We start from the raw sequence: 130,387 nt of genomic DNA, 5'->3' as shown, positions 1-130,387 counted from the left end.
GCCGCGGCGGTGAGAGCGCCGAATCCTAACCACTAGACCACCAGGGAAGGCTGCGAGGAGACAGTTGTCATAATTTTTCAAGCTGGGGAAGGTAACTCTTGACAGAGCTATGACTTAAAGTTAAGACCTCCCTTCGCTAAAACAGGTGGCTAATTCACGGATTGACTTCCAAGTTAGCTCACGTCACCTGACGTCACCGTGGCTGGCGTCTGAAGAAAAACAACGAGATAACGTTCACAGAAGTAAAACAGCTGCTATCTACTGTTATCTGTCTGTCTGGAGGTGAGGTGTGTGAGCTGTGTGAGGACTGTGAGGTGTGTGTCCCTCAGCGGGTTACCTAAAGCCTCCTCAAAGCCTCTCAGGTGTCACTGAGTTCCAGCAGCACGTTCCGTCCCCTCGAGCCACCGCAGGCCCCGCCCCGTGCAGCAGAAAGCACGCGCCGGGGCTAGACCCTATAAAAGGCGGTCGTCCTCCCTCAGTCGGCACAGTGACATCAGCAGCAGCAGCAACAGCGAGTTGACCGACTGGGTCAGAACAAACACTTCATCCACAAATGGGCCATTGTAACAACTAGGACCTCTTCTACTTCAAGCCATCCGAGCCTTACAACCGCATCCTGATCTCCAAGGTAGGTCGAAATAATTTAATTTTAACATTAAAAAGTTACATTTTGGGGAAAAGTTGGTCTCCTTCAACATTTATACAACAACAGTGGTGTTTTTCTCTTCAGTTTTCCCTCTTGGAGCAGATTCATCAACTCTAACTTTAAAAGTACCCGGCAATTATCTTGATAATTGATTTATCAGTTTACTCAGGATTTTAATATTTACAATATTAATGAGGTAATAATACAAACTCAGGCATTTTTTTTTTCATAACTGAATAAACAAGCTGTTCTCAGGGGAAAATAATAACCCTAACCCAGAACACTGTGTGAAGCTAGAAAGGTGGCAGGGTCCGCCACATATAAATTGAAATATCATGTAATTTTTTAAAATTCAGTTCGTTTGACACTGTTTTGTTTGAGAGTTTGTTTAAAGTGATGATTACCGTTTCTTTCTCAACATAGTGTTCCTTTAAAAGAAAAAAAAAAAAAAAAACTTGTTGAACTTGTTTGCACCACGTGCAGCTTGCTTCTGGGCATTGTACAAGTGCTGTTCTTACGCGTCAGCTGCCTTGTTTATCTAGACTGTAGCCTATTTGTCTGCTTCTTAAAATCCCCAAAGCCATCTGCTGCTCACCTGGAGCTAAGCTTTACAGCCTTCAGCTGGTTCCAAGGCTCCAGGCTGATAAACATCTTCTACTTTTAAGAGTCAAAAAAGACAAACAACATAATTGTCTTTGCATAATTTCCGATATTTAACACATTGCAAGCACATTCTTGTAAAAGGTTCAGTTTATTTTTACCAATGAGAAATTCGGGCACAGCCATCCCGTCTATAATTTCCTGGCTGGACAAAGTAGCACCTTGGATATGGACCAAACACTCGAATCGTGTTCTGCCAGGTCACTTCTCTGTTCATGCAGTCGGCTCGTGCACAAGCCGTCTGAGTTCAGCTGGACTCGTGGCCAGTATGCTCTCTCACACACTCTGGTTATGTGAGTTATGGGAAACCAGACTCTAGGAAGAAGCAGCTGCATATGCTTTTTCATCGCTCTCCTGTGAAGGCCTGTGGACAGGAATGTAGCATAGAGGGCACGAATGCATGCAGCAAAAGCTTCCCTGAAACTTGTCCTGAGTGACATGTTGTTATGCTGTCAATGCAGACGTGTCTTCTCGCTTCATGCCTCCACACGCCTCGGCAGAATCTGGGGCATTGTCAAGAGACAAGATACACAAAATGCAAGAGATAAAATAAGTTAAAATGGAAGGAAATAAAAAAAACAGGATCCATTCTGCCATATTATTACCAGGATAATAATACCTATTTTCCTTGTCTCTCCTCCAGATTACCATTTTCCATCTTTTGAGCGGTTTTCCACCTAAGGTCGGAGAAAATGGCAGCAATTCCATCAAGTGGCTCCCTCATCGCCACCCATGATTACTACAGAAGTGAGTCGGACGTGGCCTACGTGTATTTACATTGTAGTCATTTCAGTGAAAGGCAAAAAAAGAAGATGACTTCTCCCAGTGTTTTTCTCGTGTTATCACTAAAAGGAAATGTCTATTTCTTTATTCCAGGGCGTCTCGGGTCCGCCTCCAGCAACAGCTCCTGTGGCAGTGCAGAGTACGTAGGAGAGGTCATTCCACACCACCCAGGTATGAATAAGGTTTCATTTATTTTTTATATTTTTTCAACCTAAGAGAATGAAGTGTCCTTGCATCAAATCAAGTTTCTGTCTAACATCCATGTTGTTCTTCGCAGGACTTCCCAGGCAAGATTCTGGCCACTGGTGGACTTCATTTTTCTTTGCAAAACCGCTTCAGCCCGGCATGCAGAATGGATCCGAAAATCAAAAGTGAGCACATATAAAGATAATTACCTCGATGAAGTTAAACAGGTGCAGTCGCCCTTTAAAACTCATTTTCCTGTGTGTTGCAGAAACGGAACCTACACAGTGGCCAACGGTCAGGTGACCTGCATCGCCAGGGAGATGGTTTTGAAAAGACAAGTCAGTGAAAGCAGTGAAAGCGGGAAGTCTGAACCGTCACATCCTCCACCAACTCTCTCCTAGACTCCATTCCCTGCCAGCGCCTCACCTTCCTGCCCCTCGCACCTCCCTCACCCTCAGCTTGCCACCCGTCTCGTGCAGATGGAGTTGGAGATGATGGGGGTGAAGACGACGGTGTTTGTTAGCTTTAGAAGTTTAAGTTTGCTTTTCATATTTGCCCATGTATAGTATCTTTTTGTTATGACCAAAAGTTTAAAAAAAAACATGTAAAAAGTTTTTTCATTTTGTCACTTTACACTGTTAATAATAATAAATGATGATAATAATAAAAAGCTTGCATCAGCACCGTTATTGTGTTGTATTGATTGTACACAACTCAGGAGAGTAAACAGAACATAACATCATTATTTAGGAAAACAAACTGTGACTTTATCTGTTTGGTGTTTTTATAAACATCAAATCTTGAGGAGTGTTGTCTTCAGGTGAACCTTAAAGGGTAACTCCACCAATTTTACACCTTAAAGTGTGTGTTTACAGGTCTCGAGGAGTACAACTGAGCATGTGAAAAAAGTAGTATAAAGGAAGCTGCATGTAATCTGATAAATTGGCCAGTTGCATTGTGGGTAATATTGGCACCAGGTTTTGAAAAGCAGTCCACTGGTCTAGCATTGCACTCCTATTTAAAAGCCAATGATTAAAATCAATACCACAGAACCAGAGATATCTCCACATACTCAAAATACGGTGCCTACATTACCCACAATGCAATTTAGTTGTCTTTATAACTTTATATTACTTACTTACTGCAGTTGTACTCCTCAACACCTGTAAACACACTTTAATGTGTTCAACTGGTGGAGTTGAGAGACTGGTTTGCCAAAAGAAACAGACCCTTATTACCTCCAGCGAGGAAGTTGTGTTTTCACCCGAGTCTGTTTGTTGGTTTGTCAGCAGGATTACACAAAAACTGCTAAATGGATTTCCAGGAAACTTGGATGGAGGATGGGTCTCAGCCCAGAATAGACCCCAGTAACTTTGAGAGACAGATCCAGGAATGTTTTCTCATTTTCTTTGACATTGCCAGATAGAGCATTTTTATTTATTATTTATTCATTTCTCGAGGAATAATGAATGGATCTTGAGGGAAAGAATCAGGGTTTTTTAGGTGGTTGGTATCTATGAGTGAGTTTATGTGCCACTCTTGTTTGTTTTCTTGTTGGTTTGTCAGCAGGATTACACAAAAACTACTAAATGGATTTCCATGAAACTTGGATGGAGGATTGGTCTTGGCCCAGAATAGAACCCATTAACTTTGGCGGATCCGGTTAAAAGGGACTGGTCCAGGAATATTTTGTCACATTTTTCAACATTTTTGTTGATTTCCCGAGGAATAAGCCATGGATCTGAAAGAAATCTGGTGTATTTAGGTGTCTTAAGTGAGTGCAATTTAATGTAAATCTTTGATTTGATGAGCTTAAATGAAGTTTAGAGATAAAGTTAGGCAGTTCTGGGTGGTTTAAAGTCTAGAGAGACACAAGATTATAGAGTTATTGAATTAGGCTTGATTGAAATAAAGTGGACTGTTGGGTGTTGGCGGAGATATGTGCAATTTGTGACATTATCTAACCTCAAATCTCCAGCACTATTGTCTCTTTCCCAGGTGATTCACACGGCAGAGCAGCTGTCTTATAACCCTGCGAGGGAACACAAGCAGCCTACTTACCGAACCCACCTAATCTGTTTAGCTTTGATATGATTAGCCGCGATTAATTTAGTTGTTAATGCCGTTTACATAATGCCTCACCTGAGCTTCAATGTGGGCCAACAGCTTCTGGAAAAGTAAAGGTCAGGACAATTTAATATGATTTTTATAGAACAGTTACACTTAAACACGTATATGTTGTGTTTATATTTTTGTTTCTACGATTGAATAAATTATTCAGGAACCAGCAGACCATGTTAGCAGATCACGGGTCAGTTACCAGCTCTCTCTGCAGACTTCACCACACATCTTTCCATAATAACTGCATGGCATGAAAATAAAGCAGTCCACCTGCTGCTGTCAGATCTTATTATTACACTGGAGCTGTTTCTGCTCACAGCACATTGTTGTAAACGACTCAGTCTGTTCAAATGCTGCCAGGAGACAGCAATTAAAGGACTAGTTCATGCAAAAATGAAAAGTCACTCACTCGGCCCCATGCAGATTGAAAGCCAGGGTGAAGTTTTGTCGGGCCATGAAACATTTCTGGAGCTTCACAACAAAACAGTCTAGCAGCAAAACAGTGTTTTCAAAGTCCAACAAGTTTTTGCTGTGAAGCTCCAGATATGTTTTGTGGACCATGAAACGTCACGCGACCTTCCTGTGGTAAGGGGTAGGAGTAGATAACGACTGAATTTTCATTTTCAGGTTAACTTATCCTTTAAGTTTCAGCTCTTCCTCTAACTGATGTGTTGACCTACATACTGTACATTGTGTAGATCATTGATCGTTACCAGCTCCATCACACTGCAGTTCTCTGTTCAATTCATTGTCTACATACTCCATTTTAAAGACACTCTGTTTCCTATCGGTCAAATAAAGGTCAATGTAAAGAGCATTAGTCCTCTGAAACTGTTAGCTGCACTAAAATCAGGTTGGGGAGGTCGAGTTTGAGCAATTACTGTTGAAAACCTGAATCTCTTTCTATTGTATTTCAGCCTCTGATGCCTGGTTCTCTCACTAAATACCCTATTTTTTATAATTTCCATTAAATCCAACAGATTCCTGAAGCAAATCCTCATGTCTGACATCACAAATAAAACTAACTTGTCAAGTTTTTGCACAACGTTGTAGTTCAGCTGTATAAATCCTGCAGCTTCACCATTAGACCTGGCTGCTCTAATGTCTTTGTTTGATTTTTTCTCTACATCTAGTGCTTTGTAGATCGCTGCAACTGTGTTGTTTTCATATTCATATTCGGGGGATTTGCCCTTCACCTCCACCTGCAAACTTTGCACAGACTAACCTGAACCGCCCTCTTGAATATATAAAAAAGACATGATGACGGTGCATGATGGGAGATTCCCACGTCGCCCCACTGGCACACGAGCGTTTGCACTTGGCCCGGATCACAGGACAATTTTAGACCCAAGTGCCTCTCTGATATGCTGCCAGGAATAGGACAGCTTTGTATGGTGGGTAGATTTTAAAGTGAGGCGCTGGACATGAATCATGTCTTTGGTCCTTAAATGTCAAAGTGTTTGTCCCAGTTTGTTGCCCCAAATGCTCCACATACAGCACCGGAGATGTTTGACTTCCCTGTTTGAACAGAACGATTATCTTGCAGCAGAAATGGACTGTAAGCGGACTTTGTTTGGTCTATTCTTAGTTGCCAGCGTGCACAGTGCATTTATTGATCTCTCTACCCTACCCTAACCCAAGCAGAACCCCATGGCATCAAATTAGAATATTTCAAAGGTCCAAAGTGAAAAGAAATGATGCTAAATTATATGAAAACTTTCATAATGGATGGATTTCACGAGGGATTTATGGCATGTTTTTGAAAACCTGGTGCATTTGAATAGAAACACACACACACAGGTGGCAGGAGGGCATTTAATGGTCTTTCCATTCCTGTCTGCAGGCCGTGAACTGCACAGCGAGAAAGACAGAGCAGCTGCTTCCTAGAATCTGGTTTCCGATGATTCAAATAACCGATGTGTGTGTGAGACTCTGTCCACATGTCCAGCTGATCCTGTGCACGAGTAAAAAGTGACCTGGTATAAAGATTATCACAGTGTTCGAGCCAAATAGGACATATTTGTATTTCTGGTAGACGTCCAGGCTACTACGGTGTTCAGCCGGAAGATTCTGGATTCTCCGTGAATGTTCTTAATGAAGGTTGTTGATGTGAAGCTGAAATGATTAGTTGGTTAAAACGACAGCAAATTAATTTTTAGCCACTAATTTGATAGTCGAATAATTGTTTTGGTAATTTTTCAATATTAAATGTGAAAGAACTCGCCATGATGAGGACTCTTTGTAGTATAAAAATGTAGGGGTATGCACTCATGAATAAAGGATTTGGACTTTCATTACAAGTAAACTGGACTGTTACTGTTTATTGCTGCTTTAATCTGTATTGAACCGTCTTCATCCTTGAAGAGCACCTGATTTTTTAACTTCTACGACACTTTTTCTTAGTGCTGCACTCACCTTAATAGTTTTTCTACGTAAATATCAAAGATTTTTTGGTTCTTGCTTCTGATTTGTGATGTTTTTATTCAGTTTTTTTGTCATATATGATTGTGAACTGAATATATTTGTGTGTTTACTATTGTTAAGACAAAACAAGATGTCTGAGGACACTAAGGAACGACGCAGTGGGTATCTCTGACGTTATATAGACCAATGACTCAGCTACCTGTGAGTAATCTTTAGTTGCAGCTTCAGCTAATTGTTTGCTCAACTGAGTAAGCTCCAGTTTGTTTGTTTGCTGTCCACCCTCAAAGAAAAATAAGTGTCGGATAAGAGTTTTATGGAGGATTTGCCTTCACAGTGTGATTTGAATATAAATCTACCTTGCCCCACATGTCTTTGTGATGCTCAACGAAACTCTCCTCTTGGGTCAGAGTCTTAATTTAAACCCTGATCTGCTGTCATCTGCTGCTCATATTCAGTGGAAAGTGTTGGCATGCTGTGACAGAGCGCTTCAGCGCGGTAAATAGGGAATCTGGGGCGAAGGTGTCTGGCCCACGACTCAGTGCTGTCAAAGAGTTCAACCCCCTGACTCCCAGAAAATGTCCAAACTGCACAGATAAGAGGAGAGAAATGGTACATCTAATTCTCAGTATTAGCAGAAGTTGTGGTATAATGTTATTTGTCTTTTGAGGTAGTAAGGGTGTTCGGACTGCAGGGGATCGGGTGACATCCAGTTTTAGATCTTTATTTGATCAGCAGCATGAGCGGAGAACGTGAACCACGGAGCTTGTGTGAGTGCACGTGTCACTGAGGGACGTTCAATGTCAACACAGTTGCACGCTGTCCCACCATGATTGGTTTCTAGCTACACAGGCCACAGTTATCTGTTTGGGTTTCCTGTGTGGAGCAAGTTTGGGACTTTTAGAAAAATAACAACAAACAAATCTGATTGCAAAATAGGCTTCAGACTTTCACCTTTCCAGGTGATGTTCTTGCAAATGTTGTGCTGCTGTGACTTCTGTTAGTGTTATCCCTCCTGATCTTTGAAAGTTGAAGCTTATTAAAGAGAAGTGTGATTTGACTTTTGATAATTTAAGTACATTTTGCAGGTATTACTTCTGTACTTCTACATGTAACATTTTGATTGCAGGACTTTTATTTGTAGTTGAGTATTTTTACATTGTGGTATTACTGCTTTACTCTAGTCAAGCATCTAAAAATGTCTCTCCATGCTTTTTATCATAATTTTATAAAAAAAGATCCACCATTACATCAAACAGTAGCACTATTATGCATTAACTGTAAGGCATCAGTAACAATAATCTAACAGTACATGAAGATAATTATCCATATTTTTGCTTAAGTAACATTTTCAGCGCAGGAATTTTACTATTTTTACAGTCGGTGATTAGAAATGACAATAATCTGCATTTTCATTGCGTTTCAAGCATCATTTTAACAATAACTTTTTTTTAAATGAGGTGACATTGTTGTTGTTGTATTTTAACTATTTGGAAAATATTGACCTTGCTCCAACAGAACACAGCGTCCACTTTCACACGAGGAGCCAGCTGTCAAAGTTCCCAGACCTACATCAGCACCACCAAAATACTTGACGTCATCACTGCTCCACTTCCAGTCTGAAATCGTGAGCCAATTCAATTTAGGCCACACTGCACGAGACAAGACGACTGGACTAAAAATATTAGGGGGGTGTCAGAAGCGCAGGTTCAATCTGAGTATCAGGGTTTGTGTTAACCTAATTAATGAAAATGTCTGTTTAAGGAAGCGAACAGCAGCCTGAAGCAATAAACACGGCACATATTTAAATAAGTAAAGACAAAAAGTAGGTCATTCTTCTCAGGAACCTTTGTTATCATCACAGGTGTGGGGTTGTTCGGTCGCTCAAGTCTGAAATAATTAGACTATAAACTGGATTTCAGTGAAATTTTAAACATTCAGCTTTCTGTGAATCCCTCTGACTTCAGTGATCACCACCATCATCATGACATTTATGGTTTTTGGGTGAAATGTCTCCACAACCACTGGCTGGATTGTAAAATGGGTTCAGACATTCAAGTCCTAAATTATGAAAGCCAAACTTCAGTGATCCTTATGTTCTCCTCTAGCCCCACCATGAGGTCAAAACGGTTTGGTTTATGACTAAAAGTCTGCAAAATTAATGAACCGTACTTCAGCCACAGCTGTTCTTTGTGTTAATTAACATGTAATTGCCTGTAAAACTAAGACGGTGATCACGGTATACATCATACCAGCACAAAGCAAAACAGTGCATGTACTGAATCAATTAACAAACAACCTTAAGTTCAGCTCTTTTGAATAATTTGTAATCACTATAACTGAATTTGTTGTATAATACTGTTTTCACAGTTTCACCAATGCCTCCAACAAATATCTCAAAAGCTTTGCTGTCTTCAGTCTATATCTACTTAAGTCTAATTAACAGTCTTTATTATTCAAAGACCGAGGAGAGTATTGTAGTGATTCTCAGTGTCTCTGATCTCTGTACCATATCTTTACCTTCAGTATTTCCAGGGTCACAGTTGGGGGTGCTGAGGGGGTCAGTCTATAAAATGACCCTGTAAATGGAGTTCATGTGTTTTGTATTGATTTGAACGGTCAGGATAACTTAAATCTAATAGTAATCACCAATAATTCACAACAATATGATGACATTTTGCACAGCAGACTATAGGTCAAAGCAGAAACAGCAATTACAGTCAACAACAGCGGAAATATTCCCCAGACTCCCTTATAAAATCACTCGATTTGATGAGTTGTCGAGTTAGGAGGACCTTTGTAAACTTTGTGAGACGCTGTCTTTGAGAAATTCTTCATTATTTGGACCTTCTTGTACATTCGGCTTATGTTAGACATCAAGGACTTTCTCCCTGTTAAAAATACAGTGTCCCTTTGTCCCAGCGATGTGTGTGTTCATATCAGGGATGGGATATAATATAATGGTGTTTTGTTTCAGGGTGTGCTGCAGCCTCCTCAGCACCACAAGTACATCACTGCTTTCTTTAACTCTGCTGCCCTCTTGTGGAAAAATAACTTCACTCTCTAAAACAATGCATGTTGAACCACCTGTGTGTGTGTGTGTGTGTGTGTGTGTGTGTTGTGTGTCTGATGTTTGCAGAAATGAAATAAAAAAAGAATAAAAGGAAACCACAAGGGAGGTCTGAGTTAGATAGCTCATCGCACTATTTTATTCAATTACTGACATCTCAGGAGAAGAGGAGAGCCTTGACACTCTGCTGTTGGTAAACCACTGGTGTTTTTTTTTTGTTTTGTTATTTTTTTTTTTCATAGCGTTGATGCAACACTGAAAAAGCGCTATTTCCAAACAAACACAGCTCCCTCATTAAGTGATATGTAAGAGGCAGAGAGAATCTCACCTGGACAGTTTTGCATGAAACATACAAATGAAACAGGTTCAACCTTTTCTTTTAGTCTTTTTGTAGTTTCACATATAATAATAAATATCCATACCTATAAACACTCCAAAAAAATCAAAATATTAAGTCACAGGTACTGGAAAAAGCTCCACTTTTAAATCACAATGATAAATGTACAAAACAATAGACATCTCATATAAATGTTAATGGTTTTCGTTAGAGAGTTAAATCTCATTTCAGAAGAAATCAGTGGATAAAAACTAAACTCGGAGATTCAGTATTTCCTGAGGTTTATGGGTTCCCCTTTAAAGGCCAGGAGAGGGGAATGGCTTTTATGTCACCGAGGAGATATTACAACAGGTCAAAGTGTACCTTTCAGGGTACCAGTCGGGTTAAGGACAAGGAGTTTTTCCCTGACGATAAAGCCGGGATGTTAAAAGATTCTGAGCACTTAATGTAGTATAATAAATGTACCTCCGCCCCACCAATCTCCATTTAGGCCACAATAGTATTCTAAAACAGCTGATTAAAGTCGTCTTGATCCTTAATAAATCTTCGCTGGTCCACTTTGAGCAGTTGTGAAGCTCCCTTTTTACTTAAGATTACCTTTTAAAAATGCTGGAAGCCACCACAACACCGAGCCGACCACAACCAGTTGTCACGGCACACTCTGACCATGTGACCGAGTAGTCAAAGAGGTCACATCTGCACTTGATGCAATGAAACGACGAAAAAAAAAAAAAAAAGAAAGGAAAATATCTGGGCAAAATGTACACAGATTCGGGGTTCGGGTGAGGAGAGAACGAAACATAGCCTGAATAAAACGCAAAAGTATTCTGAAAAACTGTACATGTAAACATCACACTTTCACTGAGTCCAAAAACCAGAGGGGAAAATACAAAGCTTCACACAGGTTTACAGTACAACCCCCTGCACAGAGCTACAGTCTCTTATCAGTGCAGGAGAGGCAACAATTGAAATAATATAAATAACAATAGAAGTAATACAGACCACCACCAAATGATAAGTTAAAACAGGCAAGGGCTAAAACCACTTTGATTTTTTTTTAACAGTGCTGTACCCACAGAAAAAAGAAAGGTTTAAAACATCTTTTATCACTCTTTGTACAGCTATACAGTACATTTATCTGACCACTTTAGCAATCCACAAGCTACCAGGGCATTTTAATCAACACCAATAGATTACATTGTCCAGTCAATACAAAGAGAAAAAATCCATTGGGCATTATTAGAAAAAACAAAAACAAAAACAACAACATGACAACACGTTGGTTGTCGTTGATCACAGTAACTCCAGCACACAGCTAAAATGTTGCTCAGCGTAGACTTAAGACAGTTCATCATCTGCAAGCTAAATGTTTTCGGTGGCGAGAGTGAGATCGATGTGACATCACTGAGTTAGACGTGAAGTGTCGAGGATCTGCTATGGCTACAGTAACACACGAGCAGTTTGGAGGAGACGAGGAAGACATGTGCGAGGACTCAGGTCCCGCGTACATCTACGATTACGTCTGTCTGAGCCCGCGGGAGCGTTTCGTGAAGCGAACCAGGCTTCTTTCAGTAAGTCAGGGACGTCTGTTTCATAAAGGAGGTTTTAATAAGGCTACCGATGAAAATTCATCCAGTGAGACTAACTTGGTTAGCTGGTCAGGTTAGTTGTTTTTTTAAGGTTTTAAAACAAGTTTCCTTCAGTTGTTTAGGAGAACGCTGCAACACCAACACCTCGTGTGTCATGTTTTGCTTTTCATTTCCTCCCTTTGTCTGTGTCTCCCGCCTTTGTGATTGTCAACTATCACCGATTTTGGTGAAACTGGATCATATTTTATGGAGAAAATGATTTCTGGTTTCTCCCTCTGCCTCGACTCTGTGATTTACGCAGTTTCCCGAAAGCAACATGTAACTGCCGCATACTGTAGCTACGAGTTAGCTCGGCTAGCAGACGCTGCTCGGAGCACGGCCGGGGACTGTTGGTGTTTACGTCGCTATCAGAGGAGCTTTAGACCACTGGGAGGACGAGGTGTTCAGGCACGCAACCGGGCTCAGCAGCCACAACCTCGCCTGAGGTGAAGAGACCGAACGAGTCGTTGAAGGAGGAAACTAAGAGGAGAAAACGGGACTGTGACCGAGCGAGAGATAAGGGTGTCGGACTGGCTAAATAAAAGGCGGGAGACAGACGCTGAGCTGGACGGAGCTGAATGTAAAGTGATTTTAGCTGCTTGTGTTGTTGCCAAATTGCAGGAATTGGGAATTACTACATAATGTTGCTTTAATTTCAGAGACTGAGCTCCGTCTGATCTGCAACATGCAGCAAACACCTCTTTTAATGTGGTCCAATGTTTTGCTGTAACATTTTAGCCTCCTTGTTGTATTGTTTGTGGCTGCGAACATGGCACTTCTGTCGCAACATATCAATTTCCATACTTGACGTCTCCGGGCACGAATTCGACCTCTCACGTTCGCTCCAAACCAGCTTTATGAAACAGATTTGTCCTGGTTCGTGTCACTTCACAGTTACGCCTCCTTTCTGAAACACTCCTGACACGGACCATTCAGACCGATGAGTTCAAACCGAGCTCCGATAAGCTTTTTCAAAAAGTAGCTGTCAGCTTTTTTTTCTTTATAGTCATCAATAAAGCAGATCGACAGCTGCTTTCTGCTTGAGTGGCGTCAGACTGTCCTTTGTTACGATCAGTTCTCGATGTGTTTGAACCGAAGCTGATATTCCAAATGAGGTAAAGACACACTCAGATCGCTGTGTTACGTTACCTTAATCCTGAGCTATAAAGTGCTTCCAAACTTGCAATAGATACATTTAAAATGTAAATGTAACGCAGCCCAATCATGACATGGTAATAAAATGTAAAAATGGTTCATTTAGTATGTGAATCCAACTCTAAACCGCCCTGTGGTGGTGATTTGTGATAAATAACTGATAGATTTGTGTTAAATACAGAAATATATCTCTCTAAACTTTGACAAATCAATAAGGTGCGAGCCGCTTTCGGCTGCTTGAAGAGTCATTGTCCTTGTTTGGAATGTTTCAGCCGACTGAATTAAATCTTCACAGATTGATGCTGTACAAACTGGGTCACTCCACTTATACACAAACAGAAAATCAACAATACAATAACACTTACGTCAACAAAATAAAAAAAATAAATAAAAAAGACACCACATACACACACTTACACCACTGTTTTTGTGCCGAGTGACTCACCATTAAAAGTGTCTGTTGTGAGACTGTGCTCTAGATCTGCTTTGAGTACTCTGGTGTGCCCTCAGAACCACACACACACACCCACGCACACACACATGCACACCGTACACACACACACACACCATAGCAGAAAGCTGGGAGAGTAAACTGTGATGTGATTACATCTTTTTCAAAGATTGTCTCTTGCTTCTTTTCAAACAGTGTGTTTTCAGACGATGAGTGGAGATGAGGGAGAGAGGAGTTTCGACGCCGCTGAGGTCAGAGGGGACGATACGGACGGACGGACGGACTGACGGACTGACGGGGTTTGTTTTGTCTGAGCAACCCGCACACGCTCACGCTGCATCCGGTAAAGCCTAACAGGTGCGTGTGAGCTAGTTGTGCCCTTTTCAACTCAAAAAATACTCACAGAACAATTCCTTCACAAAATCACCTTAAAGGAAAAAAAAAAAAAAAAAAAAGACGTGCAACATTAAGTCTCGTTTTTCTGCCAGGTCCCATTTCCTTTTCTCACGATGGATGACTGATCCCAATACATGAAAGTGCCTCAGTTATGAGGTGAGCGATAACGATCAGTATTCACGACAAACAACAACATTGAAATCGGCTACAATGCTGCATGGGATATCATTTCTTTTTTTCTTTTTTTTTTACAGTTACAGCAGGAGATTGTGGTAAAGTACTCCCCTCTTTTATGCCTTAAAACGCTTCTGACAGATTCATCTCAGTAAACTCACCATTACTGATTATCTTCGATATTGCACCTTTTTCCACTCTTCCAGGTTATAAAACCAAGAGTCTAAACAATATATTAATCTCCTTATTTCCCTGACAGGTGTCTGTGACCTCAATTTGCATACCCATGCTTCTTTAAAAGCCTCCTTCCTGTTTAATGACAAATCGCCCGTGATAGAAATATTCTTGATAAAATAACTGAAAATGAAGTCACGTTGGGTAATGAGTCTTTGTCTCTTGAATCTGGAAACAACTCCAACAGAGCAGGATCGAGGTATATTTTTTTTTTTATAACAGATCTGTTGGTCAAAATTTACAAGTGAAAACTGTCAAACACTGTCCTGTTTTTATTTTTCTTTCTCTACGTTTATTTTTTTCCCTTTTTTCGCGAGTCACCACGTCCTTCGGTAGCTGTTGAGGTTAACAGGTCAGTGGATTTAGCAGCGATTCATCTATGGACGCTCAGAAAGCAACGCAGAAGAGAATTTAGGGAGACGACCCGATCAAATCATGCCACTGTACAGCATATTTTACATCTGTGTTAAGATAGAAAAAAAAGTTACTGACACTAAATCACTGCTAGTTACCCACTAATTTGTCCAAACATCTGCACAAATGAGCCAATGTGGCGTTATAGACACAGCTAACACTTTAGGTACTCCCCTGTGTACCAGTGCAGATCATTTTTTCACATAGATCATCGCTTCCTGAGACGGATGGAGGTTGAAGTGGTAAAATGAGCTGAATGGGATGAATGGCTACAGATAACAGGGCACTAAGGTCAAAGTGAACCAAATGCATAAATAAACATTTTTCAGCCTGTGATATGTTCTGGCCTGTCCGAATACAGAAACATGTGGGAATAAGCAAAGGTACCATACCTACAGGACCCACTGTGCACTGCAGTATCACTCGTGTACGTTTGTGTCTTTGAATGCAAGTCTGCCCGGGTGCGTGAGACCGACAGAGAGCGACAGGACGGGTCTCAGTTCTGCTGCAGGATCAGGTTTTCCAGCTCGTCTGCTGAGCGGAGCAGGAAGGCGGCGGACTCCCGGTATCCCGCGATGAGCTGCCTCACCGCCGTGACCTCCGGAGGGCTGAGCTGAGCCGAAGCTCCACCGCCGCCGCCGCCCTGACCGTGACTGTTGGAGCTGGAGGTGGAGTTTGGGCCGACTGACTTCATACTCAGATCTGTGGGACCTGCAGAAAGAATGGTAACGATGAAATGAGGTAGAACAAGAGTGAGCGGACAGGCATTCACTCGATGGAGAGCACCGGCGAAGCCTGTTCCCATGTTGATGTGTGTTTCCTCTGACCACCAGGATTTGAGATGGTTCAAGACCAACTTTCTTCCTACTAGATTAGTAAGTACCAAAACCGTTTTTCTCTTTGGACTGCAGGTTGACCGTTAGCTGTTGCTAACACTGTCTTTACGACAACAACAGTAACACCACAGGGAGAGACTGGGAGGAGGTAAATTGAAAAGGCATCTGTTACTACTTTAAGAAAAGGGTACAATACAGGAGAAGCATCAGAGAAACATCCTAACCCCGAGAAGTCCTTTTATGTCTAGATGTCAACTATGTAATTATGACTAAAGGTATTCTGACTACATACCCCGGCCCCAGCAGGAAGAAAAATGCCTGTGCCCATCTAGTATTTCAGAGATGCATCAAAGAGGAGCTCCTGAAGAAAAGGAGATTCCTGCACACTGATTTTAAAGAATGTCTTGAAAGCTCAAAAATAATCCTCAAAACATATTTTCTTTTATGCTCACCACGTCCACCCATGTGCCTATGAACTGTGCTGCAGAGATATTTACTGAAGTTAGCATGCTTTCCAGCTAGCCCTGGCCCGTTCTGTCTTGTTTTACCACTCCCAGCTCCCACTCCCTACCGCTAGCTGCATGGCTAACTGAGCTAACTAGCTAATGACAGCAACAAGAAGCAGCAGTTAGCGGTCACTGTGGGGATATTATACCCCCTGGTTTTTTGGAGTGACCTTCGACAGGTGGCTAGTTTTTACAAACTGCACATTTAAATGATGAAATATGTACGTTGTGTTTCGTGAGCAGTGTTTTCAGTATCCATTTCTTCTCACTACACAGCATTTTAAAGCCACATTGTTGGGTTGAACCGCACTGACAGAAGCTCCTCACCGTTGGTTTGTGCAGCTGCAGAGTTCTGCTGGTTGCTGCCGACCGTCCCGTACCCTCGCAGGCTGTAGTTGAGGCCTCCGTTGGTGTAGAGCTGGTCTTGGGCAAATGCTGCGGTGGAGATGGCGAAAGCCGACGGGGCCACAGAGGTCGGATCCCTCGAGTTGGGCTTGTCAACAGAGGCGGGTTCATCCTGTGAGAGATTTTCAGTGCGTCAGAGTGTTGTAGTTTTATGTTGTGCAGTTGGGCATTAATGATGCGTATCCATCCTAGCACATCCCTGCTGGGCAAATTCACAAACACAAACTGCCAAGACTGTTACCGTCGCTGGGTACACGTCGAGCCGCATCCTCTTGGCAGCATTTCGGGTTTCATTGTCACAGGCAGCAGCGAGGATGTTCTCAGCCATGGCAGAGGTGAGGTGAGGAGGTGTTGGTCGGATCTGGGAAGATGGTTCGACGAATTTATTGCCAATTATGAATGTGAAACACTGCATTTAATGACTGCATGTTGGATTTACACAGACATCACTTCAACTGGGGGCACTCTGTACCTCGAAACCGCCTTTTTTCATGCGGCGACAGGATTTGAGGTAGGTGCGGATGCGCTTGCGTGAGCGCTCCTGGAACTCTGGGAACTGGCGGCTACAGGACTCGATGATGGCCTGGATCTTTTCCTTGGGCTGTTTGGAGATGGGCACCATGCGGTCCAGATTCTCATCCACGAACAGACGCACAAACATCTGACAGGGAGAGGGGGAGGGGAGAGAGGGGATGTAGAGCAGAAAAATGGGAGTGGGGGTGGAGGGTGGAGGGTGGAGGGAGAGGGGTGTGAGAGAGTCGAAAACAAAAGAGAGGAAAAGGGAAGGCAGGGGATGGGGGAGCGTTAGAGGAAGAGGAGAGGATAACGAGGGAGGGGGAGGTAATGAAAACAGGAGCGATGGAAATTGAATCATTTCTCATATTCAGGACAATATTTCAAGTGTCGGCTTATTCACTCATGTTTGCATTTTTACAACTCTGCAACTCTCCTCGTTTCTATTAGATCCAGAAATGCACATAAAGTGGTTTTCACAGAACAAATACTGAATATAGGGAACTATACAATATTGGATCTGGGACTTCTCTGCTCTCCTCTTTAATAGAATATCTACATATTCATAACCATACTAATAATTTTACAGAGCCGGCTGGTATCCATCAGCGCTGGAGAGCCACAGATGAGAGCAGCACTGTATCTATCACAGTATTGTAACCTAACTATATGAATGTAATTATTTTAATTCATTAATCTGCAACAGTTCGACAGTTAGACTTACATTGAAGGCTTTGAGTCTTTCAGGGTCCATACCCTCGGCGTCATTGATCTTGTCACTGTCATCGTGGTCGTCATGATCGTCGTCGTCGTCGTCAATTATCTGTGCCCGACCAGAGGTCAAGTCCTCTGCGCTCATGCTCAGTTCAGTTTTCACAGAGTCATAGCTTCCTGAGCTGTAAGGAGGGGACTACAAACACACAAAAATACAATTTTTATACAGTAAACAGACAAAAGAGCTGTTTCTGTTTCTTGGTCAAAGAGTCTTACCTTGTTGGAGTACTCTGTTTTGACTGGGTACTTCCTGTTCGGGTCTGCAGGGTAAGAGTTTGGAGTCGTGTTCCCCGCCGGCAGCAGTCTGTCACTCAGATTGACCGGCTGCTGATCCTCTGAGGAGGACGAGGGCGAGGTGGTGCTGAAGTCCAGGGGAGCGCTCAACCCATTCTCTGTCACCTCCCCGTAAGGGGCCCCACCATCTGGGGGGTTCCCACCCACAGCCAGCACCTCCGGGGAGGTCAGGGCCGGCAGCCCGTTGGCACTGCCGCTCTCTGAGGAGTCATCATCTGGCAGAGGGGATGAAGACGCAGATACAGAGATGAGCTGCGTGAATGTTTGTCATCATTTAATGTGAATGAATGTGGGTTTGTTTGCTACAGTAGGAACTATTTTTCTATCTTGGGTGTGTTACTACAGCGGGATCGGACTTCCTGCCTCAATGTTGTGCTTTCTGAAACTGTTAAGGAGGTGAGTATTGGGGTCAACTGTCAAGATAAATAAAAGTTACTGTACAGGGGGACTCACAGGAGTTGATTCAGCGAAGAGGGATGAGGGTGGGGGAAGGGAGCCTTCACTTCCTGGTCGGTGCACATTACAGACTTTCAACACACTTTATGGTTTCTACATGTGCACACCTACGTTCACTGGAACAGTAATTATTATTTCCACTGATTTTGCCCCATTTCCAGTATTTTCTATAATGGCTCCTAATCTGTGAAGGTTAATGTTGGCCTTTGTCCTACTTCTCTAAGCCCTGCACCCTGAGAGAGAGGGGTGCACAATGGATTGGGGCTGCGGTGGTGTCCCACCCCCTGTAAGAGTGGATTTATTTGGATTAGTCCACTAAGAACAAGGCAAGCTGTTTCCTGCATAACACCAATCTGTACACTTCCTATGCAATGAGTTTACCATCAAAATCCAGATGTAAACACAACTAAAAAAATGACCACAAACAAATGACGTCATACCATCCTCTTCTTTAACGTTGGCTGTCGAGTTGCTGACTCTGTCTCCGTTTGGTGGACTGGGCTCAGGCACTGGGGGCTGCTCGGTTGCGACCCATGTGGGTTCAGCACTGTTCATCTCCTCGCTGCTCACCGAACTGTCATCCTGAAGGGAGACAAGAGACTGTGAGACAGAGAACGAACTCTGAATGTGCAAAGGCCATGGACTGTAGGTGATGAGGAGAAAGATCCTCACACTTCTGACGAAACTCCCCCGAAAGTTCCCCTTTCGTCCCGTGATTATAAAGACCATGATCATGTCTTTTGGCATTTGAGGTTCACACTTTTTGAAGTCTATCCTAAAGCAACACTGGCATCCCTTTGTGTGCATCAAAAGCAGTATTGCTCGCCGTAATTGTTCCTGCTGTCCACACAGTCAACAAAGAAATCCCTTCTTAAAGCTGCATCAGTGTTTGTGATTGGAGACAAAACCCTGCAGTCTTTGTTTTGTGTAAAAATGCATTTTTAAAGTTGAATATGAGGCTTAAGCAGTTTAAGTTAGACACATCAAGTGGGAACCTTACAAAACTTCAGTGTTTTCAGCATGAAGTTCATCTTTTTCTTGCTTCTTTGAATCTCACTGAGGTCTGTAGGGCAGTTACATCAACCAATAACATTTTCAATGTACATTTATGTCTTGAAGAAAATGTGAACCTACCATTTATTATCATGATTAAGTCTTGGTAAAGGACGCTGACGTCTGGCAGCAGAATAAAGGGAAATACTGGAGCCTCCCTGTTAAATAATATGTTTCTTGGAGCGCTGCTATTTTTAACTCTGTTACGTAGAGAACCTAAAGATGCTTGTTGTAGCGTAACACGAGTGAGTAAACCACGGGGGTAAGGATTAGCGAAGGAGAGCTGAATAATCTCACAAACTAGTCAGACGCTGTGCTTCGAACTACAGAAATGACTGAACATCATCGACTGGAGAGCCGTCAGTGCTGAGCTTCACAATATTAACGGTGACTCCTCTCTGGCCTGCTCGAACGCCGTCATGCGTCAGCTGGCAAAAGGGGGCAACACCATAATGACTGTGTGACGGAAACAGAGCAGAAATACATCCCATCCTCTCATCATTCCCCCTGCACGAACACACGAACGGGCCTGGACTCCTGGGAATATGCAGCCATCCCTCTGTAAGAGGTCTTTTTAGGGAGACCGAAAATGCTCAGTGACGGCTCCATTAGGTACCTAGTGAGCATTAAACTGAGAGAAGACGCAGAAGGAGGAGGAGGAAGAGTCTCTAATTACATCTACATCACATTACTATTCTACGTAGTTGGAAATGTGGCATCATTAATGTTTTAAGGAAGTATATAATTGATAAAATGGGGGGATATACCTTTAAAACCGAGGCCATGAGAATTAACTCAGTGGCCTTGACTCAGATATTTATATTTATATTATAACTGAACAGTAGGGCTGCACAATGAATCCAAATAGATTCAAAATTGCTTTACTTTGCTTGTTTTGGTCGGCAAGTGATTATTTTGGTTCTAGTTTGTGTATTTACCACGTGCCTTTTGGATATCTTACTGTCTAATGTTAATACTGTCTGTTTATATTCAAATAAATAAACACTTTAATTCCAAAAAAAGACTAATAATAATTGAACAGAATAAACTTTATTGTCTCACCAATGGGGACAAACAAAACAACACACACTGTGCAGTATCTTAAGAAGTTGATGCAACTTGTAGTGTTAAAGCGTTACAATCTGTGCATGGAGATATTTTTTTCTCAGAGCTGCAACTATTCTGGATCAAGAACAAAAAGAAGTGACAATTTTGACAATCTATTAATCGTTTGGGTCATTTTTCAAGCAGTAAAGGTCAAACACTCAGCAGTTTGAGCTAGTAATAGTAGATTGCTAGCAGCTACTGATAGTAGACTGAATATCTTTGGGTTTTTACCTGTTGTACACTGAAAACAAGGACATCTGGACATTCCTCACTAATAACTGATAATTCAAGTAGAGCCTGACTGATACTGGATGATACGATACGATTACGATGCAATAAGATACAATACAACTTAACTGTCAGGTCACACACAGATTAGACACACAGTTACACATCGGGAACACACTCCTAAAAGCACATCGATAGTCATGACCATGAAACATATCACATAATATGCTCAGATCCAGATCTTACTTTGCTTTTTCTGCATTATGATCTAAAAGAAATGTTGTCATATCGGACACCATGTGCGGCAAGACTTTGAGGACCAACAACAACAAGTTGCAGCTCTATCTCAGTGATGTTTACATAACTGGACCTGTATGCACGCCTCTAAATGGGCGTAATGATGTGTACGACAGTGAGAGTGTTTGGTAAAAGGAGAGGAAAACAAATCTGCAGCATCGCTTCATCTCCCTCTTTTGAACAGACCGGACCAAAGTTCTGCAGAACCACGGTTAAGAAGTGACTGCTGCTACAGACTACACACACGTTCACACACTTTCCGCCTTCAGTAGAAATAACCTGCTGCTTTAAACTCTCCTCCAGCACAGCAGAGATATGGAACAAATTACTACAAGTCTCCAACAACAGTGCAGTAACCCTCTGTGATGGTTAATTATTAAATCATTGGCCTGCTCATTCTCAGTCTGCACGCAGATGCGGCCAACAGTCCTGAGCATTTGTTAATTTGTACTCACCCGCAAATCACAGTCTGGGTCATTGTTCCGGATAATCCTAATTATGCGAGAGTGAGGTCGACAGTATCATCATCAAGTAGCGCTCCCTGCACTTCAGTGACAGCGGTTTGTGAGTGTTTCTGTCACAGCCACGCATGGGAGGGGTCTCGCACGTGACGTCACTCTTGCACAGATTTACTAATCCTGCTTTCACACTGAGCTCCTCCTCCCAGCAGGAGCACTGCTCTGATTCTTTGAGTTAAAAGTTAAGAGGAGGGATTTTTCTTATTCTGTCTGCTCTGCACAAAGCGCTTCTCCCCGCAGCCTCGACGAGACTGAGGAGAAAACAATCAGGGGATTTGTGCAGTGAAGACAACTATAGTGAAAAGGAGATCTTAACAGTGGCTGACTGTCTAATTAATCCTTGTATCTATGCCCAGTCTTCACAGACGTTTACACCACTGGCAGAGAGAGGTACTTACCCTCTCTGGAGCCGTCATGCACTGCAGTTTCATCTGTTTCAGGTAGGTGGCAGTAAGAGGCATGTTGTAATCAATGAGGTCCGGGACCAGGGAGGTCGGTCTGTCATTTTCTGACAAAGAAAGAAAAAAAAAACACTCACAAAAAAGTCTCAAACACAAAGACTTAATATCTAATAAACACAGACATGCAGATAAATCAAGTGGGAACGAACCCTCAGTGGATCATGTGTATTTTATCGAAGTACATCTCAAGTACTGTGTTTAAGTCCAACTTTGAGATACTTTACTCAAGTATCAAAATGAGTATTTTCACTGCTGATACTTTAACAGTGATATAATGTAACCAAGTACATTTACTCAAACATGTACAGTATGTACTGTAAACTATGAGTCAACCAATTATTGACCTAATATTCAGATTTTTTCTGAATATCAGAATCACCAATAAAATGTATTCATTTTAAAATAAAGCAGACTACTCTGGTTCTAACGTAGCAAGTAATCTGCAAAGTAACTAGCAACTTAAGTTATCAAATACATGTAGTAGAATAAAAAGCATAAGATTTACCTCTTAAATGTAGTTGAGTGGAAGTATAAAGTAGCAGGAAATGGAAATACTAGAGTACCTCAAAACTGTACTCAAGTACAGTACTTCAGTAAATGTACTACATTCCATCACAGCTAATTACTACATTACATTACTTGTATTTGTACTCTTTATACTTAAGTGTATTTATTGTCAGAAAATTACTTTTTGATACTTAAATACATTTAAAATCAGATACTCTAAGACTTTTATCCAAGTACTATTCATATGGGGGACTTTCACTTGTACCACAGTAATATTTTCACATGATATCTATATCAAGCATTACTTTTAGTTACTTTTTACAACACTGTACTTTAAATACATTGTGTTGCTTATACGTCTTTACTACCAACACAATGAGTATGTTAAAGTGTAGTATTGCTCCTTTTACTTAAGTAAATGATGTGAATACTTCTTCCACAGCTGCACACTAATTTTCATTTGTAGAACAATAAATGAAATACAACCCACTGCAAAATATTATATATTGATAGTAATTAGATATATCATAAAGTATGTTATACTACACAGGGTTGGATCAGATTCTACAGTGACTTTACAACTTTAAATCTGAAGTTGTGAGGTGGAAAAAAACAAGATATCAAAAGAGAAGGACATCTAAAGTTAGTTAACAATGGGAAATTTTAAAACGTGATGATTTTCAGGCAAGTTCTGGATTAATAAGGGGCGCCTTTTTTATATGAGTTGTAAGTGGATTAGTTGAAGTTTATTCATGAAGGACATCAGATAAAATATCATGACGAGAAAGTGTAAGCGTTACACTGAATCAAACGATATGTGTATCGTGTCTGCGTGTTGAGATTTGACTGTGTGATGACTGAAAAAAGACATCAGTGACGGCCAAACTGTAAGAGCCAACAGTCTGATAACCTCTGCTCTAAAATAACGGTAGGTAGAAATGTAAAAGATTCAAACTGGACGGCAAAAGAATGAATACAACAGCGGCAAAATTCATTTCAGTGGCTGCACGGTCTATAAGCTAATTACAGACAGATTTCTTTGACTGAGGCAGAATTGCTGCAATATCCTGTCGAAAGCTGAAATCCAGGCAGCGTCCTCGACTGTATGTAACACCTGAAATCAAACAATGTGGCTGACAGGCGCCTGCAGCCTCCACACCGGCCACTAGAGGGATTCAGTGATCATTTTAGTGGGTCTGTACAATCCCAGAGATGTGGTCCTCTTGAGTCTTTGTTACATCATGTCCGTGATGGATACACACAATATGTTTAATTAATGAGGTTTGATTCAAAAACTCTTCAAAATACAAACAGCAGTGATCATATCAGCTCATGTTTACAGTGTGACGGGACAAAGGAGGAGTCACCGCGTCTGTCATTCAGAGGAAAAACTGAGCATCATGTCATAAACCAAATAAACATTTCTATTAGTCTGAAGGTAAAAATTATTCTTCATCTGTCCGGCTGTTCTTGCAGAAGATTGATTGCTTCATACTCGCGTGCATTTCTACATAGTAATTAACCATTTTCCATGTGTCAAAGGATCTGAGAATTATCCACTCTCAAAGGTTAATCTCAAAAATAGCGTATTAGTTAATGATGTCTCCAGACTGAGCAGGTCGGGTGTGTGTCGTTACCTTTGAACTCTGCGGTGCTGGGGTTGATGTGCATCCTCTTCTGACACTCTCCACAGCTCATTAGGAACCGAGTCACCGCCTCTCTGGGCAGGAAGGCGTAGGTCTCTGCTATCTGTGCCGGGGGAGCAAGCAGAGGAGACTGGGTTACGGCTCAGGCTGTGGCTGAGCACAAAATGTGTGCAGGTGTTGTTTTTTTTTTTGTGCCGTGCATGTGTGAAAGTTTGGGGTCAGTGATTATGTGTTATCTCGATGTGGCATGAGGAGGAATCCTCCCTCTAGGCGCTCCCTCATGCCTTCGGATGGCCTAATTCCAGCTGCAGCCTTGTACATATTTCTGCTTTGATAACCAAAGTGGTGTTTGTCATCCTTTTTCCTCCCTGTTCCTGCTCTCTCAGGTGCAGTCAACTCATCTCTGCACCTCTCTCTCTCTCTCATGCCCAGCCTCCCCTCCTCTGTTGTCTCCGCTGCTGTGCCACCCTCCCCTCGTCGCCCCCTCTGGCGTTTCCCTGTAAAATGCGACCTTCACGTGACCATGGAGAGGCAGCAGGGGTGCCCACCCCCACCGGCCCATCACCATCACCAATGCCACAGCTCCCCATCCCCTTTGCCCCCACCCCTCCTGGCCCCTCGAGGCAGCTGAGAGGGAAAGGCCACCCAGAGGAGCGTTCACCTCCCAGAAGGCCACAGTGACAGTTCCATATTATGCCCTGCCCCAGTGATGCTGCCTCCTCAAAAGGGTACACTCTATGAGACGTGACAGGACCTCTCTACAGGGCAGGAGGAATTGGCTCCATGGTATTTTTTTTTTTTTTACTCCAGGGGAGCAGAGAGGAGGGGTACCAAAGTCCCGCTAAACCCCCCTGACACTGCACTGCATACAAAGACCCTTGTTCTGTCAGGACACCACACCCGACCTGAGACCACACCTCAGGAAGCAACGTTAACTCATGTGCTGCCTTTGTTCCAGAGACGAGCACTTGTTTCCTGGATAGGTGGTTGGTGGTTCCCTTGGTAACCCTCCTGATGCTAAAAAATATATGTTGCCAGAGTGAAGAAGAAGTACAGGCTGTTGTCTTTCACAGAAGAAAAAAACATGTCCTGGTGGTCTCTGCATGCCTTCAGTCAGGGGACGTCTTAGTCACCCGAGAAGACTGCCGACATCGTTTTTTTTTTTTTCAATAGAAACAAATTCTAGTGTGATTTTTCACACAAAGGAAAAAGAGAGTCTGTTGTCTGCATGCTGCAATTTTCACGCTTCAAAAAAATGTTATTGTTGATTCAAGGTGTTTGTCCGGCAAACATCCATGTAAGAGCCCAGACACACTAAACCAACATCAATGAACGATGAAGGCTGACTGTTACATCGCCTGTGTGTCAGGAGAAAAAGCTGCATTTGAACACACCACAAAGATTCTGTGCAACTGCTTGAGAGGAAAATACCGCTCCATGCCACCAGGTAGCTGTCGCCTGTATTCATCATTCAAAAAGAGAAACTGGAAGACTCGGGACCACAGAAATACAGACCATTGTTATAATAAAGCAGCTTTTTTTTTGTCACCGCTGAGGTTAATGTAGCCACTTAAAGTCAAAAGTATGTCTGATAAAAAGTTGCAGATGGCGGAAGTGGCGGATATTACAGCGACAGGCTCAAGGGGGCTTTCCCTTTCTTTTTCAACAGCCAATCAGAGGGATTTCGCTCACTGATTGGCTGTTCAAGTGTTAACCCACCGCCAATTCTACACGATCAACAAAGGCCCACTAGTGCCACTGGTTTGGGACACACAGATGCTCACTGATGGCTCCTGACACTGGCGGATAGACGACTTTTGGCCTGGTGAAAAAAAAACAGACTTGACTATATGAAAGTTTCTGGAAATTTTAAGGTTCGACCAGCTGGAGGAAAAGTCTGGGAATCAACAAAGTTACTAGGATTTATCCTCTAGGGACCTTGAATATTGTTGTTGTTGGATTTGGAGCTGTTGAGATATTTCAGTCTGGACCAAAGTGGTACCAACATTGGCTATAAATGTGCTCACGTATGTCATGTATGGGCTTTTTTTATGACACTGTTTTTTAATGTGCAAAGACAAAAACAAATCACTTGGGTACAATGAGTGTTCTAGATGAAGCTTTCATTTTTAGCCACTGCTAGCAGCTAGGATGACCGAAATCTGTCTGACACCTTCATGGTCCCCTCAGAAATTATTGTAAAACCTCAGTTCTTGTTTTGTAGTCACATCAGTTTAAAGTTTGACATGTCCAATATTTCACAGCAGTTTTCCCGTAGCTTCAGCTGTACTTTGTTTGTACCATGCTAACATGCTAAACAAGGACGTTACATTAAATCTGGACACCTGGCTATAAAGTTACCTGGTTCTTCTGCGTTGTGGGGCTCACAGAGCGTGCGCACTAGAGACTTCCGCCAACCAAGCTCGCTAACTTCCGGTTTAGCGCCCGGCTAACTTGAATGGGAATAAAACAATTAAAATGGTACTATTCTTTTGTTGGCGCTATCTTTGGCTGTAGCAACGAGCTGCTGTTAGCAAGCAGCTAAGTTAGCCGTGGAGCTAAGGAGACCTATTAGCTGACAGTAATTGAGAAACAAAGGTATTTAAGACAGGACGGCTTGGGGCTAGCTGGTTAGCATGCTAACTTTTGTAGACGCCTTTGACATAAGCTAACGTCAACACTGTTCGTGACACATTTTTAATGTTTAAAACTAAAATTCCTGCCGGGGCTATGTTTACAAATTTAAAAATACTCATCAACAAGTATAAGGACAGCGAGAGGAGTGCTAGCAAGGCTAGCTGCGACCTGTCGGCACCTAGCTGGATGTACCCACCGCTTTGTAGGTCTTCTTCTGGCCTGCATGTTTGGGTGCTCTGCCGGGGTCGGCTCCCATCTCCACATGCATGGCATAGATGATGTCAAAGAAGTCTTCAACCACAGCTACACGCTTCAGGGAGGAGTTGTCCTGGGCCGAGTTCCCATCTGAACACTGAAACACAAAGAGGTAAAAAACTGCTGTTTAGAGATGACGTGTGTGTCATCTACAGTTGAGGAATCTTTGTTTTTACAGATACAAATGGAGACATTCCTCCATCTGTGTGACGTGAGGAGGCACATGAGTCATACGGGTCATGTGGTTACAGACAGTCACGCACAAGGTGTCTTCACCAGCACTCAGAATAAAACTTTCACTTTGTCCACCATCATCTTTCTGTCTTCACTTCCTCCTCCAGGTGGAGAAGTCTCGGCCCGACCATCACCTCATCTCTGCAATGTTTAAAAATAACCAACTCCACAGACTCTGCACCGGACCCTCCTACCACCACCTCTGGCGCTCGTGCTGCTGACCCTGTCGCCATAGAAACTGCGACTGATTTCTCCCGGGCAGGTGTGCTGGGCAAAGGGTCACGTGACACACCGTACACGAGTGGGATCACCAGGACAACGGCCTCCATCCGCAGCACCACATGGGGCTTTCCTCTCCTTCCTCCCTCCTGCTCCATCCTCACCACACAGTCAACACACCGAATTTAGATCTTATCTTCGGATTCCTGCACCTGCTGGTATTTTAAAGTGTCCCAGCAAGCATAAAAATGGAGGCGAAAAAAAAATGGATTTGGGCTTTTAATTAGTTTTTTGTCTTTCACGTTGATACGAGACAAGCTCTGACATTTTCTAGAGATTGGGTTCTAGGTGGGGAGTGATCTTTTTTTGTCTGAGTTCAGAAAGTTGTCCCTCTGGCACTGAGGAATCACACTTTTTTTATCCATCCCTCCTCTCCTTGACATTTCCGCACACTTCCTGGGATCTGACATTTGATATTCTCGTTTTTTTTTCCCCCCTCATCCTCTCCTGCGTCTTCATCCCTTACCTCCGTCCCGTCATTCTTCCTCCCTTTCTTTCTCTCTACCCCCTCCTCCCCTCCTCTCTCCTTGCTCCTGCTCTCCCAAGTGCGAGGTAATGATCGTTGCCATGGCAACTAAAACCAGCTCACAGAGCGGGTTTGTTTTAATCCGGCCCTCTCTCTCTCTCTCTCTCTCTCTCTGCCTCTCTCCCTCTGTCTCTCTCCCCTTCTCGCCACTCTCCCCTGTCAGCATGGGCTAAATGTAATGATAATAAATGAAATAATAGCAATCCTCCACCTCATCATCACAGCTGTAATCTATCGCACTTGAAGGTATCATCATCTTTTCCCCGGTGACATCACCAGCACCACCGCCACCACTGCTGCTGCTGCTGCTGCTGCTGCTTGGGACAATGGTGTCAGGTCCATTCACGCTGGATTTAGATAATCTCATACAACTGTGGGGTGTGCAGTGCACCCACACCGCGGCTGCATCCTCCGGTGAATTCTACCCCAACAAAATATCCGACATGCACACCAGATATTCTGCTGGGAGTGAACCCTCTGACCTGAAACCCAACCCACCAGTGATGGACCTGCAGAAGTCTCAATCTAAGACCAGAATCTGCATTAAGGATTCTTTGCTCGATTAATGTCAGAAAAATGTCCATCACAATTTCCTGAAGCCCAAGCTGAAGTCTAAAAGGTCCGACCAAACACAAAGATCATCGGTTTTAAGATATACACAACAAAGAAAAGCAGCAACGATAAAAGATTTTATTGCGGTTTGCGATAAAAAACCCAAGATAAGCTGATCGTGGTGAAATATTCAAGATTGGGATAATCGATAAAGCTGCTGTGAGCATTATTTTCTTATTAAAATGAGTGTTAAATAGCTTTGTATTTGGCGAGTAACCCATGTCTATCCTCCCTCGGCTCATGCGGTAAAAGAGAAGACAATCTTTCTGGTATCCCCGCCCACTTTATCCAATCAGGACAGAGAGCTCCATAAAGAGCAGGATCCTCCTGTTTGCCGGCAATGGTGGAACAGAGAAAGCGACCAACGCCAGCGCTCCCAGTGATGGCTTGTAGTAAGAAACAGGCCAAGTGATGGAGAAGCGCTTAAAGAAAAGACAGAGGCAAAGAGAGCTGCCTCGAAAAGAAAAAAAAAAAGACTCGAGCACGTGTCCGACAGGAAGTTAGCTAAAATGATGCTAACAGCAGCTTTAATTGAAATAAACGTGAACATCCTCACATGAAAGCCGTCTAGCTCTCTGACGTACGGTCATAGTGGTTTCCTGATTTATTTTGAGTTGCCTAAGCCTGTCACCATGGCTGAAGGCATGTCTTGCACATTGCTTCCCCCTATAAAATGTTTAATGTGTGTAAATACGTTGGATTGAGATCACCGCTTCTGTTGTTTTTAAACAACAAAGGATGTAATGCAATCAAAATATTTGTTTCCTAACAAAATGTGAAATTAACATGAGTCCAGTAATGCAAGTATGGTTTTTGTTTTAAAGTTTAAAGAACATTTTTGATGATTATCGCTATCATGCATCACAATTATGTTGGATATTAAATTTATTAATATCGTCCTGTGTCTTCTTCACATTCAAGAAGCTGAAACAAATTTTTTTTTTTGCATTTTTTGCTTAAAGGTCCAGCGCGTAGGATGTAGTAGCATCTAGAGGTGAGGTTGCAGATTGCAACCAACTGAACACCCCTCGTCTCACCCTCACCTCTCATGTCATTTTAGAGTATTGTTTATTGTTGAAATGTAAAACATCCTGCCTCTGTTACCGATCTTTGTCACAAGTGTTTGATAACGAAATTTGAGGGATAGTTCACGGGGGCAAAAATTGTACCAGACACACTAATCCGGCACACATACCGCATGTCATGATAACACTGGGGCAGTCCACTCCTGAGCCACAAGCAGGTCATACCATGGCCTCATGTCAGCCAAGAATAAACCGAATAAACCAGAACTGGCCCCACTCTGGGCCACAGACCGTCCACCAGAATAGAAATGAGCTGTGGCCCAGATCTAGGCTAGTTCCTGTTTATTTGGTTCACTTCTGGCAGACATGTGTTTATGGTATGGCCTGCTTGTGGCCATAAAGTGCCATCAGTCAGGCTGTGTGTCGGCTCGATGAACATGGTGTGGGCCAGGTCTGTCGCTTATATGTCGATATCTGAATTTTTTACTCCCTAATAACAGTATTGGCTGTGAGAATCAAGTATCGGTCGGGCTCTACTACAAACTTCACCTTTAAGGTGATTAATCAATTATAAAAATAGCAGCTGATTATTCTACTAATCCATTAATCTAGCTCTACTTTTGTGTACTGCTACTCCTCAAGCAAGGCAACACTGCATTTCTTTTCAAGGCCTTCTCGGGCTCCTCTGCACCGATAAGCTCTTTAGTTTCCAAACACGAGTCAACAGGGAGTTAAACATTCACCTCTGAACACAACATGCTTTGAGTGTGTGTACTTGTGCGTGCCATGTGTGTTTAAGTGCAGTGCATGTGTACCGGGCAGCGCTTGTAGCCGAAGCATCTCAGAGGAGAACAGCTGTTGAACAGCGCTGCTGTAGATATTTGGTCTCATCAGCAGCAGCATGCCATTTTAAAGAGCAAAGGAGACATGTCAGCATCCCTAATCGCCGACAACACCGCAAAACTCTCGCCCTCCTTCTCCTCCTCGCCTCCTTCTCTCCGTCTTTCTAATCCTGGAGGACTTTGCTCCCCCCCCAGCCACTGTACAACCAGCCCCCATCCCCTGCATGCGCTCCCTGTCCCGCACCAAACCGCTCTGTTGCTAGGAGACTGGAGGGGTTGAGTCGGCTGCCCCCACCCCCGCTGGCAGTCACACACACACACACACACACACACACACACACACACACACACTGGAGCAGAGAGGGGAGAGAGGAGCAGTCCTGCACACAGGCAGGTCAGGAGGAGGAGGAGGAGGAGGAGGAGGTGGTGAAGGGAAGAGGAGGAGGGGTTCACGGGAAGCAGCTGGGTCACAAAGACAGGCCGCCGAAGATGGAAGAAAAATTAGCTCCAACACTCGTGTCACATGCAAAAAAAAATAAATAAAAAAATCTCAATTTAGGTTTAAGTGGCAGCGCATGCTTGAAGGAGGTGTTTTATTTTGTAAGGAGGCTGCACAATAAGTAGCTTAAGTTGTGGCAGCGGCGGTGATGTGTGCTCAGGTAGGCTACTTTCAATGTGTGTGTGTGTGTGTGTGTGTGTGCTGCCAGCAAGCAGGGAGTAAAGATGGCTGTGTCAACAGTACTCATGACTCAGATTATCTCACTGCAGATGTGACAACAGGTCATCTTTTAAAGCCCCATCTCCCCTCTGTGAATCTATCAACCGGCTAATGGACACATAAATGGAACAATCTCAGTTTCTGCATGTGTGTGTGTGTGTGTGTGTGTGTGTGTGTGTGTGTGTGTGTGTGTGCGTGTGCTCCAAGGGGATGAGAGTACAAATTAAAGGCTCATGTGATAGAAAAACTGGGACTACTACCTCCACATTTTCCCTATAAATCAAGTCCCCTTCCATCTCTTCCTCCTCTCTGCCTCAATTACAAAGCCCTCGTCATTAAATCCACATTAGGTGAGCTCTGCCCCTCTGTCCGACGTCTGTGTGTGTGTGTGTGTGTGTGTGTGTGTGTGTGTGTGTGTGTGTGTGCGCGCGCGCTCCCATGATGAACATTATTTGATAGAGTGTGTGACATCCCCAATATCCCACAGAGCCGGAGACACAGACGGTCCCACGGGTCCGGCAGACCGGCCCTTCGCTGACTCAAATGGTATGTAAATGACTCGCGCAGATACATCATCGCATCCCAGAGTCCATTTCAACGTTTCCAGGCTATTATCACACTGTCCCAGTTTAATGTTGGCCTCGCAAAGGTATTAAAAATGACAGTAGCGGTGTGGTAGGAAGATTATTGCCGTCTTAAAGAGACTGTGTGTGTGTGTGTGTGAGTGAGCGAGTGTGTGGAGCAGAACTCAGACTATCTCCCACACAGGGGGGAGGCCCCCGGGCCAGTTAAAAATGGTGTTAATTTCTCCTCCTATGGGAAAGCAAAGAACGGTCTCTCCATGGCAACAGAGAGGGTGCTGAAGGGAGGAAACACAGAGCATGCGATCAGCGACCCCCTCTTTGTACGAGCACGCACACACACACACACACACACACACACACACACACACAACTACCACAGAGGGATGGATGGATTTCATCACCAGTAAGTCACAGTAACACGTCTGAGACGAACGCATATTGACATAAACTTCTTTATGAGCCTCGTTAGAGCCTCAAAACAGACACGTCTCCACCTTTAGCACTTGATGAACAAGTCAATCACGCGCAGGGTGAATCCGGCTCCAGTCCATCTGTGACTGAATCAAGACGGTTCTTGTTTTGGGGTGGCGAGCGTTTTTTTTTTTTCTTCTTCCTTTTGAAGCCCATGAGTGCGAGCCCATGTGTTGCCCCCTAATAAGCGCTGCCAGAGAGGGTTTAAATACAAAAAAACACACGTCGAACAAAAGCTCAGGAGATCCTCTGTGCAGAAATAGCATTAATGCAAATGCAGTAGAATAAGAGGGCCACTATTCTTTTGACTCTCTGGCCCGTCCACAAAAGAGGAGCTCTCGAGGGAGATGTGGACTAATTAATCAGATAATAATGATGATGTTCCTCTTCCCTGCTGACGGTGAGCTGCAAACATTTAGGGCCCGTTTTCCAAGACACAGATTATGAATAGTGGGTGTAGAGGACGTCCCGAGGCAAACCTTTATTTTGTAAATTGATTGTGTGATTGAATCTTTCTATCCCTGGTAGCCCAGTTTAATTTGAACCTTTCCTGTCACTTTGACAAAATTACTGACAATTTAAGCTCTGTTTTTTTGTTTGTATTTGTTTTATGGGCTCATATAACCTATTATAGCTTGAAGTTTTTATTAGGTGACATATGCAATCGGCTCTGGTTGTGCTGATTCTGCGGATGTGTAACACATGATGATACTGTAGAAAGAAATGTGGGCAGCAGGCGGTTAAGGCTGCAACTAACAGTTAGTTTCATCAGCCATTAAGCTGTTTTTTGTTGATAATTTACTGAAAATGAAAATTATAACATCAAAATTCTTACTGTATCTGATCGAAACCCAAAATAATTCAGTTTGCCGTCATGTGAGACAAAGAAAACAGCAAAACCTCACATTTGAGAAGCTGGAACTAGAAAATGTTTCTGTTTTTACCTGAAAAAACAGCTGAAATGATTAGCTGATTAATCAATTAGTTGATTTGTCTTCTTCTGGCTTTTTAAAATGTGATTATTTTCTGGTAGTCTTTGTCTTGACTGGTTACCATAAAAAACAAGACACTGAAACATCGCCTTGCGGTTGCTTATACGCCTGTAACGATTAGTCGATTAATCAAGTAGTTGATTTTTCTGGTTCCTGTTTCTTAAAAGGTGAATATTTTCTGGTATTCTTCTTTGACTGGTTTCCAGACAAGACATGTAAAACCTTGAGCTTTTTGAAACCATGGTAGACATTTTTATAGACCAAATGATTAATCAAGAAAATAATCAACAGGTTAATTAAAATTTTAAATAAATTACTAATTGCAGCTCTAGTTAGCAGTTAAGTTTCTGCTCATCAACTGTTGATCATTTCAGCTTTCGGATCATTTTTCCTGACGCTCTGTTTTAGCTCCTGTCTCTTTAAGGCCCCCCTCCCTCCTGAATACCCAGTCTGCTGTGATTGGTCGACTCACACACGCCTGAGCCAGCACCGCTCACCGTGTCACCGGTCGGCTCTGTCGTGTTTTTAGCTTCCAGTTAGCGTCACTTCTGCTGTGAATACAGGCATCAATTATGCAAATGTGTGACATGGTGACACAGTGTGACGTCACAAAGTTGCAGAATTGAAGACGGGACGACTGACGAAGCGTTTCAGGAAGCGGACTTTGACTTTTTTTTCCGCTGTCGAGATCTTTTACACGCACAATAAACTATATAAAACACTGAAGGAATGGGATAAAGAACAATAAAGAATAAAATGTGTCCTTTAAATGTTTGTTCTGGTATGTTGGACTAATCAAGTTTAAATATAAAGGTTTGCAGAAGCTGAGGTTGAATGTGAGAGCACGATTCAGCTTTCACTTTTAAACATAATGTCAAGTGTTTCTGAGCTGTTACATGTATATACATAGACCCTATGTGTGTGTGTGTGTGCGCGTGTGTGTGCGTGTGTGTGTCAGAGCATGTCCACCCAAACCTAGTTGTGCGAGATGAACAGAGATATTTACAGATTTCAGTTGGCATGGCAACAAAAAGCATCAGCTCGCAGTACTTCAAATTTTTCAGTACAATGCTCATGTCAGCTGAAAGGAAAAGCACAGGGCGTTTAAGTGTTGCTTTTGAAACGGGCTGCACTCTGACTCCCGTCGTCTCGGGGAAAGTCTTGTGCTCACGCCGTGTGCGATTCTGCGGCGCATCTCCTGTGTGTGTGTGTGTGTGTTCCCGGTCCTGCTCCCCTCCTCCTCTGTAGCGTCCTCTAATCAGGACATAATGAGAGCTAAACGAGGTTGCGTCTCCTCACCGAGGGGCCGCCGGATTCTCCGAGTTGAGTCGATGTGGACAGAAGAAGAAAATAATTCTGTGTTTCAGCATCTGTGCTACTGTGCCCGGCCATTTCTGTCCCGTCTCGCACTGAAGCCGCCTTGTGTGCTTCACTGATACGTAGAAGAGACCTTCTCTGTCTGCACATCAGCCTCCGTCCATCCCCACCCCCACCCAGCCTCCCGTCATTTAGCCCCATTCCTGCCCCCATACAGAAACTTGGCACACCCTGGGAGCAGCTGCAGCGGGGCTTCCAGTGCTCGAGCTCCAGAGACACGCCCCCGGCCCTGCAGCCATGAGGAGGCGCTGACCATTGTGTGTGTGCGTGTTTGTACGTCTGCTCGTGTGTGTGTCGCTTTTCCACTGGCCCAGGACGGCCTATTTATAAAGCCTGAATCAAAAAAAAATCATGCTTTCTAATAGTCACATGCATATAAATTGGTTGCTTTCTTGCTTCTGACTCATCATTAGAAGCAGCTTGTGTTGGATGATGTTTCGCTTGTTGTTTAAATTTCCCAAGTGGAGCTGAGTCAGGGGGAGTCTTCCCCTCCCGCCTTATGATATCAGCTACAAACTGTCTGCACTCGTCTCCAATAAACAGTCAGCTATACTCACTGTTGTGACTTCAGATTTCTTATTTTATCTGATCAAAACCCACATATATGCAGTTTTCTGTCATTTAAGACAAAGACAAGCAGCGAATCGTCACATTTGAGGAGCTGGAAGCAGAAAATGTTCGTGTTTTTGCTTGAAAAAATGGCTGAAATGATGATTTAACTATCAAGAAAGTTGATTGAGCTGCGATGATTAGTCGATTCATCGAGTAGGTGATTTTTCTGGATGCTGGTTCTTAAAATGTGGATATTTTCAGGTTTTCTTAGTCTCCTTTGACTGGTGACCGTACTGAACAAGATATTTGAACATCAACTTGATCTTTTCAAAATTAAAACCTCAGAATGTACAGAAAAGGGCCTGTTGGTGTCTTCAAATGTCTTATTCTATGTAATCAAAACTCAAAGATGTTCAATTTATTATCATTTAAGACAACGAAAAGCAGCGATTTCTCTCATTTAAGATGCTGTAACGAGAGAACATTTGTGTTTTTGCTCTAAAAAATGTAAAATATAATTATTGAACAAACATTTAGAGCCATTTTTCAATACAGATTATGAATAGTGGTTTCTTTCAGGAGGAGAGGACGTCCCAAGACAAACCTTTATTTTGTAAATTGATTGTAGGATTAAATCTTTCTGTCTGTGGCGGCCAAATTCAACTGGATCCTTTCTTGTCACTTTAAGGCTGAAACTATCCATTATTTTCATTGGCGGCATTTTATTTTTAATCAACCTGTTTACTGAAAAAGGCCTGTTTTCACTTCATTTCTTATTTTATCTGCTCAAAACCAAAGATGTTGACTTGATCTTTTTAAAATCTCAGAACATACAGAAAAGGGCCTGTTGGTGTCTTCACATTTCTTATTTTATGTAATCAAAACCCAAAGATATTCAGTTTACTATCATTTAAGGTCAAGAAAAGCAGCAAATCCTCACATTTGAGAAGCTGGAACCAGAAAATATTGGGTTTAACTGGTTTTTGACTAACAAAACAGCTGCTGGGAGCTGCACCGATTAGCCGATTCATCGAGTGGTTGATTTTTCTCGTCGCAGCTTCTTAAAATGTAAAATTTTCTGGTATTCTTTGTTGCAGCCCAAGCTGCCAGTTAATTTTTCTGCTGATCAACTGTTGATCATTTGAGCTTTGGGAAAGTTTATTTCACTCATGGTCTGACAGACTGCTCAGCTAATTATCTCAGCTCAGCCATTGTTAAATGAGCCTCGCAGAGACATCAGGCCGACCTGGACAACGCTTCACCGTCACATATGTTGGACAAGAAGACAGAAGAATGTATCTCAACCAGAATTGACAAGAGCCGCAGACAAAAGCTAATCAACAACACAATTCAGGCACCATCTGCACCTGCAGAGACAGATCACACCTGCCCTCCTGCCCAGAGGGGAACATAATGTTGAGAGCAGATCAGAGCAGTTTTGTAAAGGCAGTTGGCCTAAATCTAAAATGTGCATTCACACAGGTAAAACACCTGTGGAGGGATCAGTGCTTTTCAAACCGAATCAAAGGATTCTGGGTCTAATCGGTGCCAGTAACGTCTCCTGTTTATTAACAGAAATGTGTCTGCGCTCTGTGAGGTCCGGAGAGACTCTGTCCCAGCAGGGTGGGTGGGGGGAGATTATTCCCTGGAGGCGCTTATTTAAAATGGTGGTTGTCTCCTTGCTGGCACAGCAGGCCCAAACACCACGCAGAGACATCGATGCGCGCACACCAATAGAGCTGCTGGGGCACCGCTGACAGTTCACCATGTAACATGTTTATCTTGGTGAAAGAGGGATGTGCTGTTTAACCCCTCGCGCGCCGGCTGTGCGGCGGGACGTGCGCTGACCTGACTCCCATCATCACCACTAGAGACACGGAGAAGTGAAGTCTGAGCTCTGACTGTGGGCGTATGTCGCCATCAGTCCCGTGCAGCCCCTTTTGTTTCCGCCACAGCCTCTCACGTGGTCACCAATTACGCACAGCCGCCACCCTCCGTCAAATGTACAGACGCGTTTTTAAATGTTTCCCTCACACAGGCAGCTCTTAAACGGGGTTATGGAGCTTAATGTCGGAACACACACAATAAAAATGCGGCAGACCCACACACACACACACACACACACACACACACACACTATCCTGGACTACACAGGTGTTGCCAGAGCAACGAGTGCCTGCGAGCCGATCCGCATCCTGCCCAGGACAATGAAAAGTGGGGTGCAAACACTGAGACTCAGACTGGCAGCCACACAGTGATATGTTTGTGAAAAAAGAGACAGATATCTGATTGTTTCATGGATCGGGCTTTGCTCTCTCAAGAGAAGACGAATCATTCACACACAGTCCGGTTCAGACGGGACAGTGCGGCGCGTGTCTGTGATGAATCTCTGACAATCAAACCCGCTGAGCCTCGCAGCGGGGAGCTGAACCTCACATCTCCTGACTCGGCCTCGATACCCTCCAGTCCCTCCGAGCGCACACCGGAGCACCCTGACATACCCGACCCGTCAACATGCCGTTGCATGCGCACACGCGCGCGCGCACACAGCATCGCCACATCGGGCTCCACGAGACCTGAACAGCACGGTACAAACTAAATGTTGTCAATAGTCAATTATCTCGTGCTTCGCTGGCGGCAGAGCGCCGCGGACAGGACTTCAACCTCACTGGCGAGATGGCTATGCATGATAGCCACCTTTTACAATTGCGATTGCCAGGAGGCACCGGCGTTGCTATGGCAGCAAGGGATGAGAGTAGGGCTGCTCCGGTTGGGATGTGGACAAAGTGAAGCTTTATGAGGAAGGACGAGGGCGAGCCGGGACGCCGGAGCGTTATAAGTTGTCATTTTATTCATGAGGCGGATGCGTGAGAGCGGCCTGATATAATGACAACTTAGAGCCGAGGCGGCGACGGGACATCTCGTGCGCGTGCACACGCACGATCTCTCTGTGTCACACATGCACACACACATACACACACACACACACACACACACACACTTTACCGTTGACTTGACCGGGACATATAGGACGGGTTTCCCTGGAGCTCCTTTCTTGTTGTGCTCTCCCAGCACGTTGGTTCCGACCTGAAATCCTTTAGACTTCACCCAGAATTTGAATTTGGCGTTGATGTGGCTGTTGTCGATATAAACGCCGTCCGACTCGTCGTTCTGCAACAGTGTCTGCATGATTTTGTTATATTTTCTCCGGGTGACGGTCTTTGTCTTACCGGAGTCTCCATAAGTCCGGAGACACCAGTCCTGAAATTCACTGAACATCTCCGCCTCCAACACGACCGGACTCCGGCTCCTTTTGGGCGCATCCACGCACGCCTTTTTCGTTGCCATCGCTCCCTCTCTCCCTCTCTCTCTCTCTCTCCCTCTCTCTCTCTCTCTCTCCTCTCTGTCTGATCCCGTTCAAACAGCCCAGGCTAATAAAGAAAAAGACTTGAGCCGGCTGATTCTCCTCCTGTGGTCCCCGCTGTCCCGCGTCCAGGAGCGCTTGGTTCCGGTTTTGGGACGCTGCCTCACTGTGGTTCCCCCGGCACGAGTGACCCGGACAGTAGCACACCTGTTTGCAGCGGAGCAGTGCTGTCCCGAACCGCAGCGGTGAAAAATGTCACTTCCTCACATCATCCGCTGAGGAGCAGAGAGGAGAGGAGAGGGGGGCTGTCCTACAGTACGCTGAGCGGGTATCTCCCACCTGTGCGTAAAACGCTCCTCACTAAAGGGTAGGCTGGGGGAAAAAAACCCACAGTCCTCGCTAAACAACAAAGAACACAGACAAAAGCGCGGAAACAAACGTCGCTCTCAGTTCCTATCGACCTACTTTCTAACAGCCAACACTATTTTCGGATGCGGGTTGCTCAACCCTTAAAAAAAATAAATAAATAAATGAGCGCAAAGATGCTCACAATGCGCTCCTGCGTGGCCACATATCCGATCAGCATGCGCCACCTGGGATTGTCTCAGCTCCTCACACCTGTTTGAATGCGATTCTCGCTCGTAACGTCTCTCTTGCTCTCTCTTTCTATCCCGTCCAAAGACACTCTCTGCGTGTCTGCATTTCACCGGTTCAACTGGCTTCATATGCAGCAGGAAAAAAAAAAAAGCCTGCGGTTCACAAGTACAGCGCCGTGTTGCCCAGACGCAGAGAGAAAATGTCCGATTTGGAGACGTGGAAGGTGAGAGAGGGTGGGGGCAGAGTTTATTTGATACAGTCTGAGGAACATGCTGGAAAACACTCATAACACGACCTCCTGTCGAGTTGGAGACACTTTTTTTCATTGGCAGATTCAAGCGGCCAGTGATGTGGATATAAACATCTACCTATTTATAAGAAGGCAAACGTATTGTGATATGTCCAACTGTGATTTTTTTTTTTTGCGTTGCACCGTGTGACTGAATTAATTAACAGCTACTTTACATGTTTTTAGAAACCAGTGATGTGAGAAAGGAAGTTCCTCTTGAGAGTCCTGCTGAGTTTAATGCTCAACATCTGTCCCATAAAAGAGAAACGTGTCATTTTATTGTTTGTTTTTATTATTTCCACTCAACAAGAGACAGAAACTGCATATATTTAATATATTTATGATTTATATTTGTCTCCGATGTGTAGTTTTCTGCCTGTGTGGTGTCGTGCTCTCATTGTGTGTGTGTGTGTGTGTGTGTGTGTGTGTGTGTGTGTGACTCCTCCTGGCCTGCGCATTATAGGCCCATGCTGGCGGTGGTGACTGCTGCTGTTGCCATGACAGCAGCGCAGCAGTGTCTCCGGCCGTGCAGAGGGTGAGTGGGATGCCCCGTCCTCATCTCTCCATCCTGACTCAGACAAAACAGAACCGCCCCACCTCGACCGACGAGCAGCTCCGCACCGGTCAGATAGAGACGGACTGAACGCATGTGTGTGTGTGTGTGTGTGTGTGTGTGTGTGTGAGAGAATGTCCGAGACCTTTGCAAGACATTTCCTTTCATTTCATCATTTTGGTCTCCTGCAGTGTCCTCGCTCTCAGGACAGCTCCAGGGGCTCCCTGTCCACCCCTCAGGGGAGGAAACATCTCAGCACGACTCTTATTTTGAAAAGGTTTGGGTTTGGACATGAAGCTCCAGTTGGTTATCTATGCAAAAAAAACATGACCCAGGGTTCCTCCTCTCATCTCCTTCTACTAACAAAACAAGTAGTGGAAAGTAACTGAGTACATTTTAGGAGCGAACCGTACTTAAAGGATAAGTTCACCTCATCTACTCACACTCATGGTGATGGAGTCGGGGGGAAGTTTTGACGTCTAGGAAACATTTCTGGAGCGTTACAGCAAAGCAGTGTTGCAGCATTCTCCTAAACAACTGAAGTAGATGGGGACTTGTTTAAAAAAACAACCAAAAAATGAACATTAAAGGGCTCCTTAGAGCTCGCACAGTGTGATCCAAGTCTGTGGAAGCCACAAAGATCCAAAATTGATTTGAAAAGACATACAAAAGAAACGTCAGTACTCACCCCATCTGAAGCGGGTGCACGAGCGCAACAGCATGCAGCGTTCTCCTAAACGACTGAAGTAGATGGGGACTTGTTTTAAAATGTAAAAAATAAAAACTACTGAAAATAAATAAATAAATAAATGAAAAGGCTCCTCGCAGCTCAAACTGCCTAATCCAAGTCTCTGGAAGCACCGAGATGTATTTACTTATTTACACTGTCAACGTGCAGTCCTGAGGGCTTCCAGAGACTTGGATTACACTGGGCGAGCTCTCAGGAGCCATTTTATGTTTATTTATTGGTTGTTATTTAACGTTTTAAAACAAGTCCCCAACTACTTCAGTTGTTTAGGAGAGCACTGCAACACTGTTTTTTTGGTGTGAAGCTCCAGAAATGTTTTGTGGACTGTGAAACCTCACGTGACTTTCCACCAACATGAGGGTGAGCAGATAATGACTGAATTTTCATTTTTAGGTGAATTTATCCTTTAAGTACAGTTTCTAGGTAGTGCTTCTACTGAACATCAATATTACATAGTGGCTCTTTAAGATCAAGCTTACGTAGGTGTGTTGTGTGGGTCACACACCAACCATCACTGGGTCAAAACTAACCCACTTTGGGTCGAGCACCGAGGAAACACTGGGTTAACTTTACCCAGTACCAATGGGTAGAAAACCATAATACAGCTGGCTGTTCTGGCCCAGTGTTAGTGTTATTCTGTTTATAGTGCTGCTGGTTTATTTACCCAAATCTTTTCTATTGTAATTGTGCAGTCATTTCTCCCACAATGTACACCTCAGTCTCTTAGGCCGATTCATTTTCCGTGCAATTAACAGTAATGCCTTCAACATGTACTGTTCTCCATGGAGTACACCTGTTGGTATACATCCCAACATATAATACAGTAGATCCAAAAGGTAAGTCAGCATTTAAGATGAGTGATATCTCATTTTTAATATCTTCCCAAAATGTCTGCAGTTTTGGATAGTCCCAAAAAATATGGGTATGATCCCCAATGTTGAGGATTTTTAAAGGCCTCGAGAGGTAAAATCATTGAGTGTTTCATCTATTTTAATTATTTTTAGAAACTCAGGAAGTGTAATTCACAGCACACGTTAGAGAAAAGCAAGAGAAAAATATGTATATCTGTTTTTCTTTTAATTTAATCATCAGGGGAACCCTCAGGTTTCTCCTGGGACTCCTTGAGGGATCCTTGAAGGGGTCCCAACAACTAAGCTGCCACAATAAAGTGCTGCTTTCACATAAGTGCATCTTTAATAATAATGAAATAAAATTATGTCATCATACAACACTCACAGGAGATATTTTCAGCCTTCAGATGCTTTTAAGACGTTTAGCTGATGATACTTCAATGCACATTTGTGCTTTTAGATGAGTATTTTCATGTTGTACTATCAATACTTGACTCCAGTAAATCTAAATACTTTTCCCACCACTGGACAAACATGCACACATGTAACCGGATGATCCTCCTCCATCTCTGAGCAGAAATCATCTCTCGGCGCCACCATCCGTGCGGTTCAGCTGTCAGACCTGTAGGCAGGGTCACGCCTCCTCACTCCTAATGAGGCAAAACTGCTGTAATTACGCTCACCATCCCCCGCCGAGCACTTTCCTTTCACCATGAGGTGGACAACTCCTGTCCTGGAGGGCCACAGGGAGGCCTGTCTCACACTGAGATACCCCATGTTCAAAAATAAAAGCCCCTCACTTAAAGACTGTCGCTGATGACGGCAGCCGCTTTCACCCTGAACCTGCACCGCGCTCTGAGCAAACCGAGCAGTTCATCATCCTCCGCCCTGGTGACATGCAGCGCTGTGAACTTAGCCTGCTTGTGTGTGCATATTCAGATCCTCTACTACTACAAGTCATGATAGTACTACTTCTCAGAGTTGTATAACGTCTTCTGTGGCTCCAGAGACAACTTTCTAAAGCCTGAAAAAAACAAAAATTTGAATGTATGAGGAGCAATTTTGGGCACCCAGTGGTTCAAGAAGTAAAAGTCCCATTCATTTTCCCATAGACAAGGTTAATGAGACTGGAAATGGAGACTCACAGTTGGAGTATTTCTACAGCTTGCATCTCCTGACAAGGTAGGCAAGTAAGATACAAGCCTGCTGGGTACGTTCAAATTTCAGGGGAGATGATAACTCGGCCTCCCAAGGTGCATTTTGACAGACGGTGGACGGGAGCTGAAGTTAGTGAACTGATTTCACAATCTGGGTCAATGTTGGATGAATTCAGCATCTATGGCGTCCAGTTTTATTAACAATTGCAACAACAAAGCTTTTTGGCTTTTTCTTGATAGAAATAGCAGACGAGGCTCATGGGTATTGTAGTATTTAAACCTCTCCTTCCTGCCAAAAAAGACATGACTAAAGGGTCATTACATTATCCTTGAGTGTCTAATGAAAGATGCAATTGAGGTGCATATCTCGGCCTCTGCTGCTTTGTGTTTGACCAATCTGTGTTTTTACCACTGTTGTAAAAAAGTACCTAAAAGTCAGATTTGAGTAAAAGTAAAGTTGCTGTGAGCCATATGAATAGCACTTCAGTAAAAGCCTTTAAGTTTCTGGTAATAAATGACGGGTCGACCGATTATCGTATTCAATATTGAGCATTTTTCTACTTATCAAATGTAAAAATGTGCTACTGTGGCTCTGATGCAGCATGTAATCTATAAAGTAACTAGTAACTAAAGATATCAAATAAATGTAGTGGAGTGGAAGTATAAAGTAGCAGAAAACAGAAATATTCAAGAAAAACTAAAAGTACCTCGAGATTGTACACAAGTTCAGTATTTGAGTAAATGTGCTGGTTCTATTTAATGACTTTTTAATTTGTCTCTTGCCAGTGTCCGAACTTTATGGGGTGCAATATGAAATTGCTGAAGTGCTCCTTTAAAGGGGCATTATGTAGTTTTGGAGAAGACAATCAAACCCAGAATTTTAATATTTACAATATTAATGAGGTAATAATACAAACTCTCTTGTTTCCATCAGTGAATAAACAAGCTGTTCTCAGAGGAAAATAAGGTCCCCAGAACACTGTTTGAAGCTAGCAAGGTGGCAGGGTCCGCCACATATACACAAAGTAAACAGTATGAAACTGTATTGTCCTTTAAGGTCATTTTGTCTATTCAGTTTATTCAGTCATGAAAACAAAGAGAGTTTGTTTATTTAGGTTGTTTAGGTTTAAAAGACAAAATACTCATCGTGCAAAATGAGCTCTTCTGTTACGGGACTGTAATTGTTGTCACTGGCACCTTTTATACATATCTATATATTTTAAAGCAGGCGTTAAGAAATATTTTTACCAATGCCTCATTTGAAAAGATTTTACTGAAGTTTTTATATTAGTTTTTTGTGTAATTACACTACAATAGTATAACAGAATATGTATAAATTGTGTTATGTGGATCTATTAACACGGAGGCAGCTTTCTGATGTTGCAGCAGGTCATGTATAAACTCATTCTGGTAACACTTTATAACAAACATCATTAATAAATGGTAAATTTACAGTCAATTAAACTTTAGTTAATAGTTGTTTAACAATGAAATGCGTCATAAAGCATTTGTTAAGCAGTTGTAACGGTTTATAACCAGTTTCAACTTCATATTGGCCATCCAGAAAATGTTTACAGATGAGCTGCGCAGCATTAAATAAACATTTACAAAGTATTATAGGCATCAGGCACAACTTAATCTGCAAAGTAACTACAGCTGTCACATAAAAGCAGCAGAGTAAAATGTCAATGTTTGCCCCTAAATGTAGTGGATCAGAAGTATAAAGAAGTGCATCATACTTGAGTGAATGTACTTTAGGTTGATTTCCCTCCCTGACGGTGTCACTGAGTGCTCAACCAGCCACACTCAGAGTTTCCTCCCGGGGGGTGTTTACACTCGTATCAGAGTAGATGTCTGCAGATCTGGCTGTAAAGACACTTCTCCTGTACTTGTAGTGTAAACAAACAAAATCTGTCTTCCAGGATTGTTTAGCAACCTCAGCAGAGCTTAAGGGGAACATACAGAGTAAACAGAGCAACAGACAGTGACACAGAGCTGTGAGTGTTAGACTGAATATGAGAGGCAGACACACTGTGAGGAGGAGTGATGGTGAATCAGCCTCGGTTAGGCTGACAAGTTTACCCTGCTCAGCCCCCTGTTGATCTCACACACTGATAGAGTCTGAGAGACAATTTGCTAACTACTGCCTCCTGATGGTGGAGCTGAAAACTGCACCTCCTTTGTGTGTCCCTCCACCCCGAGGACCGGGCCTGTCCTACACAAGACCATGAAGCAGTCACACATGTTTCTGTTTCACTTAACTGTGTGTTTTGTTTGTCTGTGTTGTTATGTTTGCATTTTGGACTGAGTTGTTCTAACATACATGAGATTAAAGGGTTATTTCACCCAAATCACACAACCAACCAAGTATTTCCCCATGTGTTACTGGTGGTGTTGAGTCATAAAAATCACATTATTTCTTGAGATTTTGAAATATCAGCTGCAAAGATTCTTCCTGCCGACTAAATGCAATGAAAGTGAAATGAATTATTGTTATTTTATGTTTTTCCTATATTATTTTTTGTAATTTTGGCTGCTTAATTAGATTTCAAAGAATAATTTTCAGTGATGATTTTTTTAATTTAATAGCAAATTTACTGAAAACCGTCCACAACGAGGTCAATGGATCATCCTTCATTACAAGCACACGCGTAGTTTCTCTTTCCAAATTCAAACATTTTGAAATGTTTTCCACTGAAATCAATCAAGTCCAGTAATTGCTCACAAATAGTTCAATTCAATAAATCTTTACACATGACTGACATGCTGATAATAAGGCAGTACAAATGTAATCAGTAAAAACAAGTTGATACTAACGCACATGGGAAATACAAATACAAACAAATACAATAGATAAAAATAAAGAAATTCACATCCATTGTAGTGTGATGTAAGTGTCCCTCTGGCTCGATACCACAAGAACGTGAGAAACTCGCTCCTACCACTCATATAAAGCTGTGAAATCCATGCACACAACATAAACAGTACAGTAAAACAACAATACATTCATTCAATTGAGTCTGTAAATACCATTACCTCTGGCTTTTATCTCTATATTTGGATTTTTATGTTTTTTAAATTAGTTAATTTCATTTACATTCAGCAGACGCTTTTGTCCAAAGCGACTTACAGTGATTCCTACATAAATACACTGATGGCGGTGGCTGCCATGCAAGGTGCTGACCGGCACATCTGGAGCAGTTTGGGGTTCAGTATCTTGCCCAAGGACACTTTGACACGCAGACCAGGGGAATTGAACCAGCGACCTTCCGATAAAAAGACGCTGGCTCTACCCCTGAGCCAAAGCCGCCTAAATGCTGATTATGTGTGTTCAGTTTTATGTTATGACAATGCTGTGGTTATGGTCTGGCACCACTTGGTCGGGGTTAGGAGAAGATCACGTTTAGGCTTAAAACACCCGCTTTGGTCGCCACAAACATGGCTGGAAGTTTCCCCCGAGGTCTACCATCGCCTCCACCACCTGATATGAAAGTCATACACATGCAATATGAGCGTGATATAACACATATTGTAGAACAATTAATTAATGCTGCGCCATATTTTATTAAACAAAACCCTTGACGGTATGATGATGATGGTGACAGGTAGGAATATGTGTACAAGTTCAAATTGAATCCTTTACAGGTCAAATCAGACAAATGAGCTTTACAAGGATCCATCATAGCCGCTTCATATCTATGATTTATTATTTTTTAACAGAGGTGGTGGCCCAATGGAAGCAACCCCCACAAACTCACACCACCGTACATTTATATCTCCCAGAGGACATCGTTACTGGATTTTTTTAGCCATAACTGTGACATTTCTAATCCTACAATCCCATTTTATCTTCCTTCTATCCCAACATCAACTGTATTTAACTGTGTATTGAAGTAATACACCTTTAAAGTGTATGCAATCTTATTATGCTTCTCTCTCTACTACGCTCAGGTTTGTTTTTTTTAACCCTTATTTAGCGTTAACAGGCGTTTCCATTGTTGAACACACCTCATTGTATTTCCAAGCCTCCTACTTTAACAAAAGGGAAACAAACAGCAACAAACACACAAAAACAGCAGTAAAAAAAAACTGAAATGTAAATGAAAATTAATTAGGGGGTTAAAAGAAGGTGATTGCAAAGGAGTTAACCCTGCGAGTGTGGGAAATAAAAGCTGAACCCACGTAAACACGTTTCATCTGAGGAGATTTTACATTGAAGATCTGGGAACATGTACTGACATTTTTTCAGGGTAAAGACTAATGTGAAGCACCCTGATGTACATGCTTTTAACTTTTATCCCTTTATCATTTATTGAAAAAAGAAATACTGCTCGGTATTTCATTTAATCAACCAGGATGTGCCTTGTGTTTCTTTTCTCTGTGTGCATTGTGTACTTTATTTGTCCTGTGGTTGCAGTCACAACTCTTCACACCTGCATATTCCAACTATTCCTCCTATTTTAAAGGCTGCTCCATCCTGGCAGTGGTAAATAAAGGGCCCTGTTGAGTTCAATCCCTAGGATTGCCGTTCATTCCTTCTGAGCAAGGAGCAAACTTGTTATTTTTCATGTGATTGTTAATAAAATTGTGTCAGTCGTATCATGGTGTGCACTGGAATATTGATTTTTTTGGATCCACTGTGGTTTGCCCTGTGCCGGCTGCACCCAGAGGAGAAGAGCTGCTGTGCACGGGGCAGCTTCCATTTCTCTTTTTTAAGAAAATATCGGTGTTAATTTATATATAACTCTCTATAAGTCTCAATGCACTCTCTTTTTTCAAGCTTAAGAAAAGATTTTCCAGTCAGTTTTAAATGCCACAACACTTGGATTTAAAAACATTAACATTTGTAAATATAAAATACACTCATTATCAAAATGTTGTGCTACAGCGGGGCTATTTTAAGTGACAAGACCCGCATGACCCATTGAACATTGTGCAAAAATAGTTAGTTAACGTCAGAAAAAAAGACAAAGAACTTGCAGAAACCTCAGTGAGGTAAAGGATGAATGAATCAGGCAGACAGACCAACGTATTCATCTAGACATCCCCTCTGCCCCTGCACTCTCTCTGTCACTAAGGGTTGGAGAGGGGGGATGGCAGGTTAACAAGGGGGGTGGATTTAGTCCACTTTGCATTTTGAGATGGCATCCCCCCCCTCATGCCCTCCTCCATACGCCTGCTGGCCCTATTGGTTATTCTTATAAAGATGAAAGAAAGTCTTGAAACAATAGGAAAAAAAAAATCCAAACGAAATTATTTATAGGACTTTTAGAAAAGCCCAAAGGATTCTAGTGGAAAAGGTGAATATTTTCCCTTTTGAATATGTTGTTTTTTGTTGTTCTTTGTGCGATTTGGGTGAACTTTCCCTTTCAGAAAAATCAGACAGTGTTTTCTTCTCTTCATGCCGATGTTGTGTTTGATGCGTGATGAGATGTAGTTGTGTAAAGGCGACATGGAGCATGCTGACTGCATAGTTATTGTCTATTGCATTATCTCTCTCTCTCCCTCTTTGTCTGCTCCAGTCAGCCACAACGCCGACCGGCCAGAAGTTGAATTTTACCAGTCTGGCGGTGGTGAGGGGCTGCAGTGCGACGTGAACACACACTGACAGCCTTGTGGGACCATGAGGCAGGGAGGCAGGGAGCTGTGGGTCAGGGCCCGGGGTGGCTACAGGCCATCGGGACAGCGCAGCCAAGAGGCACAGTCGCCATGGAAACACAAGCGGCCCAGGCAAATCATGGCAACTGGTAACTAAGTAACAGGAAACGACGGACCATAGAGGGCGATGAGTCTGGTTAATCATGAGGAGAGAGACAGAGAGGAAGGGTGGGACAATGAGAGGGAGATAAGGGCCACAGTTCTGGCTCACCACAGAGCCCTCTCCTCCAAAGTGTGAGCGGCTCATTCCCTCCACACGTGCACTGCATTGACACCGGATTAGTGTCAGTGTGAGCCGGAGAGGCAGCCTCCACCCTTCTCCCACCATCATTTTCTTTGTAAATCCATGAGGGGGAGTAAATGAGCGCACACACTACAAGGACAGGAGAGACGAGCGAGGTGCAGACGCTTATCTGAGCTTTTGTGCGTGGAAGTGCTGATGTTTAAGTGGATTTGATCAATATTTCTGCAATAACAACATATTAAATGACAATGTGATAATGTGAGAGAGGTCACTCGTTGGAGATGACCCTACAGAGAATCATCACCTGAATCTGCAGCTACAATCTGCTTTGTTGGGCTGCATGATATAGTGAAGAAAAAACCATACCCTGATTATTTTGACAGATTTTTGCATTACAATTACTATTAAAGTCATAATCATGTCACACTTTTTGGGGTCTGTTCCCCAAAAAAAACATGGAGAACAAGGTTTGTAGGCCAAGGCCTCTCTGCAGCACTACAGAGCTTCATCATAATGCTGTTTTATCACTCATTTGCTTCTGTTGTTTAGGTATTGCTCTTGTCTATATTGCAATTTTGCTAATATTTCGATTAATTGTGTAATCGTCTTCTTTACAGAGCTCTACGGTGAGTTTCAGCTCGTTGTTAAGCTGTTGCACTCAGGGCCTGGGCCTTCTGGTAGCCAGAAACAAACATTTTTAGTGTGTGGCTGCAAAAAACTTCAAGCACAAACACCAAAACACACACCCCACTCATGACTGAATGAACACACTGGCTGGAAGACATTACATACTGTATTTAGGTACTGTTACGACCCCAGAGGGATCTTTCTTAATGTATGTGCTTTAACTCCCCCTGTGCTTTATTGCCCCTCTGTCTTACCTGACTGTTTGAGTGTGTGATTGGTTGCAGGTGTGTTTGGTTGAGTGAACGATGAGTGTAGGTTGTTCAGGGAGCTGATTTAAAAGTTAAAAGGCCGGCTCCTCCCAGTTCCTTTGAGCTCTGACTGCCAGCATTACTGTTTGTCTGTTCGATGTGTTTTAAAAATAAAACCTGTAAATCTTTTGTTGCTGGTCGTTCTTGGGAGCTGGTCAGAGGGGAGTCTCATTTTCATGTTGTGCCAGGGTTCCTCCCCCACTGCCAGATTCATCAAATCAGATAAAACTAACGATCAACATTTACTCTGCTGAAGAAACAGATATTTCCTCCAGGAGCCGTTAGAGACCAAAAACGGAGCTAAAAGAGAGAGAATACTTTACTTACAGTCATCAGGTGGCATGAAACACAACTGCAAACGAATGGCAATACTGGTCCATGACCATTAGATGATTAAATAGGCAACTGTTTGCTGCAAAGTTCACCATATCAACTTAAAAAGCAATGATATGTCGATGTTGTGTTCACAACATGTTTCTGCTGCCCCCAAGTGGCCAAAAGAAGTCAGTTGTTGCAGAATGAAAGGATCATAGCTGTGCAGGTTATAGACCAACTACTTATTCAGAGGGGGCATCTAAATGAGTTGAAATAAAAGCACTCCTTTATTTATGTAGTTTTATTCCCTCTGCTGAAACAGTTAAAAGAGTCAAATCTTTTCAGTAAGTATTTTTGGGCTTGGCAACAGACACGACTAATGAATGGGCAATTAGCCCAAAGGGCCACATTCTGCACACAGGCCACCAGCTGAGTAGTTATTTTATAGACCATTAAATCTATACTGGTTACTATATATATACCTCGCAGGCAGACTTTAGGTTTAGTTTCTGCCAGTATGCTTTGAAAATCAAACTGAAGACATAAAACTTGCTTGAGATAATTGCTTGTTCACAGCTATTGTGACAGAGTTTTTGGTGCATTCAAGCGCCGACTTCACAACATCTTCACGTTATTTTTTTTCCCTGTATCCATGTTGCTTAAAGGTGCAACATGTAGGGTTGGGTAAGAAATTATAATCACAGGAGAAAGATCTTCATTGACTGATTTTTTTTTATGCCTAAAGAAAAACTAAATAATCAAACTCTTTGTTTTCATGACTGAATAAACTGAATAAACAAACTGACCTTAAAGAACAACACACCTTTCTGACTTCAAACAGTGTTCTGGGGACCCTTTTTCCTCTGACAGAGGCTTGTTTATTCAGTTGTGGAAAAACTATAACACTTCTTTAATTATATTGTTTGTATTATCACCTCATTAGTATTGTAAATATTAAAATTCGGAGGTTAAAGTTCTTCTCCAAAGCTACAAAGAGCGCCTTTAATATTCCAAACACACAGCTTTAAAGCAGGAAACTCTTTACATGTCAGTTGACATATAGTTTGAATGTTTCCACAGGAAACAGTAACAGCTCTCGAAATTGTAGGTGACAAATAATAAAGGTGACTGAACGTTTGCTGTGACGGATTTCCTGTGATGTCTCTGCAAGTTTCGTACCGTACTGGCATTTACCATAACCACTGGATTCCTGTTGTAAAAGTAAAGTGACTGCCACTTGTAAAAACCTGCTCTGTGAGAACCACCTCCCCGTGATCTCTCTGTACAGTCATCTTCCCAGAGCTGAATTGGACACCTGAGGCAAGAGAAATTCATCTCTTGATAAGATGACAAAAAGCTAAATTGTCCTTTTACCATATGTTTGAGAGATTGACAGGCATAACAATTGAAAATGTGGGTTTGCAGAGCTTCAATTAGGGTTAATATGTCACAAAATGTGCTGCAACTCATCTGGAGATGAAACTAAATGTGGCTGAAGTAACAGTTAATGCACAGGATTCTCAGTTTTTTCCTACGTGACCATTTTAGAGAAGTTTCTTGTACGTGGGCTCGGGCCTCTGCGGTCTAAGAGGCTTCGAGGGGCCCAGAGGAAGCCTGTCACGTCTACACAAAGGCAGAAGTATGTGTGACCCCGGTGACCCAAACAGCTCTCATAACTAAAGCTTTATCTTTGACACAACATCTGTTTGATAAACCGGCGGGCATGGCTGAGTTAAGTGGCGTCATAAACAAGCATGCCAACTGCTGTCACCGGCAGACACGCCCATTACCTGATCTGATCTGAGTGTAGCTGCTCGATCAGCCACTCCCTGCAACATGGTCTGTCAGCGCCACCTGTGTTTGTGGCCTCGACCACGTCGATGCGACTCGTTCTCGACATAATATAATGGGCTCACCGAGGAGAGACACAAACACTCCCTGCTGTCCAAACACTCTGCAGCTCTCACTCTTCCCTCCTGATTGGCTCTGACATGCTTATACTGGCCCCCCACAGCTGCACTGACATCCACTTTACCACGGCTGTTTGACACATGTGATTGCACCTGTCAGGTCCTCTCCTCTAAGCCTTATCCTTCGAATGCTCTCGTGACCTTTGTCTCTGTCTCCTTCTGCTTTTCAGACTGTTATTCTCTGGTCTCTCTTTCTCTGACCACACCACGTGACACTTGGAAGTGGTTTAGTTAACACCGTTTTGGCCTCGGACCCTAAAAGACATCATAGCTCACGCTTTCTGTTATTGTTGCTATTTAATTCACAAATTCAGCAGGAGTTGCTTTCAGAAAACAGTGTTTTTTAAATACTTTTCTAACATTTAACAAATCCCATCAATGACCGAAACCAACCATTCAGTTCTGCTCTCAGTTCTCTCCCACTGTTGTTGTATTTACACAGGGAGCGGTCAGCTGTTTTCAAACAAAAAACTTCAGTTAAACCACAGAGACACAGATGTTTTGGCTACGTGGTGAACACAAAGGAGCATTCAGCAGCTAAAGAGCCAGTTAGTTCCCTCTGCAGTTTGTAGAAACCCAAACAAGAGCAACAAGAGTGTGGATATTGCTCTTACGTTAAGAGGGCACGATGTAGTTCTGGAGGATAAATCAGAATATTAATATTTACAGGAAATAATACAAATTCTTAAATATGTATCTTTTCCATTACTGAACAAACAAGCTGCTCTCAGAGGAAGATAAGGTCCCCAGAACACCTGTTGAAGCTAGAAAGGTGGCAGGGTCCGCCAGATATAAACAAAGTAAAACAGTATTAAAATTTCTTCCTTCCCCAAAACTACATATTGCAACTTTAATCAGGTGATTAGAAGCAAGACCCTAAATGAAGGATAATGTCACTCTGGATCAGCTGAATGTGTTAATAAATAAGTCTTTGCTAAATCAACAAGCGTTGTGTTTACAGCTTGTCTTTGCTGCCCCAAAGTGGTTAAAAAATTCAGTTACTGCAGGTTTTATTAGTTGCTACAAATATATATTTTCATTCTAAAAAAGGTTAAATAACTTTCTTAAACAGAGGGACATTGTATAGTCGAGGTGAAGTCTGAACATAGACGTTATTAACTGGTGAGGAGGTTATGTTTTCACCTGTGTCTGTTTGTTTGGTGGTTTGTCAGGAAGATAAAACAAAAACTACTGAAACAATTTCCACGAAATGTGGACGGAGGCCCAGAACAGACACCATTAACTCTGATTAAATCCAGGAATGTTTTCTCACTTTCTTCAACATAGCAAGATACGTCTTTCAACCTTTTTTTTTTTGATTTTCAAGGAAAAATTCACTGATCTTGATGAAAACAATCACATTTAGGTGGCTGGTATCTATGAGTAAGTATAAAAGGGGACTGAGCTATGCGCTCTACTGCCATTCTAGTTGTTGGTAGGATCACTACACACATTCATTTTGGTCCTTTCATTAGTTTTGTTGACAGATCAGAAAAATATTACAAGCGTTAACCTTTAAATGTGGCGAAATGGAGACAATCTCTATTGCATGTGGTCTGTCAAAAGGCACAAAAACACTTTCAAAGGCTTTAAACATCAGACACTGAGCTGTAGACGGTCTGGGTGGATGCCTTGGTGGTTAAATTGTTCAGAAAAAGCCACAGCTTCAGCGCCCCTAACAGCAAAATGATACTCATTCATAAAAGTGTCAGCCAAATAGCTTCTTCTCCTGAACGTTCCCAGGGACCTTTGTCTCTTGTTTTCTTCCCCTTTTCAGTGGTTCCTATTCTCAGAACTCATTTAGTTTTTTTTCCTTCTTTCCCACACGGCATGACAAAAAAATGGTTATGATTTTTCCTCGCACATCTTTATATCACATGATTGATGTAACTGTCCTGCTATTTCAGTTTTCCATTCAGATCCCATTGTGATGCAGGTGCAGCAGAAAACGTCTTGCACACCGAGGGGTTAGAGTAAATTAGCGAGGGAAGATCAAATGGCATATCAAATCAAAAGATGTTTTCAGTTTGAGGTTGTATGTTCTCCGACTTAATCATTAACAGAAATGGATGAACTAAATCTGTCTCGCTGAGTAATCTAATTGTCGAGCCACAAGAGCTCCCAATCCTAGACTAATGCCAGACTGTGTATTATCTAAGATAAGAGCTGCCATGATACGATTAATTAAGTATTTGCTCCAGAGGAAGATACATGTTGGGGCTAGTAAATGAATGACGCTCTTGCTTGGTTTTTTTTTTCCCACTTGAACAAGTGCTTTCTTGACACATAAGAATTTCTTAGACCAGTCATTCAAGCTTTTCACCAGAGGAATTTATGGTGGGCTTTTTCTCCTTTTGTACGCAGGGATTCAATTGAGACTCCTGAATTCCTTTGTCTGACCTCTTAAGCCAAAGCATGATAAAAAAAAAAAATGTAAAAAAACTCTAAATGATCAACTGGTTTTTAGATGTTTTGCCTTTTTAAAAGCATGCACACAGTATATTCAGTCACTCTCCACCTTTAAACCATCGCTGAGTTGCCCGTGAGAATAACAAGTGAGCATCCATTGCCTTCGCTTTCTCGCTCTTTCTCGTCTTTGATGACCCTGCCCTCTGGGAGGATGGGCTGGTGAGGAGGTGGTCAGACAAAACAAAGCCTACCCTGACCCCTGTGACCCTGCTGTAGGCTACCACTGGAGTGGATCTAAAACCCACCGCTGATGATGTCAAAAAGGCCCAGAGTTATCTTCATAATGACATCATAAAAAGACATCCAGGGACAATTTGTTGTTTTCGGTATTAAAGTAATAATTCACACTGTGAGAGCGTTTTCACATCAAGGGTTGTAAACCTCAGTAGCAGCCCATAAATACTGCGCCATGAGCATCACAGCAATCAGGGTTGAGTCTGTGTGGCCTCTAAGCATTCACTTACATTTGCTCAAAGAACATAAATTCAGACACACACATTAACCTCCGGACCTGCTCAGTGACTCCAAGCACCATCCTCGCTATAGCACATGGATCACAGAGCAATGCTGCAACTCATTCAGTCATGAAAACCAAGTTCCAAGTCACAAAATGTTACTAGGGCCCTTGATGCAACAACATTTTGCTTAATCTCTCTTATGACAATTTTGTCACTGAAGCAATGAAGATATTCTCATCAATTAAACTCCAATTAAATTAATTAATTTAATCTCCATCTTATTGTAAAGTGTGCTTGCATGTGTAATGCCTGATGTACAGATAGAAGCTGGAAAGGAGGAAGTTTTGTACATTTTATAGCTCAAAATCATTCTGTCCTCACAATGTGTGTAGTTTCAGTTTTCCAAAGAATACTTCTGATAAAGACTGAAGACAGAGGGTGGTTTATTTAAGATCTTTACTGGAAACAGCTGTGAAACTGTGAAAAAGGTGTGCAGCAAGTAATTTAATCCTGAAGGTTACACATCATAAATAATGTAATGCCATGATGAACATGAGTTTGATCCAAAATAAGATAAATAATTAGTAAATTAAGTGTGTTACTCATTAATATAAACTAGTGCTGTCATGATACTAGAACTTCGAATAAATATAACAAGTTATTACTTTTCTTTTCTTCGAGCTCTCAGAAAGACTGCATAAACATTAAATATCATAACTTTTCAATTAGTTTTTCTTTTTAGATTAGGCCTTAAAAAATAGTAGTTAGTCTATATTTGTTAACTGTATCAATACTGCAGAAAATTAATATTGAAACTGTTTAAAATATTCAGAATCTGATATATAGATATTTTTGACAACACTTATATAACTATTATTATTCAACCATCCCTTTGTAATAATTTTTCAATTCAATTCAATTTAAAAAACTTTATTGTCCCCGGGGGGCAATTAAAGGCTCCTGGAGTAGTTGTAGACAGACACAAACAAGTCAGAAAGGTTAAGTACACAAGTCAGCACGCTAAGTACACAAGTAGGCACGTCAAGTACACAAGTCAGCATGATAGTTACACAGACACAAACAAGTCAGCACATCAAGTACACAAGTCAGCATGTTAGTTACACAGACACAAACAAGTCAGCACATCAAGTACACAAGTCAGCATGTTAGTTACACAGACACAAAACAAGTCCGCACGTTAAGTACACAAGTCAGCATGTTAGTTACACAGACACAAAACAAGTCAGCACGTTAAGTATACAAGTCAGCATGTTAGTTACACAGACACAAACAAGTCAGCACGACAAGTACACAAGTCAGCATGTTAGTTACACGGACACAAAACAAGTCAGATAGAATAAAATAGACTAAATAAACTAAAATAAGAAATGTACAGTATTTACATGAGGTGCACAGTAGCACTGAGGTAGGTTGGGTTGTGCGTTTCATTGGAGATACTTCTCCTTGACATGATGAACAGTGTGATGTAAGCTGACAGAGATTAGTCTGTGAATGTAGTTTCTTTGTTATACAGTGATTGATCAGTGTTATGGTCGCCTATCTGCCTCTCATGTAAATCAGAGGAAGTCATTTGTATTCAAATCTTCTGCTCCGACGTGTTTCTATCCTCACCGGTATCCTGGCGATCTGGTTAGCCTGATTGTGTTGTTCACATTTTGAGAAAACCTGAAGTTGTTAGCTGTATATCTTCTCTGATAGTTAGTGGAGGAAAGACTTCGTAAAACCTGGCTACTGTATACAGGACATGAGTCACCAAGTTACTTTATTCCGAGTTAATGTACGTGTCTGTAGCTCGTGTAGCTCAGACCTCATTTTGTGTCTCAAGAAACACAGCTAGGTAAAACATGGCCGACATTAACAGTTACTCCCGCTTGGTATCACACATGTACAGCTGGTGTAACGGCTTCACTGTTGCCCTGGCGATTTCACAAAATGGCCAGACCGCCATATTGGCTTCGTCTCACAGAAAATGTTGAACACCTTTTCTTTAGTTTTCTTTCAGCAGTTAGACGCGCTATTGGCTTAATGATGGGCACATTATCTCACGGATCGATTAATATCCACTCTTTCCACCTGCTGGCTTATTAGAGCGCCAATTACATATCAGAGATCACAATGCAGTAGTTTGTGTTGTAGGACACAGGCCTGATAACGAAGGTCGGACGTTGCACTCCCTGCGACGAAGCCGCCATAACTAGCTAGCTAACATTTGTAGGGACGTAAAAACGGTACAGTCGCAGCATGAGAAAATCCGCTGGTAACGTTATTTTTCCAATGTTTTGATAGTTACCAACACTAAGTAAAGTTAGCATAACCGAAACAAACCAAAAGTCACGGGTCGTTCAGGCTAACATTTAACGTAATGTTAACGATCGCTAGCTAACTTTGTCGACGAACAACGTGTCGTTACTCCCGTAACTGAAACGAGGGACCCCGTTATTTTAACCCCCAGTGTCTATCACCATAACATAGCGTTACCTTACTTATACATACAGTTTGGAGGTATAATTCAACATTTCATTGTGATAGCAATGTCACGTTAAGCCTATTATTATATTATAATAGCTAATCTATATGGCTATAACTAACGTTAGCTAACGTTTAGTCAGTTATACGTTAGCGTATTCGTGGACCAACTGAAGATCGGTTGAGGTAGCTACTTGGCTGCGATGCTAACTAACTGTTGATCCACCGTTGCTAATTTTTAGGGGTGGTAACGTTTACTTAGTTAGCTAGACTGTAGTGAAGTTAGGTTACAGTGCATAAAGTGGTCCGTTTTCGGAAATAGACTGAAAATCCTTTGTAATATAACCGCCATATTTGTCGGCCGACTGAAAATCAGCGAGATATATTTTTTGCTTTCAACGTATTAGACTACTGTTGGTGGGGTTATTGTTCAGCCTGTGCTCATCTTGAGACGGGCGGGTCGTGGGGTTTCGTAATCCGGCTGCAGTTTAGTAGCTAGCCGTTGGTTCTACTACGGGACAGCCTCCAGTATCGGTCGTCCAATGGATCTTCCCAGGACAATGCGGACGTCACAAGGGCCTGCGTGAATGTGCCTGTGGACGGAGCCGAGAGTAGGAGGATCATCTGTATCTGTTAGGGAACCGCCGAGGTAAGTTACTAACTGCTATATATTTACAATACCAGATGCTTATATTTTATTGAGATCCCTATTACGGTGGTTTACGGATGAGAGACCCAGGCGCTTGTTTTACAGTTTCTGTTGTCCTCGTTTATTGTTAACCCAACCTTATGCCGGCTCAAAACACAAAGACCGGCTCTTAAATACCCACGCCAATTCCCCTCCAGGGTCGTGAGTCGGGGAGGGATTTGACTTCCTTGTAATGCTTTTGCACTGGACTTCATTTAGTTTCTTTCTGCCGGTTGCTGTAATAACATGCATATGCGCGGATAGCCAGGTGTAATAACGTGTACTTGCACGGTTGTTTGAATGCATCGCTTTACAGCTCCGTGCTATAATGTGATGTTAAAACACAAAGATCGCTGCCCTCATGTGAAACCAGGCTGTAGCCTTTTGCAATGCTCGTATTGTTAACTGCTGATTGCAAACTATCATTGTGAGCATGCCGGTAGCTGTTGGCAGTGATGTACCAAGTGCGGTGCATTGTATTTTTGTTTTTTCCTGCATGTAAAGTAACGGGATGTTAATGAAAAGGCTCGAGTTTCCTCGACAGTGAAAGTTATGCACGCGTAACGTTCGCGGCAAAAAAGAACAACGCGAGATTTCATCTAAGCTTTCTATACATGAAGGGGGAGGAGACACATGGCTCCAGTGGCCTGTTAGTGCTCGGCTACAGCACAGCTCGGTAAATGTACACACGAGAAGAAAATGTCTGACAACAGCAAAAAGACACCAACGTGAAGACTATTTGACTGTCAGCTCTCAGTCTTTATCCTCCAGTCAGACAATAGGGGATTAAAACCCACCCATTGGCCCAGTCTCACCCAATCACCCCCACCCCTCGGAGTTGATCCTTGGGTAGGGAAAAACACAATCTTTGGCAAGTCCTGACAGCCATGTTTTTTTCTTGTGAATGAGCAATTAAATTAAAATTAAAAGTTTTGGAAGGGTGGGCATCACAGAAAGAATAATATGTATGTTAGTATTGTATGCATAACATGGTGTTGGCTGCACATTCAAAGGGATCCAACAAAGCTTTGTCACAAATAAATATACAAATAAGAACATTTGCAGAAAAATAAAGGATTGAAGAACATTGATCCACAATTATTCAAAAAATCCTCAAGTCTTACTAAATGTAAAATTGTAATAAAAATCAATTAAATGAGCAATAAAATCCTAAACAAATAAAATGATTATCCACGTATTCCTAGCCCCATGGTAACAGGATGCTAAGCCTCGTTCTTAGAGCGATTGGTATGGCATATTATTCATTCATGAAGATCTAGGTTAGAAATGTTATTATACTAACACTATTATTATTGCTAAGCCCACTTAGCTAACGCTTCTAAAGCCCTGAAAGTCTCACCGGCTCTGACTAGTATCACCCACAAACGCTTTCCCAATACCAATGTTTGGTATTGATGGAATCACCATACAATCAGACTTGAGCATGGGTTGATAATGATAATATTGGTGTTGATTATCTAATCAATATATATTAATATTATAAAGTTGTGATTGTTTTTGTTTTCTTTCTTAGAGAGCTACAAGATGGCAAGTGCGGCGGTTATTACTCCGGACTCCTTCCAGGATAAATCCAGCCGCGTTCAGTTGGTGACCTGGTTCAACAAACTGCTGAAGACAGACTTCAAAGATGTGCAGCAGATGGGTTCAGGTGATTCATCAGTATGAGCAGAACTAATGCAGTTTTTGCCTGTGCCTGATTTCCCCCACTTTAAACATACCGAGCAGCAACAAGCCTTGAATTCATGTGCTTTACTTCTGCACAGGGATGTGTAACTGAGCCCACCCGCACCACTGTGGCCCAGTGTAGTTGCCTGTGATGTCTCCTTTCCCAAACCAAGATGCGTCTTTGCTGACACAACACTTTCTGAACTGTCTTTATGTGTCTGTGTGATCCCACAGGTGTATGTCACTGTCAGATCATGGACCTGGTTATTCCTGGTTCTGTTGACATGGACAAGGTAAAGCTCAAGGCGCAAGATGAGGATGACCGGGAGCACAACTTCAGTCTCCTTAAAGAGGCCTTCAGCAAGAATGGCATCACAAGGGTATGAACTGTTTCTCTAGTAGAGTAGCATTACAATTTCTTTTCATTTTTTATGTCACATTAATTTCCGTATTTAGCAATATTGTATTGCTAAGAGCAGTCACTCTCACCATGTATTTAATGTTATTGTGTCCTTGTTGTTCAATGTGGAAGCTATAGTTTCTCTTCTTTGTCTTGATTTAGACCATTCCTGTTGAAGAGCTCATTCAAGGGGACTCCAAAAGCAACTTTGAGATCCTGAAGTGGTTCAAAGCTTTCTACGTAGTAAATATGGAAAGTGAAGAAAACGACCATGCGAAAGCTAAGGACAGCCATGACATCAGCCCTGCTCCAGCATCTCCCCAATCAGGTAAATGTTACTTAACATATTCTTTCACCGTGAAAAGAAAATAAGGCAGTGCACTGCGATATCTTCACATTTACAGTAATTGTGCAATAATATATTTTCTATCTCTTTGGCAGGAAAATCTACATCGGGATCAGGCACAAAAGAGAACGGCACTGGAACAGCCAAAACATTTCCTTACACTGAAAAGTGGCATGATATTTTTGCTTGGGCTGAGCGTAGTACTCTTGGAGAGGAATATACCTACTGCCACTCGTGTGAGAGGAGCCTTGCCACATTCCATAAAGGCCTTTTTGAACTCAGGCGCCACGTAGAAACAAAAAAACACAAGAAGAGGTCTCAAAGAGGCACAAAGAGTGCAGCCCAGGAAAGCAAACAATCAGAGCCACTGCCCTGTAGTGATGCAGCTATCCGGTTTATCTACAAACAGTGTTACACTGGCTCTGCGGAGGGTGAACAGGTGTCAAGACATTTTGCACGCTATAAATTGGGGTTGCAGTACCCCGAAGATATCACATCTATTTGCCAGCAGACCCCATACTGTGTATACATTTATGAAGGGGTTGCACTGGAGAAGGATGACACTGTCTCAGTGGTCCTTGTTGGTTTTTTTGATGTTGAAGCCTCCAGGCACTGCATCCGATTTCTGGATGCTCTTCAGTCAGCGGGTGGTGAAAAACATCAAACAGCAGCAGCAGTGGTGGAAAGCTTGAAGAAATTTGGGTTACCCACAGATAATCTTGTCGCTTTTTACTCTGACAGTAACGGTGCAGCCTTGCAGCAGATGTGCTCACAGCTCCAGGAACTCAACCCGAACATAGTAGCCTTAGGAGGGCTGTATACCATCGCTGATGCTGCTTGCCAGGCTGGGGTTAAGGAGCTCTCCAATCAGATTCAGGAGTTGATGGTAGATATCCATGCACACTACTCTTGCTCCACCAAAAACAAACACCTCAAGGCTCTTTTCGGCTCAGATGTTAGAGCAGACAGTCCATTTCATCTCAACACCAGCTGCCTTAAGTTCTTCCTGTTTGTCACAAAAATGTTGGAAGAATGGACAGATCTCACATTGTACTTTGAGTCTTTCGACAAGGATGATGACAAAGCCAAGTCAATCTGCTTCCAGCTGCAGGATCCCAAAGTCAGGGCAACATTTATGTTCCTGGAGCAGGCCCTAAAGCCTCTGTACAGTTTCCAAAGACATCTGCAGGAACACAAGGGAGCTGCCCGAGCTGATATTCTGCTCATCCTGGAAGAAGCCAGTAGCCTTCTGTGCACCTACACCTCCTACTTCCTTCATCATCAAGCTGCTGTTCGCTTCCTCAAAGAGCGTGATTCCCAAATTCTCAAGAATGAGAAATTCCACCTGTCAAGCCCTGAGCTCCGCCTGGGTGGAAAAGCTGTGGAGGACTTCCTTAAGGAGTCAAAGGCAACAGAGGCACTCTCACTTTTAAAAGAGGAGGCGTTATCTTTCTATGCTGCACTCACAGGCTGCATTGTAGAGGAGCTACCACTAGGCGAGGTGGTGCTCAGAAGCATAGCTCAACTGCTGAACCCGCAAAGCAGGCTCAAAGTGACAGGGAAGGCAGTGGAGGAGCTTGGGACCAAGCTGGGAGTCTGCTCCTCACAGCTCACAACTGAATTCCTTGAGTATCAGCTGGAGGGAGAGAGTGAAGAGGGACAGGAAGACAACTCAGCAGTGCGTTCACTGGAGAAACACTGGGCCGCTATACTGAAGGATACCAAGCCGACGTCAGTCTTCAGGAAGCTTATTTTGACACTGATGTCTCTCCCCTATCCTCCGCTTGAGGCCCAGCAGGTTTTTACTCAGGTACATAAATAGAGGAGCTGTTTTAACATCTTTTGTCTCCGTTTGTATTTAGTTTCCATGTGTTTAATACATTTTGTGCTCTTCCTTTCTCAGGCCCTGGAGAATGAAGATGCTGTACCTTTCTCTGAGAGTGATGCCTTAACGGAAAGCGAGTGTGAGGTCATGTCCGACAGCGCTCTCTCTGACCGCATCAGCAGAAAACACATGTCAATTAGCAAAGAAGGTAAAATAGTCCTTGGGTAAATCAATAAGTTAAAATTGCATCATAACTTAAATTAACAATCTGGGAAATAAACCATCATGAGATGATGATAATTATTTGTATGGTGCACATGTTGAAGAGGTTGAGCAATGTGTATGTGTGTGTCAGAAATCAATGCGTTGGATCTCACATGTTATTTACACTTTTATTTTCTGCAATCGAATGGCCTTCCTGGGACAGTGAAGCCATGTGAAGTCCGCCTTACAAAGATGAATCGTAAGAAAAACCTTTTACTTGCATAATTTACACAAATTAAAGAATGATACTTGACATGTCATTTAAGTGTAATTTTGTTCTTGTCAGTCTATTTAGAATGAAGTAAATCTTACTGTAGCTTTTTGTCTAAGAAAAGTCCAACAGTATACAAGTCTTTATTCTTGAAGTATTTGCAACGAGCTTCACGCTCAGGATCATGTCAACCTTTAGATTTACAGTTTTAAACGTGTCAGAACGCAGTTATCATTATCTTTGAGATCAACAATAAAACATACTGAAATACTTTCCTTCCCTTCCAAAGATCTACAGAATGAAAATTGTGCCTGGAAAGAGGTAAAGTCTTTTTTTTCTTCTCTGTTTCTTCCTCTGTTTCTTATTCTGCTACATCTACACTGGCAAGAAGCAACTTCATTTAAAATAGCCAACATTTTTAATGACAGATAGGACTCTTATGTGTTGAACATAACCATAATGTCTTTTTTCTGACTGTGTAAGTATACTGTCAACTATACTTGATAGTGGAAAACAGAGAACAATTTAGGCTTTTTCTCTCTTTAGTTGTTTCTTTTAAGTTAATTTTTCACTCTTCATTCCTTCTCATCTACTAACACTGGTGCGATGTGGTGTAGTTCTCCCCTGTATGAAGGCATGTGTGTGTGTTTTGGTTTACATTTGCATGTGCATGATATTTGAATGTGTAATGGGAGTGTGTTGTCTCTCAGGGGACCAATAGGGGAAGTTTTGGCTGGGAGAGCAGCTTGCGCCAGAAGCCACAGGCCCGTACAGTGTTTCAGGCTGGTGCTAGCAAGTGGTCCAACCCCATAAATCTCGATAAGGACAGCCAAAAGGGTGTGGAGTCACAAGATGAGGTGGTAGGTATACTCAAGTGTACTACCTGAATACCACTGGGCCTTGACATGCGATCCTGTCCTCTGAAATGCTATTAAAACAAAACCTCTACTTACAGCTATGGTTGGAGCTTGGTAGCATTTGATCAAATCTCAAATCCCTTTAAATAACTTGTGCTAAAATTAACTAAACTCCAGAGATATAACATTTGAATACATAAGAGACGGATTACATTTTTGCTACTTGCTTCTAAATGTCATTTCCAAAGTCTTGAATATATTTCTTGTATTCCATAGACCGTAACTGCTTATATTTTAGTTTATACGTTGTTGCCGGCTGCCCGAGATGTTTTAAAGGCAAATCCTATCCTATTTAATGTCCTTTTACTTCTGTTTCCAAACAGTCCATAAGGTCATTGACTAGCAGATCCGCACTACTTGAACATACCAATATTGTGATGTAGGGTGACGTATTGTAAATAATGCAACCATAGCTAGCAAGTGGCATGTCAGAAAAGGAGTTTTTCTCTAGTGTGTTAGTGATTTAATGGTGAAAACCTGGAAGTAAATAGGCTATTTCCAGTATTTGTCTGGTTATAGTCTAGAGGGCATATTTCAAAATTGAGAAAAAAGGTTGTGGATTGTGATTGAATAGATTGTGATATTATTTTCTTGGCCAGATTGCACACCCCAAACAGACTGAGAGAGTTGTTCAGCACAGACAAAAGGGTTACAAATAATGAATAGCTTTTGTGTATGCATTCTGTGCCAGCTCCATACAAATAGATGCATGATAAGATGACAACAGAGGAGAGAGGGTGAAAGGAGAGCAGTGTCTTCTCTGATTGGCTGAAGCTCGTTCCCGTCTCCCGGACCGGACCTGAAGGCGATCCAACCAGTTATTTAGCCCGCTAGATATCCAACAGGTGTCTGTGACGTATCTGCAAGCTCCAAAAACCATTGGCAAGGAGAAATTCAGGGCTAAAATTCTGTTGTGGGAACTACACAGGGACCCACTTGTTGAAAAACTAGTCAACAGGGATCCTTCAAATTAACTTAAATGTCATTGTTAAATTGGTTATGTTACATTTTACCTTTTATGCTTGTGCCCAGGTTAAAATTCAATTAAGGTGATTTAGGGCGCTCTCACACTTGGCCCAGTTGCTCTGTACTGTGCAGAAGCACAATTATCCCTCCTCCCCAGTCACTGGCCTGCGCTCACATTGCTGGCCACAACCAGGCCTGAACACGGTAACCTCACACTCCTGGATTTCTTGATTATGCAAGGCGGCGTTATATGCATGATTATACTTCATGTCCACGTTGCGCACCCAAGCTTACACTCACACTAGTCAAACAAATTGGACTTTGGTGGTCAAACGTGCTTGGGAACGGTACTGATTGCCTAGTGTGAGTGGAAAACATTGTTTGTTTTGTTTTTCCAGAGTGATTAGCTGTCACAGTATGTTTCAGTTCATTACACTAATTGGAACAAAGCAAATGTTCATATCATAACAAAGATAAAGGTCCCCCTTGTTTCTTCCTTTTACCAAATTCTCTCCTCAGTGTCATCTGCAGTTGAATATCAACAATGGTGCAAGTCATAGGTGATACATTTAGAAAATATGCACCGTCAAATACAATTCAAGTGTTGTGATTGACTTTCAGAAGGAGGAGACATCACCATCCAGTAAACGTACACCGACAAGAGGACGGCGAAAACAGGCCTACCAGGTAATATTAAAAAAAAGCTACAGGGAAAAGACCAGTAAAACGGTTGTTCTCAAAGTCTGCTGATCCAACTTCATTGAAAATATCAGTTAGATTTTTATGTTCATGTAGATAAACACAACTTTTCTTGTTGTTTTTCCACGTCTGCAGGATGGGAAAGGATTTCTGACAGGAGAACTTGTGTGGGGGAAAGTGAAAGGGTTCTCCTGGTGGCCTGGCATGGTGACTTCTTGGAAAACCAAGTCGTCTCCTCCGGGTATGCGGAGGGTTGAGTGGTTCGGAGACGGAATGTTCTCAGAGGTTAGAAGTACAGTGCATGTCCTCAAGTTTAAGGAGCACTCTGCGCTCTGTGTTGAATTGGGTTTTTACATAGCTTTCTGTTCTGTTCTACAGATCTATACAGATGGTCTTATGCCATTTAGTGCCTTCACCAAGTGCTTCTGCAAAAATTCCTTCGCCAGCTTGCCCGTCTACAAAGAAGGCATCTTCCAGATCATCGAGGTAAAAAACGTTTTCTGTTTTTGGTTAATTTTCCCGTCTGCTGTCTCTTCTCGCTATTTCTCTCCTTACACATCCCCTAACCAACTTTTTTTTTATGCCCACCAATTTAACTTGTTTGTTTGATTCACAATGTTGTACCTCATTCAGCCACGGTCAAACTCAGAAAACTACAACTATGGCATTGTTCAGATTGCCAGCCCAAATCTGTTTATTTGGCATATCCAGATTCATTTTAGTGAAGTCTGTTTTTTTGCAGATTGGATCCAAACCACATTGGTGGTGGTTTGAAATGTGATTCAAAAGTCAGCACTGATTTAAGACACAAGATCTTTTATTAACTGAAATCACAATCTTTCCTTAACCCAAACCAAGGGTCCTTTCTCTGAACATAACCCACAACATAATTGTGAAAACAACTTAGTAGTAGGAGCGAGGATTTAATGCGAAGTGATTGGAGAGCATCAGAGCAGCTGAGCAAAGTCCATGCTGCAACTAAAGGAGCTGTAACAACGTTCGTGTCTCGGCAAACAAATCCAATCTTAATAGTTGCAAATAGTGGTGCATACATTTGCGAAACAAAGCTGATTTGACTGCAGTCTCAACAAGCTCTAAATGACCCGTGTGACGTCACGTAATATTGTTTGGTGTTTCCCTTGACAACGTTTTGTTCAACTGAAAGATCAGAGTCAGTTTTTACCTATTTAATACTAACATCATAAACCTCAGATTTAGTAGTGGTCATTTGTACTGTTTTTTCTTGATTGTGGTGAAGAAAATCTCCTTTAGTCATCACTCGGATTTTATCAGTCTGATCAGAAGAGCCTTCAATACCATGCCGCTTTTCCATTATTCCACCAGTTTCGATCCATTCAAATGCAGCATTTTTAATGCTTACTTAAATCTCTGTTATAATGTTTGATGTGAAAAAGTTGGTTACTGCAGCTATTTGCTGCTCTTTGACTTCAGAATCCGAAGGTTTGCAAAAACCAGAGATGATAAGTGTATCATTATGTCAAGCTGACCGCTCAGAAACTCTTTGAGAATGTGCCCATAAATGTGTGTAATCTGTAGTTGGCAGGTGAGCGATGTGCAAAGTCTTTTGCTGAGGCGGGAGGAAAGAAAGACGAAGAGCTGAAGCTGATGCTGGACTGGGCTTTGGAAGGATTTCTGCCTACAGGACCTGACGGATTCTTACCTCCTGGTAGGTGCACATTTAAATACATTTACCTACTTCTAATGATTAGAATCACAAGCGCTTCGGCCTGGTTCAGTGTGGGTTCGTACATGTGTCTTTCTGAGTCACCAACATCTTTGCCTTGTCGATATTTAAAAGATACATCTCAAAAACGTGTTTTTTCATTTAATTTATCCTGATTCAATCTTTTGTGGTCTTCAAAGATTCTCATTCACAGCAGGATTCTTCAGAGTCTGCCCTTTCTGACTACCAGCCTCCAGTGAAAAGGAAATATACTTTAAAAAATAAGGCAAATGCACCCCCCATCATCTATAACAGAGGTTCGTATTGTTTTTGTCCACATTTATTTCACAAACATAACTAAAATAAGGTTGATCTCGTCATTATTATTTGATCCTATTTGTGATTTGTTGTAATGTTTTATTTTACAGAAGCAATACCAGAAAAGGTAAAAGAGAAAGGCAAAACAATTGAAGGTAAGTTTTGTGTCAGAGTAAAATCTTCGTTGATATAAAAATAAAATTCTGAACTTTACGGTGATAATGGTTTGTTATTCCAGATGTATGTTTGTCTTGTGGATCATCTGAGGTTGACGTGCAGCACCCGTTGTTTGAAGGTGGTCTTTGTCAAAAATGCAAGGTAATCTAATAACCTGATGATCTATCTCTGTCTACTTTATGTGGTCTGCTTTCCTTCATCCCAGTCCAGTTTGTGAATGTCTAACCTCCATCTGAAACACAGCTGCCTCTAACATCCCAAATGCTGCAAAACGGCCCTTATCACTGTTTACAGGAGAACTTCACAGAGACGCTGTATCGCTACGATGAAGATGGCTACCAATCGTATTGCACCGTTTGCTGTGCCGGCTCGGAGGTCATTCTGTGTGGTAACGCCAGCTGCTGCAGGTAAAACACTGCCCAGGTGTTGTCTCTCACAGGGTATGCCAATATATTGAGTTAATTAAGGGAGTTGTTTAATATTTTCACACTTTTACAACCTGGGCCCTGTTCTATTAGCCTCTGTATTACACAGAAATCTATCACTGGATTAATTTGATGCTGAAGAAAACTTAAAACCGTGAATATTTTTAGGGATGTTTTTAAGTTATCAGGATCAATTTTACATGATGTCAAAGTGGGTTTAAGGGTGAATATAAATATACAGTTTATAGAATTTGAATATCTTAGTTGATCTGATATTCGTAAACAGAAAAAAAATCTTTGTCCTGGTTTGTATTTTCTGTTCTCATTCCAGCCTAAATAGCAAGCTTTCTAGATGACTAATGAATAAGAAATAACAGTGATGGCTAACGGATCTCGTCATGATCTGTAACTTAAGACCCGAATGCACTGAAATCGTCTGAGGCGCATTTTAAAGTTCATGTAGTGTTTTAAATGGCTGAACATGCACCAAAAGCGTTGTGAGGGGTGTCAACCTGCCTCGACGCCCCTACATCCACCTTTTATTGAACCTGGTTGACCATAGCTACTTTCTCTACACTTGTGGTACAATTTGTAAAGAGCTAAAAGGATAAAAACCTAAGAGAGGAAGAGAGAGATCACAGCTAAGACTAGGTTACTGCTGCACCCCGTGAGGACACAGTGTTGCATAATCTCTCTCATGGTGACACTTATCCCGGTTCTGTAAAACTGAGGTAAATATAATAATCACATTCTGACAGAGCGATGTTAAGTCAGAGTCAGAGAGTTTTTGTTGTTGTGTTTTACATGGGGAGGCTTCATGTGTTGTTGGTCTCTATATAAATACATTTAACTACATATAAATAGCCAAACTACTGCTGGTTCTGTGGTGTGCATTTCTCATCTGATGCCAGCAGTACACCACAGGAGCATAATCGATGTGCCTCATTTGACACGCATCAGTTATCACTTTCAGTGTGTTTAGGCCTTTGCATTCAGATGGCACATGCTGAAAACCGCCCTGTTTCTTTTTTTGTTTCTGCAATATTTTCCCATTCACATGTACTGTATGTTCTCTGTCTCTCCCAGATGTTTCTGTAAGGACTGCCTGGACATCCTGGTGGGCAGTGGAACCTTTGACAAGCTGAAGGATGTTGATCCCTGGAGCTGCTACATGTGCCAGCCGTCAGAGTGTGCTGGAAACCTCAAAGTCAGACCAGACTGGCGTGTCAAGGTTCAAGACTTGTTTGTCAACAACAGCGCCATGGAGTTTGTACGTACCTCACTTTACTCTCATTTCTAGTTCACACGTTGGCTTAAATTGTCACCATATTTACTCATGGCTACAAATAAACCAACTGAAATAGCTTGTAGGAACTTAACTGTCTCTTGGTGTACCTGCTGTTACATGATTATCGATGATACTGAAAGCTGTTTAACCTTTTTATCTCAGGAGCCTCACAGAGTTTACCCCTCCATCCCTGCTGATCAGCGCAGACCACTCAAGGTGCTCTCACTTTTTGACGGCATTGCAACAGGTTGGTTTATAACGTCATGTGACAGATATTTTATCTATACATAAAACTGAAGAGAAACCTTTGAAAGTACTGAAAGTGTGTATATTCCTCTTACCAATAACCTGCTTTTACCTACTGTGGCATCACAACAGGATACCTAGTCCTGAGAGACCTTGGCTTTAAGATGGAGCGCTACATTGCTTCAGAGATTTGTGAGGATTCGATCGCTGTGGGGATGATAAAACATGAGGGAAAGATCGAATATATCAATGATGTTCGTACCATCACGAGGAAACATGTGAGTACAAGTTGGATGTTGTTTATCTGTGTATATGCCACAGCAACCACAATCAAATCACCTTTAACTGTAGTCACTTAGTTTCTGTATTTAAGATAATTTTACTAGTTTCTGTCAGGTTAGGTCACAACAAAGAGGTTAAAAACAATTAAACAATCTGAACTGAACTTGAGCGGTGTCGTTATATGTTACAGCTGGCTGAATGGGGTCCATTTGATCTTCTGATTGGAGGCAGTCCGTGTAATGACCTGTCCATGGTCAACCCTCTGCGAAAAGGATTATTTGGTATGTAGCTTCTAATCTTCTCTTGAGGTTATTTTTGCAGTCGTATCAGTAGTTACTGATTAAATTCTGCAGAAGATAGTGTCCCAGTAGCTTTCAGCATCCTCTACACAGATAAATGCATGTTCTTTGATAATTGTCTCTGTTAATCTTGCTCTGTTTGTCCTGCAGAGGGCACTGGAAGGCTCTTTTTTGAGTTTTACCGCATACTGACCATGTTGAAGCCGAAGGAGGGTGACGACCGTCCGTTCTTCTGGCTGTTTGAGAACGTGGTTTTCATGAGTGCTCATGACAAGTCAGATATCTGCAGATTCCTTGAGGTGATTATATTTGATTTCTGTTGAAAGTATCCCCCCCCCCCCGCCGATTCCTGGAAACAGACTGCATTTATTTCCATTGCTCATTATTTGTGTCTCCATCGTCTGTTTCAGTGTAATCCGATTCTCATCGATGCAGTGAAAGTCAGTCCGGCTCACAGAGCACGTTACTTCTGGGGAAACCTGCCTGGCATGAACAGGTACATACTAATAAACAATCACATTCATTGCTTCATGTAATTGTCACCTTTGAAGACAAACATGTAGTCCTTAAGAAAACTGATTCATTTACACGTGTGTTTCTCTTTAGGCCCCTCGCTACAGCTCTAGATGACAAAGTGGCCCTCCAGGATTGTTTGGAATCTGGACGCAGAGCAAAGGTAGACGCATTTAGTTTGCTGTGTCGAACCTGAACTGCCTACACTCTATTGCAGATTGTTGTTGTTAAAGCAACCAAGAAACAGGGTATAGTCAGGTCTTGAAAAGTCTGAGAGAGCATTGAGTTCAGATTAATTTATTCTAGAAAAGACTTAGATATTTTGCTGCTGTATGCAGTAATATTAGTTCTAAAAACACCTATAAAGTAAAAGTGGGATCGTTTGGATTGTAGTTTGTACCGCAGCAGGCTTCAGGAGTTTCAGTCATTACCATTAGATCTGTAGCAAACATTGTCATTACTGCTACAGTACCTGGCAAGCTCACTGTGTCATATTAGGCAAATGTCAACTTCAGCAAAAACTTAAATGAACTGAAATGAATCATTTTTTAAAAATTGGTTGGTCCGTTACATTAATTACATATTATCGAGGGCTGTTGTTATATACTGCTGGGAAGTGATGAAAAAATGTAATATAATAATAATACATTCTGAGCATTTTGCTGGTTTCCCATCATACTTTCATTGTTTGGCCAGCGTGACTGTAAAACAGATGTTTTACATGTGGTCTTAAAAAGTTCATTGAAAAGTTTTGAATTCAACTTGGTGAACTCTGCAGAAACACTGAAGAAAGTTTGAAAAACTGTTTCCTCTAATGATTATTATTAAATGGTTTCACACTCTGATACTGATTTGTCCTCTCTTCCTGCAGTTTGACAAAGTCCGTACCATCACAACAAAGTCAAACTCTATAAGGCAGGGCAAGAGCGGGCCGCTACCTGTCAACATGAACGGAAAGGAGGACTACCTGTGGTGCACCGAACTAGAACAGTAAGCATTTCTGGGAGATATGACCTTGACAACATTTTAACATCGTAGCTGTAATCTCGTGTTTAGTACCGAACATCTTGTGAAGCATAAACATCTATTTGCAGAAATTGGACATCTTCAATTGTCGTGTTCGCAATATCCAGTAGTTATTTTTCACTTTTCCCGTTGGTTTTTATACAACATAACTTTTTATACAATAATAAAGTACTCAATTACGGCAAAAGTCATCATTAACAAAAGAATTGTGGGGCAGTTTGAACTAGATACTGACACTGTGGACACAAACCTCTTGGTCGTGACCATATATTAGGCTATTATGTTATAGATTCTTCTTGTGATTTTAACATTTTCCTTTTGGTCAACTCTTTTAGGATCTTCGGCTTCCCCAAGCATTACACAGATGTGAACAACATGGGCCGGAGTCAGAGGCAGAGAGTCCTGGGTCGCTCCTGGAGTGTCCCCGTTATCCGTCACCTCTTCGCTCCGCTGAAGGATTATTACGAATGTGAATAACGACTGTGAACCGAATCTTTGCTCTCAGGTCGGAGCAGCAGCGGTAAACATTATGCCTTATCCTGCCCTGCGTTACTAGGTAGTTCAAATTTTGACTTTTAGAAGTGAATCCTCCGAGTTGTCAGTTAACCATGAGCCACTATCACCAGCAGGCACTTTTCTTTTTTTTTTCTCCAGGTTTACTTGATAAATGTTGGTGCTGTTATTGAATAATAATGGTGCTCAGAACATTGGTCTGAATCACAAGCAAGATTAGACGGTTTACCAGCTATCTTTGGGCTTAACTCAGGTTTTCCAGTACCACAGAGCTGGTTCATTTTTAATAATTCAACTCCAATGAAGTCCAGAGGATCAGATCAAACCTGCTAACAGCTCCATTACTGACCAGTCAACATAGTGTAAGAAATCTTTCTTCCTTTTCTTCTACAGGATCCTGACATAAAACACTGAGTTTACAGTGAAAAGGGTGCAATAGACATTTTTGTGCATATATCCATAATAGTTTGTTTATTATTAGACAAAAGCACCAACATGTCACTCATATTTTACTACTTTATAGTAATGCCTACACTGTAGCTTTGCTTTTAATATTTGGATATGAATATTTTTATACTGACGGCCTCATGATACTGATCATCACCAGTGTTAGACTCAGTGAATCCAGGTGACCCAAAGTGAGCCGTCGATCTTGCTTCATGATCCAGTCCCCAGGTCTCTACCTCAACTTCAAAATCTGCAGTTAAACTTTTTTATCCTCTATTTAATTTATGAATATGAAAAAAAATGTTAACTGTCTTTCTAAACGATCTGTATTTTATATTATTGAATCATCTTACCAGGAATCTTAAGTCTGATCTAGTCATGTTAATCAGTAGCTGTGATTAATTTCTATGAGTGAATCGACTAGCCTTTTCTTTTATTCTGCTTCACTTTTAATCCACATTACATTGATCTCACCGTGGTGCGCCAGTGGTTTTTGTCCAAAATTCCCTCACTGGATTTGCACTTTTTATCTATTTTAAGGAAAGCTATTTGTACAAGACCAAAAATATCACGTGTCTACACATTGAGAACAAACTGTCATGATTGAAATGATGAAATTTCAACTGCAGTGTGTTAAATATTACTGTAGTAGGAACGATAGCGCAGAGGTCTGACTTAAAGTACAGTGTCTTCTAATGCAGGATCATTCCTCCGCTTACTAACAAAGTTGTTGTGTGTTGTAGCATGAGAGAGTTGAGACACACTGCTTTGTTCAAGATGAAAGAGCCTTTTTTATCCTTTTATTAAAACAAAACCAACACTTAGCCTCCTCAAGGTCAAAATTTAAAAAAGACATTACAATAAAATTATCTATAAAACAAAAAGGTGAGAAACCAGCACCTTGTTCAGTTAGTAAAAATGGTAAAGAATCAATGCCTTCATCAAGGCTGGGATGTATTTCCAAAATATTTCACAGCCAAGTTGACTTATTTGATGACCAAGCTTTTTCTTTTTTAATTCAGATCACCATTTTCTAATCATGTTGCCACGGTGATAAAGGCTTACAAACTTTGTACTTAAACGAAGCAGTGAGACAAACTTCTCCATCCCCTAAAGTTGACATTTCACAAGCCAAACAATTAACCAATTAAAAAATACTCAATAATTAGATTTTACAGTCCTAATGTTTTTATTTGGGACTGTTGGCTGGAAAAAACAACTTTTTGACTTTTTTTTGCTGTTTACTGACATTTCATAGACCAAAAAATTAATCTTTTAATCATGACAATAATCTGTAGATTAAAAAGGAAAGTAATTGTTATTAATATAATAACACTGATGTTACATAATAACATAAGTGTTTTTCTTTTAAGAATATGGTCAGCAGTAATGTTTATGTGACATGACACATGCGCCATCAGTTTTTATAAGTGTAATATCTGCTTTTTCATTTTTCTCCAGACGTGTTTGTAGTTCTCTTTAGACATGGACAGTACTGTTTAGGTGTCCTTCACTACAGATTTTATGCACACCTGTTTTTATTGTTCAAGTAAATCTTGTTAACATTACTGACAGTTAAGATACTGTATTCTTCCACCTGAGTGATGGACAGGGCTTCAGTGAAATCAGTCTGTTCTGATGTGGTCGACACTTTTACCTCATTGAATGTTTGTTTGGGACTTTTGATTTCTGAAGGTGCTATGCTAACGGTGCTAACTTCGCATGTACAGTTTTATTTTGTTTTGGTGTTTGTTTTGTTTTTTAGCTCTGCCTGTAATCAGCACCAGTTAAGGTGAACTTTTCTTGTAGACTGTTGTTCTGATTGTTCAATTGTGTGTTATCAAATGACAAAGTAATGTAGGGAAATGTTAGTGTGATGTATAGCTTGGTGAAAACAACAATGGCATGTCAGGACACATTGAAAACAAGTGTACTTGAGATTTGTGCTCAGGCACAACTGAACAGGTGTTGCCTGTTTTTATGACATGACAAAAGGAAAGCTATTTCCTGAGCCAACATCGACTTTTGATTTGTTTTATTTCTTCATCATGACTAATAAAACACTCAATCAGGACAAAGAGCCCTGGACCCTTTTTTAAAAAAAAATTATACGACAACTTAATGTAGTTGTGTTACAGAACAGCTGGAGCTCAGTGGTGCTGATGGTGAATCATGTCACCACTAAAAGCAGCCTTATTCCACCACAAGAGGTCAACATTGTTCTGCACTGTGCTGCAGTAAATCATGTAGGACGTGCTGAGAGAGAATCAGTGCGCCCATCAGCCTCCTGTGGATCGACATCCTGTAACAGCTGCAGCTGTTCGTGATGGATGGGTTCAACAATTAATATTGTATTTCAGCAGGCGCCAGGTTCTTAAAAAGAAGCCGAATGTTTGGAATAAAAACATGGGACATCTCTGGTTTTGCTGTATCGATTATCATCATTTGTTTTTTAATTGTCCATAATGAGTCCAGCAGTGTTATAGGAGTGCAACGTAGACCAGTGGACTGCTTTTCACAACCTGGTGCCTACATTACCCATAATGCAACTTAGCCACTGAGTGCCTCACTGGAGGCATTTTATCAGATTACAAGCAGTTTCCTCTGGAGCCACCAAAGGCTGAGGTGTGTTTGAGTCTTTATCTGCCTCTTTCAGCTCGTCTTCCTGCAGACCTCAGTCCTTCTTATAATAACAATGTGTCATCCAGTTGAAATTTTTTTAATTAAAAAATGATTGAGTTCAAGTTCCGGTGCTATAAAGAATTAAATGTCACTTGGAAACTGATTACATTTCCCAGGGTTTGCTTCTCCTTTCCATCTGAGAAGGAGTTGGACTCTGATTGGTGGGTTTGATATCCAGTTTCTTCACTCCTGGCACCTCCTTTCCCTCCTGAACCAGCCGCATCACCTCTGCAAACGAGAGCTGCGTCGCCTCCGTCTGTGCAGAGGTTTCTGCTGTCTGATTGTTTTTAATGACGTCAGAGTCTGAATCTGTACTCTGGCCCAGCTGCTCACAGTCCAGCTGTGTCACATGAGGAGAAGCAGAGCTCCAGTGTTTGTAGCTGCTGCGGTCTATCGGCTCCACAAACCTGGTGATGACAGAGCGAGGACAAATAAGGACAGTTTCAATAAGGCTGGTGAGTCCAGGGGAAGGACAAACTAGGATTCATTTGTTGGGATGTCATCAATAATTGAAAATAAACCTATTGCTCATTTATTTAGGTATTAGTTAGTAACCCTAACCCTATTACCTTTTTTTAAAATTAATAAATACCATAGTTTATTAAATAAGCATCATCAGATTATTTTATATAACTCTGCATTTTAAAGTCATAGATTACAGACATGGAAAAGAACCAAATATCCAGGAAAAAACAACAAAACAACAAAAAATGATTTGTCCCATTTAGTAACACAATTTGGCATTGGTTTGGAGTCACTGGGTCACATGACATGGAAGCTATTGAAAAAGAGCTGCTGAATTTTGATAAAAAATATTGATAGAAAATAGAAAAAGCAATGAAATGCATTAAAAAGAGGTGTGTCCTAAATGACCTGTGTAGTGATACAATTCGGCATTGGTTTGGAGTCACTGTGTCACATGACATGGAAGCTATTGAAAAGAAATGTTTAATCTTCATAATAAATATTAATATAAAATAGATAAGTAGTAAAATGTAATAAAAACATGTGTGTCTTATTCGTCCCACTTATTAATACAATTCGGCTTTGGTTTAGAGTCACTGGGTCACATGACATGGAAGCTTCTGAAAAAAAAACATTGTCTTATAAAACATATTTTTGCAAAATAAAAATAAAAAACATTAGCAATCAAAATAAGTGTGCTACATGAAATCAGTTTAGTATTAGTTTTATCATAATTTTCACTAAGATCATCAAGTCAGCATGAAGAAACATTGTTTTTGTGTAAATCAAACAAACAGTAGGGTCATTTACTGATGGTCCCTAAGGTCTGGAGGCGAGCTCACCGTCCTCCTGCTGTCAACACTGGGTGAAACTGAGGAAGAGACGCTGCTGGGAGTCTGTCCGATATCCAACCTAAAACTTCACCTCGGTATAGATCAATACATTATTACTAAATGATAAAATGAAGCTGTCACTTTACTTACCTGTTATAAAAGAAGAGTTTCATCTCCAGCAGTTTGGTTTCCTCCCTGCTGTTGTTGTTTAAAGTCTTCAGTCCGTCCTGAAACCGCTGATCAGCCTCGAAGTCGTAAGAATCAAACCTGGAGAAAACAGACTCCATCTAAACTCTGACTTCAGGTTAATTACTCTGAATATCATCAGATCTGACAGACAGGACTCAGAGCAGAGCAGCACTTCCGCTGTTGTTTTTATTGGCGTCAACAAACGTTTGTTAAAGAAGGAACCGAGCTGACAGAAGGAGCGGAGCTGCGGCTGCAGCGCCCCCTCAGGCCACAGCCAGTACTGCAGCACGGCCCATGTAACACTGTGGGCGGTGGTGGAGCTAAAAACATGAAGTCAAGAGTTACTCAAGTAAAAATCGAGATATTTTACTTGCTTTACTTGAGTTTTTCCATTTTTTTGCAACTGTATCCATTTTACTTTAGTTTCTTCAGCAGCACATGATATAAAACTAATTTGCAATTAATCTAAACACCTGCTGCTGTGATGTTATGAATGGTTCTGTGGTCAATAGTTTTAACAACTGCAAACAATGAAAATAAAAAACATTTTTTAAAAACTTAATCTAAAAAAAATAAATATTTTTGGTTGAATTCAGTTTTGATGACACGTCTCAAGAACCTAACCTAAACTGTTTAAACTGTTTATATTTTGATGTGGGTAGCTCGTATCTGTGTTCATCAAATATCAGAGTCACAATGCATGTTGTGCCTTCATATAAACACTATAGATATAGTTGATATTGTTTAATATCTAACTAATTCCAGTTTAAGTTAAAAGTTATAAGATTTGGCACAAAAACGTTGACAAGTATAAGACATCAAGCCAGAGTCACCAGTAGTTTCACTGGTGCCCAGGGCGAGATAGTTTCTAAAGCCCACCCCAGCATATAATTTTGGGGCAGTTTTAGGCCCCCCTAATAACCCAGGGCCCGGGACAACTGACCAGGCAGACAGAGAGGTATCATCAAAGACCTTGTGGGGGTACTGGCAGCAAAATGCTTACAGGCCAGCCCAACCTACACACAAATATAAACAAAAACCCCAACCCAATGGCCGCTACTTGGACAATAAATCAATAAACAAATGCCTCTGCCGGGTATAATAAACAAATGTGCTCCTGCAAGCCCCAGGGAAATAAAAAGTCAAACTGAAGGTGTATAGGGGCCTAAACAGACCAGAGTTTCTGGCTGGCAGTCTAAGGGGGAATGAGGTTCTCAATGGGTCAGGGACCCGTTCAGACTGAGGGTGAGAGCCACCTGAGTGCTATTCACCACCTCTGTTAAGCCTTCACAAAAAGGGCATCGTCACACCGTGATTGGCTGAGAGGGAAATGCCCCAAGCTGCTTCCACTCCTTAATCAGGAGTCAGTCTCCCCACCTGTGCACAGGTGATCTGAATCCCCTGCAATTAGTCCAGAGGGATTTGGGAAAATCAGCCCCAAACAAAGAAAGACAGCTCAAACAATGGGACTGCTACAGCTTTAAACATATTTTTCGTGGTTCTGTCTTATTTCTGATTAATACAATTTGAGATGTTTCACCTATTTTATGAAGTATTTAATTGTCTTTTAACAGTGAAATAACTATTAAAGGGGCACTATGTAGTTTTGGAGAATAAATTCAATCTAAGAATTTAATATTTACAATATTAATTAGTGAATAACACAAACTCTATTATTTCTTTTTTTCCATATCTGAATAAACAAGCTGTTCTCAGAGGAAAATACTGTTTGAGGCTAGAAAGGTGGCAGGGTCCGCCACATATAGACAAAGTAAAACAGTATGAAAATGTGTTGTTCTTTAAGATCAGTTTGTTTATTCAGTTTATTCAGTCGTGACAACAATGAGTTTGTTTATTTTGTATGTTTAGGCATAAAAATAATCAGTCAACAAAGATCTGATTTGATTAACTATAAATTTACCATTTATTAATGATGGTTATTATTTTTATTTACCTGTAAACGACAGCGTGTGAATGAAGAATTATTCACTACCTTTGTCAGATAACTCTAAGTTGTTTACATCACCCGCCTCTTTATTGTGTGTGTGTTTTTCCCACCTTTCCACTGTGTGAAACTGGGTTACGCTGAATTGAAGACACTCCACTGGGAGGTAACCCACATTGTTGTGTGTGTGTTATGTGTGACACGTGTGCTGAGCAGAAACGTGACACCGTGTGATTGTGTGACTCCTCCAGTGGCTGCGTCCTTGACCACCAGCTGCCACCGACAGTGAGACCAAGTATTTCAGCTGATCTGCTCTGAGAAAATCTGAGCTCCCATCTCACTCCACGAATCAACATTTAACATCCAGGTGTGTAACAGTGCCACACTTTGATGAGCTGGCTGCAGTTTGTCAGTGACAGTGAAAGTCAAGACGTTACAATCAGAGAGAGAGAGAAAGCGTGAGGGGAGGAGATCATGCTCCTTACAGGCGAGGAAATCTTATCTTATTAACTTCTTAGCACCTACTTTTTCTTTTTTGAGCGTGTGACGTAACAGCCAGCAGCCCCTCCCTGCAGAGTTAACACGCTTCTGCAGCTTAAATAAAATCGACTCATTTCAGGGAGTGTCTAAAGAAAAGGCTGATGGTTCTGTTAAATCACTTCCTGGTCCTGCTCATAGTCTATTATTCTTAATTCCTCTCATGTGATGTCTGTCTTCTTACTGTCCTTCACTGCTTTTATTTATCTTTAATCCATTTATTATCCTTTACTCCTTTTACTGCTCTTAATCTTTTTATCCATTCTCAATTCCTCTCATGTGATGTCGTCCTCTTATCTTCCTTTATTGATTTTATGCTTTTATTTATCTCTATTTTTGCATTACTTCCCCTCACTATTTCTTTTTCTGTGATTTTGCCTGTTTTTGACTCATATTGTCTTTAGACTCGACTTGCTTGTTTGTCAAAGCACTTTTGTAAACTCTGTTTTTAAAGGCGCTACGTAAATAAAGTTTATTATCATGTAGATAAATAAGATCACAATAAAGCTGGTCCAGATATTAGAAGTTTATTCATTAAAACATGAGGTTATTCTCTACAAAGTAGCACAAAGATAATATAAAATGTATTTGTAGTTGACGATATAAGTGCAGAATCAGTTTCATGTAAAGTTTTAAATTGTACTTATGAATGAGTGACTGAAATCATCATGACAGCTCTCCTAGACGTCCCACATACAGACTACCAGTCCTCCCAGTTCAGCCATTACATTTTAAATTCCTCCCCAGTGGCTGTTTATGCTCTCAGCTGTCCAGAAGTATCAGTGAAGCATCTGATCTGCTCCCGTTCACTCGCAGCTCGGCGAGTCTGCAGCCGCGCCGACTGGAGGCGAGTATCTGTGTCGGAGGAGTCTGCTCTGGTTGGACGTCGGTCTCTGGGTGGAGCGAGAGGAGCGAGCGAAGCAGAAGGTCAAAGTGCTGCTGGAGCTGCAGTCGTAGTTTCCCTCCTGGTCAGATGGAAAGAGAGAGAAGAGATGAGAAACACTGAAACAACAGACATGCTTTACAGTACAGGTTCGATGAAGCTCAACACACCCGTGACTGTTTGTTTGTTGGTTTGTCAGCAGGATTAAACAAAAACTACTGAACAGATTCCCACTAAACTTAGATTGAGGATGTGTCTCGGCCCAGAATAGACCCCCGATGAGAAATGAAATGTTTTCCTGCTTTCTTTAATGTCGCGATTTTGTTTTTCTTGATGAAAAGAATCAGGCATATTCAGCCGGCTGGTATCTATGACGCAGATCAGAATAAAAATCCGGATCTAGCGGATATAAACATGTTTTATCTAATATTGAATTAGGTTTGATTGAATTAAAGAGGACTGTTGGGCCTTGGCAGAGGTATGCACTCAACTGAGTTGCCATTCTGTAACTAACAATTATTTCTATCATCATTTTTTTTAGCAATTTTTATGAGTAATTGAGTAAAAACTTATTCTAGAAAAAGATGCAGGCGGACATGTTGTTAGCTCCACTCACCTCTGCTGTGGAGGAACTCTGGCTGTGTCGGACGCTGCTGTTCAGACTGCTCCCCTTCTCCTCCCTCTGGGCCCGGCTGGCCTCCTCTCTCTGCTTCATGAACCTCTGGTTGACGATCCTCGTCACGCTGTCCGTCCGGTGCAGCGGAGCGGCGGGAGGCCTCGTTGGAACGCGTTCCAGGCTCTTCATGCCGCTCTTGGTCTTCTGGCCTGACACCGGTACCGGTTTCTCTGCCCGGCCGCTCACCCTGCGCAGGAACTCTGTGACCATGCCGTAACGGGGGCCGGCTGCAGGTTTAGTGGGAGGCTTGGTGCTGCTCAGAGAGCCGTGGGTCTGTCCTGCGCCCACTCTGAGACTCGTCTGTCTGGTCCATGCGAGGCCGCTGTGGCTTTGGTGATTCAGGTTCCACAGGGCTCGATCTCTGGAGTTGGAGGAGGAGGAGGAGGAGGAGGAGCTCAAACTGCTGGATGAGGGGGGAGAGGATGGAGCGGATGCAGACTGTCTCCGGTACAGTTTAGGTGAGGAGGTGGAGGCTCTGGACCCTCTGCCTGAAACACCGTCCAGTGAGGTGGAGATGTGATGAGAGCGGGCGGAGACGAGGGAGGTGTTCAGGACTCTGGAGGGACTTCCTCTCACGGTGACCGTCCCATCTGTCTGCAGACCAACACTCACCATCTGTGGCTTCATGTGGGTCTGAGTACCTGAGCAGGCCACGTCCACCCACTGCCCCTGCAATCTGCCTCTCTGCTCTGAACCGACCTGAGCCGTCTGCCTCCAGCCGGCCGTCATCTCCTTCATGTCGTCGCTCAGGTTGGCAGACGAGCCCAGACAGAGCTGAGAGAAGGAGGTCGGCGGCGTGCACCAGGGAGAGGCGGTGTTGACAGACTCTCTGTCTGCGAGGGGGCTTTGCTTCAGCTGAGCCAGCTGGACTCTGCGAGCTGACGGGGGGCTGTAGTAGATACGAAAGGCCGACTTCTCCGGGGCAGTGTGGCTCCTCTCCAGGGACATCTGCTCAAAGTCAAGATCAGGGAAGCTAAGCGGCATGATTAGATGGTCCCACGTCTTAACAGGGTCCTCTCGGTCCAGCTGGGCAGCCTCCTGGCTCACATAGCACCAGTTCTTCCTCGTACAGCCGTGTGGAGAAAGCTGTCGGCGGAGTCTTCTCACTTTTGTGCTGCACAGTCTGGGAAAACAGCAGGTGATGAATGAATCATGACCTCAGTGACCTCGGGAACGAGATGGACAAGATGTGAGGGCTGAAAACACTCACCTGTCAGCTTCAGACTGTCGTTCATCATGAAACATACTGCTGATGGCACTCTGAGCAAAGACAGAAAAAACACATACTGTGAATACTGAATTTGTCATGGTTTGGGTTTTTTGAGTTGTTTATTTCCTGTTTTATTTTGTAACTATATCCTCATGTGTCATGTTTCACTTTTTACTTCCTCCCTTTGTCTGTTAGGATGAATTGTAATAATTTTGATGATCATTTGATTTATTAATCAGGTCAACAATTCAATTTGTCCAGTACTTTGGTTTATGATCAAATACCTGCTGAACTAATCACATTAGCCTTATCTTTTTATTTGGTATTTATCATGCTAACATGCTAAACTAAGGTGGTAAACATGCTAATCATCGTGGCTCTTCATACAAGATGGATATTTACGACTTGTGACTTAGTTGGCAGTGTCACATTTAGCTTAAAGCATCGCTCTGTGCTCATACTAAAGATGTGGACTCAAGTCATTGTAACTGTGACTCATGTTAACTCGTTTTGATGAATTTCAGGCTGACTTGACAGAAAATATGACCTGAGACTTGACATATTAGTTAAAGACTCTTGATGACCTGAGCGACTTTCTCTGCAACTTGACTTAGGACTTGACATGACTTGACTTGACCCAAGAAATAGTGACCTGGGACTTGCTTGAGACTTGGACCAAATAACTTGAGTCACATGTCTGGTTAGTACAGCCTCACACTGCTGCTAGCGTGGCTTCAGAGTTGTTTTTTCATGTCAGACAAATTTTGTCTCTGAGGAAAAGAGGGATTACAGTCTAGTCAGCGGAGTAAGGAGGAAAAACAACCATTAAAGAAATAAATCCGACCCTTCAGAGGACATTTTAGGTCGTGGTGTGCAAAGGACACACCAACATTTCAGTGGCAGCAACTCAAATGTTAGATTAGCTTTAAAACTCTCTGTCGATTTGCATCTATCCGAGTGGGTGGAGTCCAGGAGCTGTGAAGAATTTACACCCATGCATCACGTCTGGACAATTCAGAGAGTCAGCCGAGTGTTTTCACGCAGCAGATTTGAACATACTGTCCTGTTTGGCTGCCGCCTCGACAAGAGATTAGCCTAAATACTCTGGCATCTTTTCATGATGCCTGTTGAACCGCCAGGAGGACGTGTGGCCAGCAACAGATCATCAGCAGGACCTCCCGCTGCATCACACGGCTGAAGGGTAAACACCATCCTCACCTCAGCTTCCCTGCACTGTTTGACCTTGGTTTCATCCCGAAGCTCCGAACCGAGGTCCTGCAACAACCCCTGCAGCACGGACATGGTTTTGTCTTTACCCTGCATGAAAAAATAAACAGATATATTTAGATATTCAAGATATAAACCTTTGAAAACGTAAAACAATTTACTTGCTTTTTTACCTCTTTTCCCTCCAGCCCAGGTCCTTTCACTTGACACCACTGATGGAGGATCCCCAGGATCTGCAAGCAAAGACGCATTTTTGGCTCCCTGCAGCTGCGGATGAGTTCCCATTGGAAGGAAGTGGCTTGTCTGGTTTGTTTCTCTCTCTCCTTTACCTCTGTGGTCCGGAGGTCTTCTGCACACTCTTGCTTCCTTAGAGCCTCCACATCTCCAGAGACTTTCCTTAAATCGTCGCCTGTCAGAATGGTCTCCACCCTCCCGATGAAAGCCACCAGCATGGCCTGCAGGAGCTCCAAAGCCTCGTTTAAAGGCCCCGGGGGGAACGTCTTCTGTGTCTTCCCGTTCAGGTCCACCTCCGTCGGAGAGGTGAAAGCACACGAGGGAGACGAGCAGTGGCCGTTTTTCGGAGGCGTCATCAGGAGCTGGATGGCTGAGCTCAAAATGCAAGAGTGATCCCTGAGAGCGAGAAGAGCTTCATAGTCTTTTATCTTCATTCCTTTCAGACTTAGTACAGGATTTTTGTTGTTGTCACTCTCAGGACTGTCTGAAGGGTCCCACTCACCACCTACAGGACCTTCTCGAGTGATGTGACAAGCAGCAATCGTCCCTTCTGATTGGTTGCAAAGTGGAGATGTCTCACTTTTATCTTTCTCTGCGTCCTTTGTGCATCCTGTTTTCAAACTTCCCTCTCTGTCCTTCAGATTTTCCTCCAACACATCCCGATTCTCCTCCTCTTCCTCTTCCCCTCCACCTCCTCCTCTTCCCGTCTTCTCTCTCAGGTCACTCATTTCTGCTCTCAGTCCACGGTTCTCCACCTCCAGTTCAACGATGCGCCGGCTCAGGAGTGTGGCCTCCTCCTCCACCAGTTTCAGGTGAACTTTGACCTCTGCCTCCCGGGCGTGGGCGGAGTTTTGTTTGCCCTCCAGCGATTGGGTGACGTCTACGTCGCCGTAGGCCGAGCGGTATTTGGCGAGCTCCTCGCGCATGTTCTCACTCTCTGACACCAACTTGGTGAGCTTCTTGCACATGAGGGCTAATTCCTCTTTGGCAAAGTGGAGCTGGCACCTGAGATCAGCGCTGTCATCCTTTTGGAAAAGAACGAACAGTGAATATCATTCTGACGATTGCGAAGTAGAGAGCAACGTGCAATTTTTGACATGAATTACAAACCTCGAGCTGCTGAGAGAGTCTCCTCTCAGCCTTGCTGGATGATGACCGGATGCTTTTCTTCTTCAAAGTGCTCTGAGGAATAAAAACATGGCAAACAGGTTCATCAAGGGTGCAAACAGACTTACTTCCAACTTGCTATTGGTGAGCCATTTTGTAAATGCCATGTAAATTATTTTAGATGACTCAACAGCACCTACTGAGACGTCTTTACATGGTGTACTGTACAAGACAACTTTAGCTGTCTAGAGACTTCGCCAAAGCTCAGCAGGATACTTCAATTTACAAAGACAAATACAGGACTAGTTCAACATTTCTTGCACAGGGTTTTAATGAGAAGATGGATACCACTCTCATATCTGTCCATTCAGTGTGAAGCCATAGCTAGGAGACAGTTAGCTTGGCTCTTTTGAAGGTCACGAAATCCGCTCACCAGCATTTCTAAATATGTTCGTTCAAACCATCAATTTGTGGGTTTAAATGGTTACGGGTTATTTTTCTTTGTCGGGCGTTTTATCAACCACAAACTGTTGTTTTTTGTATGGTTTAAACAAACTAGTACGGTGGCTTATGCTAAGCTAAGCTAACTGGCTGCAGCTGACTGAGTGTATTCCGAAATGTTGAACTATTCCTTCGCATAAATATCATTTAAAATGTCCATCATGCCCTCGTGCTACTCAGAGAGTCATTGTGCGACTTGATCCAATTTGTGTCTTGTGTCCTTCACTTCTCTACATGAGTGAGTTTGTCAGTCTGAGCATGAGAGGAATGTAAGCTGCAGTCACCATTGTCTCGCTCCCAGACACAAGGACAGGAGGTCACAGTGTTAATAATAGTCTTCATCTTCAACAGGCAAGAAGGACTCTTTTAAGCTCAAGGTCAGTGGGCCTATAGGCTGCACAGATCCTGACTTTTGTTTTTGTTGGGGGATGTGCGGCCATATTGTAACCTGACAGCACTGCGTCTCCATTCAAGTCTCACAAACAGGGTCACAGACAGTCCAGTTGTAGTGTGAGTCTCTGAAATGTTCATCCTCCTTCACATCCATCTAGACTGTGTTTTGTGCTCCTAGATTAGGTAATCTAAGTGGATTTTCCTGTTGGGATCAAAGGGACTAGCAGCTGTCTCCGCTGAGCGGACCAGACTGAGCTCATGCCAAAGCACCGAATCCTGGATTAAACCAAACACGTGCCACTGAAGTGTACGATCGTTATCGAGGCAGGAGGGAGGGAGAATAAAAGGTGGAAATTCAATCTCTGTCAGGGTGTGGTGGTCACTGTTTGGTGAAAGCATGTGCAGGGATGGTTGTAGGTCAGTGTGTCGCCCTTTTTGAATGCCATAATACACACTGATCCAGATTTAGCCGAGCTTAATAGAAGCAGAAAGGGAGAAAGCGCGAGAGAGAGTCTATTTTTGTAATCTCTCGCGCCCTCTCTCCCTTTTCTGTGTCCGCTCAGCTGAGGATGTCAGCTGCGCCTGAAGTTCAGCCTTCAGCATACCAGGCTGCTTCACCCTGCCCGGGCTCCAGGCAGCTGCCGGCCGAGCCCTCCTCTCATATCATTGATCTGCAGCAGGGTCATGTGTCGCCTGACATCAGGGTGACTGAGGGATGAGGCGGACAACTGGCCGGGATGGGTGCAGCTGTGTAGCCGCAGAAATGGAGAGGAGGATTCCTGACTGGAGGGATGGAGGCAGCTTATGTTTCTGTCGAGATGTAGGCTGAATGTCTCGACCCAACATAAAGACTTATTTAAGGTCGGCTCCAACGTGCTTTAAGACGTATAAAATATTCTCCTTTGAGTAATAATTTGTGTCTGATGTGTGTTTTTCTACATAATTTCTACTTAAAAGCACTCCCTTATTAAACAAGTGTCAAACTCAGCACGAACATCATCATCCTGCAAAGTGAAGCTCAAACATCCAGTTTTGACTTCTTTACCGTCGTACCTCTCTGGCTTTCTCCACCTCCGCATGTAACACCTGCTTGGCCACCTCCAGCTCCTGCGTCTTCTCACGCAGCCCCTCGTTTTCCCACTCCAACTGCGAATTCTTCTTCCGCACCACCTCCAGCTCGTTGTACAGCCGGAGGGACACACTCTTCGCAACCTGTAAGCAAAGCACACAGCCGGTTATTGCGCCTCAAATCATCGAGAGATTAGTGATTTAGTGTCTCTTTGTGGTTGTTTTGTGTCAGTTTGTGGTAATTTTGTGTTTCTTTGTGGTCAGTCTTTGTTTTACATCTCTTTGCGCTTGTTTTGCATCTGTGGTCGTTTCGCGTCTGTTTGTAGTTATTTTGTATCTCTTTGCAGGCGTTTAGTGTCTCTTTGAAGTCTTTTTGTGTCTCTTTGTATGCATTTAGTGTCTCTTTGTAGTCGTTTTGTGTCTCTTTGTAGTCGTTTTGCATCTCTTTGTAGGCATTTAGTGTCTCTTTGTATGCATTTAGTGTCTCTTTGTAGTCGTTTTGCGTCTCTTTGTAGGCATTAAGTGTCTCTTTGTAGTCATTTTGTGTCTCTTTGTGGTCATTTTGTTTTTATTTGTGGTTTTGCATTTCTTTGTAGTGATTTAGTGTCTCTTTGTGGTCATTTTGTTTTTATTTGTGGTCGTTTCGCGTCTGTTTGTGGTTGTTTCACATCTTCTTGTGGTTGTTTTGTGTCTCTTTGTGGTTATTTTGTGTCTATTGTGGGCATTTTGCATCTCTTTGTTGTTTTGCATTATGTATCTCATCTTGCCTCACTTCATTTCATCGACTATCCAACAAGAAAAATGAGGCTCCAGCTCAGTGGCCGTGTGCCACCTTGCATCTCTGGACCTGTTTGCGGCCGGCCCGTTCAGTAATCTACCCATGACTCCAATCAGGCTAAGTGCTCTGAACCTTCTGACCCTGGTTATACTTTTTTTGTGGCCATAGCCTGTTAACTGCAGCAGTTGGTTCGGGGTAAAGCTGAGACATTTTACAAGAAATGCTTCTGACAGGAATTCACCATATGAGGGGGTGAGGGGGTGAGGGGGAGGCTGTCAGGAATCCAACACCACCTCGCACACCGCCGCTCACAGTAACAGAGTCTGGCTGCCATCACACAGTCTCGTTTAACAACAGGACAATTAACCTTCCAGGATTCTGATAAAGATTACTGTGCTTTTATGGTTCCTACACACGCAGAACAACTCACCACATAATTACACCTCGGCTACAACAAAAATATAAACAGGATGCACGATGAAGACATTTCAAACTAATTAAATTTTTGTGGTGCTGACGAACAGCAGGAAGTCGTTTACAGCAAAGGGAACAGCCGTGACTCAGACTTCTGTCACCAGATTACAGTCCTGCAGTGTGTCAGAGCAACACAAACACCGTTAGTGTGCTGAGACGAGATGAACAAAATGACTCTGTGGACTCACAGAAAACGTTCACTTTGATGTTGGTGACTGGAACAGCAGTGATTCAGTTAATTTGGGAAATCAGGCCAATTTGGGAAACGGAGCTTTTACTGTTGGTGGGGAGAGAGTTTTAACAAGACCACATGACCTCACACACACACGCAGAGGAAGGAGTGGGAGTTACTGTGGTGAAAAGCGAGAGGACTTCTGACCTTGATGTCGTGCTCCAAGCTCCTGACCAGCTCCCCGTCCACCTGTCCCGTCTGAGCCACGCGGATGCTGCGGCGCTCGGCCTTGCGGAGGCGGTACTGCAGGATGCGACAGGTCTTGTTGGCCTGCTCCAGCTGCAGACGCAGCTCCTGCAGCTGGTACACCTCCTCCTCCTGGAACATGTCGCGCATTTCCAGCATCTCACAGCGAAGCTCCTCCACCTCATCCTGGGACAAACAACACACACATATTAATTATCATCGTGTTATTTGAGTCCAAGGACAGTAATATTATTTATTGATCACACTGTTTGATGCGACCGGTACTTTGGAAGCTATTTATATAAAAACATCTAGTGTTTTGTTTTTTTTTGTTTGTTTTTTAATAATTTACTTTTCATATTCTACACATGTTGTAAAAGGTACCCAAAAGTCACACTTGAGCAAAAGTAGTAAGATATTGTGGAAAAAATTATCAAAAAGTGAAAGTCACCCACACGACTAGTAATTGAGTTAAAGGATCTGATATTAAGTGTATTTAAGTATCAAAGGTACAAGTATAAGTAAGTAATACTAAAATGTACATGGATTTATTAGGGTTAGGGTTAGCGTTTAACACAAAACTAGATGATATTTTACTTTAATTACGACAAACTACGACTTTATGAAGTTGAAAAAATTTACTTTTAAATTCACAAACATCATGTGTCGTCTCTCCATTCTCAATGTTTTTCGGAAATAAGGTCCCATGGGGCAAACTGGAAGGGGCGTGGCTTCGGCTCTCTATAAGGCCAGATGCTATCCAGTTGCATTTTGGGAAATGTAGGATCTGGTGCGTTTTTGGACTAGTAATTAGGATTTCTCAGCCTCCGTCGCTTCAATTTTCAACTTTTGTTTTGGAATCGCTGCGTTTTAAGTCCCACGACTTCATGAAAGTGCCGCTCTAAATCACTCGAGTTCACCTTTAAATGCTTAAAAAACAAAGTTCTCCCTCTCGCTGTGCTCTGATTGGCTTAGTTCGACCTATTTTTTTTCACTCACAAACAGCAACATAAAGCTCAAGTGACAGTGGATAGCAGGACCTATTTATATAAGGCGAGACTTACACATTAAATGGACTTCCCAGCAGTCTCCATCACTCACACTACATTTACTAAATTACTGCTCAGATAAACCAACACATGAATTTGCAAGTTAGATTAATTTTCTATAAAAAGCATCATCTTCCAAAGACTCCTGCTATCATTATTGATTATTAACTTTATTTCAGTATGACATGGAAACTGCTTCTGGCGATGCCACAGGTCACTGAGTCAGTAGTGAATCTCGACTTTTGATTCTGGCCTGAGAGCTTAACCTCACTCGCCCTGCGGTCTAATGAAGACTGACATGAGCATTTACAGAAAATCGGCTCTGGTGCTCAGACCCTCTTAGATCTAATGAAGGAGCAACACAAACAACAAACAACAAACAAAACAGCAACCAAATATGTGGAAATTAAGATGAAAGCCGTCCAGATATCCTGTCAGGCAAACCAAATTAGACAAATTCAATTAAATCAAATTAGGTTAAAAGTTAATTTAACCTACTTTCAAGTATTCGTTCTCTGATCTTAAATCGTCCACCTCCCTGGCAAGATCCTCTGTCGTTTCTCCCATCATGAGATCCATAAACGACCCGGAGGAGGTGAACAAACTGAGAGCCCCTCCAGCAGCATCCGGCTGCAGAGCGCAGCTATCCTTCGCCGCCTTTACGCACGGGTTGCCGTCTCCTTTCCCCTCGCTGTCCGGCCTCACATAAGCTCCCCCGTCTATCCAGCTTAAATCATTGTCGCAGCTCGGAGAGTCGCGCTTGTTGCCCTCCGAGGGGCAGTCGGATATCTCTGAGCTGCTGTCTGAGGAGGAGAGCTTCCCTGACAGGCAGCCGGAGTCTTTGCTCAGGTCCTCTGAGGTGTTGCTGGCGTCGGACAGCTTCCTCTGCGCGCCGGGGCTCCTCTGGCCCTCCACGGTGCCACCTGATGACACTTTCCCCGCTCGTTTTCCCGACTTCACCTCCTTCTCAGAGTTGCACTGCGAGTCTTTGGAGAAGGAGCCACTCTGAGCGTCTTTATTAGACTGATCCTTCTTCTTCTTCTGGGCAGAAACCTGCTGCTGCGCCCTGGGTTGTTTCTGGCTCCGGGGCGCAGTCTTTGCGCTCTTATCTCCGTCTTTGTTCATCCCAACTTCTGTCCGCAACTTCTTTCAGGTGGAAAAATGCAGATTATTATTATTTTTTTTTTTTAATTAATCATGACGTTTCCACAAAAAAGTTGAAACTCTTAAAAGTTTACAGCTCACAGTTCGCCGAAGACGTCCGACTGGTACCTCTCCATCCCAAAGACTGAAACTTTGCCAAAAGCTCTCACAGACAGAGAGAAGGCAGCAACTGACAGTTAAAGACTCAGCAGCCAGTTAATGACTTCCGGTCACCAAAATAAAATCCTTTTATTGACCCATGACGAAAATGATGTGCAAATTCTGATTTAATTTGATTTACATACAAAGGGACAATAAGACACACCTCTTTTTTATTACATTTCACTGCTTCTTCTTTTTTATATGAATATTTATTACGAAAATTCCGCATTTATTTTTCAATAGCTTCCATGTCATGTGACCCAGTGACTCCAAACTAATGCCGAATTGTATTACTAAATACTTTTATTACATTGTTTCTTCTATTTTATGTGGATATTTTGAATTTTAGTTGTATTCATTTCTTCCTCATAACAATAAGACAAACACCCATATTGTGCTTCTCAAAACTGTGGTGTTAAAAAGATAATAGTGATAAAAAATATATATATTATTAAATGGAAAAATGTAATAAAAACATTCAGCGTTGGTTTGGAGTCACTGGGTCACATTACATGGAAGCTATTGAAAAGAAATGCTGAATTTTCATAATAAATATTCATATAAAATAGAAGAAACAGGAAAATCCATTTAAAAGAGGTGTCTTGTTTGTCCCTTTTATTTTTTTAAATCACCACGGTTTCCGGTCTTACTGTGACTCTGGGTGACTTGATCATAAATTAATGTTGCTCCCGAAAGTTTCCACGTTTCCCTCTTGAGTTGTGTCATACAGTAGTCAGGCAACCTGTCATTCATTCATCCAGTGTTCAGCACTTTATTTATTCTGCTTATATTAAAAAAAACTCTCTGCACGTCAACAGATCCTGAAAAATACATGTTTAATATTCACAATTATAATTACTATAATATATTTCATAATAAATGTATGCAATGTACAATTCATTTGAAACTTGTGACTAAATGAACTATAGCTATAACTATAAAAGTTTACATATTCTCCGTTGACACAGTTTAATTTTAAAGTCTCTACACTTTGAGGTAATAGCAGGGGTCACTGATCAGTAAAGTGTAAAGCTGCCACCTTGTGGATTACTTGAGCACTAATTTGGTTATTTATTAAAATGTTGAAGGTTCGTTGAGCAGGCTGATGTTTGTGGCACAGTAACAACAACAACAGCTGATTCATTCATCAAACAGACATAAACAGCTCTTATCTGGACGGTGACTAATAATTTAAGCAACCATCATCATCACCATCATCATCATCATCATCACCATCATCACCACCTGCTCTCTCATTGGACACTGGAGTAGGAGTGTCTAGAAAAATCAGGAACTTGTGATTGCTCAACATGTTGACCATCAACACACCAGACATAGATAAAATAGTAAAGATCAGGCAGATGGAAGAGAAACTGGGAACAAAATGTCTCTTTCACAAAGAAACGTGGGTTCAAAAACGTCATTTCTGCTCTATTAAATATACAGAACTGTGAACTGTGAATCCTTCTGTTTTTCATGGAGTGCAACGTTTGTAGTTAAGTAACAGCCTACTACACTACATTATACAACTATTGTATGTGAATCAATGGCACAATGCTTCTCTTCATTCATGTCTTTACTCTGGTGGACTCGCTGGCTTATTATAAAATAAGAATCTAATGTTTAACCTGTATTATTCGAGTATCATCATTGATTTCAGCATTATTACTAAATACAAAGAATTAATACCAATCAAAGGGATTATTCACATCAAGAAAGCCATTACTTACAATTTATTCAGGGTGTGTCAGTTTCAAATGTGAATGAATTGAATTGGCACAGGATCTAACCAAATAAAGGCAAATTAAAGGAACTACTTAAAGGATATGATGTTATTTTGCCAGTTTTAAGGATTTATCTGCCCTTAAAACCCTTAAATGTCCATGAAATCAACCAATCAATACAAAAAGCTTCATCATAAGATAATAATCCATCTTTTAAACCAGGCTGGAGGAGTCATCAGCCTGTTTTAAAGCGTCTTTGTGCTGAAAACAGCTTCTGGACTCATCTTCTGCTCTTTGACTTCTATTTCTAGGCCGCCGCTGGCTGCGATCTGATTGGCTGTCGGAGCCGTCAGTCACGGTGTCCTTGCCGCCTACTTCCGCCCTGTTTCAGAGGCAGAGTACTCTCCGATTGTTTACGTTACTAGCGCAGTAATTTGACCTTAACTCACAGGTATATCACATTGAATTGCGCTTAAACCTTCGCGTCAGTGTCCGTGTTGGTAACATTAGCTTTTCTCCGCTGTCTGACCTCCAGCTGATGTTTAAACCCAGTGCAGCTGCGATGCTAACGGCTAGTTAGCCGGATAGCTAGCTAGCTAACTGACTAACAGCTAAGGCTCTTTGGGGAACAGAACTACTGACAGCTAGCCCTCAGTAGAAAGCTGTCGTTGTTTTTAATTCATTGCACGCACGTATTAATGTTTGGCTTTAACCACGACAGCCAGCTGCACTGCTTGTTGTAACGAGTCCGTGCTGTTGCAGGTTGTGTGTTTGGCTGTCTGTGATGCTTGGAGAGAGGCTGGGCTGCAGGGACAGGCCGGTGGTGGAAACATGACTTCTGAGTAACGCATAGTTACTTTCTGTGCTCAGTATGAACAGCGAAGAGGAGTTTTACGACGCTGAGACAGGTGAGACGGGCTGACAGAGGTCTCATGTGCTGAAATGTCTTCGCCTCTTCCTTTCCTTCCTTCCCCTCCTCACTCCTCTCTTGTCTCCGTCAGGGCTGGAGTCAGATGATTCCTGTGAAGTCAGTTTTAAAGATGCCCTGGTGTTTGACAGTAAGACGGTGACCGATGGCAGCGCCACACACGAGAATGGCGTGTGGGAGCGCAGGTGAGGGGCCGTGCCGTGCAGACGTGTGTGGTATGCATGCATGTATGTGTGTGCATGTCACCACATGACCATAAATGTCTGTAGGTGAGGGGGATTACACGTGGAGGCGAACAAGGCCAGAGCAACCACATTTTTGTGCAGTCAGCCAGTGAGCACCTCCTCTACAGAGCATTTGGTGTGAACTAACTGTATTCACCTGAGAACATCTGGATTGTGCTCTGCGATGATATCCTGCCACCTTTTGTGCAGAGGAGCCAGCTGTTAACGGATACATTGTCACGTCAAGTGTTTATTTTTCTGCTGGTTTGACTTTTTTTTCCTTTTTAAAATGTGCACCAGGAAAACCCTGCCCGCTGAAATGATCTCCAGAAACAATTTCAGTGTTTGGAGTATACTGAAGAAATGCATCGGCATGGTGAGTCCTACCTGTGTCCTTACCAAACTGAGTTGTGTAAAGCTATTCTGCGCAGCTGCTCAGACAATTTGGACTTTAAGATAAGATATTCATGTGTTACAACACCGTAAGAGTCAAAGGCAGAGGGAAGAGAACAACAGTCACAGAGTTATAGATAAAAATGTAAAACGGAACAAGCGACACAAAAATGCAATGATATAAAGATAAAGTGAAAAAAGTAAATATAGAAATAAGGCCTTTTTAATAATTGCACCCATGGTTGTAATATACATGTTGTGTAGCAGTGTACTTAAGAAAAGTATATAAGAATTTAAAACTAAATAAAAATTGCCTGAAGACAATCACCACTCACCACTACCCGATTTGTCATTACTGAACATTTTGCTCTTTTCTCTGCTCAGCTGCCGGCTATTCGGCTTTGAATTTTTGTTTGCAGCCACCTGAAAAGACCAAAATAGCTTGAATGAAGATGAAATATGTGTGTATGTCACTCCTGCCGTTAACGGCAGGCGTATTGTTTTGTAGTGTTGCATAAAAGATGCATTATGAGTCTTTCAAGTAACGTTTCAGTGTCTCTCTTCGCCTCTGTGCGTTCCTCCACATTTATCTGCTCTGTTAATCTTTTATGTTCTCATGCTTTTACAGGAGCTTTCCAAAATAGCGATGCCGGTTGTGTTTAACGAGCCGCTGAGCTTCCTCCAGAGAATCTCGGAGTACATGGAGCACACTCACCTCATCCACAAGGCCTGCAGTTTGTCTGACTCGATAGACCGCATGCAGGTAGAGATAACAGATGATTCTGATGTTGTGCTTTTGTTAGATGTGCAGGTTATTTTTATTTCTCTTTGAAATGAATTTCTTCTGTGTGAGCATCGATGAAAACACACCTGGACAAATGGATGTAACAAATCTCATTCAAATTTAAGGCTAAAACTGATTATGAATTTCTTGTTCAGTTAATCTATGACCCATAAAATGTTCCTATAATCCAAGTCTACATCTTGTTTCGTCCAAACTCCAAGATTTTCAGTTTAACTTTCTCATAAGAAAATCTACAAAGCATCACATTTGAGAAGCTAAAACAAGGAAATGTTTGGTTATTTTGCTTAAAAAAAGGCAGAAACACTCAGTTTTCTGTCAGTCGATTAACTCAGAATTCATTGCTGCTCTGTTTTACTTCATGTTTCTGTGACAGGTTGTTGCTGCGTTTGCTGTTTCGGCTGTAGCGTCTCAATGGGAACGAACTGGAAAGCCTTTTAATCCTCTGCTTGGGGAGACGTATGAGCTCATAAGGTATTTGAGAAGCCTTTAGACAGTTTCGGCTTGATGTGTGACAGACATGAATGAACCAGTGTTTTAATCCGTTCATGTGAATTTCCGAATGTTTCTTTTAAAGAGAGGACGATGGATACAGATTGATCTCAGAGCAGGTGAGCCACCACCCCCCTGTCAGTGCCTTCCATGCCGAGTCTCTGAAGCAGGAGTTCGAGTTTCACGGGTCGATCTACCCGAAACTCAAGTTCTGGGGTAAAAGTGTAGAGGCGGAGCCCAAAGGCACCATGACGCTGGAGCTGCTGAAGTGAGTATCTGTGGAGGCATCTGTATGCTCACGCACTTTGATTAGCTTTGATTTTGTTGTGCTTTTAGCTGCGTTTAATTATTTGTTGGCCATTTTTGTTTCCATGATTTGCTTTTGTGCTATTGAGCCGACTTTCAGGTTCACGATCTTTCTCTATTGCAGCTAAACGGTGTGCTTAAATATGTTTCTGAAAACATTTAGGTGAGAAAAAGGCGATTTAGTAACGGAATTTTGGTTTTAAAGTTTATCAGCGCTGCCTGGTTTAGACACTTTGATCGGAGTTCGCTGAGACACCACTCCCTTGATCCAAGAGAGAGAGAGGTCTGTCTGAGCAACAGCAATCTGTAGTTTATACAACAGCCCTAAAATCTACCAAATGGCCCATTTGACGAGAGTGGGGGAGCTTTGGGTGCAGGCAAAGTGTAGAGAAGTTCATCATTGTTAATTTGCATAAAGCTGGTTGAAAATCAGCAAAGCAAATGTGGGTACTTCTCAAAATGTTTCACTATTTTCTTAAGATTCTGGGCTGTTTTCTTTACAGACATAAAGAAGCGTACACTTGGACAAACCCGATGTGTTGTGTGCACAACATCATCTTGGGGAAACTCTGGATTGAGCAGTACGGAACCGTGGAGATCGTCAACCACAGGTACAGACAAGTACTTAACTTTAAGAGTTACATTTTTTGGAGCAGTGATTATTGACTGACATAGTAACTTTGACATTAATTCATCAGCACGGGAGACAAGTGCGTGTTAAACTTCAAACCGTGCGGCATGTTTGGGAAAGAGCTGCACAGAGTAGAAGGTCATATCCAAGACAAAAGGTAAGAGCACGACCATGACGACTCGGTGAAGAACCAGCAGCTGTGGTTAATTTTTTCTTAACTGAATTAAATGTATTTTCTTGTGTAACCAGTAAGAAGAAACGGCGAGTGATCTATGGAAAGTGGACGGAGTGCATGTACAGCGTGGACCCGAAGGTCTACGAATCATACAAGAAGTCAGACAAGAAGACGGCGGGAGAGACTAAAAAGCTGAAACATGTGAGTGATGCTCAGCTTTTCAGTAGATCCTCAAATCTGTTGAGCAAACTGACACCTGAGATGAAATGCTGCTGTTGTGCCGTTTGTCTTTGACCTGTTTTATCTGTTTGACAACGTGGATTTTGCCCTTCGCTCTAAACGGTATCTTTTCCTTTCACAATAACATGCAGTGGCATTAGTAGAAGGTAAGGTAAAAGTGTATTTGATCTCTGTAGTGTGCTACTGCTGTTGTCTAGTTCAAGTTATGTTCAAAGTGTAGTGTATGGATAGATCATTGCCAGCACTAATCCATAATGTCTTGCAATGACATGCATTGTTGCTTGAGAAACGTGTTGAATTTGTGGCAACCGTAGTTCTGTGGATCACCTGTTTGCACATGAACTGTACGTACTGTCAGCTTCAGCTTTAGTCCATGGATGATGTTATTTATCTGTGTGTGTCTGTTTGTGTGTGTGTGTGTAGGAGCATAGTTGTGAAGGTGAGGAGGCAGACGAGATGCCAGAAGTTCAAGAGACTGTGACTGTGATACCAGGAAGTGCCTTACTGTGGAGGATAACGCCGCGACCTCCTCACTCTGCAGAGGTCAGTATCTCACACAGAGACACAGAACATATGCTACACAGTTGAAGATGCAAAATGGACGTTGCATTAATTTTGACAGATATTAATATTAATCAAATTAGCTTGTTTAATTATGTGAACAAAGATGTTAATTCTCGCCGTTTCTGCTGTGTTTCCTTCTGTGTAGATGTATAACTTCACCAGCTTTGCCATGACACTAAACGAGCTGGAGCCCGGCATGGAGAGACTACTGGCGCCGACAGACTGCCGGCTGAGGCCCGACATCAAAGCCATGGAAAATGGAGACATAGGTAACACCTCACATAAACGTGACGGGTTAGACTCTCACACATTCTGAGAGGAGCTAAATCTGTTCTGACACACATGACTGCAGTATTCAGGGTCGCAGGACAGAGGATGTCGCTCGCTATACAGATTGTAAAGCCCACTGAGGCAATGTGATTGAGATTTTCTGGCTATGTGAATAAAATGGATTTGATTTGATTTTGATATTTTTGTGTTTTTGTAGATGCAGCGAGTGCAGAGAAAGAGCGGTTAGAGGAGAAACAAAGGGCTTCACGCAGGGAACGCTCCAAGGATGAGGAGGATTGGTCAAACAGGTGTGTGTCTGAGGTCTTTATTACACATTTCTAACAAGGTTCAGGGTTTGTTTTTAAGTTCTGCAAATAAAGGTTGTCTAATGCCACTTTTACACCAAAATTAGCGTGTATATGCAGGCTGTTGGACTTTTTCACATTTCCGAGAGAAGAGTTTGCCTTTCCGTGTTTTTTTTTGTTTTTCTTTGTGTGTCACCTTCGTCATCAGGAATGCGCTGGAAGAACAGGGAACAGTAGAAAGCAGCAGATCATCAGACTGCATCCAGAAGATTTTAAAACTTGTTGTAAAAAGTCTTAATCAATAATCAATAAGTGAGACATCTCACTTCTTTCTAGCAGTTAACAACAGTTATTTGTTAAGGTTTTTACTTCAGGCGCTCTTTCAAAATCAGCACCAACAAGTAACACAAGCACTGTTTTTCTTTCTGTTACTGTCCTCCCCTTACTGTCGGGTCTGAATAATGTAAAAATCACCTCCGTCTAAATGACAACACATCTCTTAGCACATCGATGAAGTCAGCAGTGTTAACATATGGATTTCTGCTGGGTTCAACACATAAATAACAGAACTAGAAAGACTACACTTCTCACGTCAGTTTAACTGGGGGGAAAAAAACAGTCTCATCTGCGACCGTTTCTTTTCACGGTGCCAAGGCTGTTACTCATACATTCCCAGCTGAATGCTCCTCAGACGATAATTTAAATACGTTCCAAGGGCTGTACATCACTCATGTTATGTAATAATTATCTTAACCGTGTGATTAAAAACTGGTCCTGCATGTTTTCTGTCTGTACAGGTGGTTTCAGCAGGGAACAAACCCTCACACGGGAGCGGAGGATTGGCTGTACACAGGTGGATACTTTGACAGGAATTACACTGACTGTCCCAACATTTATTGACACAGGAGGTGCTCGCTGTGAAGACCTCCCCTCTGATAGGAATCACTTTATCTCTCAGCATCTAAGATCTGTGTCTTTGCGACGCTCAGACACTCACTGGTACTGTGTCTTTGTGTGAATCAATGAGAAGCTGATATCAGAATGTTATCAGACAGTTTATCAGATTATGACTGTGAACCTTGTCCACAGGAGAAATGTAATATTAAGGAGAATTTTAGAGTTTACTTACCTGTAAATGTTGACATCTTCATCTTTATATGCCCTAATCATAATTCAATAATAGTCCACATGTATGTTACTCACCTGTCGAGGGTTTTAAACCAGTCACCTGCGTGTGTGTGTGTGTGTGTGTGTGTGTGTTCCGATGCTGCTGCAGGACGCAAAGCTCCAACTTATAGAGGATATGTTTCAGTTTTAGTTCAGGTAGTGAACCATAATCGTACCTGTAGATGTCCACACACTTCTGTCCAGTCGCATTCAAATATCAGGGGTTATTTAAACACATCTGTTACTTTTATATATAACCTATTTGAATATTAGATGTCTATTTTTGGTTAGCTGTAAACATCCGTAAAAAGTCACAAGTGTGATCATTTTTGTGTGAATAGAGACTTAACATTAGAGATGAAAGCTGCTCATAATCGTGTTTACTGGCACAGTAAACAGATATTGTTGGTACATTATATTGTTGTCCACTGTTACATACCTGTAGATGATGTGTATAATAATTGGTGCATGCATGGTCACCAAGACGGTTATTTACACAAGTTAAAGCCATAAAAACCTTTTCTGCACCGAGTATAATGGTGTAAATGCATTCACACAAAGCATTAAAGTAAAGGGAGTCTGACACTATATTAACCATGTTGATGGGATGTTCTGAGCCTTAGTCAAAACAATAATAATTCTGTATTATTATTCTTTGTATTACTTCGATTCGAGCACGATCGTGCTCTAAGTTTTCTAAGTACAGATGTCATTATTTGGTGGCTGTAAACAGGAAGTATAATGTTGCCATGTAGTCAGTTGGCTAGTCAGCTGTGGGCTACAGCTTGAGACCTGTTTCTACTGCATTCATCTATTTACATTTTGGCACATTGGCACCATTAAAGGCTCACTCCACCAAGTTTTCACTTTTAATTGAGTTTATAGGTCTTGTGGAGTGCTACTGCATGTGTGAAAAAGTAGTATAAGTCTTTTGTGGCTCCAGAGGAAGCTGTATATAATCTGATAGAATGCCACCAGTCATGTCACTCAGTGGCTATGTTGCATTGTGGGTAATGTAGGCACCAGGTTTTGAAAAGGAAGAAGAATACGTGGAATAAAATGGTGATAACTCTGGTTGTGCTGTATCAATTTTAATCATTTGTTGTTTTCCACAGTGTTATAGCAGTGCAATGTTAGACCAGTGGACTGCTTTTACAAACTTGGCGCCTACATTACCCACAATGCAATTTAGCTATGGAATGACATCGCTGGAGGCATTTTGTCAGATTACATGTAGCTTCCTCTGGAGCCACAAAAGGCTACTTTATTCACGTACACAGTCGTACTCCCCAAGACCTGTCAACACACTTTTATGTTTAAAAGTGCTGGAATTACCCTTTAACAGTTTTAAGTATGCCGAATGTTCAATCAGCAGATCCTGTTTGCAATGTGACCATTAATGCACAAACAACTATCACTGGACTATTTTGATACAGAAACATTTTAAAAGGTGACGTTTTTCAGGCAGGTTCTGGACATGTAATGATATCCCCAGTGTAAGTCACACTCGGTCTAAAAATATGTTTTGACAGAGTTATGACTCAGAAAGGAGTTGGGAGTTTTCTTCACTCGTGGACACGTAACTCTGACGGTTCTCAGAGTTTTCAGTTTGATTCCCTTAGTCATTTTTTCCGACAATAAAAAAACTGTGTTTTTCGGACACGGCGGCAGCGAATAAGTCAGGATACTGTAGCCATCATAAACCTATGCAAACTGATCCATCCAGTCTGCCCTCCTGAAATGTGAAAAAATAAAATAAATCTCCTCTTTAGCTAGTAGCCAATGTGTGCTTCAGACACTACAGAGGCAGCAGTTAATGAATGTTGTGTGCTCATTATATAACGCTAACATACATACAGCAGTGCGGTTCTTACAGTAAAGAGATGTTTTTTGTTTGCGAGCACTAACCTTGCATAAACTGCACATTTCAACGCTCACAGTCCATTGCACATAATGTATAGTGAAATATCGTACATCATGTCTTCCCCCAACTGCTATTGACTTTACTCTGAATTCAAAGCACTTTGTGAGGCCCGCACACACTAAGAGGTGTGACTCGGTCTGATGGTTCCTTTGATTCTCATCCTCGCTACCCTCTCGTTTTGTCTAGCATCTGTTTGAAAATGTTTACATTTTACGTTCATTCATCTCGTGTTTTTCCTCCTCTTACTGTTCTCCACACACAACCGTATGCATACATGGCATATTTGAGAAATAAATTATGGACTATTGAAACTACAAGCCTGTTTGGATTTTGCTTTCAGTAAATCACTTTTATCCTTTGACAGCATCTTGTGACACTAGTGTGTGTGTGTCATTTATACCAGTGATTCATTAATCACAAAATGATTAATGGGATAAAGAAGAAAACAAAACATATGTCTGCTCATGCCTTCTGTTGCCAGAATCACTGTTGGCAATGTATGTTTCTCAGACCATGAATATGTTGAAACCTTAGATTTCTTTATGTTGCAACTTCCTGTTTCTTTAGGTTCAATTTTAAATGTTAAGTTATGACAGTTGCTATGCTTATGCACTGGTTAAGTTTAGTCACAAAAGCATCACTTAGTTAGGAAAACATCATGTTTTGGCTTAAAATACCTGCTGATGTCACAACTTCCCATCAATGACTGGAAATTGTCCCAAGGTCTCTTTTAAAATATCCTGTGGTGTCACAGTTACAAATGTTGAAACACAACTCCTCCACTGGATTTAAGTTGCGCTCAGTGTTACAAATCAAGAACAATCCTTAATTTAAATTACATATAAGACATACAGCTAAAATACAAGGACAGCAAAGCTGAACAAGGGTAGGTAAAACTGAACGTAGAAGTATTATGTACGTACAATGAGGTGAAAAATGTGTGTATATGTAAATATACTTTTTATATGATATATTATTTTGTATCCATGAGGTTGCGGTAATGAGGTAATATCGCTGGTGTGGATATTATCCAGTAGATTAGGGCTCATAAAATCCAGTCAGTCAGTGGGATTTTTCACAATCTAATAAAAGTTATCATTAACATTATTACATTTTAAACTGATCTACAAAAACTTGATTTATTAAAAGCAGTATCAGAAATAGGCGTCTTTATTAAGCCCAGAGGGGTGAATGCTGAAGTATAATGAGTAATTGCAGTTTTTATTAAACATTAATAAAGCCACAATTTGCAAAACAACCTCTTCTAAAGGAAGCTTCGTTAGAAAATAAGAATATCTGTAATAAATGGCTCCAAATCAATCAAATCCATTGAACATGCAGGTTTACACAATGAACAGACTGTTTTGCTCTCTCTACCGAACATGCGCAGTAGATTTAAAGCCCTCCCTATTGACACACGGTTCGACCAATCACAGTGAAGCACCGGCGGCAGCCTGCCAATCACAAGCATCCTCAGTGCGTTTGACTGCTCTCCGGCAGAACGCTATCTCATTGAGTAAATGTAAGTATAAACATCTCATTTCAAAACATTTTCTTAATTCTTAACACAGATATCAGGTGTGTTGGTGTCGTCGTGTGTGAAATGTGAAAATGCGGCTGAGTCGTGAGCGCGCTGAGCTGAAACACGCTGCTAGCTTCAGGATGCAGAGTCATCTGTGGCTACTGTGGCTGCTCCAGTAGCTGCTTCATTATGGGAGCACTGGGATGAGCTGTGTCCCAGTGCTATTATCCGTTTCAAAGCTGCCTCTTTGTAGTACTCTCTGGTCAATTTCCTATTTAGGAGTCAGTCTTGGAGAGCATTTTTATATCTGTGAGGTAATAACAACATTATAGCTATAGAATAAATAAGCTAGTGGGCTAGAAACATGTACAGGATGGATCAGCATCAACATTAAGAAAATGCATTATTGAAGGTACAGCTGGATAACAGGGTCATTGGCACGATCAGTGACGCATCAGGATAAAGACAAGCCCATATCTCCATCAGTGTAATATCTGTGCGGACTCATTTTCCTCCCACAGCCTGTATTTCAGTCAGAGCCCATGTGTCTCTGTGTATAAACTGACTGAGGCCTTCCTCCTCCTCTCTGTCCCCGCAGCAGTCTGTCCATCTCATCATGGCCTCTGGAGCTTTGTTCCCCAGCATGGTGTCTGGGTCCCGCGGCTCCTCCAGCAAGTACCTGGTGGAGTTTCGGGCCGGTAAGATGACCATGAAGGGCAGCACGGTGACCCCTGACAAGCGCAAAGGTCAGGTCTACATCCAGCAGACCGACGACTCCCTCATCCACTTCTGCTGGAAGGATCGGACAACCGGGAACGTGGATGATGTAGGTGACACAGTTTGAATGTGATGCTGTGTCTGAATTTCAGTATTAACCCTTTTTATTGTTCTCACTTAGGACCTGATCATCTTCCCTGATGACTGTGAGTTCAAACGGGTGAACCAGTGCACCACCGGACGAGTTTTTGTGTTGAAGTTCAAGGCGGGCTCCAAAAGGCTCTTCTTCTGGATGCAGGTACGCAGCTGGACAGTCTGTCACACATGGCTATATCCATGAAGTTTAGTTTTTCACTTGATTCATGACATAATGATTAAACCACATTTACAAGAGACAAATGTTTACTATGCAGGTAAGGACACCGCTATATGTAGACTATAATTTTATTCTTTCCATGCACATTTAGTTTTTTATTCAAACATTAATTTAAGGTGCAAAAATTCTGGAGAGACAATCAGGTATCCTAGGTCTTCAATATTGATGCTTTGGGTAGGTAGGTCGGGCTATTTTTTCTGAACTTACCAGACTCTTCTACTTGTTCTAATACTTGCAATATTGATATCAAGGTAGGGCCTATTTGATCAAAAATATGATATGAACATGATATTTGATTAGCGTTTAGTCCTAGTGTTGTGTTGTCCTAGCGTCTCTGTTGTGTTTTTCTGATCTCAGGAGCCGAAGACCGACAAGGATGAGGATAACTGTCGCAAGGTGAACGAGTACCTCAACAACCCGCCCATGCCTGGCGCTCTCGGTAGTGGCGGCAGTGGAGGACACGATCTGTCCGCTCTGGGAGGTAACAGATCTCACATCCTCTGATTTATTTTCTGTGCAAAAACCTGAAATGTGCTGCAGAAAACATCTCAAAATTTAATTTCACCGGTTCTGTTCTCATGTAAAAGGGGAGGGCGGTCTGCAGAGCCTTCTGGGTAACATGAGCCACAACCAGCTCATGCAGCTTATTGGACCAACTGGGCTGGGCGGGATTGGTAGGTATCTTCTTAGTTAATCAGACAAAAGATCTAAATCTTGGTAAAAGCAGTTCCATGTTCTCATGAGAATGATGCCGATCGTTTTTTTGTCTGAATATCAGGTGGTCTCGGGGCTCTTGCTGGTCCAGGCTTGGCCAACCTCCTGGGCAGCAGCAGCAGCAGCGTTCCTGCAGCCAGTAACTCCTCCACAAGGTGTGTTAACATCCAAGAGACATCTACCTCTTCAAACACTTTCTGTCTGTTGCTTTGTACCTTGTATTTTTGGCCTAGTTGGCTGTTTGACGTAATTCTTTCATCCCTGCTGGTAAATTGCCAAACAAAGGAGACGTTGCTGAGAAATATGAAGTGATGGCCGACAGGAGGAGGAAGAGCACAACAGAGTCTGTCTGAAAACTGAAACAATAAACAACATTTTAGTTTCAATATCTTATAGTCAAAGATCAAGGGCGTCTTCATAGACTCTGACTATTTCATACCAGTGTTCAACAGCTACGTTTGAAGCTTCATTATTGACTTTGAAAATAGCAGTTTGACAAAAACCAATTCTGAGCAAAAGATCCATGTTTGCTAAGAACTTTTATTTATCAAAATGGAGAAATCTGTGGTGAAACAGCAGTTTCTTCACAACGTCTCATCTGGGTCTGCAACAAACAGTCACTTCCATTATCGATTGAACTGCAGATAATATCTTGATTCACTGGTGAAATTAAAGGCTAATTGATATTAGCCTTGTCTTCATATTTCCTCTTATGTCCCACCAAAAGTCCAAAACTCAAAAGATATTTACTGTCATGTAGACAAACAGGAGCAGTTTATTCTTATAATTGATGGAGTGCAAATGATTACAGAAATAGTTGCTGATTCATTTTCATCTAATCTTCTGGTTCTTAAACTTTTTCACATCGAGGACCCCTAAACTGACACAAATTAGACCATGTACCCACATTTAACAAAATGTTGTCCCAGGGTTTCCCATCTGATAAGAATTTTGCTTTTAGATGTCGTTTTTAGATCATGAAAGTGTTTGAAACCCATGACCACAATGTTCATACACTGTTATTGTGTTGCTTATGTGTGGACTTCACACATCTATTTTTACAGGACAGGTGTGTAGGAGAGGGGCAGGTGGATCAGAAGTTTTTAGGAATTATGGGGAAAATAAATGATTCCCCTGTTTCCTGGGGACCCCTTAAGAAGCCCTGAGGGTCCCCCGAACTCTACTTTGAGAATCGCTGATCTAATCATCAATTAAAAAGGCAACTGGAATATGTTGTACTTTGTTTGCTGTATGAACCTTGAAAATAACACTGAATATCACAGGTTGGCGTTGTGTGTTCACCATAATCTGTTAGTAAGTTTTGTTTTCTGTTTTCTCTCAGTCCGTCCACGGCCGTCACCCCCACCTCTACCTCTACCACCAGTCGGCTCGGCTCCTCCCAGGTGCCCACCACTCCCATCACTCCCTCCGCCACCTCAGCAGCCTCTCCGACGGCCACCACTCCCTCCACCCCTGCTGTGACCTCTCTGGCAGCGGGGGCAGCGAACCCCACGCAGCCCATCCAGCTGAGAGACCTGCAGAGCATCCTGGCCACCATGAACGTGCCCGCCAGCGGTCAGGGAGGTGAGGGAGCGACCGTAGAGGACGTAGCTTCAGGCTAGCGGAAAACTGCGCACCTTAAAACTGAGAATAGACAAGAACTTAAATAACCACCAGAGGGTAACTACATAATTAGGTCTAATTAGTGCAATTTTAACTAATTATGCAGCAAATAATTAGCATTGTGAACGTAGCAGACTCTGTAACGCTGTGTAATTTCAGCTTAACAATTTCAGTTTGTTGCAGAAGCAGGAACCGCCTGCAAACACTGCAGTCTGTCGCTGTTTTGATTCAATATAACTGCGTTACAGTTCATCAGGCACAGCTCTCCTTTCTGCTTTATGGAGACTGTTTGTCACCTCGTGTTCACATTTAAATGACTACTTGTATGTGGAAGCGGTTGCTCGGGGTGATGCCATACTTGCCAACCCTCCCAATTATCCTGGGAGACTCCCATTGTTCATTGCCCTCTCCTGTTTTCCTCCTGGGGTCACAATTCTCCTGTTTTCCTCCTGATTTATGACAAATATTATCGCGCCTCATTATTCCTCAATGTGTGAGGGACGGACAGAGAAATGCAGAAGAGAACTAAATACTTAAGCAAATTTCAGAGGGCCTGAGAAGAATTCCCGTTTCTTTGGGAAAGTTTGAAAGGATTTTTTTTTTTTTAATGAATTTGCTAAGTTGATTTTCCTGTCGGTCACGGGGGTTGCAACACGTCGGTCACCATTGAAAGGCTCAAAATACATGAAGAGATTTACTTTCAGTCTTTAAAAGTCACCAGAAAGCAGGAAACAAAACCTCTGAAGCTCATATTTATCAGGGGAAAGACCTGCAGACCCCTGCTTTGCTTTGAAAATCCTTCCTATCTTTTTAGACCCCAATGTTATGAGTGATGACCCTACAGAGAATTTTCTCCCTTCTAATTTCTAATTTCTCCCACTAATCGATTTATTGAGAAATAAATCGATAATGAACATAACAGCGCCTGATTGTGTCTCCAGTTATCTCTGAGCGTTATGTTTGTGAATTCCCAAAATGAGTTAATTGTTTAAAGCCTCCTCCACTAAATTTGAGTCTTTTCTGAGTCCTCTTCTGGCAATGTTGTTGAGCCGCACTGTTTGCCACCTATTTTTAGACAAATCACTTCATTTTGTGCTCAAAGTCACAAAATTTGAGCATGGAATAATGACGTATGACACTAGAAAATCTGGGAGTCGTACGTCATCCTCCAATAGGGGTTATAAAAGCAGCGTGGCTCCTTTAAGAAGCAGGACAGTGCGTAGTGTGTCAGACAGTTCAGTTCAGTTCAGTTTCAGTACTGTTCTGACTTTTATTGTCTCTCGAAGGGAAGTTTGACTCACAGAAGTGGGTAAAAGAGGACATGGGACACCACAACAGAATAACAACAATCAGTCAGTTAAAAGAGAACAACGAAGACAACATTCAAACTCCTGCTCAGTATCTAAAGGGCATAATCCCTTACAAACATAATCATTTAAAAGATAATTGCCAAACCCTGCCCACAGAATATTCATTTAGTTCATACTGACAAGTAGTGAGTTTCCACTGTGGGTCTGAAAATGTGGAGGACATGTTCTCACACTCAGTGTTGGTGTTTGTTACCTGCAGTGGACCTCGCCAGCGTCCTGACACCTGAGATCATGGCTCCCATCCTGGCCAACCCGGAGGTGCAGCAGAGGTTGATGCCCTACCTGCCGTCTGGAGAGTCTCTGCCTCAGAGCTCCGAGGAGCTCCAGAACACGCTCAGCTCACCTCAGTTTCAGCAGGTAGAGTTTGCTGCAGGACGTCCTCTGTGGTTTCCAGTTTGTAACTTAATGTCATTTAAAAACGGGAAAAGTAGCGTTTTCTTCTGTTGCGCTGGGAAATCTTACATTTAGATTCAATCTCAGTATTTATTATTAGGGCCCGAGCAGGGAACCTGCAAGGACCCTATTGTTTTTGTAGTGATCATTTTTTGTCCCAAATGATCACATTTTTCTGGCAATGGGGCCAGGTAAGCAGCACGCCCAGACAGCAGCACACCCCGACGCGGGTGGACTGCGAGGGCCCGTTCATTTTAATTAGTTTTTATTTATTATTATATGTGAATATTAGCATGTTAGCTCAATAGCTTCCAGGTCATGTGACCAATTGAGTCAAAATCATGTTGGGATCATGTAACTACACTGGCTGCATGAGATACACCTCTTGTTTTTACATTTTACATCTCTAAATATTTTTTATTAATTTTTATATGTAAATATTAGCATGTTAGCTCAATAGCTTCCAGGTCATGTGACCAATTGACTCAAAATCAGTGTGGGATCATGTAACTGCACTGGCTGCATGAGTCACGGGTCACCAGATTTGGCCCGTAGCTCGTTACACATGAGTACGTTATTTCGCTACCACAACTGCCCTCGTTACAACATGACATATAATTGATGGGTGAGCTCTAGGGCCACATAGTGGACAAACTTGCCCTCTGCGTCTGCCCTCCGACGGAGCCACGGCCCGACGTACGTGGGGGGGCGAGGGCCCGTTCATCGCTGCTCGCAGCTTTAATTTTAAATTGTTTTTAGATTTAGAAAGATTGTTTTTGAGATTTAAACTCAACGCTTCAACAGTTACATCAGATTAGCTTCTTATTCGCTGCCTGCGTAAGCAGTTTCAGGCGGTACATCTGATAAACACACAAACCACTCTTGGCTCTTGTTTCCAGCTTGGGACTGAGTTTGACATTCAACATTTGTCTGTCCTTGGGCACAGAAGTAGCATGTGAAATGAGACACTACGAGACACTGTGGTCATTAAGAGGCTCTCTTTTGTTGGTATTTCTCATGTTGTCCTTCATCTCTGCGTTTGTTGTCTCTCTGCAGGCTATGAGCATGTTCAGCAGCGCTCTGGCGTCCGGGCAGTTAGGGCCTCTAATGAACCAGTTTGGTTTGCCTGCAGAGGCCGTCGACGCCGCGAACAAAGGAGGTCAGTGTTTTACCCACATCGAGCAGAGACACTGTAAATGTTTGTTTCATCACCACAACACTGAAATTTTAATGTTCGCGCAGGAGGTTGTAATTCAATGAGAATGGGATGGAATCTAACAAAGTGCATATACTCAAGTGCTGAACATGAGTACAACTATTACTATTATTATTTTTCTACCTGTATTCACATGTTTTGGTGTACAAAGGCCTGTGTGTCCACATTGCGTTTTTTTCTGAGCACCAGCATCATTTTTCAATTGTTCCCACTGAGTAGCGAGCGTCTGTGGCAGTCCTTTTTCTGAGCGCTCCGCCTTTTTTGTGCGGCTGCTCCTAGTGCTTCGAGTTAAAAATCTTTACATTTTTAGGCAATAATGTTAATCGTATTTTTCGTCTCCTACGGATCATGTCATGCACGCACGCACTTCGTCCTTGCGTTTGTGTCCTGATGTCAAATACAAAAGAAGATTTATGATAATCTTCACCCTGGCAGGAGTTTTCTAAAAGTATAGTGTAGCCAAAATGCGCAGAAAAAGCTTTGTTTTAAGACATACCTGTGCTGGTGTGGACAGGGCCTTAGATCTATGCAGTGTTTTAATTTATTTTGAGCTTGCGGTCTCTTTGACCTTCATCAGAGCATAAATAATTTAACAGTGGATCTGAATCATGCACGATCTGATGAAGACGGCTCAAACCCAGGCAGAGCGGTGGTCATCCTGCGCTACAGATTCATTGATAATGAAACTATTTCCCTGACATTTCTATCACTGCAGATGTGGAAGCTTTCGCCAAAGCCATGGAAACGGAGACAAAGTCTGACCAGGAGGGAGACTCCAAAGACAAGAAAGACGACGATGAAGACATGAGTCTGGACTAAGAGCTCTTCACATAATTATTTAACTTATTTATTTAGCTGCTTCTTCTGTTTTGTAACTATTACACATTAAGGATGAAGATTACGGTTAATATAGTAGAAGCGGTCACTAAGACTCTCCCTTTGCTGATAATGCTGTGTTCTGTGTTGAATTCATTCCTACTGATTTAACTGAATGAACATACTCTACCTGCATGTCAGCCACTAGTCGGTCTGTCCAAACACAAGGGAACAGTAAAATGATGAGAAACTAACTCGTCTGGTGTTTTCTTCATTCACAGCCACTTCAATTAGTACCCGATCTGCTCTGAACAGATTAAATTCACACACGCTATAAATTATTGAGTTAACTAAAAAAAAATGAACAGACTCCAGTGACTTTTCAGTGAAAATATATTTCGAAAACATTCATTTCACAGTATGAAAACAATGAATATTCACCCATTTGACAACAACCATACAAGTACAACATTTTCTGCAGTTACAAAGATCATTTGGACGTTTATTGTGATATATTTTTCACCACTGCAGACACAGACAAGAAACTGAATCACCATCATGATTATCTTCCACCAGACAAGAAAAACCTCAACATTTAAAGATCTCTACAGCAGCAAGACTTCAGAAATGTCAACGCTAAATATCACTTATGATAAGATGGTTAACCATTTCACTGCCACTGTAGTTTCAGGCACTTTTTTTTTTTAAATCATGCCTAATGGCATCCAAATTGTGAGAGTCACGACACTGTTAGTAGTGCAGACATATTTATACTGTCTGGCACTTGTAGGAGCAACTTTTATATCATAAGTTCACCCAAAAATGAAAATTCTGTCATTATCTACTCACCCTCATGGTGACGGAAAGTCAGGTGAAGTTTTGTAGTCCACAAAACCTTTCTGGATTTTTATTTGTGGGTGAACTTATCCTTTAAAGAGTCCCAACTGGTTGGATTTCTTGATTTCGGTCAAAGCGCTACAATCAGTTACCTTCCACTGACTTCGAATGGAGCACAGGTGATTTCAGTGATGATAGAGAAAACTTTTCTTTGGGTTAGAGTTTCAGAGCCATTCACAGACATGAGAAAGTAAAATTCCTGAGAAATGAAAAATACGACGACGACAAGCCAGATTATTGAGGAATAAATTCCAGTGCATTTTACAAAAACAGATCCCTGGGAAACATCATGAAACAAAAAAACACACTTACTATAAATAATACACCCCACACAATCCTGTTTCCTCACAGTATAAAAAAGGGTTATACTGTATATTAATGTGAGCACAGAGCTGCCACAAGTGTGAACTCATATTTTCTTTATATTAAAAGGAACAAAATAAATACATGAATGTGGCTGGATTATTGTAGGACATACAATACAAATATCAACATAAATTAAAGGCCACTCCCTCCTCTAATGACAGACTTAAACTAAAATCATGTTTGTCACCCACAATCTACAGTGTCATGTTTCAGTCTAATGGCTAAAAACGATTCAATGTCACAGTGGGTTTAAAAGGCATTTACAAAAATCAACAGTAGTGGTGGGCGATCTGGACAAAAATAATAATATCACAATATATTTTAACGCAATCACAATCTTAATTGGGATCTTTTTTTCTCAGACTTTCTCCATTCACACCATTAAAACACAATATTGCATTTGGCACCAGCTCCTCGTCTACAACGCTAACTTTGTTTATAATATCACCCAATGAAGAGCCACATGAAGTAATTCATCCAATCAGCAAAGCCATCTACTTGGCCAAGTCACTCGACTGAGCGCTGCAAGGATGACGTATATTTCCATCTAATCCAATTTCGGGTATTCCTCGATAAAAAGCCTAAGTTTTTTTTTGGATCACTGTAGAAAATAAGCTCTGTGGCAAACACAAGTTTATGAAATGTACACGTTTTGAAAAAACAGTTCTAGCCAGGCGAGCCATTGTCTGCAATAGCAGTTGATAACAACACCATTATGCTGATGAAGCTTCATGTCCACAGATAGAAGCTGGACAGAACTGTGTGTAAACAGATTTAATGAGACACAAATTAGACAGAAGCGCTAATAAACAGTATATTACTGGAGCAGCCATCTTGGATTTTGACTTTAGGGGGAGTTTCAGTTAAATTTGCTGACTGGCAACTCAGAAATTACAACTCCCGGTTCAAATGGTTCGCACCATGACTCTCCGTGCTCAGATTGATGACATTAAATGTCCCCCGGCAACTTCTGTAGTCTCATTTAGGCACTTGTTAGCAGCCACAAGTGGCATATGTTATGTCTTAGAACAAAAACGTGAAAATCTTGAAAGCGTGTGTTAACCACAGACCTTATTCAGGCATCTAACAAAAACCTAATCAAACCCACTGAGTTGGAGAACTGAAAGTGCAAATATGCTAACTTGTTTCCGAGTTATAGGATCATTCTTGCGGCCTTCTCTCGGTTTGTTCATATACAGAAGCACGGATCTGCAAGTCTATGAAGTTATGTGAAGTTTGGAAACAAGTAAGAGGACCTTTAATACCACAACCTCTTCAAGATTGATCACCATCTATAAATAGTCAGATCGCCCACCCCTAATAAACAGTATGGTTCTCTGTAGTTTATAATAAATACTATACAGGCTGTGTATAGTGATTAAAAAAAAAGGTGCAGAAGAGTCTTCCACAAACACAAACAACACAGCGTACATTTCATTTAAATAGGAGTGAAGAATACTAGGACGTACCAAAAAAATGTGTCACGTGAAACCAAAATAAAAGCACAATTAATGTGCTCATTGAACATCTCTAACATAGAGCTCATGACGGGATCGACATCAAAACGAAAGAAAGACATTCAAGAGACACACATGCTAACAAGTGTAAACTAGTTATTCTTCATATACAGTGAGCGACCCGAGTCACGACTGACAGAGAAATAAATAGTACCAGAGTTATTTGTTTCAAACACCACAGCTTATAAACTGGTCGGTCTCACACACACACACACACACACACACACACACACACACACACACACACACACACACACACACACACACACACACACACACACACACACACACACACACACACACACACACACACACACACACACACACACAGTCAGTTCTGATTTAAAGTCCTAATTAATTTCCCCTCACACACACACACAGACGCACACACACACTTGCTGATGTTCTTAATGAAACCACCGGCGTGTCAGACATCACGGTCTCAGTCTAACCCTGCTGCACCAGCCTGCGGTAGTGCGGCATGACCTTGCTCTCGGGGAGGTAAAGTCCCATCTCCAAGGCAACCAGCACCGGGAACTCCAGAGGAATCAGCTCTCGTCTGTTTATACGGAAACGCTCCTCCAGCTTCTGCTCGTCCCCGGGGAGAAAAAACAGAGGAGGGGTTTAAAGGATTACATGTCGTGATGAAGTGAGTCTAAATATGTTAAAGAGATGCAGAAGATCATAAACATGGAAATACTGAAGAGAGTTGTGTGTCATTATGTTTCTTTGCTGCCGTTTGATTTCCATCCATCCATCCAACAGAATCTTGGTTTTGTCAGTAGTAATTGTGAAGATCAAAATTTTAAATGAAATCTGTTTTTGATGCCATTTATGGTTTGATTTGGCAGCACATTATTAGTGGTATTGAAGTGTAAGGACCACACCAGCATATAACCGAACCAAAGTGACATTTTCCAGTATGTTTACATGCTGTTTTATCTACTGCAGCTGATTAGCTATCTAGCTCGAGAAACTGATGTTATCAGTGAACTTTTCTCTGGTGAATGTTTGTTGGGGAACTCGTTCAACAAGCGAAGGTGCACGACAAGAAGTGGATTAATGCAAGTCATGGACAGAGAGGTTCAATTAGTATTAGTGTGGATTTAGCCTTCGACAAGAGGGCGACATTGGCAGGAGAGCTAGTGTGGGTTGTTGTTCAGGCGACTTGTGTTGTTACTGTATCAAAATAAGGTCCAACTACGTAGACGGATACCGGACCAGTATTCTGTCACATTCTGCTCTTCATATATACAGTATATGTAATGTATATGATCAATGTTTAAAGTGTGTAGTGCCCTAATAATGGGCAGCGAAGGAATAATGTTTGCAAAATAATATTAAGGTAGCTACTGCCTGCGTTTACAGGTTATTCCACGCCCTTATTAGCTTGAGATTACCAGTTTTGTTTTGTGTTTGTTTCTGTGGAAACTTTACTCACATCAATGAGCTGTTTGACTTCAGGCTTCCTCAGATCACTGCTGATCTTTGCAGCCAGTAGCACGCATGCCGCCGCCACCAGCTTCCTGTTCTGCTTGTTGAGCCGACCCTGCAGCACCAGCTTCTCAAAGTAAACAAATGCCATCGCTGTGGTGACCGGCTGCAGTCCAAACTCCTCGCTCACAGCACGCATGTCCCTCTTCAGGCTAGTGGAGAGAAACGACAGCAACTGATCAGTTTTCTGAGAAAGGGTGTGCTGCGTGACTTCAGGTTAAAACCACAAGGAAACGAGACAGGACACAACAACCTTCAAAAGGCTTTTAAAGGAGAATCTAAATATCAAAGGGGCGATGTATTACATCAGTACCTTCTTATCTTGCTGAGAGTCAGCTTTATGTGAGGAAACTTCTCCTTGAAAGTCTCGTTCATGTCCTTCTTCAGGTCAGACGGTTTGACGTACTCAATAACAGTCGTCTGCAGAGATGAAAAACAAACCAGCACGTCAGAACAGAAGTGCCTCGTGTCAGCATGAATCAAAGCTACAATAAAACTTCACAGATTTGCTTACAGACCGTCTTGGTAAGGATCGTTTCACACTTATGCTGAGGGTGACAGTCTTGTGACATGATCTACTCGGCAACAATAAAATCATATGGACGGGACACAATGGATGAATTTTATTCTCTGACAGGACTGCAGGTTTGCAAGTCAAATTAAACTGCCTCTGGTTTCATAAACAACTAAGGACAGATGACGTGATAATCAGTGTGTTTATATGCACCTTACAGACAAGCATAGCAATCTTATTTTAAAGTAGTAGCGACAGAAAACAAAGCGTCTTCAGTGTGTTTGTCAGAGCAGCGAGTGGGCAGAGAGCCAGGTCACAGATTTCCCTCTCAGCATGAAAGGTTCAGAATTTAACAGTCAAATGTTAAATGGTGGAACCGGACTTCCAGGGTTTCTGCCGGGTTAGTATGCTGTCAGGATGACTGGAGTCATTTGTTATATATCACATGTTTTAGTTCTCCCCGGTGACCCAGATAAGCAGCAGGAAAAAGGATAGATGGATTTACTAATGATAAGATTTTTTAGCTAAAACCTACATGAATTAATTTTCTCAGTATGCGTCCATGAACTTCCAGCTCTTGTATCTTCCTTCTGAAGCCATTTTTTAAGAACTGAATTCAATGCTTTTAAAGACCCACCAGGTTGAGGTTTCTTGTTTACATATGTATTAAGAGATCAACTTACAGGAGAAAGATTTTAAGATTGTTGATTAATGTATTCAAATTTAACTGCATGTAAACACACTGACTGAAATGAACAAACTCACCACGTATGATGCAAATATCAGAACCCTCTTGTGTCTCCCACAGGGCCACTGAGGATCACTGAGCAGATTAGGATCGTACTCCGTCGTCACCTCCTCCACACCTGAAAGACACAAAACACAGAGTGTGTAATACAACCTGAGGTCAGTGAAACAGCGGAGGAGCAGGTTTGTGTCCGCCGTGTCTGTTCGTCTAAACAGGACTCGTACATGGTTCAGGTGCCACTGTGTTGTTCAGACGAGCCGGAGTGAAGTTCCTCTGCCCGCTGCCACGGAAACGCGACTGAGGGGTCTGAGCTGTGAGGTTTTCCAGAGCGCCGCCGCTCTTCTGTCTCACCAAGGCGTTGGTCGGGTAAAGGAACTGAGCGTATGACACCGTCTGAGGAGGAAAAATTAGATAAATCAGATTTATCTGAGTAATGGTAGTATTTCTGTTTCTCATCAAAGTACTATAAAGCTGCGTTTCCACTAGAGTACTTTCGGTATAGTACCCTTGGAAAACCCACGTAACCCATGGTAACTGATCCTAAATGTGAGCTCTGTTTTTACGTTTCCACTGCGGACAGTACTCCTTTTGTGTAGACAGGGTCGTTAACAGGGCCATTGGGGGCAACCCTTTCAGTTGGGAAACAACAGGGGAGACTGGTGTTAACTCTTGAGAAGCTGGTGTATGTATTAACTGACACACTGTGACCTGTACTGTACATTACTGCCCAAATTAAAACATATATAAACTGGTTACCATTTTAATCCACTGTAACCGTCTCTCTTGTTACAGACAGGTGTGTGTGTTTATTACGGCAAGGACAACAAGCAAAACACAAGACTACTGATAAAATCAGGAGTTTTAGAAATCCTACATGGTTGTTTCGCTCAGTGGTCTGCAGTGTTTTAACTCCACCTTTTAGTATCGGATCAGTGTGCAAGGTACCTTAACAGAAAGGTGATGATAGAAAAAGGTGTGACCAACTGAACTGGCCTGCTTGGTAAAAAAAAAGCAAGGCTTATAACTGACAGACATTTACCTTGCCACAAGCTCCCAGCTCCACACCCTCCAGGGAAGGAAGCAGGTCAGCAACCACCACAGAAGACAGCCTTTGTCTCTGAGCCTCCTGCTTAGGATCACTGTTTAGAAAAAGTTAAATTTAGGCAACTTTCACCACATGCACACAGACACACACTGCCCTTTCTGAGAATGATGATGATGGTTCAGACTGAGGGATGATAAAAAAGTAAAAGCGAGGGATGATGGTGGGTGCTTTCTGCTTGGGATTAGTGCTTTCTTTGTACCTGAGGTGAGCACTCTCTCCATAGGGCAGCACTGAGAAAGCAGCATATAGCGACCGCTTGGCACAAATCAGCACGATCCTGCAGGACACAGCAAGTACAGGCAGACAAAACAGATGGTGTGTCAGTCTACAAGCAACAACTACACAACAGCTACTGTACACACTGTATTCATCAGCGCTGCTGGAGCAAAATCAGTCACAGAGGCACAAAATCAGTCACTGAAGCCAAACAGCTATCAACAACAATCTAAAGCTCCAAGCAGGAGGAGGGAAAGCTGAGAGGTGAGCAGGACGAGCCTCAGTTTCTCCTCTCATGCATCACCACAGACATTCAGATAATTAATTGGCAACTATTGTAAATAATCAATAAATAATCTTTTAAGCAGAAATGCCAAAAATTCTGACTACAGCTTCTGTTCTGGATCCAAATGTTTTTTAACCAAATATCTTTTGGTTCTAGACTGTTTGCGTCATAGACTGAAAGCGTCACATCGGACTCTATATAAGTATTTTCTGAAAAAACAAGGCCAAACAATGAATCTATTATTGAGAAAATAGCTCATTATTGGTATCGACTGGATCAAAAAACCATGTCATGCAGCCCGACTGATTTTAACATTGGAGAAACTGGAATCATCAAATGCTGGCATTTTAGAGTTGATAATCAAATAGTTGATGATTTATTTTCTGTGGATCAACAGTTTTCGTCCAGGTGGTTAGAAGAGTCTTTGAGGATTCTGGAAATACCTCCAGAACAGCGGTAAGTGTTTTAAACAACCCTCTGTCTGGGGTTATATGATTTGGGAGTGATGTATTTTTTAAAGCTGCAGCTATTAGTCAGTAAGAAATAAGTTAGATTAACCTCCAACTTTGTCTTTATCAAGCAAAAATGTCAAACATTCCCCGTTTCCAGATTCTTAAAGCAACATCATGTAGAAATTGGCATTTTGTTCGATTTGGCATGCACCACCACTGTCGCAAATACAAATGTATGACAGTAAAAGACGAGTCTTTGGGTTTTGGGTAGTTGTTTGGACAAAAGAAGACGTGAAGACGTCACTTTGGGCTCTGGGGAATTGTGATGAGCATTATTCACACTGCAAGACAATTTATAGATTAAGTAATGAATCCATTAACAATAAAATAATCAGCCGACTAACCGATAAAGAAAACAACTGTTAGTTGCAGCCCCCAGATTTTGTTGTTGTTTTTAAGACAGGTCAGGTGCTTATCTCATGTTACCCAGGGGCAGTGTGGATGAGAGGCACAAACTGGGGCTACGTAGCTAAGGACTGGCTAAACAAGGGGCTAGCAACCAATAAACGCAGTACACATTCACTGGATCTCTATTGTTCTGACAAAATGACTCACAGTCTACTTTAACGGTGCCACAACCACAGAACACAACAGTGCTTTTGGCAACTAACAACACTGCGCACACACCTTCAGCTCCTCATGAAACACAAACAACAAACAGTCAGCAGTTTAGGGTGTCCCGGAGAGATATCATATCTCTAACGGGGGACAATATGGCAACAGAAATCTGCTGCTAATTAGCTTAGTTATATAACTTGGATAGCTTTACTTTATCCCAGTAACATGAAGAGAAAACTGAACGAGGCAGTCTGTCCTGTGGGGGAACAAGGATTGCTACGTCACTGCTTTGCACACACCAGCAGAAAATGATACATCACTATGTATGGGGGCATGAAATGTTGGTAAAGTGAAATGTAAAAATGGGAAACAAAAACGCAGTCTTGGCTCGTAGGAAAAAAAACTAAATGACATGTTTTTACAGACAGAAAATAAAGCCAGACATTATCACACTTGTGTTCTGACTTCAGTCGTATCTTTCTTCAAAGTTGACTGATGGTTGGTGCAATAGGGTGTTACATTTCCACACTGCACCTCTTTTGGCTTTTGCTAAGCTTCCAAGGGTGATTAAATTCACTGTAACACTCACCACTCAGCAGCTGTGCTGCTGTTATTCCTCTGCAGTCCAAACTAAGTCTCTGTGCCAGAGTTAAGCTGCTTATTACAATACTAGCGGGGGTAGTATAACACTGTTGTGAGTTAAAGGCCTACTTCAGAGTGCTGCACAAAACAGCCTTTGTTTCTTACATTTCTTTGAAAGGAAACTCACTGTAGAGGAATGCCTTGTGAGTTAATCTACAGCACATAGGATGTTAGTGTATATATATATGTCTTTTGGACACTCACCTACATCCCCTGGTATCATACTGCCTCATACTCTTGATGAAGTGGACTTTCTTTGGCACCTTGGGTCCAGGAGAACCAGAGACATTCCTCAACCTGAAGAAGAAGAAGATCAAGACCACGTCATTAATGTTGGTATATATGGCTCGCAGTGATATAAATCTCTTTACATCTGAGATGTGGTGGTAAACCCAAAGTAGAGGGTTTATTTTCTTCAAACAACACCTCACATCACAAATCCAGCAGCTGATGACAGCTAAAGCTGACAGGTGACTGTGGTTTAAGACACCAATAATACAGGCAACAGTGTTTAACATAAGAAATCCGAGTCATAACAACCCTATTGTAAACCAATGGTAAAACTGAAGCTATACTCTCATACTATTTGGGTTGAAAGGAGGCATCCCACATCATGCTGGAGTATTAAGACCGCTAGCTTACATGAAAATGAAAGTCAATTCTTCTCATCATACCTGCTGTTTTCATGTAACGCGGAAGTCAGTAGCCCATTTAAAGGCCCATGGTAAGACACCGACCACTAACATGCTCACCTCTGTCTTGAATCCAGAGGATTGCTGGCGGGGACCGGGCTCAGTGCGGCGGGCGTTGACCTGACACGGGAGCAGGGCTGGTGTCCGGTGGGCAGGGGAGACATGGGGGTGTCCGGGGTTAGCGTCTCGGCCGCGCTACCACCCTCCAAAAATACCTCGTTGGCTCCCACAGCAAGTCCCGGAGACATTACCAAAGAAGGACGGGCAGGACTGAAGACCCCCGGGAAACTGGAGGCACTGGAGCCACTGCCGGCCGCGGCGGGTTCTGTCACCTGTGCGGCCGGTCCTTGGCTATCCGCCGGTGGGGGCACGACCGTTGAGCCGCCGTCTCTGTCGCTGAGTCGGGGCTCCTCGTCGGCTTTTTGGCCGGCGTTTCCATCGATAAGCTGACCCTGAGGCCGTCCGTCGAGTGAGATATTATTTAGGAACAAAAGAGCCGCCTGTCTCCTTCTTGAATCCTTCGCTTTCCTCCGGTACTCCCGGTGAGTTTTCGCTGGTTTGCTGTTCCGGCCGGTAGACTGCAGACCGCAGACAGCGGTCGCCATTCTAGTTTGAAATGTGGCTGTTCACACTCAGGCAACGAGTGACTGGTACCAGTGCGTTAGTCCCGCCCCTCTATGCGCTGATAGGCTGTAGGACGATAATGCGAATGAAACCGTGTAAATTCTCGTAGATGATTGGATAAAAGACATATTAAGGAAAAATATGCCTGTTGCTCGTAGTTGATTGGCTGTAGTGTGATAGTGGGCGGTGCAACGGAGACAAAGAAAGTAGTCATCAAATTCACCTGTTCAGTTGACTGGATGATTCATTTACATCTACATGAACTGATTCATTTATATCTACATGAACTAATTCATTTATATCTACATGAACTAATTCATTTATATCTACATCAACTAAGTCATTTATATCTACATGAACTGATTCATTAATATAAATGAACTGATTAATTTATATCTATATGAGCTGATTCATTTATATCTACATGAACTAATTAATTTATATCTATATGAACTGATTCATTTATATCTACATGAACTGATTCATTAATATAAATTAACTGATTCATTATTATAAATTAACTAATACATTTATATATAAACTAATTAAACCACTTGATTTTGTTTTGTCCAAAGCCTAAACACAAGTATACAAGTATTGGTTTTTTTATTTCTTTATTTAAATGAAGTTATAAAGGCTTAAAGGTGCACTAGGTCGTTTTAGCGAAGACATTTTAATCAGAAGATAAAGATCTTCATTGACTGATTATTTATGCCTAAACAAACAAAAAAGCAAACTCTCTTTGTTTTGTTTTCATGACTGAATAAACTGAATAAACAAACTGACCTTAAAGGACAACACAATTTCATACTTTTACTTTGTTTATATTTGGTGGACCCTGCTACCTTTCCAGCTTTAAACAGTGTTCTGGGACCTTATTTTCCTCTGGGAACAGCTTGTTATTCAGTTATGGAAAAAATAAATATGTATGAATTCGTATTATGTCCTCATTGATATTGTAAATATGAAAATTGTGAGCAGTAACTATTGGCTTTATTAATTGTTAAGACATGATTTATTTATGCTTTAGAAAACAGTTAAAGAAAACATGTTTTGGGGCAATTGGGTGGTAGCCGGTGTTTGTGCCTTTTATTTGGTAACACTTTTCTGTGATTTCCTTTACTCCTGAGTGTTACATAGGTTCTTGTGCATGTAAATGGACTCGAAAGTTAAAAAGCCCAAAGTCTGTGCCAACGGGAGCTCCTCTCTCCCGCAGAAAACACTGCTCCTGAAGTGCCCGCCTTTAATTCCGTGACTTTGTGACATCACACTACGTCACCATGTCATGCATTTGCATAATACTCAGTATGCCTATATTCACAGTAGAAGTGAAGCTAAGCTGAAAACAGGACAGAGCCGACTGGAGACATGTCGAGTGGTGCTGGCTCGGGCGTGTGTGAGCTGGCCAATCAGAGCAGACTGGGTATTTGGGAGGGAGGGGGGCCTTAAAGAGACAGGAGCTAGAACAGTGCTGCTGCACTGGGTAATACAGGAAAACTGATGCATTTTATGTAATTTCAACCTATTCTAGTAATAACCCAAAATGAAATTATGAACCTGATAATGAACATAATATGTCTCCTTTAAGTCTGCATTACCTATGTCAACAAGTAATGTAATTCAGTGAGTGTTTTCACAATAATTCGCCCATTACATTTTAAGTGTCTTTCCAATGAATTCAAGAAAGATTCAGGCAGTTTCTGTGGCATGCAAAATTTTGTAACATCAGAGTGTTATTCTTTGGAGGAAATGGCGCCAGATATCTGTTTAGCATTTGTGAAGGCATGTGAAACTGTGATTGTGAGATCAAAGACGAGCTCCAGCAAACAGCTCAGCTGCTTGTTCTCTCATTTCACTGCGAGCAAAAGGACTTAATGGGGCCGTTTGCACAGGATTTTGATTTCCGTTTCGCACCCCATTGACGTGCAAACATCAGGCTGAAGCCTATTTCTCTGACTGAGAAACTGAAGAGTGAAAGAAGAGTGAAAGCTTTTCCATCTCCTGAGAGGAAGTGATCAATAGAATGGACTGACGGAAATCCTGAGCTCCCTTCACAGTTGACGGGAATTACAATGATAGCTGCAGGCCAAAGAGTGTGTTTAAGACTACGTTCATGCTGAGAGGTCACTAACCTCTGTGACGACAAGTTCAGATGCACTAATCCACTCATCCATTGTAACAGAGATGGGATTTAGTCTCAATCCACTCAGAACAATCTGCCTCCTTGGAAGTAGTCTATCTATCTATCTATCTATCTATCTATCCATCCATCCATCCATCCATCTGAAAAAGACACGGACAGCAGAAGTCAGGTAAACACATTGCTCTTTATTTTAGCAACAACAACAAAATGAAATTGTCTTCACCTTCTTGTTAATCTTTTTTTTTTCTTGCTCTGAACAGCAACAGTCTGGCATGACCAGTTTAAGGCTTTTTGATTTCTAGCTTTGTGTTTGAGGTACAGCCTCGCCCAACTTCCTGCCACAACAAGCCCATTTCATGGTTCACCGTGTGGTTGTTACGTGATGGAATTAACCAGTTAGCACCATAATTGAAGAAAGCCCCTCTGGGCTTTGTTACCGCAGTTACAGGGGTGGTAAAGGTGCTCTGTGGGCTATTTTGTTTATTTCAGTGTCATCTGGGAAAAATGAGCTGACTGGACAGTGTTTACAACAAAACTGTCATATCTCAGTGACACAATTTCAAATTAACTTAAATGCACATGGCAGGACTCCTTTTCCCACATACACCCATACACATGCTGGTATGTGAGCTCACACACACATACACACAAACACACACAAACACACACACGGATCAGAAAATTTCCCTTCTTGTGGCTATTCTATAGAAAAACAACCCTGATAAAAGAAAGTACAGTAAAACCTTATTTTACAGGTCATGAAAGCAACATTATGTGACTTAAAATAACAGCTTTAAAATCATGTTGATGGTACAGCGTCTTGTAAAAGGGTGGATGGTGTCTCTGTCTCAGCCACTCCGCCCCTCCATCACTTGTTTCTGCACTATGTAACTTCAGTTTCTTTAAGATCCAAGTTTTCAACACATAACGTTGTTATGATGTAATGAGTTTTGTTTGAAGTTAGCACCTACATTATGTCTGACAGACCTGGGATTTGTATTTATGACTGTGGGGGGTGCAAAAATCACACAAAATCCCTATTTCTATGTAATGTCACTTTAAATTCTTGATCATTTCCTAGAAAGGTTCCTGTAATTTAGCATAAATTATAGTGTTCAATTGGTAAGCTACAAAATAATCAGTTCCAATTAGAGCTGTGGGATATGGTAAAAAAAAAAAAAAAATCATACTGCAATTATTTTGACAGATACTGTGATTGCAATATGATTCATGATTAGTGGGAATGATAATTTTTGCACCATTTTCACTACAGAAACTATTAAAATCATGACGATGTGACATTTGTTGGCATCTGTACCAAAGAAAGAAGTTTTTTTTATACATGGAGAGCGAGATCTGTCGGCAAGGGCATCTCTGCGACACTACAGTGCTTCATTATAATTCAGTTGTTGCCACATTTTACCTTGCAGCTCGTTGCAGTTTGAATATCACACTTATCCATTAGCCATTTTGATTGTATTCGAATTAAATGCTCTGTCAGCTGTACATACAATTCAACATGTAAGAAGAATTACACTTCCAATAATAAGATGATGAATAAATAATAATAATAATAATAAATAATAATGAGGAATAAATAGTTCTTTATGTTTAAATAGATTAGTTCTTTCAAGGAAATCAACACTAAACCAGCAATGTCAAATAATGTCTCTATTTTCCTTAAAATTCAAATTAAATATTTCTTTCTGGCAAAGTTTTGAGGTAATAACAGACCTGTAAAATAAAGTCTTACCAAAAATACCACATGCCTGCGCCATCAATAATATCAAAGCTATTCTGTTAGGAGTCTGGAGTCTGCAGCTATTTTTTTTCTTTACATATTTCAGACAACAACGTATGGATACAGTACAATTACAGACAGTGCTGTCCCTCTGAAACTCCCTCTTCATTGTACAGTTTAATTTACATGTAAAATTCATGTCTGCCCTGTTTCCTGTGCTGTGTGAGATGGATGTAGTATGAAAATACATCTGTTGAGAGTCCTGACAGTAAAATACGTCCTGTAAATGTAAAATCATAATCTAGCTTGTTCGGTACATACACGTTCTGAATGAAGGTGCATCTTGTCAGAATAATAGTGATGGCATTTCCCCAAAAAAACAACCGACTGCTTGTAAACACACACAAATCTCTTTTTTTCTTCTAGCTTACCTCAAAAAACAAATATAGTACCACAGGAATGTTGTAAATCCCACTAACAGAGTGAAAATGCTCAAAGCCTCGTCACAAATAATCACATTTTCAACTGTTTTTACATTCAACTCAAATGTTGCTTTTGAACCGCCCCTCACATCTAAAGCAGCACTCTCAGAGACTCCTTCAACATGAGTGAAAAGCTATGGGAAATCATGATTATGACAATCAGTGCCAGTGTTGATGCTTTTGTAGATTGTGTTTAAGATTACAGTGCGAGTTAACCGCCTCCTCTCCTCCACACCCGTCTACATCTTGTTCAGGTTCTAACCACAGTTGTAGCTGCCATAAATAATCATGCATGTTGAAGGCGTCGTCTCTGTCGCCGACCGCCTTGAGAGGATGTGCTGCAGCACCTTCACTGAGGAGGACGTTCTGCCTCTGATTGATAATCACACAGCTCCGCTTCTCTGCCTACCTGTGCTTCTCTCTAAGCTCACCGGACAGCGAGCTTCGCCGCTAACGTCGCCCTCTTCCTGTACCACACCCTGACCTGAGAAATGATACAGAAACCGAAATATGCACCATCATTAGAAAACATCACAGCACTTTGCCTTTGTAAAAAATAAAGACACCACACTCCACGCCCCCCCCCTCCCCCTTTCTCCGCCTGTTCGTCTCCACCGCCTGACAGCGATCAAGTGTGCGTGGAGCTGAAACAGACTGCTCAGTGAGAGTCGTCCACCTGCCATTTTATTTAAGGCAGGGAGTCCACATGGCAGCAAGCTGAGTCACAGCACATTCAGCACATCACACGGTGGTCTCGTACTCCATCACTTCTTTGGGTGTGCCCAGACAGCGGTACTGAATCCTTGGCGTGACCGGGGCGGCGCTCTCCAGCACCAGGATGGTTTTACGCAGCCGGCGGTCGATGAAGTGAGCGTCCCAGGCGGGGTACTTCTTCCTGGGCAGGTCTATTCGGATGACAGGCCCCTCAGTCCTGGGTGTGAGAGGGGTCACGGGGGCCTGAGCTCCCCGAGGTGGTCGTACCTGAAACACGTCTCCGTCTACCCCAGGCCCCTGCTCTCTGTCAGACCCTTTAGTTCTCTGAAGGGTCCTGGGGGGGCTGCTCACCAGGTCAGGGGGGAGACTGGAAGCTGGGGACACCAGCGACTCCACAGGCATCTCCTTCTCCACAATATAACCCCACCCTGAGACCGGGCCGTCAGGGTGCAGCAGACAGTAATACACAAACATGAAGAAGGTGCCCAGAGCGTAGCTGCTGGCCACCACGCACACCATGATGACGGCGTAGAAGTCTGAGGTACGAGGGCCGCGGTACAGGTACCAGGCAGCGGTGAGCGCCACGTTCTCCACGAACACAGTCAAGCTGTAGATGAGCATCCTGCAGCGAGTGCGCCCCTCTCTCACACTGAACCAGCAGAAAACATACACGATGCCCACCATCATGTTATAGATGATCTCCTCCCACTTGGACATGCAGAAGTCCGTCTCGCCTTGGATTATCCAAAATGTCATGATGCACCAGTGGGCCACGATGAAGATGCCGAAGTAAAGCTGGAACACGGAGGCAAAGAGGGCGAAGGCCAGGGTGCGGGCCCCGATGGTGAACAGGTGCCACAGGATCTGAACTATGACGGCCTTGTAGGTCATGGGTAGCTTATCGTCTCGGGAGTCTCTCAGGACTTTCTGATAGGAGGCAATCATCCAGGCGAGGGATATCAGCGAGGCAGAAGCTGAAAGCCCTGAGGGGGAGACAGAGGGAAGAGGGAAATTGAGCAATTTAGACAGGATGAAAACTGCTCTGGGGTTGATGTCAAACCATTTAGCACAGCAAGAAAATACATTTCACTGCTCTGTGGCGGCCTGATTGAAGTGACTCATCGTGCACAGCGTGGGCTGCAGACGGGTGATTGACTGATGTGGTGATTGGTCACTTTGGGGCACTCACCCTGAAGGGGCAGCACCTGACTGGCCTGGATCATGATGCTGAGCTGCAGCACCAGCTGAGGGGCGCTCTTCAGGAAGGACTCGAGCAGACGCAGCATGCTGATATCCGCGCTCTCAAACATCATGCGCCAGAAGTAGTGGCGGCGCTCGGGGTCTCTGTGCCAGCGGCTCTGCACGCCCAGATACAGGGCGTGGACGTACCTGCGTATCAGAGGCAGACAGAATACAGACAGTGCATTAAAAATACAAAAAAAGAAGTGAGATTGAACAGAATCTGAAGGCTTAATACTGCGCTTCAAAAACTTTTGGACATCAAACGCAGACTCTCAGAAGTCATAACTCATTATTCCAAACTTTGGGAGCTGTCAGTAGTTCTTGCCAAAAAGCTGGTTGCTTGCTCCTCTAGGATTTAGATTAGACTGAAACTGAACTAAGCAGCTCTGTGGTTTTAATTTTAGTACAGGCATCCAGGGGGTGAATGTAGGGCTTGTCTGCAATCTCTCTCTTCAAATAAAATCAGGCAGAGGGCTGCGGAAAAACATCGAAAAAAGACATCCAAAATAAATGCTTTCGATCCAGCCTTCAGATTGAAGGTTAGTGGGAGAAAAACAGAGCTGGCTGTAAATCCCTCGTTGAACTCTTGAGCTTTGCTGACATGATGTCCCACCCCCCCGCTTCTCAACTTGTTCCATAATGACCTTGCATAACAAACACGCGTCATTTTGTAGACACACGCACTGTGCAAACATATTTCTGCTCTAATGTGTTAACACCTATTTGTCCCATGCAAATATGCGACGTGTAAATGATAATCATGCAGCACACGGCAGCACCTAAATGTTTGAAAAAGGCTGGTGGTTGCCACGGAGGACCGGAGCTATAAATGTCTCAGTAATTGCCTCGGGGAGAAGGGTCAGAAGAGCCCTATGTCAACAAGCCCACTGAACCACAGGGGAGTGTGTGTAACCCTTTTTTCTTCTGGTTCCTGCTACACAAAGCGTGCCTTGGGATGTAACACACTGAGAAAATGGAGCACACGTGCAGTAATGAGGGTCAAAGATTCAACCACACACACGGTTTCATCTCAGCCTGTAACACAACCCCACATCCCATCTCCTGTGCACTGACATTTAATTCTGGTAGCCGGCCCAAATTGATCCCGGTTCACCTGCCTGACTGTGTATCAGTGACGGATCATTCCTGAGTTAACAGCCGAGGGTAAAACACACAGCGGTAATCCTCTTAATGTGCAGACACGCTGGTCTGAGAGCAGCAGCGATGGAGCGAGGCACACACACGCCAGCTTTAATGGCATTACCGGTAATTCTGTGCCGCCACAATGTTTTAATGTGCTCCTGGACACACTCACACATAGGAGTCTCCAGGAGGAAATAAGGAATCAATATGTATTACCCATAGGGCTGCCTAAAGAGGCAGGAAGAGAGAGAGACCGCAGAGATGATAGACACAGACAGAAGCATCAAATAGCTGATTTGCATCTGATTTCATCACATTATTTGTCTTTCTGTAACATCCCAGCGAGTCTATAAAACACAACTTATCTTTGAGTACCATCCCGTTAACCCTCCTCCCACCACGGTTCAGCTGGATGCCCTCCCTCTGACTGGCAGCAGTTCAAGCCTGTCAAAACCTATCAGGGCACTGGAGGCTTGAGCACTTCCTCACCATCCCGTCACTGAGTTGCTGACCTACAGACCTACTACCATCCGAGTGAGAGTAATGCAAGAGTGTGTACCGAGGGGTGTTTCCAGTCCCGCAGCGCTGCCTGGTAATTAAACATGTTTGGGTTCAGTGGAGAGAAACAAGACTTACAAACTAAAAAAATATATAAAAAAATAAATAAAAACCTGCCGGGAGATTTGAGAATATGGATTTTGCAAACATAAAGAGAAGGAGCCTGGAGCGGAAGAGCTGAAAATACACTAGACAGCGAGAAGGAGAGAGGCGGGTACACACATCACTGCAAATAAGAAGCAACTCTCATGACATTTTATGACTTCTTCTTCTTCTTCTTCTTCTTCTTCCAGCTCCAGACTCCTTCTCAGCCCAAACCCCACAAGACAAGAGAGATGTTCAGTTTTTTCTACATGAGGCGATTGGTGTGGATGAGTTGATGGTTTTCCCTGGAGATGATTGACCTAAAAGCGCGTCAGGGGGAGGTTGATGGAGGGGGGTGGGAGGGAGGGAGTGGGTGGGTGGAGTCTCCCTCTCCAAGCTGGGGGAGAAAAACGTTAAACAATACAAAAAGACATTCTGGCATTTTGGGCACAGTCCTCTCCCTCAGTCATTACGTTTCATAAGCGTTTAGCTGCTGGGAGTGACACACACACACACACACACACACAAAGGCAGAAGCAAAATGTGTAGTCCCCCCCCCACCACCCCATCCCCATCTGATGACTGTTCACACTTACCTCCAGACCTGTGCCAGCTGAAAGATGTGAATGATGGCCTGAAAGAGCCAGATGAAGACTCTGCAGCAGCCCCGGGCTCCTCCCCCGGTGCCCGGCCCAGGCAGCACCCCGGCCGCGGCAGTGCGGCCAGCGCCCCGCTCGCCGCTGCCCTTGGTGCTGAAGTCGCTCTCCTCCGCCGCTCCTGACGCCGCCACCACGGCCGCCGCAGCCGTGCCGCTCTCGACGGTTTCGGCGAAATCGTAGGCGAACCATCGGAAGCTCAACACTTGCACGACCACGGACGGGACTATCACAAAGACCAGAGTCAGCGCAAAGCACCAGTAGTCACTCCTTAGGTAGTAGTCCGCGGCCAGCCACAGGTCTGAGGCCCCGTCCGAGAAGAAGACCAAAAGGGCGCACAGCGTCCAGCAGCAGTCCGGGAGGGAGTAGCGCTGCTCGGCGGGACGGCGCTGGGCAGGCCCCGGGTCCGACCTGGAAGGACACTCGGGTGGGATTTCGTTTCGTAGAGAGACGGGTGCACCATCAGATTTCGCGGCCATGTTTGTTGTAGGGAAGAGAGTGAGTAAGAGATGGGAAAATGATGGAAGGGGGGGAGGGGGGTCGCGTAGCCTGTCGGTCCGTATGCATGCGTGCGGGAGAGAGGGAGGGGAAAGGAGGCAGGGAGGAGGGCCCGGGTAGGTGAGAGGGATGGGGAGTCACCGCCGCTCATCAATCAGGCTGATAATAAACACAGAAACACAGGGATTTTTAATGCAAGCTGCAGGTTTTAGAGAGAAGGTTTCTGTGCACCACAGGGGGCTTCAGTGGTTTGATCACAGCTGCAGGTTGTTGTAGTTTATGTTCCTGCACAGGTAGCACTGATGAGGGCCACAGGGACTGTGACCTTTAGCAAATCAGAAATCATCTGGTTGTATGAGAGGAGGAAAAGTATCAACAATCTCAAAATACTACTAAAGTCCTGCCCTTCAAAGTAAGAGCACATCAGTGTTTGCAGTAGGATTTCCACAAAGTATCAAAAGTAAAGTGACTCATAATGCAGAAAATGTCCTGAGTCTGATATATAATACATGTTGACAGTCTACTACTGCATGAATGTGAATGTGTGAGTATCATTTAGCGGATGTGGCTGGTGGAGGAGGAGCTGCTTATTATAAATACTTTATAAAGTCAGTCACATGGTTCCCTACAGAGGGGCCAGGACTGCTCAGAAGGGTCACAAGGTACAGCTGGAGGTCATAAAGTGGTGACCGGGGCAGGAAAGAAGTTCTGATACACACATTTTACACACTATACCTGTCAGATAAAAAGAGGACTAGAAGTATTAAGTAGCATCAAATTAAATGTACCAAGTTACTTTCCATCACTGCTAAGTTCAAGTTCAAAGGCACATAATGTGTATAGTTACTACAGTTGAACCTGTGTGCTCTGGTGTCAAACTTTACTTATACTGCAAGTCATGTAATCCTGAGGTCAGTGTTGTAAAAAGTACCCAACAGTCATACTTGAGTAAAAGTAGAGAAATATTGTTAAAATATGACTTTGGTAAAAGGGAACGTTACTCATGCAAATAGTCTTAAAATATCTGATGTTAAATGTATGTAGGTATTAAAAATAACAAAAGTACTTGACTATCAAAAGTACAAGTAAAAGTAAATTCTATCTTTAGTTACATTGGATCTGATATTCAGCAGTTTTCTGATAATCAGAGTCAGTGGGGTTTTTAAAAAAAATCAGATTGCTCATTAAATACATTTCAAAATGTGCTACTCTGATGTAATCTGCAAAGTAACTAGTAACTTAAGCCATCAAATAAATGTAGGGTAGTAAAATACTTGCCTCCAAAATTAACTGCAGTGGAAGAATAAAGTAGCAGAAAATGTGAATACTCAAGTATTTGAGTAAATGTACTTAGTTTCATTCCATCCCTGTGTAATTGTCATGTAAAAATGTA

General features: G+C 42.4%; 9 protein-coding genes across 12 annotated transcripts; 4 read left to right on the top strand and 5 right to left on the bottom strand.

Annotated features, from left to right (window-relative positions):
• The first annotated feature begins 467 nt into the window (after positions 1-467).
• ppdpfa (pancreatic progenitor cell differentiation and proliferation factor a) lies at positions 468-2,958 on the top strand. The gene is made up of 5 exons (XM_084366282.1): positions 468-628; positions 1,950-2,053; positions 2,183-2,260; positions 2,367-2,460; positions 2,544-2,958. Exons 2-5 carry the CDS (start codon positions 1,999-2,001, stop codon positions 2,674-2,676), a joined length of 360 nt encoding a protein of 119 aa, XP_084222408.1. The 5' UTR covers positions 468-628; positions 1,950-1,998; the 3' UTR covers positions 2,677-2,958.
• A 7,039-nt stretch (positions 2,959-9,997) lies between these two features.
• On the bottom strand, positions 9,998-39,512 carry nol4la (nucleolar protein 4-like a). The gene is made up of 11 exons (XM_084366071.1): positions 38,388-39,512; positions 27,111-27,266; positions 24,269-24,380; positions 22,062-22,171; positions 18,901-19,042; positions 17,927-18,219; positions 17,661-17,846; positions 16,896-17,084; positions 16,665-16,784; positions 16,346-16,535; positions 9,998-15,387 (listed from the first exon to the last, which is right to left on the bottom strand). The coding sequence occupies exons 1-11, from the start codon at positions 38,727-38,729 to the stop codon at positions 15,173-15,175; spliced, it is 2,055 nt and encodes a 684-aa protein (XP_084222197.1). The 5' UTR covers positions 38,730-39,512; the 3' UTR covers positions 9,998-15,172.
• Positions 39,513-56,431: 16,919 nt separating this feature from the next.
• LOC311265839 (uncharacterized protein) lies at positions 56,432-75,117 on the top strand. Of its 2 annotated transcripts, XM_084367873.1 has the most exons (26): positions 56,432-58,125; positions 59,699-59,833; positions 60,085-60,230; positions 60,413-60,578; positions 60,692-62,406; positions 62,500-62,629; positions 62,849-62,884; positions 63,186-63,217; positions 63,607-63,756; positions 65,401-65,466; positions 65,614-65,763; positions 65,857-65,964; positions 67,036-67,165; positions 67,363-67,479; positions 67,591-67,635; positions 67,719-67,798; positions 67,952-68,064; positions 69,169-69,352; positions 69,533-69,617; positions 69,749-69,894; positions 70,089-70,179; positions 70,348-70,496; positions 70,608-70,693; positions 70,804-70,873; positions 71,582-71,700; positions 72,072-75,117. In XM_084367873.1, the coding sequence occupies exons 2-26, from the start codon at positions 59,710-59,712 to the stop codon at positions 72,211-72,213; spliced, it is 4,380 nt and encodes a 1,459-aa protein (XP_084223999.1). In that variant the 5' UTR covers positions 56,432-58,125; positions 59,699-59,709; the 3' UTR covers positions 72,214-75,117. The 2 variants fall into 2 exon arrangements, with proteins under 2 accessions (XP_084223999.1, XP_084224000.1); XM_084367874.1 differs by lacking the exon at positions 63,607-63,756.
• LOC311265841 (uncharacterized protein) lies at positions 74,717-77,164 on the bottom strand. Its single transcript, XM_084367877.1, has 2 exons — positions 76,827-77,164; positions 74,717-75,785 (listed from the first exon to the last, which is right to left on the bottom strand). The coding sequence occupies exons 1-2, from the start codon at positions 76,961-76,963 to the stop codon at positions 75,482-75,484; spliced, it is 441 nt and encodes a 146-aa protein (XP_084224003.1). The 5' UTR covers positions 76,964-77,164; the 3' UTR covers positions 74,717-75,481.
• Positions 77,165-79,858: 2,694 nt separating this feature from the next.
• On the bottom strand, positions 79,859-90,640 carry LOC311265150 (uncharacterized protein). Of its 2 annotated transcripts, XM_084366503.1 has the most exons (10): positions 90,611-90,640; positions 89,864-90,508; positions 88,278-88,502; positions 86,632-86,790; positions 84,688-84,759; positions 83,517-84,602; positions 83,335-83,433; positions 82,117-82,166; positions 80,847-82,029; positions 79,859-80,312 (listed from the first exon to the last, which is right to left on the bottom strand). In XM_084366503.1, exons 2-10 carry the CDS (start codon positions 90,488-90,490, stop codon positions 80,154-80,156), a joined length of 3,660 nt encoding a protein of 1,219 aa, XP_084222629.1. In that variant the 5' UTR covers positions 90,491-90,508; positions 90,611-90,640; the 3' UTR covers positions 79,859-80,153. The 2 variants fall into 2 exon arrangements, with proteins under 2 accessions (XP_084222629.1, XP_084222628.1); XM_084366502.1 differs by lacking the exon at positions 90,611-90,640 and having other exon boundaries at positions 89,864-90,546.
• A 2,112-nt stretch (positions 90,641-92,752) lies between these two features.
• LOC311264667 (oxysterol-binding protein-related protein 2-like) lies at positions 92,753-98,957 on the top strand. Its single transcript, XM_084365730.1, has 14 exons — positions 92,753-92,845; positions 93,157-93,302; positions 93,396-93,507; positions 93,847-93,922; positions 94,568-94,702; positions 95,118-95,215; positions 95,319-95,501; positions 96,043-96,150; positions 96,238-96,327; positions 96,420-96,546; positions 97,009-97,128; positions 97,295-97,418; positions 97,637-97,727; positions 98,522-98,957. Exons 2-14 carry the CDS (start codon positions 93,266-93,268, stop codon positions 98,622-98,624), a joined length of 1,404 nt encoding a protein of 467 aa, XP_084221856.1. The 5' UTR covers positions 92,753-92,845; positions 93,157-93,265; the 3' UTR covers positions 98,625-98,957.
• A 3,298-nt stretch (positions 98,958-102,255) lies between these two features.
• LOC311265015 (proteasomal ubiquitin receptor ADRM1-like) lies at positions 102,256-109,816 on the top strand. Its single transcript, XM_084366296.1, has 10 exons — positions 102,256-102,337; positions 102,936-103,163; positions 103,236-103,352; positions 103,788-103,911; positions 104,018-104,104; positions 104,209-104,299; positions 105,487-105,728; positions 107,337-107,494; positions 108,587-108,689; positions 109,462-109,816. Exons 2-10 carry the CDS (start codon positions 102,954-102,956, stop codon positions 109,563-109,565), a joined length of 1,236 nt encoding a protein of 411 aa, XP_084222422.1. The 5' UTR covers positions 102,256-102,337; positions 102,936-102,953; the 3' UTR covers positions 109,566-109,816.
• A 121-nt stretch (positions 109,817-109,937) lies between these two features.
• cables2a (Cdk5 and Abl enzyme substrate 2a) lies at positions 109,938-119,728 on the bottom strand. Of its 2 annotated transcripts, XM_084366407.1 has the most exons (9): positions 119,170-119,728; positions 118,622-118,714; positions 116,403-116,480; positions 116,138-116,237; positions 115,323-115,491; positions 115,116-115,216; positions 114,150-114,256; positions 113,784-113,988; positions 109,938-112,930 (listed from the first exon to the last, which is right to left on the bottom strand). In XM_084366407.1, the coding sequence occupies exons 1-9, from the start codon at positions 119,712-119,714 to the stop codon at positions 112,790-112,792; spliced, it is 1,539 nt and encodes a 512-aa protein (XP_084222533.1). In that variant the 5' UTR covers positions 119,715-119,728; the 3' UTR covers positions 109,938-112,789. The 2 variants fall into 2 exon arrangements, with proteins under 2 accessions (XP_084222533.1, XP_084222534.1); XM_084366408.1 differs by lacking the exon at positions 116,403-116,480.
• Positions 119,729-123,478: 3,750 nt separating this feature from the next.
• Positions 123,479-129,015, bottom strand: xkr7a (XK related 7a). Its single transcript, XM_084367996.1, has 3 exons — positions 128,437-129,015; positions 126,003-126,202; positions 123,479-125,796 (listed from the first exon to the last, which is right to left on the bottom strand). The coding sequence occupies exons 1-3, from the start codon at positions 128,973-128,975 to the stop codon at positions 124,841-124,843; spliced, it is 1,695 nt and encodes a 564-aa protein (XP_084224122.1). The 5' UTR covers positions 128,976-129,015; the 3' UTR covers positions 123,479-124,840.
• Between the last annotated feature and the right edge of the window lie 1,372 nt (positions 129,016-130,387).

Source organism: Pagrus pagrus, assembly GCF_965226575.1.
Source record: "Pagrus pagrus genome assembly, chromosome: 11".
Lineage (NCBI taxonomy): Eukaryota > Metazoa > Chordata > Actinopteri > Spariformes > Sparidae > Pagrus > Pagrus pagrus.
This window is presented reverse-complemented; position numbering and strand designations above follow the sequence as displayed.

What these genes read in the sequence shown, in the direction of transcription:
- ppdpfa (XM_084366282.1), top strand. Translation starts at nt 1,999, where the DNA reads ATGGCAGCAATTCCATCAAGTGGCTCCCTCATCGCCACCCATGATTAC. An exon ending in CACCCATGATTACTACAGAA is followed by an intron (nt 2,054 to 2,182) that starts GTGAGTCGGACG and finishes TCTTTATTCCAG; the next exon opens with GGCGTCTCGGGTCCGCCTCC. An exon ending in GGTCATTCCACACCACCCAG is followed by an intron (nt 2,261 to 2,366) that starts GTATGAATAAGG and finishes TGTTCTTCGCAG; the next exon opens with GACTTCCCAGGCAAGATTCT.
- nol4la (XM_084366071.1), bottom strand. Translation starts at nt 38,729, where the DNA reads ATGGCAACGAAAAAGGCGTGCGTGGATGCGCCCAAAAGGAGCCGGAGT. An exon ending in GCATGACGGCTCCAGAGAGG is followed by an intron (nt 19,043 to 22,061) that starts GTAAGTACCTCT and finishes GTCTCCCTTCAG; the next exon opens with GATGACAGTTCGGTGAGCAG. An exon ending in AAAGACTCAAAGCCTTCAAT is followed by an intron (nt 17,085 to 17,660) that starts GTAAGTCTAACT and finishes TCTCCCTGTCAG; the next exon opens with ATGTTTGTGCGTCTGTTCGT.
- LOC311265839 (XM_084367873.1), top strand. Translation starts at nt 59,710, where the DNA reads ATGGCAAGTGCGGCGGTTATTACTCCGGACTCCTTCCAGGATAAATCC. An exon ending in AAAATTGTGCCTGGAAAGAG is followed by an intron (nt 63,218 to 63,606) that starts GTAAAGTCTTTT and finishes GTTGTCTCTCAG; the next exon opens with GGGACCAATAGGGGAAGTTT. An exon ending in ATATCTGCAGATTCCTTGAG is followed by an intron (nt 70,497 to 70,607) that starts GTGATTATATTT and finishes CGTCTGTTTCAG; the next exon opens with TGTAATCCGATTCTCATCGA.
- LOC311265841 (XM_084367877.1), bottom strand. Translation starts at nt 76,963, where the DNA reads ATGGAGTCTGTTTTCTCCAGGTTTGATTCTTACGACTTCGAGGCTGAT. An exon ending in AAACTCTTCTTTTATAACAG is followed by an intron (nt 75,786 to 76,826) that starts GTAAGTAAAGTG and finishes TGTCATCACCAG; the next exon opens with GTTTGTGGAGCCGATAGACC.
- LOC311265150 (XM_084366503.1), bottom strand. Translation starts at nt 90,490, where the DNA reads ATGAACAAAGACGGAGATAAGAGCGCAAAGACTGCGCCCCGGAGCCAG. An exon ending in CAGAGAACGAATACTTGAAA is followed by an intron (nt 88,503 to 89,863) that starts GTAGGTTAAATT and finishes TGTTTGTCCCAG; the next exon opens with GATGAGGTGGAGGAGCTTCG. An exon ending in AGAGTTCCTCCACAGCAGAG is followed by an intron (nt 80,313 to 80,846) that starts GTGAGTGGAGCT and finishes CCATCTGACCAG; the next exon opens with GAGGGAAACTACGACTGCAG.
- LOC311264667 (XM_084365730.1), top strand. Translation starts at nt 93,266, where the DNA reads ATGAACAGCGAAGAGGAGTTTTACGACGCTGAGACAG. An exon ending in TGAAGAAATGCATCGGCATG is followed by an intron (nt 93,923 to 94,567) that starts GTGAGTCCTACC and finishes ATGCTTTTACAG; the next exon opens with GAGCTTTCCAAAATAGCGAT. An exon ending in GTGGAGATCGTCAACCACAG is followed by an intron (nt 96,151 to 96,237) that starts GTACAGACAAGT and finishes TTAATTCATCAG; the next exon opens with CACGGGAGACAAGTGCGTGT.
- LOC311265015 (XM_084366296.1), top strand. Translation starts at nt 102,954, where the DNA reads ATGGCCTCTGGAGCTTTGTTCCCCAGCATGGTGTCTGGGTCCCGCGGC. An exon ending in GCCAGTAACTCCTCCACAAG is followed by an intron (nt 104,300 to 105,486) that starts GTGTGTTAACAT and finishes GTTTTCTCTCAG; the next exon opens with TCCGTCCACGGCCGTCACCC. An exon ending in GCCCGCCAGCGGTCAGGGAG is followed by an intron (nt 105,729 to 107,336) that starts GTGAGGGAGCGA and finishes TGTTACCTGCAG; the next exon opens with TGGACCTCGCCAGCGTCCTG.
- cables2a (XM_084366407.1), bottom strand. Translation starts at nt 119,714, where the DNA reads ATGGCGACCGCTGTCTGCGGTCTGCAGTCTACCGGCCGGAACAGCAAA. An exon ending in AGCTGGGAGCTTGTGGCAAG is followed by an intron (nt 115,492 to 116,137) that starts GTAAATGTCTGT and finishes TTTCCTCCTCAG; the next exon opens with ACGGTGTCATACGCTCAGTT. An exon ending in CACAGTGGCACCTGAACCAT is followed by an intron (nt 115,217 to 115,322) that starts GTACGAGTCCTG and finishes TGTGTCTTTCAG; the next exon opens with GTGTGGAGGAGGTGACGACG.
- xkr7a (XM_084367996.1), bottom strand. Translation starts at nt 128,975, where the DNA reads ATGGCCGCGAAATCTGATGGTGCACCCGTCTCTCTACGAAACGAAATC. An exon ending in CAGCTGGCACAGGTCTGGAG is followed by an intron (nt 126,203 to 128,436) that starts GTAAGTGTGAAC and finishes TCTGATACGCAG; the next exon opens with GTACGTCCACGCCCTGTATC. An exon ending in TCAGGTGCTGCCCCTTCAGG is followed by an intron (nt 125,797 to 126,002) that starts GTGAGTGCCCCA and finishes TCTCCCCCTCAG; the next exon opens with GGCTTTCAGCTTCTGCCTCG.